Source organism: Apostichopus japonicus, chromosome 6, assembly GCF_037975245.1.
Source record: "Apostichopus japonicus isolate 1M-3 chromosome 6, ASM3797524v1, whole genome shotgun sequence".
NCBI classification, from domain to species: Eukaryota; Metazoa; Echinodermata; class Holothuroidea; order Aspidochirotida; family Stichopodidae; genus Apostichopus; species Apostichopus japonicus.
In genome coordinates this window covers 17,760,250-17,882,145 of record NC_092566.1, presented here as the reverse complement: position 1 = coordinate 17,882,145, position 121,896 = coordinate 17,760,250, and the positions used below count along the sequence as shown (strand labels likewise).

General features: G+C 38.1%; 1 protein-coding gene across 2 annotated transcripts; it reads right to left on the bottom strand.

Annotated features, from left to right (window-relative positions):
* Nucleotides 1–371: 371 nt before the first annotated feature.
* LOC139969181 (uncharacterized) lies at nt 372–114,742 on the bottom strand. 2 transcript variants are annotated; one of them, XM_071974031.1, is made up of 65 exons: nt 114,565–114,741; nt 106,451–106,522; nt 106,082–106,192; nt 105,270–105,524; nt 103,958–104,077; nt 103,452–103,709; nt 96,849–96,950; nt 95,657–95,911; nt 94,343–94,450; nt 90,467–90,703; nt 87,342–87,455; nt 86,122–86,400; nt 81,218–81,322; nt 80,756–81,022; nt 77,481–77,597; nt 76,113–76,379; nt 73,738–73,848; nt 72,090–72,359; nt 71,403–71,513; nt 68,779–69,051; nt 67,686–67,793; nt 65,883–66,143; nt 63,927–64,034; nt 62,916–63,167; nt 61,217–61,324; nt 60,017–60,274; nt 57,931–58,038; nt 56,123–56,353; nt 55,074–55,181; nt 53,477–53,728; nt 52,920–53,030; nt 52,407–52,658; nt 47,800–47,907; nt 46,426–46,671; nt 44,036–44,143; nt 42,767–43,015; nt 41,927–42,031; nt 41,259–41,504; nt 38,637–38,744; nt 36,850–37,095; nt 34,216–34,323; nt 32,948–33,196; nt 32,107–32,211; nt 31,437–31,682; nt 27,841–27,948; nt 26,052–26,297; nt 23,369–23,476; nt 22,106–22,351; nt 21,281–21,385; nt 20,598–20,843; nt 18,068–18,175; nt 17,029–17,280; nt 15,507–15,644; nt 13,870–14,031; nt 12,130–12,255; nt 11,319–11,438; nt 8,192–8,329; nt 7,833–7,964; nt 6,739–6,894; nt 5,738–5,868; nt 5,079–5,337; nt 3,816–3,903; nt 2,835–2,890; nt 2,217–2,563; nt 372–1,473 (listed from the first exon to the last, which is right to left on the bottom strand). In XM_071974031.1, exons 2-65 carry the CDS (start codon nt 106,512–106,514, stop codon nt 1,375–1,377), a joined length of 11,076 nt encoding a protein of 3,691 aa, XP_071830132.1. In that variant the 5' UTR covers nt 106,515–106,522; nt 114,565–114,741; the 3' UTR covers nt 372–1,374. The 2 variants fall into 2 exon arrangements, with proteins under 2 accessions (XP_071830132.1, XP_071830133.1); XM_071974032.1 differs by lacking the exons at nt 22,106–22,351; nt 23,369–23,476; nt 26,052–26,297; ... (1 more) ...; nt 31,437–31,682; nt 32,107–32,211 and having other exon boundaries at nt 114,565–114,742.
* Between the last annotated feature and the right edge of the window lie 7,154 nt (nt 114,743–121,896).

Sequence of the window (121,896 nt, the reverse complement as noted above, 5' to 3'; positions counted from 1 at the left end):
GCAATTTCATTGCATTAAAGAATGAACCATATGTACTGTTCTACGGAGCCATTTTGTTTCTTTCATGTCCTATGAATATTCATTGCACTATACTCTATGAATGTCATTCATATGCTAAATTGATCTCTCTAATGGCACTATACGTCTGGTTACATCTCTATGTTCCGACGTCTCTATATTCCGACAATGTTTTTTCCCCAACATTTTTTCGAACCCAATTTTTTTGGACCACAATTTTTTTGGGACCAAAAAATTGAGTACCCCCCAAAAAATTGGTCCGAAAAAATGTGGGGTCTAAAAAAATTAGGTCCCCCCCAAAAATTGGGTCCGAAAAAATGGGGGGCCAAAAAATTTGAGTCCCCCAAAAAATTGGGTCCGAAAAAATTTGAGTCCCAAAAAAAAATTGGGGTCACAAAACTAGTTTTCTTGGTACAAAGAAATTTTTAGATAAAAAAAAAGTGCTCCGAATTTATTCTTTTTGTCGAAACATAGAGACGTTGGAACTAGAGACGTCAGAACATAGGGATGTCACCATACGTCTTTACAATGCAAATTGATCTCTTTAATGGCACTGTACTTCTTTACAATGCAATCCCATATCATACTGATTATAGACAGTATCAGACTGTATCATCAATCAATAACAAATATATTAAGTTGGTTCAGTCAGTCATCAATGACTTTTTTACCACTCTCCAATACCATTGAGAATAAGTACGACATACCATTTAGAGTTAATTACTGGTTCATCTTTTACGTCACCAAGGTTGTTCAAACTGCTTTTTATTACACACTTCTATAGATCCTGGTGTTGCCATCAAAGCTAACTTTAGTGTCATCCTCTCAAATAAAAATGACTTGGCAGATTTTTGGAGACAGGTCCAAAATTTCAGGTCGGTTATTAAACTAGTGTATTTTCCACAGGCTTTAAAACTCCCAGACTATCCAATCGATCCTATGAGCTAGAATAGCGTTTAAGTGTCTTCAAATACAATTATTGTACGGTTTACCTACACCAACCTTTACTTCAAAGTATTAGAAAGGATAAAACCTGGCAGATTTTGGAAGAAATTCACTAACATGTATTCCAATGCAAAGGAAATGACATAAGCATACAAATAGACACTTAAAAACTAACTTGAAGTGTAACCACTGTGTTCAGATAAACGCATTCCATTTGTCATTCACATATATAAATGCATTTAATAACCTTCAGCCAACTTTATATAGAACTAAAAAAAACAGAGTGGCTTTGCCTGGCAGATTTTGGAAGAGAATAGTCGTCGTAGAGAAGATATCGTTAGACGTCCTTCTCTACTACGACTGAAAAAATTGGGAGCTTTTCACGTACATTACAGTTACATGTTATCCAGTTTACACGTTAACTGAGCCATCAGCTGCGTAGGGCAGTGTAAATTCTGGAGATGTAGTACTGCTTCCGTCGTCATCAGAATCGGAGGTCGAGTGGCTTGCCTGTCAGAAGAAGAAAAAGAGACGACCAAAGCCTATCAATGTTTGGTAGTGGTTTGTAAGGGTACGTTTCCTATACAGAGCGCAATCATTGTGATGGCCGAATCGAAGAATAAGAGGGATACGTTCCGTTCCCGTTTTTCAAATTTCGGGCGATCTGAGCAGCCATGATGATTGCGTTGATGGGTAACACTGGTTGCAGGATCTCGTTAATTTCATTCCAAAGGCTTCCTCCTCCTCTTATTGTAGGGACCCACATTGACAGGGTTACTTGATTGAAGCCACATTAGTGGTGATCAGTATTAATACGAAGGATCTGTACATGTAATAGCATGTAGGTGTAAAGGGCAGAGATGCCCCTCCTTTCAATGTAAGGAGGGGATGGGGGGGTTGGAGGTGTCTGGTGCATGTTTTCTGCTCCTCCTCTAGGGATTTACTCTACCAAGTAATAACTGGATCAAGTTTTAGTATGTAACAAGTAGTCAAAGTGTTGGGAATGTAATGAAATTGTCAAACATTTGGTGCAAAATGGTTGAAAACTCTTGGATACTTCAAGGAAAGGTTAAACAAAAATTTGAAGTGAAATAGTCACATTTCAGATAAAGACAAATTGAAACTTCTTGAGTCCATTGGGGGAAGTTAACAAAGTATCCACAAGCTCAATTGCTTCTGCGCCAAAAAATTCGAACCAAACCCTTGCCCCAATACCTTCCTATGCCATGTTAAGAAAGGTAGATGATAATTACATTTGATCGAGGGCTCCCCATCTTCACGAAAGACGTCTCTAATCTCCTCATTCTTAAGTCGTCATAGTCATCGTCATCGTTCGTATGAGAGCCGGGCTTTAGGTGCCTGGTAGCGAGTGGATTGCGAATGACCGAAGGATCACGGATGCCTAACGGTCTTGCCGTTAGCCGCAGAGGAACTTCGGTAAAGGCAGATTGTTTTCGACCGGCGTCTTTGTTTGGCGTTCTCAACAGTAGGCAGCAGAGACCAATCATAACCAATGCGAAAATGAAGGCACCTATCGTCACACCGATGAGCAGTCCTATACTCGATGGAGCGGTCGTTTCTTCCGGCGGCCTGGAATCGACTAGACAATAACCAAAACAAGGATAAATTAAAAGGAAGCTGTCTCGACATAATTACCAAGCTTATCCAATGCTGGGAAGTAAGGATTTCTTTAGTATGAGTTCTTGGTTTACCTCAGTGAAATGATTTCATTTTCCTTTATTTAATTCATAATCATAAAATCTTGATATATCAGACGCTTTGTGTGATCTCTTTTTTATTTTGTGATCTGCAATTCAGAAGGTCAAAGTGTTTAACTATGATAAAATGACAAAGTGAATTATCGGTAGTACCTTCATTTTGCGTGATCTCATTTTGGCAGACCTCTCCTTCAAATCCATCTGGACAACTGTCGAGTATGAAAATAATAAGTGCCATATATTATTGCTGATTGTATAAACGACAGCATAAAAAGTTGGTGGAAAATGAACAACGGTGGTAGATATTTTGCTTTTCGGTGATCACCTTTCATAGAGTGTTTACATTGAAACAATTGAAAATAAACAAACTCCACTGAATAACTATGGAAACCAAACAAATTAATCTAAACAAATACATTTTTCAAAAAATGAGAAATATTCTTTTCTCGTGGGGCTCCCGTCAAAGTAACCAAACAGTACTTGTGTCTTACAAGTTTTATTTCGAAGTGATTTGTCATTAACAAGACATAAAGCTCTGGATCGGAGTAACACGGGGCATTATTCACATGTGAAAGGTCAAAGGTGAAAGCTGTATTCATCCAGTTGCTCATCCCACTTCTTCAACGGCCTGACCAAAGTTAACGACATGTTAGCAAAAACGTTTACAGGGGTTTTCAGTAATTAGGATATAAGTTTCATTAATACATTTTCCAATCCTACAGAGTCTACCTGCACAGGCATTAAGTCTTTTAATCAGAAGTGTACATTATATGTCCACGTTTCCTGGTCTTACGTACACGTTCTGAATCATGTAGGCAAAATAAAAGGATTCATACATTCTGTACTGTGTAATGACATACTATGTGGCAAATGAATCATGTGAAATTGAGGTAAAAGTCCTGAATCAACGTGGCATCTGGATAATAGGGATGAGCCTGGGGTAAAAAAAAAATCACGGAACGTACTTTGCAAAAATTGCGGTAAAGGCGCCAGTTTTGCGTATGCGACAGTGTGTTAGGATAACAGTTTTTGTCCCCGAGGTAGAAAAGAAATCACGGATATTCCGCGAATAGCTCATGCCAGTGTAAAGGATATGGGTTGGATGCAGAAGTCAATTTTAATCCCAAAGTTTACCTGCAAGCTGTTCGGTAGACATTCTCATCAAACAGACAAGTGCCTCCATTCTGACACAGAGACCTGGAACAGCCAATGTCTTCTAAAGCTGTTGCAAAAGAATCGAAAAATGATAGAAATTTTAGGGGGGCCATAGAGAGAAAGTTTCAATTCCTTTATTACTTTTAATATAATAATATAGCATTAGCTGTCAGAAGGTTTTAAACCCAATAAATTAGACTTGGATTCTCTAAGCCCCAGATCCGTCTGTGCAAAGGGTAAATTTCCGACTGACGGTAACAGTTTTCATTTATACTGACGTATTTCATTTTTTTTCTTCCATCATTCGATTTATAAAGAAATACATTGGCTTTTGTAGACAAAGTGTGGGCGATACATTTATGTACTGTTAACAGAATGACAACAGCACACAGGGTTATCAGCTAAGAGTATATACAGTGACTTTCTCCAAGGGTGTAGCCAGGGGGGGAAATGAAAGAGACAAGAGAAAGAGTAAAAACAGAGGAAAAGAGAGGGAGAAAGAGAGACAGAGAAAAAGGGGGACCATTAGCGGGGAGAGTTTGGAGAATAACATAGAGTGATCTCACAAAAAGTTCAGAAATGTGGAAAATTGCAATATCTCATTCCCATTTATGACTAAGAAATAGATTTCATATAGGCATAGCGGTATATTTCAGCCTTTTGTAACCCAAGCTTTTGAAAAGCTAACTATGTCGGCAGCCTATACATTGATTCACTGTGTCGAAATGGAATGCAAAGTACCAAAATTGTATGCTACGTATAGAGGGAATAAAACCGAACGGAAACATTTATGGCCTCTCTGCAGTGGGTTTACCTGGTAAATTCTCTAACTTTGACCAGTTATGTTACAGAAAAAGTGGGCAACCTTGCTGTAGGCTGTAAAATTCAAACTGGTATCACACCATGATATTGCTTGTTTTGTATTACTGGCTATACTGCCACAGTGCCAAGGATTTGACTAGGCCACCCAAGAATTAGCTTATATTTTGAGTGAGTTTCTACCCAACAAATGAATATTAGGTTAAAGATGTGCAGAAAGATCCGCTTCCTGTATAGTCATGGTTTATTTGGTTTTAATTCCATCAATGCAACTTACACTTTTCTAGCGCCATACTTTCATTGTATTAAATTTGTACTTTTCATTCGACTGCCAAGTATTGCTACGAAGGTATATATATATATATATATATATATATACTCTCCGTGACAGCAAATCGGTGACCATTAAAAATGTAGGGTTACCTTGTACGTCCATTGAGGTTGTCTGTACTGTAATAGAATCTCTGTTTGATTTCTCCCAGATGTATACTCCTTCACCTTCAAAGTTTGCATCTTGAAGTAGGCTCTCCTTGATCTTGTCAGCAGTGGCGGCTTCTCTGTTCGACGTTGGTACGACTGTCAACTCTAGAGCAACGTACATTCCAGTCGCGTCTTCAGCGAAGCCTAATCCCCGACAAGATGTCTGATTGACATCCGGTGAGGATAAGACTGATTCGTGGAACTGGAAGAGCAAATAAAGGTGGGGACCCACTCCATGAATAAACAAAACAAGGTGGTTTTTTAAAGTAAATTTGACAAAGAACAAAAGTCGCACGGGTTTATTTAACTATAACAATACTACAAATTTTACAGTTTACATTTTTATAATAATAAATCAAATTTTTCAATGGCAAAGAAACCCCAAAACATTGTAACAGGCAAAAAATAAATTTTGAAAGGGACAAAAAGCACCACTATTAGTCCTGGGTCTTATTTCTACATATTCCACTTTTGATTGAAAGATGGCATAATCAAGCCAACATTTTGCCTAAAATTTCCAAATTATTAACCAAATGAATGGCAGTGTAACTTTTCTGAGCCAACGAATTCCTTGCAAATGGAAAAAAGGGTGGTATCCTTACAAAGCTGCAGAGGAATTCTGAGAACTGTTGAAACCTTTGGCTGTCTGTGTCTGTGAGCTCTTCAGACCATAAGTTGAGGGCCCTCTCATTATTGACCTCTGTGATGACCATTCCAAGTCGCAATTGAATCTCTGCGGCAAAAGATTAGAGAGATAATCGACATATACTTTATCATCTGATTGCATATTCATCTTTCTTATGCTCAATGCATAATCTCTTCTTCGTCAATGGTTGGGCTTTAAGTAAGTAGAGGTTTTCAAACGTAGGTATACTATGTTTTAAAGTCATACTTTTTGGCTATTTTATTTCGATTCTACCAAACTGAGAAAAAAACTACTATTTATGAAAGTACAACTCACACGAAGGACTAGAAGGTTTAAAAGCAACTTTGTGTTTCAATTTCCGGTCTTAAACTTTTGACTTCGCTGGATGATAGCATAAAAAATAGCAAGACATAACGTTTATTCAAAAAAGGGTATAAATGCAAAAATTATTGTCAACCTATGTTTTACCCAAATTAAAGTAACTACTTTGTGACTGATTGTCTCAATTTGTGTTAGTATGTATATATTTGTTTATTTTTTGTGTTTTTTGTTGTGTTTCAACAAATATTTCCAGTTCATGTTCTGTCAAATTATTATTTCTGGGGAAAACGATTCGATAAGTATCATACTTCAATTTTCTCCATCTCCGCGAGAGAATTTGATAAGTATAACTACAAAAATTAGTTCACTCGACTCATTGTTTACTTTCATATGTATATATATGATATTGAGTATTTATGCTGGAAATTGTCAATTTCACTATTTCAGTTACGAATAGGACAATTAATGACCGACCACTATGTATATGTCCTGAAATCGTCATTCAGTAATTGCTCTCAAATTAACACTGTGTATAAAATATGATTTACTCTATAGTGGCAACATTTCATTGTAGGGATCACTCTCTCTTGGGAAACATTCAAATGATGCTATGATGGTTGTGTTTTCTAACATTACCTTTCATACATATCCCCGTCACGATTTCCCTGTAGCCTTCAGTGCACTCACAGACGTAGAACCGGTTTGGATCGTCCACCGATGGTATTTGGTCGACGCAATGCGAATTTTCGACAGATCTGCAAACGTCCGGTACGTCCAAGCATTCGTCCCTGTCTATTACACAATTGCAAAATATAGAACACATGAAACGGCTAATTTGCACAAGTTTAGATTTATGAGTGACTCCAATTGTATGATTAAAATCTCAAAAGTAAAAAAAAAAAACAATCAATATTTATAAAAATATGGTGGAAAAAAGTACCTCAATAGCAATTGACAAAAATTCCAATTTGAATTCTTTAATTGACAAATTTATTGGCAAAAGACAGATCTTATGAAGAACTAGATTCTTCAAAATACAGCAGTAGGAGGAGGTTGAAGATTGATTTATTATACTGTTGACTAATTCAAGAGACACGTCCTATCGTAGTTAAAATCTCAACGTGTGTTTGCCAAATGTTAATCTTTCCAGCTTATTGCCCTAAAAGCTCAATGAAAATGACACCGTTCTATGCAATTTTCATACTAATAATCATTATTTTTATGGAGTTATTTTTCGTTAAACATTTTGAGCTGAATCAAAATTCGCCAGATTTTTTAACCAGTCTGTAGATTCTACAAACTTCACTCAAAATTTGGAAGCCCCACCCAACAGATCATACGCCAATCAAATCTTTCTGTTTTGTTAACGACCGTTAGACATAGGACTTACGGGTGGACGATACAAACATATATAGGTTATATTTTGTGTAATGAACATGGTGATATGGGCGATCGCAATGATTTTACGGTAAATCGTTCGCGCCATAAGGGCAACAGATCATAATTTCTTTCTTTCGATTGCAACAGTTTTCTCCATTAAACCCCACTTGGCCAGGGTGCATTAAGAATAAGAACAATGAATCTGCTGCGGAAGTTTGTTTCCAGAATTTATCAGCAAACACGTATTGAGACTTTAAAGCAATTTAGTCAGGGTAACCTCTGACTAACTGTTCACCCCAAAAGCAATGTATCATTTCAATAGATCGATTGAGAACAAAGTTGAGACTTACTCTCGCACTGCGACGATGGACTCAACCGATCGTATCCCGGAGAACATCCGCAGAAGTTTTCACGTAACTCGTTGACATAGCAAAATTCTTCAGGGAATTGACAAGTTTCCTTGAAATCAGGTTCACACTCCTCTTTAACAGACAGAAAACAAAAAAAAAGACAGAAGTTTTAAATCAAAGTACACACACCGTAAAAGTTTTTATGAGTGGAAACGACGATGAATTTAAAGGTGAAAACAATAAAAGGGGAGCTGATTAATTTCAGCATGCCTAATTCAGTTCCCTCAAGGTTACGAGTACACAAGTCACCATGTCTTAAATGCAACGATAAAATTAAGGGAAGGAGAATCTCGACTCACCGAGAAGTGAGCATGCCCCACTAGGATTTCTGACGAATCCATCAACACACGCACAGACAAAGTGACCGATCGTATTCTTACACAAAGTGTTGGTGAATAAATGGCAGTCATCTACACCAGTACTGCATTCATCAATGTCTGATTAAATGGAGGGAAAAAAGAAACGAAAAAAAACAAAGATAATTATGTTCTTTAAGAGGACTTTATATGAGTATTTTTGAATGATCGTATATGAGTTTTTTTAAGTTCTGTGTCTTTTACATAGCAGCTGTGCCTTGATGTCCATCATAAGGGAAGCCTCGCAAATCTAACCGCCGGTTCCGGGCCGGCGGAAATCTCGCACCCCTTGCTCATTATGCATGTGCATATTGGTCCCATGGTTGAATGCACACACGCTGGTTGCCAGCCGGAGTAATGAGCACAGCGTCCTGACAACACAAGGCTGGTTATTCTTCACAAACAATGAGCAAACTTGGCCAAGTGACCGGATTAACTTTTGCGGTTTTGACAGTCAATAGAGCGGTAGTTTATGTTGCAAAGTGACTTATACACTAAAATCCGCCACTACCAAATGTCCGAGATTCAGTACTTTATATAATTCTTGCAAATCTTCCACGTTATCAAACCTCACAAATAAAATTTCTTGGGTCTCCTATGAACAATTGTGAAACTCCGCTACTCGAAAGTTCGATAAAAGCAGCCTTTACCTGGGCCTATACATTATGAGCCTTGTTCAACGAGTGGTACGTAACTATGAATTAAAAACTGAATCAGCCATTGCATTAAATATATGCCCCCCCCCCCCCAAGAACTTCAGAAAACCCATATTGACAAACCAGAATTTAAATAAAACAATAGTTAAGCTATGCCACATATGTATGTTAAAGAGAGAACATCGACCGTAATGTTGATCTCTGAAGCTAACTGGCTTGATTTTCCCATTGACTTAGTGTGTTAGGCTGCCATGTGGTTAGAGATATAAGTTACTATTCGGTGAAAATTTTACTATACGTACATCAGTTTACAATTGCAGTGTTTACCCCTACTTAAAATATCATCGTAGGCATACTGTACATGGGCTGCGAATTTTCCCAGGTACCTGCACCTGTTTGTTAACATTTTTGGCACGTTTCCAAAAAACTTTTCATGGAGTAAACTATTTTGGCTCCACTCTAGAATTAATTAGGTAAGTCAGTAAAGGATCGGTAAAGTTATGCGAAATATTATCTTATCTTAAGTATATATCCCTGTAACATTAAGGTAAGTAAAACACACCTCAAGACAACCGACACCTCCGCATGAACAAAACATTCTATTCCCCATGATACACGAGTCTATACCAAACAGACATAGCACGATATCAAGGCCCCAATAGCTACAGTATGGCTATCTTTATGAAAGTAATCCTTTCAATCCCATGTTTTAGGCCACTTGGCATGATTAACTGAATGCTAAATATTGTTTCCATGTCCTTGTAGAAAACGTCAACTTCGCAAAATACAATTAGTTGTGTTTTTGTTGTTACGTGAGATCCGTAACCGGCGAAGTGGTTAGGCTATTTACTATACACTTAACTATGGTAGGATATTAATTTTTCCTTTTTTTGTGGTGGAAATTCTAGAAAATACTTTCTTTTCCCCCCGCCAGATGTGGTCGTATGGTTTATTCATAAATGGGTGTACTAGAGCTTTGCCTACATGACATTAGTTGCATTTAGCACGATATGCCAGTTTCGCGTGAATTTTTCGAAAGTATTTTGCTAATTTGAAAGGTGTACCAACTTACTGTTCGTACACAATTGCTAATTTCTCTACTGATTTTCAGAGTAGTAAAGGACGTTTTTTTTTACGAAGTTCAAAAGTCAGTAAATGAAGTTGATAAAGTTTATTTCTTTCAACTTTCTTAACCATGGAATGCTAGAATAACATTTACACTTAAAACGGAGAAAGGATAATCGCATTTTTTCCACATTTATTTCAAATTTCTTTCACAAGAAATTATCGTCATTTGTTCAATCCTCATGTCTACGATCTAGCTGGCTAAAAAAAAAGTACAGCTTCGCTGGAGTGCGAAAAATGCCCTACAGTCATCCGATTTTTTTTTCACCTAGCTAGGTAGTTTAGGTCCTGTTCTATACAACTTAGTAGGATTATTCTAAAGTCATCCCGTATGTTAGGCTCTGGTTCACGCTTATGTGCACGTGTACAAGAAGTGAGATTGTGATTTCAGTTTTTTAGATTTTTAAATCTTAAAAATTCAGGAAACTTAATGTCCTTGCAAAAAGGCAACGAAACTTTTTGTTCCTACTTGGCCGACTGGGAAAATAAGAAAGATAGCAATTTAGATTCCTGCAGTGTAAATTCACATTTCCTTACTTATTTTTCACAGAAGTTTTGCTTCTGCAGTAGGATAAAATACGGCGTATAAACATACTATCTTTTTGAAACGTTTGAATACCTTGAGACTTAGCTATGATGTTTTGTTCAACTCACTATTGTGTTCAAATCGGCTTAGTAAAAACTTGACCGCGGCTGTGAATGTAACTGTATAGCATGGAGGGTGGTTTGGAGAGAGTGTGCACTCAAGTGTGACTCATTATCTGCTTGTGGCTGTGCTCATTATAGCCGCGGAAAAATCCACCGGCCCGGACATGGCGGTTAGATTTGCGAGGCTTCCCTAAGCTTAGGTATACTAGTTTCATTGTATACTAGTGTGACTACGTATGCTACAATATTCATGCACAGTTTGATATAAATCACGATTCGTATACAGCAGAGTAATGCATGTTTCATAATATACAAAAAATTGGAAAACCATTTTCAATTTCTCTCTCACTAAGTTCACCAGTGCTCAACCAGGAAATATTCTTCAACTAAAATATGTGAATAGATATTAAAAATAAGAGAGAATGCATGGCCTATTCCATAAATGTATATAAAGTATAGGTTCACTTAAAAGGGTTACATATAAACATCCTGCGACAACCATTCATTATATAAAACCTAAAAGTAATGATGCAATGATTTAATTTTCTTCAAATGTTTTGATACACTCAAATTGCTTCTGCAATGAGGTTCTCCCTGGTCATTGTTAACATAATCTCCTCTTTAAATCTTGTCCGACCTACCAACGCAGATGTCATCTGCTGTCGTTAGGAAGCCATCTTGACAGACACAGCTAAACCCTCCGTCGAGATTCACGCAATCTTGGTAATCCAGACATGGAGATACCAGGCATTCATCGTTGTCTGAAAGAGAAAAGACCACGCAAAGAGACGGTTGGGGTTATTTGTCTCGTAATATCACTATATCTCCTATATGTGAGGAGTGTTATGGAGTGTTAGCTCAGTAGTTAACACCGGTGCCTTCCAATCATAAGGTCCCCAGTTGGAGTTACTCGCAGATTAATGTATGTCTTCCAGTTACAGAGTTGTTGACAATTCATAATCATGGACTTTAAATATGTATCTAAGAGACTGACTTCCGTCAGCTTGCAGCTTTGATAACCCAATGATAATAATCAACAATAATAATAATAATCAACAGTTATTTTTACGACGCTTAAGCGACCACAAATGTGGGAGAAACGTACACGTCGAGTGGCATCCAATTCAAAATTTTAACTCAAATTTGGAATCTTTTCAATTTAGAAAGTCATTTCAGATGGGAAAACCGTAGATTGCTCTTGGATGAAAAACCCACCTTACTATGACCCGGCCGGGAATCAAACCCCGAACCTCCCGATTGCCAAGCCTCATTGCTTACAATGCCCACCGCCTTTATCCACTCGGCCACAGCAGCGATTACGAAGAAAAAAACATGATTATAAAGAAAAAAAACCATGATGCTAGGAGTCTCGAAAAACTTAACAAAAGTTAACGCAGGATATATGATCATCAAATGGTGTATGTAGAGCTATCGTACTGAACAATGGCTTACCTTCACAGTCTCCACTGACGCTCCTCTCGTAACCCTCGTTGCACTCGCAGAAGTAGCTTCCGTCTGTGTTAATGCACATTTCATACACGCCACCACTGCAAGGTGACAGCGCACATTCGTTTTGATCTGAATGAATGAATGAACGAATGAATGAATGAATGAATAAAATATAGAAAGGAATTATAGCAGCTGTGAGCAAAGCTGACTAACATATGGCCGAGAGAAACCCTACACGTAGGATGTCTGGTTCCTTGCCAGCTAGCAAGTAAACCATGAAATCTCCCACTCAGCTTAATGCCCACAAATAGTCGAGACCTGATATTTTTTTTATTATTTTTTTTATTTATTTATTTATATATTTTTATATATCTATATATATATATATATATATATATATATATATATATATTTTTGTCTCATTCCTTGCCAGCTCACAAGCAAACCACTCAGCTTAACGCCTCACAAATAGTCGAGACCTGATGTTCCCTACCATCACGTAACCATCATATCATTACTATCAGACTTTGATACTGTTCAAGAGTATCACTATCCTTCTCTGCTTCTTACTAGACTGACAAAACTATTGTCTCTCGGTTTCAGTAATGAAGCCCATAACTCGGAGGTTAAAATGGTTTACTTTTGACCTGCGGTGATATCTAGCGGCTCCGTCCTCCTCTGTGTACATCAATGTTTTTTTTATTTATTTTTTTTATTTTTTTATTTATTTTATTTATTTATTTATTACTTTTTTTATTTATGTTTTATTTTCATTTATTTTTTATTTTTCAAATATATATATATATATATATATATATATATATATATATTTATATATATATAATTCTTTGTACATTAATGTTAACATTGTAGACCTACAAAGCTTTAAAGAATGACTTTAGACAGAATGTTAGTCTGGGATATATGTCATACTCCAAGTATAGAGAGATACTAGAGAACTGACAATCTTTCTACAGCTCATAATTCTCGCTCCTAAGATACTGTATGTTCACCTTTAAAATAATTATGCTAAATGACTGGCATGGTACTCTAAGGCTAAATTCATGATGAAGTTAGGTCCTCCATGCAGAACATAATGCTAATGCATAATTATATATATTCTATTATCTCAACCGAAACACGCTCTCTTAAGCCGCATATAACAACCAGCAGAGCACCCCGTGCATGACATTCAATACCATTTGTCCTTGGTAAACTTGTAATGTCCTTTGAGGGCGATGCAATTCACAGAATTGTGTTGCATCAAAGGTTCTGACCTAATCGTCTACATAGTCTAAAACAGAGACACCTTCATAGAATATCAACTCAGCTGTTTACAGACTCATTTCTCAGAGATTGAAAGTGTTTATATCGAAATAACAACATCCTGGACTGACAGCAGCTGTTTTCCACCATCAGTCAAACCTCAAAGCCTTTCTTTAACAAGTGAAAATCTTTTGGCATTTCACCAGCCCATCTATCAACATAAAAAAGACAACTGACGAAAATGTCTTTTCAAGCAGAGAGAGTGACTACAATCAACATCGACAGTATGCAGCGTGCTGACAGTATAACAGTGAAACTCTCAATCCGATCTATGAAACTACGTACCCAGTAACTTGAGAGGTGTCTATCAATACTGTGGAGCGTGATGGAGAGAGAGAACGACCCTCGTGAAACGCAATGGGACGCCTACTAGCAACAGCACATATTGCCCTTGAAAAATATAATTTGATGTCTAACCTTGACAGACTTCGGCATTGACAAGTTCATATCCTTCAGTACAGTTGCACGTGGCTATACCCTCTACTGCCATGCACTCCATATGCTGGCCCAGACATTCCAGTTGGCAGGGTTGTGGTTCGAAGGGTAGGTTCCTATCCTGCTGCTCTTGTGTATGGTAATCTATACGGAAAATCCGAAAAAAAGCTTGCAGTGGCTCATTCAATAAATACACACATCTGGTCGATGCCCACATAGCACGACAAGTTAACATTGGTTTGAAACGCCTGGAAGGATGTGTTTGAAACATTTTGCTGGGACGGACTGGTACGTACGGACGTTGTTTACACGAAGCATGGAATCGTGGTTAAGTTTGTATTTGATCAATATAAACTTGATCAAATTTACAAAAACTGCCTGAGATATCTCAAGCAACTCTAATATCACAAAGAAAGTAGCATGGAGTACTAATTATCGATATGATGATAAATAATCTTTACTAATAGTATCCCCGGACAAAATATAGAATTGCGTACCATGAATTGCCCTCCCAGCCCTAGTCTGTGATAGACTGAACCATACAATGGTTTGTGCTTTGTAATCAAAAATCACAAGTATGCCTCCCAAATAAGATATAAATTCATATCATGGTCACACCCAGAAATGCCTCCCAAATAGGCTAGAAATTCAAATAATGGTCACACTCAAGACTCAGACGTCTTCAAGACATTTTACGGCACTCTTCCAAGCAAATTTTCCTCCTTGAAGAAAGTGAAATATCATTGTTTAATTTAACTCATTTCACTGTATTGTATTGCCAAAAATTTTGACAGTCGGCCAGAATCCTTCCAAAAGAGCTATTGAAAACTTCAGATTTTTTTTTTCTGGTCTCCATATTAGAGGAGAAAGAAAATGCCTTGGTGAGAAAAAGCTACATAAATTTAAAAAAAAAGTCTCAAGGGAATAGTTTGAAGCTTGTTGAAGTTGGGGTATGAGATGACCATTATTTGAACTATTCTAGCATATTTGTGGCCAATACTGATGACCCTTTTATGATGAACCTTTAAAAATGCCAAATGAGGTATCATCAAACTAAAATATTTCACAAACCTCTTCAATGACATGGTACATAGTTTAACATAATTCAGGGATGTGCCCACGTTGGGCGGCCCCGCCCAGCACTAAAAATTACCGCCCAGCACTGTCTTAAAAATAGTGAATCCCGCCCAACATCTAAAAACCTGACATTCCTAACAATATATTCAACATAAATTGGGCTTAGCCTATGCCAAATCATACAGACTAATAATGCATCAGTAACGCATGCGAGAAACATTACTTACGGCTCTCAATCGGTCCCTTGTAAAATCTCTTAGAAACAAACTAATAACTTTTACCAGGTACGTAACATATTTGACTAAAATGTATGTGCTTAAAAAGCTACACAAGTGCCAGCATTTGGCATCTGAGCACCCTCAAAAATTGATTCTCAAAGGGGAGGGGCACCCCCCTAGACCTCTCCCCCAGGATGGCGATCAGTTTACCTGGCACTCAGGAAATCCTGGGCACATCCCTGATAATTTTACTGATATCACATAAATTGATCATCCGTGGAAGTTTGCTAGGCTAGGCTAGGAAGTTTGCTAGGCTAGGCTTACCAGCGGGTGTGGTTTGATCGGTAGTCTGGTCAGTGGTAGGCTGTTCTGAGTTCGTCGTTTGCTCTGTCGTAGCCTGTGTGGTTTCTTCTGATGGTGCAGTGGATCCCATGGTTGTCAGAGGGCTTTGGGTTGTTGCCACTGTAGTACGGGATATTAAGACAAAACAGCTTATTTTACATACACGGTTTCAAATTTTCAAGATTATTTCTTCCTTCCTGTTTCCATGGTTTTTTTTAGGTTTTTTTTTACTCCCAATTTTCATGTCTTTTTTTTTTTTAAAGAAAGTGCATTCTTCACCTCTTTAATAATCCATTTGACAGAATCTGTGTCCAAGCGACACCAATAAAAGTGCGTTGTGATCGGTTCACTTAAAATGTCACTGAAAATGTATGTTCAAATTTGTGCGTCTTTCCCGAACAGCGATTACATGGGCCTGTATCAACTGTTAGCTTGGCAAAGACTGCATTCCTGTGTATTTTCTGATTTGAGTGCAGTTAAAGTTTTTGTGCCTACATCCTTTTTGAGATATTCCCCTTCAAACTTAGTACACAAGATCTGTTTGTTTACGATAACCCTAACTCAAACAACCGATCGAATACTAATAGTATCACAGGAAATGATTCACGGGTGTGATTAAGTCGATGGGCAATTTTGAGTGCAGTTCAAGCTTTTAAGCCTTCTTCCTTTTTTCGAGATATTCGCCTTCAAACTAAGTATGTAAGACCTGTTCGCTAACGATAACCCCGGTGGACTCGACCGACCTGTCGGTCACGTACTGATATCATTGTCTATATCATTTTATACAACACCTTATTATATTCCGGCCATTCGATTGGTCAATTGCTCGTCGATTGCATGCAAAATCCGCTCTATTCCACCCGATGAAATAGAACCATGGGTTATACTTTTTTGATAGCACTTTTTTCAATGGTAAGAGAGCAGAGAACCTGTCTGTTCAAAAAAATCTGTTGCATGAGTGCATTTTACATCCAATTATATCCAAATTTGAATGTGTTGTATAAAACAAATAATGAATGGTTTCCATTCGTGCAATCGTGCAAATATTTCATTCTTTGAAAGATCTAATTTGTTCCACTCAACTTGGCTGCGCCTCGTTGAATGGAACATTCCATATTTCAACTCATGAAATATTTGCACTATTGCACTCATAACCATTCATTATTTGTATACTATCGGTTGCTTTCTATTCTCTACTGGTATAGAAGTTAATAGGAACCCTTCACTGGTACGTTTATGTAGGCCGGTGTTCGTAGTTACTATACAAAACGTTTCATAGTCGGCACAGGGCCGTTCCATGGAATACACTCGCACATCTATCATAAAACCTCTGAGAGTTCAAAAGCAAAACAATATTGACAATCTTAGAGGCAATACCTCTGAAAGAAAACCCATCTTTCTTTAAACAATCACTGTCAAATTTTGTATTCATGACTATGTTTAAGATAATGATGGAAAAAAAAAGAAAAAAAAAAAAGAAGAAAAAAAATATGTGCAGCCTTACCATCATTATCCTTTATTGTCAACGTGAATGTAACGGGTGGCAGCAAACTAAAAACCCCCATTCTTGGAAAACGTTCTGGCTCAAAAGTACTGCCAAACATCACATAAAATTCTTCGTCTTCTTCTTGCTCGTTATCGTCGACGATCTCGATCAATGTCGTGAATTCCAAAGTCTGGACTGGTATCTCGATACGTGGACTGGGAACCACATAATCAGAAGTTGATTCCGCATCTAACTCAAAACCTTGAATTCCTAAAAACATTAAAAAAAATTTAAAAAAAAACATACTTATGAGAATGGAAAACATTATAAGAATATGATATTAAGGAAAAGATTGCTTTGATAGTAGAGAGATCATTAATGATTTCAAGCGAAGGTAAACCAGTGGTGGGACACCAGAGCAGTTTGTCAGCAATAAAACTGTTTTCAATTAGTATGGTGTGGTTCTGCCCGTATTTTACTTGTTGATTTTCTTTAAGGGGGGGGGGATATAAATGCTTCATATTATATTTCCTTAAACCCGGTTCATAATCACCCTCTTCCAAACTCTGAAATGCTGCAAATTTACCATGGAGCGAATTCTCATATATTTGGGTTTGTGCCAAGAACCGGAAAAATTGCAATAATAATCGTACAGTTTTCAACTTATAAAGTACTTTTATTTTTGTTCTCGCATAACTAACATTTATTCCTAAAAGATGTTGAGACTGCACTAATTATTAAAGAGCATTTCTATGAAGTGCATCCCATAGCTCATAACAATTTAATACGTTCAGTAACCTACGCAGCCTACTCAAATTACAACATAAACTAGAACAGTGAAGCCACTCCTGTCAAATGAACAAGGCATGCAGAGAATTTGACAAGGAAAAACTACATCTGTGTGATCATGAGAACCTAAAGTTTCTAGTAAACAACATATAATGAGAAGACCAACGTTGCGTTCTGCCAATAAGCCGTAAGCGAAAGAATAAGTCAGGCTTGTATAGTACGTGACAGATAGTTCATTTAAATTCTAAATTACGCATAAAGTATTTACCTATCTCGAAACCGGCTACGTCAGTGGCCTTTGAGCATGCGATGCTAATGGTAAAGAAGCCATCTTCTTCAAACAGACATTGTGATACTGGAGTAAATGAGCAATCGGCTGTGTAAGAGAGATTCATCAGATTGAAAAAAGGTCAATCAAATGTCCATAAGCTGACTTCGAGGGAAAAGTAAGACCGTCACAGAGACATGTTATAAAGGTTGTAAGTAGATAACGACGGTGATTGGGGCAAACAGGGACAATTGGCGAGCGGGCAAACTACGCAAACCAGATCGATTTGGGAACTCAGGGATGTAAGTGCAGCCCCCAAAAAAATACGGAAAACTATTCGGAGACCCCGGGTGAATGCCGTCCTAACACATCCTACTCCTACTCCTCTGACTACTAACACACTATCGTTATGTTAGGCTAGCTCAAAAGTATTAGCGCTAATACATCCTACTCCGAGTTCGGACTACTTACACACTATCGTTATGTTAGGCTAGCTCAAAGTTACGAATACGTCGCAGCGAACTCCGAAATAAAAAACAGTCTCACATTCGAATGCGATCATGAATATCAACTATCATATGCCTATCCCATAGATTTCCGCCGCTCACAAATATCACAAGCTTTAATTCCGAAACTTCTGTCGAGCACCAGCAGTTAAGAAGATGTGAATTAGGCAAGGTTTTTCAACGACACAAATGAGCTATGGCGATTTGAAGTTCGCACGTACGCAATGATGTTCACATGGCACAATGTTGTACATTGCAATGTGATGTGTAACAGGAAATGGTATTTTGGTTGATCGATGAGTGAAAATTGAAGTTAGCTTGCTGCAACGGGCCAGGCATTTTTGCCGCGTTGTGTCTTTGATATTCGTACAATTTTGTGGAAACTTGAATGGAATTTTAAGAAAACCGGATTTCCGTAAAAATACGGAAGACTTACATCCCTGGGAACTAAAGTATAGTCCCTTGGATGTTCCAGCTGTTCGACGTTACTTAATTTGACTGTCGGAATTATACTTCGGCTATATCACATGGCGGACCCTTCTTCAGACTGGATCTCTCTCATTGATTATCATACCTGCTGTACAAAACTCAGACCTGACATAATCAAGCCCAGAATTTTCTATATTCTATCATTTTTAAGTTTGGCAATTCCATAATTATATCACCTGCATGATTTAAGCTTAACTTCTAATCATTAATTATTCTTTCATGGTTCCCTGTATTCTTGGCTAGTGTGCCTGCTTAGTACTGAAGCAGAGTACCGTAGACAAGATAAATTGCCAAAAATTTGTTACACTGAGTATATTGTTTGCAGCTTTCGCCACTAGCTGTTACATTCCGGTTAATGTAGAATATGATGAAAGAAGTACAATGGACATTTATGCCTTAATGAACAGTAGTTTATTCTTTCTCTTGCTTGTCACTACCCCCGTAGCACTCTGCCTAATCCACTCCTGTTGTTGCATGCGTAACAACGTACGACATAACGACAGCGTGTATATGCTTGTACAGTAACATCACTACAGCCAACACTCCTGTTGTTGCATGCATAACAGCGTATGACATAACGACAGTGTATATATGCTTGTACAGTAACATCAATACAGCCAACACTCCTGTTGTTGCATGTGTAACAACGTAGGACATAACGACAGTGTATATATGCTTGTACAGTAACATCAATACAGCCAACACTCCTGTTGTTGCATGCGTAACAACGTACGACATAACGACAGTGTGTATATGCTTGTACAGTAACATCAATACAGCCAACACTCCTGTTGTTGCATGTGTAACAACGTAGGACATAACGACAGTGTGTATATGCTTGTACAGTAACATCACTACAGCCAACACTCCTGTTGTTGCATGCGTAACAACGTACGACATAACGACAGTGTATATATGCTTGTACAGTAACATCACTACAGCCAACACTCCTGTTGTTGCATGCGTAACAACGTACGACATAACGACAGTGTATATATGCTTGTACAGTAACATCACTACAGCCAACACTCCTGTTGTTGCATGTGTAACAACGTACGACATAACGACAGTGTGTATATGCTTGTACAGTAACATCACTACAGCCAACACTCCTGTCGTTGCATGTGTAACAACGTAGGACATAACGACAGTGTGTATATGCTTGTACAGTAACATCACTACAGCCAACACTCCTGTTGTTGCATGCGTAACAACGTACGACATAACGACAGTGTATATATGCTTGTACAGTAACATCACTACAGCCACCACCGGTGAGCACTACGAAACAAAACAGACTGCACATGTCCAAGTAAAGCAGAGAGTTACCATGGCGATTGGTGGTAATTTTTTTCCAACAGTTGCTTTCTTTACAGTACAAACCAGCATTTTGTTTCATCGTATTGAACTTTTGCCCCATGTTTTCTCATTGTGTGTGGAATATTTTATATAGGAATTGGACAAGAATTGTAAAAACTATCATTACACAATTTAAAAAAACAAAAATCTTCCAACTGTAAGTAACTAATACATACCGGAATCATCATCATCGATTTGGCATTGTGCTGAGCCTGTCGCTTCAAATGCAGTTGTAGCTGAAAATCCTGGTTCAAAGCTAAAGTCACAAATCTCAACATCGAAAGTTTCATCATCTTCGATAATGCAATCATCAACTATCTCCAGCTCGACGGAGAAAGTGGTAGTTCCCGTTGGGAACGGGAACGGATCAGTACTAACGTAATCAACTCCATCCTCGGCTGTACCATCAGTGAAACAGAGATCTGTAAATAAGAGTGTTTTATTTTTATTTGCTGTGCGAGGGGTCATAAAATTATCTGTTTAGTTTTTGGAGGATGGGCATATTAGAATATGCATCAACGTCTTAAATACACAACGACTGTCTTGAGAGCTCAAATTTTCTCCGATTAATTAAACCTCAGCAACAATCTCAAAGAAATAAGGAAGGTCCCTACTTGCCAGACATAAAATTGAGAAAGTTTCCCAACAGATATAACCACCATTGCATGGAAACATGTAAGCCCCAGAGCAGTTTTGTATGGTATATTAGGGAATGATTGTAATATTCCACAACACATATAGCATTGTGTGGTTCCTTTTCCGATATTATTTCGTCATCGTGGTATAATTGTGTTTGGTGTTTAACTCACTAGTTATCCCGTTGATATCATGAGTGGACTAGAGAAAATTGTATACTTACTGAGGGAGACACCCTCATCATCTACTTGGTTATCGCATACAATCGTTACTGTACCGGATTGACTCTCATCGACATCATGCAATGCTGGATCTAAAGAACAAGTTGCTACACAAAAGAAAAGAAAAAAAAACAACCAGAAGTATCATCTATTGTTGGCCAAGGAAATACTTTTCACACTTTTATGTTGCACTCTCAGTTTGGGAGGACTTAAATCCATTTTCCTTAGAACATTCTACAATTCAGTGTAACTAGAAAAGGGTATTGGTAATAAGCTATTCCACTGCATGGACCCCCCCCCCATGACCCCATAGAAATAGTACACAATGCTTTTCTAAACATCATTATGAAAAAGAGGTGGAATAACGTTGTTTATGTAAAGCTGTTGTGACTTTGGTAGGTCTTAGAAAGCGGGGGAATAAATATTAGAGACTCTTGAATTTCTTAGGAAGAAGTATTTCCTATACTACGGATCCCATAACCTCACTGAATGACCAGGCACTGGTTGCCTTACTCAGTCCATATAAACTATTGGGGGGTTGCAATGGGTGGTTGGGGGGGGGAGGGTTTCATTCAGTTTTTTTGTTACTGATTTATATTAAAGACAGGGATAAGCCTGGGGTAAAAAAAAATCACGGAATTTTGCAACAATTGTGGATTAGGCTCCAGTTTGCGTATGCTACAGTGTGTTAGGATAATAGTTTTTGTCCCCGAGGAAAAAAAGAATTCGCGGAAAAAGCTCATGCCTGTAAAGAGAAGTGCAGAGCTGCTCTTTCAGGATACCATAATAATGTATCCATCAAGAAAGTGTCGTGCATTTTGACTTACTCGTATCGTCGTCCTTGATTGTAACTATTTGTGTGCCCACGAACTGGACTGCGGTATTGTCAAATCCTTCTGGAAAATTAACCATACTGACACCGACTGTGAAAGACTGGTGATTCTCCACGTTGCTGTCGTCAACTATACCTACTTCGAAGGATAGATCGTTGGTGTTGATATCAAAGCTGAAAGTGCCGTCGTTTGTCGTGTAATCACTCGTTTCCACGGCGGTGCCATCTGACAGGGCCACATCTGAAACAAAATGGAAATATTCATAGTTATTTTGGGTTTTTTTTTTTCTAAATTATTTTACGAAAATATATATGACCACAATAAACATGTAGATGAATGCCGTTCAAAAAGAAAGTTTGCAGCAAACGGCGTCACTTCATGTTAGCTAATTATTTTTGTTTTTTCCTTTTTTTGGCATGTTTTTTCGTATTCTAGCTAATAACTTTAACGCATGATCAAACTCTAACAATTTTTAATGTACCAAAAATTTCAACTTTCAAAACGAAATAATAATCTTGGTATGTACAGTATACTTACAACAAACAGAATGTTAACTGATTTTATTATCTACGGTACCGAGTTCAAAAATCTGTCTTTCTTACCCACAACAATCATCCTATAAGCTATAGAGTCCTAGAGATCTTTTTTCTTTTCTTTTTTGAGAAACAAAGTTTTTGAGCAAATTTCAACATTTCCAATTTTTTTTCATTTCATTATTGGTGTGCATTTTTTGAACTGAAATTTCACCAGTCTAATAGAGTAATGAACTGCACTGCATAGGGTAGTCCATATGCAATGATAAACTACACCAAAATTTGAATCTAATACAAAAAATATGAAAAAAAGCAGCTTTTTAGATTCAGGTGAATTGTACTAGTATTCACTTCATAAACTCAAATTTGAGATAAATGTTGTATTATTGGGAATAAAACATAAGGGCAAAGAAATTTAAAATTAAAAAAAAAAAACAGGTCCTTCTTATTAACTATCGGGCATTCTAGTACAAACAGGGGGACGTTACGAGTTCCTCGACAGAGAAGAGATATTTTAAACTACTCTGTTATTTATAAACACATTGTTAAAGCATGCCGACGTTCGACCATGCCCAGAATATATTTCAGGTCCTCCACTGTCCTATGGTAATAGTGAAGTGCATTAAAGCCTTAAAATTTTAATACTCTCTTATGACAACAGTCAGAATAATATTCTTATGTTTCTACGATTTAGTACATTGAGAAAGAAAACGAATCAACCGACCAAATGTTATTCCGGGGCAGTCAACTTGCAGATCACAGGTAACCGAAGCGATGAAGGGTGAGGTGCCTTCGGTCACACAGTCTTCCGTTGGGTCGAACCGACAGGTCGCTTTAAAGGGAATCAGATCGAACAGAACGATTGCAGTCAAATATTGCAAAACCTTTAACGCAGAATTCAAAGTTAATCGATATATATGGTGCGAAGAGAAAAATATTCAAAATGACTTCCAACCCACACTGACCTGTATGATGACATTTCTCAGAACAGAATGAATCAATTTTTAACGTAGAGAAAAGGAATCTAAGAAAGGTCTTTTTTTGTCTGTCACAGTAAAAGGAAAACAAATCATAGACGATGAGTAGACTGTTTTATTTTTTAAAACAGCTCACAAATTTATGACGCTGTGGTCGATATACTCCCAGCAACTGCAACCTGTCGATTTCTTGAAGAGAATGAAGATCATATTTACAAAATGCTGATAATATTGAACCCAAAGTTCCAAACGTTACCAATTCGAATGTCAACAAGTGATGATAATATCCACTGGTCCCTGCCAACTCCCCCACCCCAGTCACCCGCCCCCCAGTTTATATCATCGATAATTAATGAACCAGTCCACATTACCCCATGGGTTTTACACATTGTGTATGGCCTCTTGCACAAATATTATTTTTATATATTTTTTGGGAAAGGGGTGTGAGGGGAAGGAGGATGGCAATCAAAACATACATTAGAATCTGTATGAATGCGAAGTTACAGCTCTTTTCGTAGTTACTTTGGTATTAACACCTGCCCGAGAAATCGGATTATTATAGTTTTCAAATTTTGCACAGCACCTTTGTAGGCTATGCTCCCTGCATAAATTGCATCCTTATGAATTTTGTATAGTAGCAATTATAAGTCCTTCAAACTAATTCACTGCAATCATAAAGTATGTGTAGGTATTTCAAAATTATTATGACTAGAAACATAGTTATGGTAGGACACCTTCACAAGAACATTCTCATTGATATTGATTTTGCAACAAAAAATTAAGATATGAAGGTGACACAGTAGGAATAAACAGGTCACCAACTTTTCTTGCTGCAACTTTCTGTACTTGTTTATTTAAATCTTTTCATCATTCCGATGATTTCGGACGTACGTTTAATCCATTCTCTCCTTCTGTCCTATTTAAAGCAGTGATGAGTCTTAGAAAATATTGAAGCTTTGAAATCCTGTAGACAAACTCATTAGACATATCTGGTAACTCCTAGTTATCTGATTAGTTAAATCCTCCCTCGATAACAAACTTGCTATTCCTAGTTATCTGATTAGTTAAACCCTCCCTCGGTAACAAATTTGCTACTCCTAGTTATCTGATCAGTTAAACTCTCCCTCGGTAACAAATTTGCTACTCCTAGTTATCTGATTAGTTAAATCCTCCCTCGATAACAAATTTGCTATTCCTAGTTATCTGATTAGTTAAACCCTCCCTCGGTAACAAATTTGCTACTCCTAGTTATCTGATCAGTTAAACCCTCCCTCGGTAACAAATTTGCTACTCCTAGTTATCTGATTAGTTAAATCCTTCCTCTGTAACAAATTTGCTTCTCCAAGTTATCTGATAAGTTGAATCGTCCCTCGGTAACAAATGTGCTACTCCTAGTTATCTGATAAATTAAACCCGCCCTCGGTAACAAATTTGCAGCTCCTAGTTATCTTATTAGTTAAATCCTCCTTCGGTAACAAATGTGCTACTCCTAGTTATCTGATTATTTAAATCCTCCCTCCATAACAAATGTGCTATTCCTAGTTATTTGATGAGTTAAATCCTCCCTTGGTAATAAATTTGCTATTCCTAGTTATCTGATTAGTTAAATCCTCCCTCGGTAACAAATGTGCTACTCCTAGTTATCTGATTATTTAAATCCTCCCTCCATAACAAATGTGCTATTCCTAGTTATTTGATCAGTTAAATCCTCCCTTGGTAATAAATTTGCTATTCCTAGTTATCTGATTAGTTAAATCCTCCCTCGGTAACAAATGTGCTACTCCTAGTTATCTGATTATTTAAATCCTCCCTCCATAACAAATGTGCTACTCCTAGTTATCTGATTAGTTAAACCCTCCCTCGGTAACAAATGTGCTACTCCTAGTTATCTGATTAGTTAAACCCTCCCTCGGTAACAAATTTGCTATTCCTAGTTATCTGATAAGTTAAACCCTCCCTCGGTAACAAATTTGTTACATCTAGTTATCTGATCAGTTAAACCCTCCCTCGGTAACAAATTTGCTACATCTAGTTATCTGATCAGTTAAACCCTCCCTCGGTAACAAATTTGCTACTCCTAGTTATCTGATTAGTTAAACCCTCCCTCGGTAACAAATGTGCTACTCCTAGTTATCTGATTAGTTAAACCCTCCCTCGGTAACAAATGTGCTACTCCTAGTTATCTGATTAGTTAAACCCTCCCTCGGTAACAAATGTGCTACTCTTAGTTATCTGTTTAGTTAAACCCTCCCTCGGTAACAAATTTGCTACTCCTAGTTATCTGATTAGTTAAACCCTCCCTCGTTAACAAATTTGCTACTCCTAGTTATCTGATTAGTTAAACCCTCCCTCGGTAACAAATGTGCTACTCCTAGTTATCTGATTAGTTAAACCCTCCCTCGGTAACAAATTTTCTAAGACAAAAAGTACCTGTGTCGTCATCTAGAATCGTCACCACTTGCGAACCCGTAAAGGATATACAGTTCTGGTCCACACCCTCAGGAATGATGACATTCGAGAGGCTTATCGTAAAGGAATGATCTTTCTCTACAATTGTATCAGGTACGATGCTAATGGAGAATGACAGTGACGTGGTTGCAGTCGGGAAACCAATCATAGTCACAATCGAGTTGAAATCCTCCGGTTGTGTGGCGGTTCCATCCGTGTAGTCAAACTCTGCAGAGGTGGAAATTCCAAATTGTTTGTATAATCGGTGCCTGTAGCTGAAAGACCTGTCATTACTGTAACGCAGTGTCGGAGTGTCCATACAGTCAGAGGGGGCAGATGCCCCCCCCCCCCTGACGGACTCAAATGGACTGCTGGCACCCTTTTCAGCTTTTTACCACTTTTTACTTATTCGCGATTATTGACTTCTGTATTGCGCTCTCAAGTATACCTATTGACATTTGTCACATTTTATTGGTGTTATTTTCTGACAAAATGGTGATGTCACCTATTTATTCTTTTTTTATCTGCAAATTAGCAAGGCCCAGAAAGGGTCATTTCCGGCAATCTAGGAATTTCTTTACTCAAAAAATTTCTCCACGCTCAGCGCCAACCTGTGGTGGCGCTCCGCTTAGATAGTGTCGAAAGCGCCCCTACAGACCATTCTCCCCCCCCCCGGACCAATACCCCTAGCTCCGCCACTGCTGTAACGAGTAACGTCTTTGGCCAGTCGAGTGCAATGATAATTATTTTATGACTTATTAAATTACTTTGTGTTATTTGCATAGACTGCAACCGCCGCATATGGGGCTTGAAGGATGAACTGCCCATTCACTGTACGTCTTCCCGTCCATAAACCTTGAAAAAGGTTAAAGGAAAACATACTTTTGTTGAATAAATAAACATTATTTTAATAAACTAGGACTGTCACTGCCATACTCTTCCTTGGTGTTGGTGTCGGTGGGGTCTGTTGGTTGGGGGAGGGGCAAAATAATTTAAAGACAAATTTGTTCATCCCTGTCAGGCAATTCCCATGGAAAGCCCGTTTCTTGTAGCACAACCTTCCTACATTGAGAACCACAGTGACCTATCTTACCGTTTCCAACTTTTGAGAAATTTATTTATACCCTTAAGCAGCTTCAGTAGAGCTCCTTAGACACAACAAAATTCTCAGCATTGGGAAAACGTAAGATTGTAATGGCCTCAAATATTAAACACTTTTTTAATGCATTACAAACTGACCGAGGACAAAACGGTCTTCAATGTCATCAACGGGGGAGGGGGAGGGGGGGTGGTGTTTGTTGTTTGGTTGAGGGAGTTACAATTTAATAAACGATGGATTAACATGAACATGGAATAACATTTAGGAGGCCTAGTTGTGGCAGTAATGAGCCAACATCATTTTCAATTGAGCCTTAAAGGAGCCTTCCACAGATTTATTATATTTTACTTAAAGTTCAATATCTTGTTACCCAGAATAGCTATAGAAACATAACCCAGCACTCAATTTTTCTTTGTTCTTGGACTGACTGCAATTTGACGCAACAAATTCTACCTTACCTAGGTCAACCTTTGAAGGAAATATTAACTTTAATGCATTTTGGGAAGTTTTCTCCCTTATTTGATCTTGAAACTTGACCCTCATTACACCATATTCAGATTTTTTAATTTTTTTTTTACTTCTTATGCATTTGAGAAGGTCAGGTGAAGGATTGAAGGGGCACGGTGGATTGCTGGGGGGGGGGGTTAGTAATTTTTATTTCCTATTCCTTACCAAAGCTGACACCATCCTTTGCGTGAACCCCGTTACACTCCACTTCGACGGAAAGAAATCCATCAAATTCATCCACGGTGACTTCAGAGGTAGCAAATGAACATGTAACTATCAACAGAAATAACAAAACAATTCTAAGAAGCTGATAAAATCAAAGATATTACTTAAAAAAAAAAAATTGAAATGAATTATGTCACACGGAATATGAACAGAGTCTTTCCTTACGACATTACACCGCAGGAAATTTTCAGTACGTCCAACGCGGTCCAGAACGGAATCACCTTTAACTGTTTCACATTCGACCAGCGATGCCTTCCTCTTTCAAAGTCAATTGAATTTATAGTTAATGCTTCATCTGTTAGTTCACAAAGATTTCGTTTGGTTCGGACTCGTGGATGTTTCTCCCAAAATCTAAAACTTTAATCTCACCATTAATTGGGCTCTGTGTGTATATAGTGTAGACTCAGCCAGCATCTGAACACCTACTCCAACACCTACTCCAACAACTATTCCAACACCTACTCCAAAACCTACTCCAACACCTACTCCAACACCTACTCCAACACCTATTCCAACACCTACTCCAACACCCAATCCAACACCTACTCCAACAGCTACTCCAACAACTATTCCAACACCTACTCCAACACCTACTCCAACACCTACTCCAACACTGAGTCAGGCTTCTGACCGAGTCAGAAACGACCGGATATACCAACCCCACCCCTCACCCCCCATATCTATGATCACCACTTCACTGCAGCATCGTTTCTAAACTTAAAGCAACATTATTCTGACATAATCAAGCCCAGAATTTTCTAAATTCTATATTTTTAAGTTTGGCAACTCCATAATTATCACCTGCATGATTTGAGCTTAAAGCAGCATTTTGCGTTTGGTCGCCGTTTTCTACTTTTTTGACATGTCCATCGAGTTTTTTACATATATCAATCACAAAACAGCAAACTAAGATATTAGCCAAGTTTTTCCCTGCCAACAACGTTAATTGGTGAGTAATTAAGGATATTTGCAGATAATGAGAAGAGTGTCCACGACAAATTCCATAGTTAAAATTAATCGCATACAGTTCCCCAAACCCACTAGTTTGAATTCATCCAATCAGAGATGCAGGTTTAGTTATGAGCCGTTGATTAAAATAGATTCAAGACTTTGCGTTGGTACAACCAGGGAGATATATGGAACTCCCTGGTACAACTGCCATATAGACTGTACACAAATCAAGCATGGTGTTGTATTACGTATTGGTCAATGACGTTCGTAGTGTTTAAATATTCATATTATGGGCGAGGTTTATGGGTTCTAACGGAAAAAACGGTGGAGTCAGTGAGGTTGAGAAAATCAAAGAAAAGGATGCAAAATGCTGCTTTAACTTCTAATCATTAATTATTCTTTCATGGTTCCCTGTATTCTTGGCTAGTGTGCCTGCTTAGTACTAAAGCAGAGTACCGTAGACAAGATAAATGGCCAAAAATTTGTTACACTGAGTATATCATTTGCAGCTTTCGCCACTAGCTGTTACATTCGGTTAATGTAGAATATGATGAAAGAAGTACAATGGACATTTATGTAGTTTATTCTTTCTCTTGCTTGTGACTACCCCGGTAGCACTCTGCTTAATCCACTCCTGTTGTTGCATGTGTAACAACGTAGGACATAACGACAGTGTCTATATGCTTGTACAGTAACATCACTACAGCCAACACTCCTGTCGTTGCATGCGTAACAACGTATGACATAACGAGAGTGTGTATATGCTTGTACAATAACATCACTACAGCCAACACTCCTGTTGTTGCATGCGTAACAACGTACGACATAACGAGAGTGTGTATATGCTTGTACAGTAACATCACTACAGCCAACACTCCTGTCGTTGCATGCGTAACAACGTATGACATAACGAGAGTGTGTATATGCTTGTACAGTAACATCACTACAGCCAACACTCCTGTCGTTGCATGCGTAACAACGTACGACATAACGAGAGTGTGTATATGCTTGTACAGTAACATCACTACAGCCAACACTCCTGCCGTTGCATGCGTAACAACGTATGACATAACGAGAGTGTGTATATGCTTGTACAGTAACATCACTACAGCCAACACTCCTGTTGTTGCATGCGTAACAACGTACGACATAACGAGAGTGTGTATATGCTTGTACAGTAACATCACTACAGCCAACACTCCTGTCGTTGCATGCGTAACAACGTATGACATAACGAGAGTGTGTATATGCTTGTACAGTAACATCACTACAGCCAACACTCCTGTCGTTGCATGCGTAACAACGTATGACATAACGAGAGTGTGTATATGCTTGTACAGTAACATCACTACAGCCAACACTCCTGTTGTTGCATGCGTAACAACGTACGACATAACGACAGTGTCTATATGCTTGTACAGTAACATCACTACAGCCAACACTCCTGTCGTTGCATGCGTAACAACGTACGACATAACGACAGTGTGTATATGCTTGTACAGTAACATCACTACAGCCAACACTCCTGTCGTTGCATGCGTAACAACGTACGACATAACGACAGTGTCTATATGCTTGTACAGTAACATCACTACAGCCAACACTCCTGTCGTTGCATGCGTAACAACGTATGACATAACGAGAGTGTGTATATGCTTGTACAGTAACATCACTACAGCCAACACTCCTGTCGTTGCATGCGTAACAACGTACGTCATAACGACAGTGTATATATGCTTGTACAGTAACATCACTACAGCCAACACTCCTGTCGTTGCATGCGTAACAACGTACGACATAACGACAGTGTGTATATGCTTGTACAGTAACATCACTACAGCCAACACTCCTGTTGTTGCATGCGTAACAACGTACGACATAACGACAGCGTATATGCTTGTACAGTAACATCACTACAGCCAACACTCCTGTTGTTGCATGCGTAACAACGTACGACATAACGACAGTGTGTATATGCTTGTACAGTAACATCACTACAGCCAACACTCCTGTTGTTGCATGCGTAACAACGTACGACATAACGACAGCGTATATGCTTGTACAGTAATATCACTACAGCCAACACTCCTGTTGTTGCATGCGTAACAACGTACGACATAACGACAGCGTGTATATGCTTGTACAGTAACATCACTACAGCCAACACTCCTGTTGTTGCATGCGTAACAACGTACGACATAACGACAGTGTATATATGCTTGTACAGTAACATCACTACAGCCAACACTCCTGTTGTTGCATGTGTAACAACATACGATATAATGACAGTGTATATATGCTTGTACAGTAACATCACTACAGCCACCACCGGTGAGCACTACGAAACAAAACAGACTGCACATGTCCAAGTAAAGCAGAGAGTTACCATGGCGATTGGTGTTTGTTTCCAACAGTTGCTTTCTTTACAGTACAAACCAGCATTTTGTTTCATCGTATTGAACTTTTGCCTAATGTTTTCTCATTGTGTGTGGAATATTTTATATAGGAATTGGACAAGAATTGTAAAAACTATAGTTACACAATTTAAAAAAACAAAAAACTTCCAAACTGTAACTAATACATACCGGAATCATCATCAATGATTCGGCATTGTGCTGAGCCTGTCGCTTCAAATGCAGTTGTAGCTGAAAATCCTGGTTCAAAGCTAAAGTCACAAATCTCAACATCGAAAGTTTCAACATCTTCGGTAATGTCATCATCAACTATCTCCAGCTCGACGGAGAAAGTGGTAGTTCCCGTTGGGAACGGGAACGGATCAGTACTAACGTAATCAACTCCATCCTCGGCTGTACCATCAGTGAAACAGAGATCTGTAAATAAGAGTGTTTTATTTTTATTTGCTGTGCGAGGGGTCATAAAATTATCTGTTTAGTTTTTGGAGGATGGCATTTTAGAAAACGCATTAACATCTTAAATACACGACTGTCTTGAGAGCTCAAATTTTCTCTGATTAATTAACCTCAGCAACAATCTCGAAGAAGGAAGGTCCCTATTTGCCAGACATAAAATTGAGAAAGTTTCCCAACAGATATAACCACCGTTGGAAACATGTAAGCCCCAGAGCAGTTTTGTACGGTATATTAGGGAATGATTGTAATATTGCACAACACTTATTGCATTGAGTGGTTCCTTTTCCGATATAATTTCCTCATCGTGGTATAATTGTGTTTGGTGTTTAACTCACTAGTTATCCCGTTGATATCATGAGTGGACTAGAGAAAATTGTATACTTACTGAGGGAGACACCCTCATCATCTACTTGGTTATCGCATACAATCGTTACTGTACCCGATTGACTCTCATCGACATCATGCAATGCTGGATCTAAAGAACAAGTTGCTACACAAAGAAAAGAAAAAAAACAACCAGAAGTATCATCTATTGTTGGCCAAGGAAATACTATGTTACACTTTTATGTTGCACTCTCAGTTTGGGAGGACTTAAATCCATTTTCCTTAAGACATTCTACAATTCAGTGTAACTAGGAAAGGGTATTGGTAATAAGCTATTCCGCTGCATGGACCCACCCCCCCCCATGACCCCATAGAAATAGAACACAATGCTTTTCTAAACCTCATTATGAAAAAGAGGTGGAATAACGTTGTTTATGTAAAGCTGTTGTGACTTTGGTAGGTCTTAGAAAGCGGGGGAATAAATATTAGAGACTCTTGAATTTCTTAGGAAGAAGTATTTCCTATACTACGGATCCCATAACCTCACTGAATGACCAGGCACTGGTTGCCTTACTCAGTCCATATAAACTATTGGGGGGTTGCAATGGGTGGTTGGGGGGGGTTTCATTCAGTTTTTTTGTTACTGATTTATATTAAAGACAGGGATAAGCCTGGGGTAAAAAAAAATCACAGAATTTTGCAAAAATTGCGGTATAGGCTCCAGTTTGTGTATGCTACAGTGTGTTAGGATAATAGTTTTTGTCCCCGAGGTAAAAAAGAATTTACAGATGTTCCGCGAATTCGCGGAAAAAGCTCATGCCTGTAAAGAGAAGTGCAGAGCTGCTCTCTCAGGATACCATAATAATGTATCCATCAAGAAAGTGTCGTGCATTTTGACTTACTTGTATCGTCGTCCTTGATGGTAACTATTTGTGTGCCCACGAACTGAACGGCTGCGGTATCGTCAAATCCATCTGGAAAATTAACCATACTGACACCGACGGTGAAAGACTGGTGATTCTCCACGTTGCTGTCGTCAGCTATACCTACTTCGAAGGATAGATCGTTGGTATTGATATCAAAGCTGAAAGTGCCGTCGTTTGTCGTGTAATCACTCGTTTCCACGGCGGTGCCATCCGACAGGTCCACATCTGAAACAAAATGAAAATGTTTATAGTTATTTAGGTTTTTTTTTTTTTTACATTATTTTACTAAAATATATATGACCACAATAAACATGTAGATGAATGCCGTTCAAAAAGAAAGTTCGCAGCAAACGGCGTAATTTCATGTTAGCTAATTATTTTTGTTTTTCCTTTTTTGGCATGTTTTTTCGTATTCTAGCTAATAATATTAACGCATGATCAAACTCTAACAATTTTTAATGTACCAAAAATTTCAACTTTCAAAACGAAATAATAATCTTGGTATGTACAGTATACTTACAACAAACAGAATGTTAACTGATTTTATTATCTACGGTACCGAGTTCAAAAATCTGTCTTTCTTACCCACAACAATCATCCTATAAGCTATAGAGTCCTAGAGATCTTTTTTCTTTTCTTTTTTGAGAAACAAACAAAGTTTTTGAGCAAATTTCAACATTTCCAATTTTTTTTCATTTCATTATTGGTGTGCATTTTTTGAACTGAAATTTCACCAGTCTAATAGAGTAATGAACTGCACTGCATAGGGTAGTCCATATGCAATGATAAACTACACCAAAATTTAAATCTAATACAAAAAATATGAAAAAAAGCAGCTTTTTAGATTCAGGTGAATTGTACTAGTATTCACTTCATAAACTCAAATTTGAGATAAATGTTGTATTATTGGGAATAAAACATAAGGGCAAAGAAATTTAAAATTAAAAAAAAAAAACAGGTCCTTCTTATTAACTATCGGGCATTCTAGTACAAACAGGGGGACGTTACGAGTTCCTCGACAGAGAAGAGATATTTTAAACTACTCTGTTATTTATAAACACATTGTTAAAGCATGCCGACGTTCGACCATGCCCAGAATATATTTCAGGTCCTCCACTGTCCTATGGTAATAGTGAAGTGCATTAAAGCCTTAAAATTTTAATACTCTCTTATGACAACAGTCAGAATAATATTCTTATGTTTCTACGATTTAGTACATTGAGAAAGAAAACGAATCAACCGACCAAATGTTATTCCGGGGCAGTCAACTTGCAGATCACAGGTAACCGAAGCGATGAAGGGTGAGGTGCCTTCGGTCACACAGTCTTCCGTTGGGTCGAACCGACAGGTCGCTTTAAAGGGAATCAGATCGAACAGAACGATTGCAGTCAAATATTGCAAAACCTTTAACGCAGAATTCAAAGTTAATCGATATATATGGTGCGAAGAGAAAAATATTCAAAATGACTTCCAACCCACACTGACCTGTATGATGACATTTCTCAGAACAGAATGAATCAATTTTTAACGTAGAGAAAAGGAATCTAAGAAAGGTCTTTTTTTGTCTGTCACAGTAAAAGGAAAACAAATCATAGACGATGAGTAGACTGTTTTATTTTTTAAAACAGCTCACAAATTTATGACGCTGTGGTCGATATACTCCCAGCAACTGCAACCTGTCGATTTCTTGAAGAGAATGAAGATCATATTTACAAAATGCTGATAATATTGAACCCAAAGTTCCAAACGTTACCAATTCGAATGTCAACAAGTGATGATAATATCCACTGGTCCCTGCCAACTCCCCCACCCCAGTCACCCGCCCCCCAGTTTATATCATCGATAATTAATGAACCAGTCCACATTACCCCATGGGTTTTACACATTGTGTATGGCCTCTTGCACAAATATTATTTTTATATATTTTTTGGGAAAGGGGTGTGAGGGGAAGGAGGATGGCAATCAAAACATACATTAGAATCTGTATGAATGCGAAGTTACAGCTCTTTTCGTAGTTACTTTGGTATTAACACCTGCCCGAGAAATCGGATTATTATAGTTTTCAAATTTTGCACAGCACCTTTGTAGGCTATGCTCCCTGCATAAATTGCATCCTTATGAATTTTGTATAGTAGCAATTATAAGTCCTTCAAACTAATTCACTGCAATCATAAAGTATGTGTAGGTATTTCAAAATTATTATGACTAGAAACATAGTTATGGTAGGACACCTTCACAAGAACATTCTCATTGATATTGATTTTGCAACAAAAAATTAAGATATGAAGGTGACACAGTAGGAATAAACAGGTCACCAACTTTTCTTGCTGCAACTTTCTGTACTTGTTTATTTAAATCTTTTCATCATTCCGATGATTTCGGACGTACGTTTAATCCATTCTCTCCTTCTGTCCTATTTAAAGCAGTGATGAGTCTTAGAAAATATTGAAGCTTTGAAATCCTGTAGACAAACTCATTAGACATATCTGGTAACTCCTAGTTATCTGATTAGTTAAACCCTCCCTCGGTAACAAATTTGCTACTCCTAGTTATCTGATCAGTTAAACTCTCCCTCGGTAACAAATTTGCTACTCCTAGTTATCTGATTAGTTAAATCCTCCCTCGATAACAAATTTGCTATTCCTAGTTATCTGATTAGTTAAACCCTCCCTCGGTAACAAATTTGCTACTCCTAGTTATCTGATCAGTTAAACCCTCCCTCGGTAACAAATTTGCTACTCCTAGTTATCTGATTAGTTAAATCCTTCCTCGGTAACAAATTTGCTTCTCCAAGTTATCTGATAAGTTGAATCGTCCCTCGGTAACAAATTTGCTACTCCTAGTTATCTGATAAATTAAACCCGCCCTCGGTAACAAATTTGCAGCTCCTAGTTATCTTATTAGTTAAATCCTCCTTCGGTAACAAATGTGCTACTCCTAGTTATCTGATTATTTAAATCCTTCCTCCATAACAAATGTGCTATTCCTAGTTATTTGATGAGTTAAATCCTCCCTTGGTAATAAATTTGCTATTCCTAGTTATCTGATTAGTTAAATCCTCCCTCGGTAACAAATGTGCTACTCCTAGTTATCTGATTATTTAAATCCTCCCTCCATAACAAATGTGCTATTCCTAGTTATTTGATCAGTTAAATCCTCCCTTGGTAATAAATTTGCTATTCCTAGTTATCTGATTAGTTAAATCCTCCCTCGGTAACAAATGTGCTACTCCTAGTTATCTGATTATTTAAATCCTCCCTCCATAACAAATGTGCTACTCCTAGTTATCTGATTAGTTAAACCCTCCCTCGGTAACAAATGTGCTACTCCTAGTTATCTGATTAGTTAAACCCTCCCTCGGTAACAAATGTGCTATTCCTAGTTATCTGATAAGTTAAACCCTCCCTCGGTAACAAATTTGTTACATCTAGTTATCTGATCAGTTAAACCCTCCCTCGGTAACAAATTTGCTACATCTAGTTATCTGATCAGTTAAACCCTCCCTCGGTAACAAATTTGCTACTCCTAGTTATCTGATTAGTTAAACCCTCCCTCGGTAACAAATGTGCTACTCCTAGTTATCTGATTAGTTAAACCCTCCCTCGGTAACAAATGTGCTACTCCTAGTTATCTGATTAGTTAAACCCTCCCTCGGTAACAAATGTGCTACTCTTAGTTATCTGTTTAGTTAAACCCTCCCTCGGTAACAAATTTGCTACTCCTAGTTATCTGATTAGTTAAACCCTCCCTCGTTAACAAATTTGCTACTCCTAGTTATCTGATTAGTTAAACCCTCCCTCGGTAACAAATGTGCTACTCCTAGTTATCTGATTAGTTAAACCCTCCCTCGGTAACAAATTTTCTAAGACAAAAAGTACCTGTGTCGTCATCTAGAATCGTCACCACTTGCGAACCCGTAAAGGATATACAGTTCTGGTCCACACCCTCAGGAATGATGACATTCGAGAGGCTTATCGTAAAGGAATGATCTTTCTCTACAATTGTATCAGGTACGATGCTAATGGAGAATGACAGTGACGTGGTTGCAGTCGGGAAACCAATCATAGTCACAATCGAGTTGAAATCCTCCGGTTGTGTGGCGGTTCCATCCGTGTAGTCAAACTCTGCAGAGGTGGAAATTCCAAATTGTTTGTATAATCGGTGCCTGTAGCTGAAAGACCTGTCATTACTGTAACGCAGTGTCGGAGTGTCCATACAGTCAGAGGGGGCAGATGCCCCCCCCCCCCTGACGGACTCAAATGGACTGCTGGCACCCTTTTCAGCTTTTTACCACTTTTTACTTATTCGCGATTATTGACTTCTTTATTGCGCTCTCAAGTATACCTATTGACATTTGTCACATTTTATTGGTGTTATTTTCTGACAAAATGGTGATGTCACCTATTTATTCTTTTTTTATCTGCAAATTAGCAAGGCCCAGAAAGGGTCATTTCCGGCAATCTAGGAATTTCTTTACTCAAAAAATTTCTCCACGCTCAGCGCCAACCTGTGGTGGCGCTCCGCTTAGATAGTGTCGAAAGCGCCCCTACAGACCATTCTCCCCCCCCCCCGGACCAATACCCCTAGCTCCGCCACTGCTGTAACGAGTAACGTCTTTGGCCAGTCGAGTGCAATGATAATTATTTTATGACTTATTAAATTACTTTGTGTTATTTGCATAGACTGCAACCGCCGCATATGGGGCTTGAAGGATGAACTGCCCATTCACTGTACGTCTTCCCGTCCATAAACCTTGAAAAAGGTTAAAGGAAAACATACTTTTGTTGAATAAATAAACATTATTTTAATAAACTAGGACTGTCACTGCCATACTCTTCCTTGGTGTTGGTGTCGGTGGGGTCTGTTGGTTGGGGGAGGGGCAAAATAATTTAAAGACAAATTTGTTCATCCCTGTCAGGCAATTCCCATGGAAAGCCCGTTTCTTGTAGCACAACCTTCCTACATTGAGAACCACAGTGACCTATCTTACCGTTTCCAACTTTTGAGAAATTTATACCCTTTAGCAGCTTGAGTAGAGCTCCTTAGACACAACAAAATTCTCAGCATTGGGAAAACGTAAGATTGTAATGGCCTCAAATATTAAACACTTTTTTAATGCATTACAAACTGACCGAGGACAAAACGGTCTTCAATGTCATCAACGGGGAGGGGGGAGGGGGGGTGGTGTTTGTTGTTTGGTTGAGGGAGTTACAATTTAATAAACGATGGATTAACATGAACATGGAATAACATTTAGGAGGCCTAGTTGTGGCAGTAATGAGCCAACATCATTTTCAATTGAGCCTTAAAGGAGCCTTCCACAGATTTATTATATTTTAATTAAAAGTTCAATATCTTGTTACCCAGAATAGCTATAGAAACATAACCCAGCACTCAATTTTTCTTTGTTCTTGGACTGACTGCAATTTGACGCAACAAATTCTACCTTACCTAGGTCAACCTTTGAAGGAAATATTAACTTTAATGCATTTTGGGAAGTTTTCTCCCTTATTTGATCTTGAAACTTGACCCTCATTACACCATATTCAGATTTTTTAATTTTTTTTTTACTTCTTATGCATTTGAGAAGGTCAGGTGAAGGATTGAAGGGGCACGGTGGATTGCTGGGGGGGGGGGTTAGTAATTTTTATTTCCTATTCCTTACCAAAGCTGACACCATCCTTTGCGTGAACCCCGTTACACTCCACTTCGACGGAAAGAAATCCATCAAATTCATCCACGGTGACTTCAGAGGTAGCAAATGAACATGTAACTATCAACAGAAATAACAAAACAATTCTAAGAAGCTGATAAAATCAAAGATATTACTTAAAAAAAAAAAATTGAAATGAATTATGTCACACGGAATATGAACAGAGTCTTTCCTTACGACATTACACCGCAGGAAATTTTCAGTACGTCCAACGCGGTCCAGAACGGAATCACCTTTAACTGTTTCACATTCGACCAGCGATGCCTTCCTCTTTCAAAGTCAATTGAATTTATAGTTAATGCTTCATCTGTTGGTTCACAAAGATTTCGTTTGGTTCGGACTCGTGGATGTTTCTCCCAAAATCTAAAACTTTAATCTCACCATTAATTGGGCTCTGTGTGTATATAGTGTAGACTCAGCCAGCATCTGAACACCTACTCCAACACCTACTCCAACACCTACTCCAACAACTATTCCAACACCTACTCCAAAACCTACTCCAACACCTACTCCAACACCTATTCCAACACCTACTCCAACACCCAATCCAACACCTACTCCAACAGCTACTCCAACAACTATTCCAACACCTACTCCAACACCTACTCCAACACCTACTCCAACACTGAGTCAGGCTTCTGACCGAGTCAGAAACGACCGGATATACCAACCCCACCCCCCACCCCCCATATCTATGATCACCACTTCACTGCAGCATCGTTTCTAAACTTAAAGCAACATTATTCTGACATAATCAAGCCCAGAATTTTCTAAATTCTATATTTTTAAGTTTGGCAACTCCATAATTATCACCTGCATGATTTGAGCTTAAAGCAGCATTTTGCGTTTGGTCGCCGTTTTCTACTTTTTTGACATGTCCATCGAGTTTTTTACATATATCAATCACAAAACAGCAAACTAAGATATTAGCCAAGTTTTTCCCTGCCAACAACGTTAATTGGTGAGTAATTAAGGATATTTGCAGATAATGAGAAGAGTGTCCACGACAAATTCCATAGTTAAAATTAATCGCATACAGTTCCCCAAACCCACTAGTTTGAATTCATCCAATCAGAGATGCAGGTTTAGTTATGAGCCGTTGATTAAAATAGATTCAAGACTTTGCGTTGGTACAACCAGGGAGATGTATGGAACTCCCTGGTACAACTGCCATATAGACTGTACACAAATCAAGCATGGTGTTGTATTACGTATTGGTCAATGACGTTCGTAGTGTTTAAATATTCATATTATGGGCGAGGTTTATGGGTTCTAACGGAAAAAACGGTGGAGTCAGTGAGGTTGAGAAAATCAAAGAAAAGGATGCAAAATGCTGCTTTAACTTCTAATCATTAATTATTCTTTCATGGTTCCCTGTATTCTTGGCTAGTGTGCCTGCTTAGTACTAAAGCAGAGTACCGTAGACAAGATAAATGGCCAAAAATTTGTTACACTGAGTATATCATTTGCAGCTTTCGCCACTAGCTGTTACATTCGGTTAATGTAGAATATGATGAAAGAAGTACAATGGACATTTATGTAGTTTATTCTTTCTCTTGCTTGTGACTACCCCGGTAGCACTCTGCTTAATCCACTCCTGTTGTTGCATGTGTAACAACGTAGGACATAACGACAGTGTCTATATGCTTGTACAGTAACATCACTACAGCCAACACTCCTGTCGTTGCATGCGTAACAACGTATGACATAACGAGAGTGTGTATATGCTTGTACAGTAACATCACTACAGCCAACACTCCTGTTGTTGCATGCGTAACAACGTACGACATAACGACAGCGTATATGCTTGTACAGTAACATCACTACAGCCAACACTCCTGTTGTTGCATGCGTAACAACGTACGACATAACGACAGTGTGTATATGCTTGTACAGTAACATCACTACAGCCAACACTCCTGTTGTTGCATGCGTAACAACGTACGACATAACGACAGCGTATATGCTTGTACAGTAATATCACTACAGCCAACACTCCTGTTGTTGCATGCGTAACAACGTACGACATAACGACAGCGTATATGCTTGTACAGTAACATCACTACAGCCAACACTCCTGTTGTTGCATGCGTAACAACGTACGACATAACGACAGCGTGTATATGCTTGTACAGTAACATCACTACAGCCAACACTCCTGTTGTTGCATGCGTAACAACGTACGACATAACGACAGTGTATATATGCTTGTACAGTAACATCACTACAGCCAACACTCCTGTTGTTGCATGTGTAACAACATACGATATAATGACAGTGTATATATGCTTGTACAGTAACATCACTACAGCCACCACCGGTGAGCACTACGAAACAAAACAGACTGCACATGTCCAAGTAAAGCAGAGAGTTACCATGGCGATTGGTGTTTGTTTCCAACAGTTGCTTTCTTTACAGTACAAACCAGCATTTTGTTTCATCGTATTGAACTTTTGCCTAATGTTTTCTCATTGTGTGTGGAATATTTTATATAGGAATTGGACAAGAATTGTAAAAACTATAGTTACACAATTTAAAAAAACAAAAAACTTCCAAACTGTAACTAATACATACCGGAATCATCATCAATGATTCGGCATTGTGCTGAGCCTGTCGCTTCAAATGCAGTTGTAGCTGAAAATCCTGGTTCAAAGCTAAAGTCACAAATCTCAACATCGAAAGTTTCAACATCTTCGGTAATGTCATCATCAACTATCTCCAGCTCGACGGAGAAAGTGGTAGTTCCCGTTGGGAACGGGAACGGATCAGTACTAACGTAATCAACTCCATCCTCGGCTGTACCATCAGTGAAACAGAGATCTGTAAATAAGAGTGTTTTATTTTTATTTGCTGTGCGAGGGGTCATAAAATTATCTGTTTAGTTTTTGGAGGATGGCATTTTAGAAAACGCATTAACATCTTAAATACACGACTGTCTTGAGAGCTCAAATTTTCTCTGATTAATTAACCTCAGCAACAATCTCGAAGAAGGAAGGTCCCTATTTGCCAGACATAAAATTGAGAGTTTCCCAACAGATATAACCACCGTTGGAAACATGTAAGCCCCAGAGCAGTTTTGTACGGTATATTAGGGAATGATTGTAATATTGCACAACACTTATTGCATTGAGTGGTTCCTTTTCCGATATAATTTCCTCATCGTGGTATAATTGTGTTTGGTGTTTAACTCACTAGTTATCCCGTTGATATCATGAGTGGACTAGAGAAAATTGTATACTTACTGAGGGAGACACCCTCATCATCTACTTGGTTATCGCATACAATCGTTACTGTACCCGATTGACTCTCATCGACATCATGCAATGCTGGATCTAAAGAACAAGTTGCTACACAAAGAAAAGAAAAAAAACAACCAGAAGTATCATCTATTGTTGGCCAAGGAAATACTTTTCACACTTTTATGTTGCACTCTCAGTTTGGGAGGACTTAAATCCATTTTCCTTAAGACATTCTACAATTCAGTGTAACTAGGAAAGGGTATTGGTAATAAGCTATTCCGCTGCATGGACCCACCCCCCCCATGACCCCATAGAAATAGAACACAATGCTTTTCTAAACCTCATTATGAAAAAGAGGTGGAATAACGTTGTTTATGTAAAGCTGTTGTGACTTTGGTAGGTCTTAGAAAGCGGGGGAATAAATATTAGAGACTCTTGAATTTCTTAGGAAGAAGTATTTCCTATACTACGGATCCCATAACCTCACTGAATGACCAGGCACTGGTTGCCTTACTCAGTCCATATAAACTATTGGGGGGTTGCAATGGGTGGTTGGGGGGGGGTTTCATTCAGTTTTTTTGTTACTGATTTATATTAAAGACAGGGATAAGCCTGGGGTAAAAAAAAATCACAGAATTTTGCAAAAATTGCGGTATAGGCTCCAGTTTGTGTATGCTACAGTGTGTTAGGATAATAGTTTTTGTCCCCGAGGTAAAAAAGAATTTACAGATGTTCCGCGAATTCGCGGAAAAAGCTCATGCCTGTAAAGAGAAGTGCAGAGCTGCTCTCTCAGGATACCATAATAATGTATCCATCAAGAAAGTGTCGTGCATTTTGACTTACTTGTATCGTCGTCCTTGATGGTAACTATTTGTGTGCCCACGAACTGAACGGCTGCGGTATCGTCAAATCCATCTGGAAAATTAACCATACTGACACCGACGGTGAAAGACTGGTGATTCTCCACGTTGCTGTCGTCAGCTATACCTACTTCGAAGGATAGATCGTTGGTATTGATATCAAAGCTGAAAGTGCCGTCGTTTGTCGTGTAATCACTCGTTTCCACGGCGGTGCCATCCGACAGGTCCACATCTGAAACAAAATGAAAATGTTTATAGTTATTTAGGTTTTTTTTTTTTTTACATTATTTTACTAAAATATATATGACCACAATAAACATGTAGATGAATGCCGTTCAAAAAGAAAGTTCGCAGCAAACGGCGTAATTTCATGTTAGCTAATTATTTTTGTTTTTCCTTTTTTGGCATGTTTTTTCGTATTCTAGCTAATAATATTAACGCATGATCAAACTCTAACAATTTTTAATGTACCAAAAATTTCAACTTTCAAAACGAAATAATAATCTTGGTATGTACAGTATACTTACAACAAACAGAATGTTAACTGATTTTATTATCTACGGTACCGAGTTCAAAAATCTGTCTTTCTTACCCACAACAATCATCCTATAAGCTATAGAGTCCTAGAGATCTTTTTTCTTTTCTTTTTTGAGAAACAAACAAAGTTTTTGAGCAAATTTCAACATTTCCAATTTTTTTTCATTTCATTATTGGTGTGCATTTTTTGAACTGAAATTTCACCAGTCTAATAGAGTAATGAACTGCACTGCATAGGGTAGTCCATATGCAATGATAAACTACACCAAAATTTAAATCTAATACAAAAAATATGAAAAAAAGCAGCTTTTTAGATTCAGGTGAATTGTACTAGTATTCACTTCATAAACTCAAATTTGAGATAAATGTTGTATTATTGGGAATAAAACATAAGGGCAAAGAAATTTAAAATTAAAAAAAAAAAACAATGTCCTTCTTATTAACTATCGGGCATTCTAGTACAAACAGGGGGACGTTACGAGTTCCTCGACAGAGAAGAGATATTTTAAACTACTCTGTTATTTATAAACACATTGTTAAAGCATGCCGACGTTCGACCATGCCCAGAATATATTTCAGGTCCCCCACTGTCCTATGGTAATAGTGAAGTGCATTAAAGCCTTAAAATTTTAATACTCTCCTATGACAACAGTCAGAATAATATTCTTATGTTTCTACGATTTAGTACATTGAGAAAGGAAACGAATCAACCGACCAAATGTTATTCCGGGGCAGTCAACTTGCAGATCACAGGTAACCGAAGCGATGAAGGGTGAGGTGCCTTCGGTCACACAGTCTTCCGTTGGGTCGAACCGGCAGGTCGCTTTAAAGGGAATCAGATCGAACAGAACGATTGCAGTCAAATATTGCAAAACCTTTAACGCAGAATTCAAAGTTAATCGATATATATGGTGCGAAGAGAAAAATATTCAAAATGACTTCCAACCCACATTGACCTGTATGATGACATTTCTCAGAACAGAATGAATCAATTTTTAACGTAGAGAAAAGGAATCTAAGAAAGGTTTTTTTTTGTCTGTCACAGTAAAAGGAAAACAAATCATAGACGATGAGTAGACTGTTTTATTTTTAAAACAGCTCACAAATTTATGACGCTGTGGTCGATATACTCCCAGCAACTGCAACCTGTCGATTTCTTGAAGAGAATGAAGATCATATTTACAAAATGCTGATAATATTGAACCCAAAGTTCCAAACGTTACCAATTTGAATGTCAACGAGTGATGATAATATCCACTGGTCCCTGCCAACTCCCCCACCCCAGTCACCCGCCCCCCCAGTTTATATCATCGATAATTAATGAACCAGTCCACATTACCCCATGGGTTTTACACATTGTGTATGGCCTCTTGCACAAATATTATTTTTATATATTTTTTGGGAAAGGGGTGTGAGGGGAAGGAGGATGGCAATCAAAACATACATTAGAATCTGTATGAATGCGAAGTTAGAGCTCTTTTCGTAGTTACTTTGGTATTAACACCTGCCCGAGAAATCGGATTATTATAGTTTTCAAATTTTGCACAGCACCTTTGTAGGCTATGCTCCCTGCATAAATTGCATCCTTATGAATTTTGTATAGTAGCAATTATAAGTCCTTCAAACTAATTCACTGCAATCATAAAGTATGTGTAGGTATTTCAAAATTATTATGACTAGAAACATAGTTATGGTAGGACACCTTCACAAGAACATTCTCATTGATATTGATTTTGCAACAAAAAACTTAAGATATGAAGGTGACGCAGTAGGAATAAACAGGTCACCAACTTTTCTTGCTGCAACTTTCTGTACTTGTTTATTTAAATCTTTTCATCATTCCGATGATTTCGGACGTACGTTTAATCCATTCTCTCCTTCTGTCCTATTTAAAGCAGTGATGAGTCTTAGAAAATATTGAAGCTTTGAAATCCTGTAGACAAACTCATTAGACACAGCTGGTAACTCCTAGTTATCTGATTAGTTAAATCCTCCCTCGATAACAAATTTGCTATTCCTAGTTATCTGATTAGTTAAACCCTCCCTCGGTAACAAATTTGCTACTCCTAGTTATCTGACTAGTTAAATCCTTCCTCGGTAACAAATTTGCAGCTCCTAGTTATCTTATTAGTTAAATCCTCCTTCGGTAACAAATGTGCTACTCCTAGTTATCTGATTATTTAAATCCTCCCTCCATAACAAATGTGCTATTCCTAGTTATTTGATGAGTCAAATCCTCCCTTGGTAATAAATTTGCTATTCCTAGTTATCTGATTAGTTAAATCCTCCCTCGGTAACAAATGTGCTACTCCTAGTTATCTGATTATTTAAATCCTCCCTCCATAACAAATGTGCTACTCCTAGTTATCTGATTAGTTAAACCCTCCCTCGGTAACAAATGTGCTACTCCTAGTTATCTGATTAGTTAAACCCTCCCTCGGTAACAAATTTGCTACTCCTAGTTACCTGATCAGTTAAATCCACCCTCGGTAACAAATTTGCTACTCCTAGTTATCTGATTAGTTAAACCCTCCCTCGGTAACAAATTTGCTACTCCTAGTTATCTGATCAGTTAAACCCTCCCCCGGTAACAAATTTGCTACTCCTAGTTATCTGATGAGTTAAATCCTCCCTCGGTATCAAATGTGCTACTCCTAGTTATCTGATCAGTTAAACCCTCCCTCGGTAACAAATTTGCTACTCCTAGTTATCTGATCAGTTAAACCCTCCCTCGGTAACAAATTTGCTACTCCTAGTTATCTGATCAGTTAAATCCTCCCTCGGTAACAAATTTGCTACTCCTAGTTATCTGATTAGTTAAACCCTCCCTCGATAACAAATTTGCTACTCCTAGTTATCTGATCAGTTAAACCCTCCCTCGGTAACAAATTTGCTACTCCTAGTTATCTGATCAGTTAAACCCTTCCTCGGTAACAAATGTGCTACTCCTAGTTATCTGATTAATTAAACCCTCCCTCGGTAACAAATGTGCTACTCCTAGTTATCTGATTAGTTAAACCCTCCCTCGGTAACAAATGTGCTACTCCTAGTTATCTGATTAGTTAAACCCTCCCTCGGTAACAAATTTGCTAAGACAAAAATTACCTGTGTCGTCATCTAGAATCGTCACCACTTGCGAACCCATAAAGGATATACAGTTCTCGTCCACACCCTCAGGAAGGATGACATTCGAGAGGCTTATCGTAAAGGAATGATCTTTCTCAACAATTTCATCAGGTACGATGCTAATGGAGAATGACAGTGAGGTGGTTGAGGACGGGAAACCAATCGTAGTCACGATCGAGTCGAAATCCTCCGGTTGTGTGGCGGTTCCCTCCGTGTAGTCAAACTCTGCAGAGGTGGAAATTCCAAATTGTTTGTATAATCGGTGTCGGTAGCTGAACTACCTGACATTACTGTAACCAGTGACGTCTTTCGCCAGCCGAGTGCAATGATAATTATTTTATGATTTATTAAATTACTTTGTGTTATTTGCATAGACTGCAACCGCCGCATATGGGGCTTGAAGGATGAACTGCCCATTCACTGTACGTCTTCCCGTCCATAAACCTTGAAAAAGGTTAAAGGAAAACATACTTTTGTTGAATAAATTACCATTATTTTAATAAACTAGGACTGTCACTGTCACACTCTTCCTTGGTGTTGGTGTCGGTGGGGTCTGTTGGTTGGGGGAGGGGCAAAATAATTTACAGACAAATTTGTTCATCCCTGTCAGGCAATTCCCATGGAAGGCCCGTTTCTTGTAGCACAACCTTCCTACATTGAGAACCACAGTGACCTATCTTACTGTTTCCAACTTTTGAGAACTTTATAACCTTTAGCAGCTTCAGTAGAGCTCCTTAGACACAACAAAATTCTCAGCATTGGGAAAACGTAAGACTGTAATGGCCTCAAATATTAAACACTTTTTTAATGCATTACAAACTGACCGAGGACAAAACGGTCTTCAATGTCATCAACGGGGAGGGGGGAGGGGGGGTGGTGTTTGTTGTTTGGTTGAGGGAGTTACAATTTAATAAACGATGGATTAACATGAACATGGAATAACATTTAGGAGGCCTAGTTGTGGCAGTAATGAGCCAACATCATTTTCAATTGAGCCTTAAAGGAGCCTTCCACAGATTTATTATATTTTACTTAAAGTTCAATATCTTGTTACCCAGAATAGCTATAGAAACATAACCCAGCACTCAATTTTTCTTTGTTCTTGGACTGACTGCAATTTGACACAACAAATTCTACCTTACCTAGGTCAACCTTTGAAGGAAATATTAACTTTAATGCATTTTGGGAAGTTTTCTCCCTTATTTAAACTTAAAACTAAACCCTCATTACACCATATTAAGATTTTTTTAATTATTTTTTTTACTTCTTATGCATTTGAGAAAGTCAGGTGAAGGATTGAAGGGGCACAGGGGATTGCGGGGGGGTTAGTAATTTTTATTTCCTATTCCTTACCAAAGCTGACACCATCCTTTGCGTGAACCCCGTTACACTCCACTTCGACGGAAAGAAATCCATCAAATTCATCCACGGTGACTTCAGAGGTAGCAAATGAACATGTAACTATCAACAGAAATAACAAAACAATTCTAAGAAGCTGATAAAATCAAAAGATATTACTTAAAAAAAAAAACTGAAATGAATTATGTCACACGGAATATGAACAGAGTCTTTCCTTACGACATTACACCGCAGGAAATTTTCAGTACGTCCAACGTGGTCCAGAACGGAATCACCTTTAACTGTTTCACATTCGACCAGCGATGCCTTCCTCTTTCAAAGTCAATTGAATTTATAGTTAAAGCTTCATCTGTTAGTTCACAAAGATTTCGTTTGGTTCGGACTCGTGGATGTTTCTCCCAAAATCTAAAACTTTAATCTCACCATTAATTGGTCTCTGTGTGTATATAGTGTAGACTCAGCCAGCATCTGAACACCTACTCCAACACCTACTCCAACACCTACTCCAACACCTACTCCAACAACTACTCCAACACCTACTCCAACACCTACTCCAACACCTACTCCAACAACTATTCCAAAACCTACTCCAACACCTACAGTACCGCCCACATTAAATCGGCCGTGGCATCGTGTATCGTGACAAAATATGAGGAGACTCGAGGAGTCTATCGTGATATCGTTTCCATTACGCCTATAGCAAGTACCTAACGTGATATCGTGCGTCGCATCGTGGTCGTAATATCGTGATAGTGTGTGCATCATTTCACTGGCACTGTATACTATCGTAATGTTATCGTTATAGCGTGAATCACGTTGCAGAACAATCGATCGTTTCATCGTGATTTGAAAGAATTGGGGTAGGCTTCTTCCGGCAGTAGATGAAATCATCAATTCAACGCAATGTGCAATAGATTTATTGCAAATTGTGATCAAAAAGTTCGGTGTGTCACCAAAATTAAGTGTCAATCGACATACAAGTTTCATAATCGCAAAACTAGTACGATAGGCCTAATGAACACACTGTAGGCCTACTCATCCAAACTCCTCCATACAAACCCCTTCTTTAAAAAAAAATAGCGGTCGCAAAATATTTTCAGTTCGAACAAAACATTCGTTCTGAACTTCTTGTATGCAAGAATATCAGCCTAGGCTTTAATTGTACTAGCAAATCGTCCCAAATGTTACGATAGGGTTAATATGCATTGTAACGCTGAATATAGGCCTACAGTAGCTTTTTCACCGTCCGAGATGCATAGGGTGGCATACTTTAGTATGTTTGAACATTGTTTTCACGATCGAATTTTGCAATTTTGAATGATGCAAATTTTTCGAGAAAATTGTTTGCTTGAAGAATGTTTTTCCGCACCATATGATATGCTCAAATAAGCAGTTTCTTTTGCATAGCATCAGTAATCGATATGATCCTGATGGCAACCCGTATTGACGCGCACATTAAAAATTATACAAAATTGGTCATAACTTCTGTTAGAAGCTTTTTTTTATTTAAATGTCATAAAGTCATTTAATTGCTTTTGGCCGGACAGTTTTGTATGGTAGCAACCTTACTTTCTGAAAATACTAGACGGTCAAGTTGATCACGAACCTCGTAGAATTTTCAAACCAGTCCAGACATGTTTGGTTTCACCAAATCCTTCATACCATGCAACAAAAGTATATTTTTTGAATATTTATGTGGTAATACTTGAATTTTTCATTTCGTTCAAACATGTGTTTAAGCATCATGTAACGTAGTTAAATACACATTCGCCCAAAATGCAATGATTAGGGGTAGTCCCAGTATATTTTATGGGTCCCGGCGTGTCTACGTTCCGACAATTGTTTTTGACTCTGAAGTTCTTTTGACCAATATTTTTGACCAATATGTTTTCGGAGTTCGGACCAATTTTTTTTAAGACCCATAATTTTTTGGACCAAAATATTTTGATGACACAAATTGTTTTTACTCTAAAATTTTTTATGACCAATTTTTTTTTGGACAAGCACTATTTAGGTCATAAAAAACTTTTATTTTTTGTTTCGTAAATAAAAATTGGCGCGTCCGAAAAAAATTAGTCCCCCCAAACAAATCAGGTCAGAAAAATTGTGGGTCCAAAAAGTTGATTCCACAAAAAAAAATTGGGTCCAAATAAAATTGAGTCCCCCCCCCAAAAAAAATAGGCCGGAAAAAATTTGGGTCCAAAAAGAATGAGTCCCCCCAAAAAAATCGGGTCCAAAAAAATTGAGTCCCCCCCTTAATAAATAGTAAGTGAGACAAAATTTGGGTCTAACAAAATTGATTCCACAAAGAAAATTTGGGTCCAAAAAAATTGCGTCCCCCCCAAAAAAAAATAACTTAAGCCAGACAAAATTTGGGTAAAAAAAAATGAGTCCCCAAATAAAATTGGGTCCGAAAAAATTGAATCCCCCAAAAAATTAGTCAGACAGAATTTGGGTCTAACAAAAAAATTGGGTTCAAAAAATTGTCGGAACTTAAAGAGACGTCGGAACATAGAGACGTCGGAACATAGGGTATGTCACCCTTCTTAATACATTGAGAAATTACTAGTCAAAAATATTTTGTGAAGCAAAACCGTACGATATATTTCACAAATATTGATGCTTAGATAAGTGCTTCCTCACAATCAACGAGCCGCCCCGAAATTCACTCGGCTTACGTAAAACTTCTATATATATATAACACGTGGAAAAACACAAGTTTTTACACACATAATTCCCACTGACATTGTTTACGGAACATAAGTAGGTCAACGACATTCGAACTTGGCAACTTGCCCAAGTTCATTGCACCGTGGGAACGACACAACAAATTGTACATGATTGTACATTTTCCCGCCATCTGGACGCCCGAGTGTAACTTTTGATGTAATATGCAAATTATTAATGGTACTGTGTGGTTAAAACTTAACCTATTGTGACACATACAAATTTTGGGAAGTTGTTGTAGATGTTACTTTTGTATCAAATGTAAAGTACTGTATGGTACTATAATTAATAAAAGACGCTTTTCCTCAGGTGGTAGGGAAAAGGGGTATTTCGGTGAACTCGATCTCCTTGTATAGTATTTGGATACTTAAAATGACCATGTACTATACATGCAGTTTCAATTCTATTTAGTAAGCTGTTCTTCGCATTTTTATCCTTTGTGGATCTTTATTGGAATAAATACGAAATGTATTTTTTGACGCCAGTATTTAAAGGTAAGCATTTTTGAAATTGTTGACTGAGCTTCAAAATCCATTTTCTAAAAAGTCGGTTTTAATGAAGGTTTTATCAAATATAGCTAGGGTAGGAAAATATTAATTAACCACATTAAAGAAAGTTTTTCTATTATCCAAATAAAATACATGTTTCTCGTACTGAGATCTGAAAAAAAAAACAGGCTGACGTTTTTCTTCTTTTCATGCGCTAATACTAGTTTGGAATATGTGGCAACCTTAACAAAATAATTTTTAAGGTTAGTTAGATTTCTTGAATCCGAATAGAGACTCGGTAATCAGGAAAACCAACAAACCAACAATAAATTATATAAAAACTTAACACAAGAAAGGCTTAGTAGTACTTTATTATTCTTCAAAATGTTGCCAACTATTCAAAGTAACGTGGAACATAAAATCTACAACTAACACTACTAGTAACAGAAAAGTCGCTATCCGTACGTAACGTTACTGTTGTTAAATAAAAAGTTAAACGTGTAAAGTTGTGAACTGACATCAAAAAGTTTTCAAGGCGGAACTCCTGTAAAGATCGATTTTCGCACAGTTGAGTAGGAACTTCATGATACACGATATTACGACATAACGAAATATCGTGAATAATAAAAACCCAAAGCCCAAACGAAGTTACGAATTGTGATGCGCTCAGCTTGAAATCACGATCTCACGATATAACGTGTTAGCGTGAATGTAGCAGTCATGTTTGCTATCGTGAAGGCTTGGTATCACGATATAGCGTGTGATCGTGGTATATTGTTATATCGTGGTAGCGTGTACAAAAAATTTACAGTAGTCAGGTTTCACGATAGAAAACGATAGAAAAAGATAAGGGCATCACGATACACGATGCCACGGCCGATTTAATGTGAACGGTACTGTACTCCAACACCTACTCCAACACCTACTCCAACAACTACTCCAACACTGAGTCAGGCTTCTGACCGAGTCAGAAACGACCGGATATACCAACCCCCCCCACCCCCCAAATCTATCATCACCACTTCACTGCAGCATCGTTTCTAAACTTAAAGCAACATTATTCTGGTTCAAACCAGTCAGTCTGCTTAAGAAAGAGTTAGAAGGTCTACAGTCTTGTACCGACCAATCGGAGGCCTTTTCGCATAATCTTACACAACTAGTGGTGCAGGTATTAAACTTGTGGCATATCACACATCTCGTGTGCTGCAGCAAACAGGTTACAGCTGTGCACCACATCTACGCATCATCCATGGCTGCAACGCAACCGTCCGACCAGGACGGGAACCTGCCATGCTTTTACATCGCAAAACTCCATTTTGCCTCGAGCGTTTCAACTCTGACCTCCGTTGGCCCAAAGCTGCAACTTAATACAGATCAAATAATTACCGGAATCGTCATTTTTGATGGTGACAGTCGTTGTCTGGTGGCCTAGCTCTACCGCATCCAACCGGGTAAATCCAGCGGTGTCTGCGACACTCACTAACAAGATCTCAAAGCTTTCCGATGACTCAATTTCTGAATCGTCTACAATTGAAACTTGAAATTCTGTGGTCGTTGATCCCACAAGTAAATTGACTTGTTGCGGAGCATCGATATAATCACCTGGATTGAAGGCATCTGCATCCCTGTAAACGAGATCTGAAAAAAAAGATAAAAAAAGCAAGTTAAAAGCCAATCAATTATCTTCTTGATGCAAGCCAGCCTCCAAATTGTGCCTTCAACCTTGTGTGCTTCTCTCCCCACCCCACACCCCCAACCATTCCCTCCCCACCTCTCCCACCTCAACTTCATTCTATACACAGAACAACCCCGCTGCGTCGAATATTTCGGTAAATACATTTCCAAGTCTGAGAGTAATTCATTGAAAGGCAATTAGTTTGAATTTTCTTATTCTTTTACCGACATCCACTCCGCCGTCTTGAATTACTTTGTCACACGACACTGTTATCGTTGCATGGTCATTCACTCCTTCCTCAACGCAGACTGGTGTTTGATCTAGACTACAGATCGCTGGGAAGATTTAAATGAAGAAAAAGAAAATAATTTGCATTTCTTTTTTTTTCAAATAATTATTGTTAAGTTATTTATTTCTGTAATTCATATTTATGCAATATTTTTAGACTGTAATATTTTTAAGCTTTAATTTTTTTTTTTTTTCCAAGTTGTATTATTTTATGCGTTTCTGTGAAGCTGCTTTGAGATCATTCTTTTGATGTAAAGCGCTATATAACAATAAATTTTTATTATTATTATTATTTACTAAATTTTATGACATTCTTACGAAATGAATGGATACAGACTAATCAGGAAGTGCAAGAATGTTTAAAACATGTCTTAACGACCAATTACGATCGATCGACGTTTCAAAAAGCCAACATGATATGAATATCCATATTAAACGTCGAAATAGCATCGACGGGGAAAGTAAAGGCAACGTTAGGCGCCTGTCAATTTACCTGTGTCGTCATCACTGATGGTGACTGTCGCTGTAGATGGGGTAATTTCCGCCCCGACGGTCCTTGTAAATCCTCCGGGTAGATCGATACCATCTAATGTGACGCAAAAGCTCTCGATATCCTCCACGATTTCGTCGTTGACAATACCCACATTGAATGCGACGGTGGTGGTAGCCGTCGGGACAGGTACCGTAATGACGGTGGTGCCAAAATCGGATGGTGTCCCCGCCGATTTCGGGCTGTAACCGATATCTGTATGAGAGGAGGATATTTAACATTCCTCAGACGGACGTCCGTTCTTTATAAATGTGACGGAGATCGCACGGTACCATTGATCGTTCGGGATCTTTCCTAAACACATGCATCCCTCCATCGATGCGCAACGGAAAGTCTAACCGACAGTGAAACCCATGACAAACTGAATGAAGCATCTTACATGAAACACAGAACCAAAACTAAATTCTCTCCTTCCCCAATTTCCAAAACATACCTTTCTTTTCCCCCTCTTAAAAATTTATTTCATGAAAAATGCTGATTCTGTTAGGGTTACAGTTAGGGGGGCTCTAGATTAGGTTAAAATGAGGTGTACACGCAAGATTGTGCTAATAGCTAATTCTACTTTTTTGTCGGCTTCAACCCGGGCAGGTGGGGGGGGGGTGATGTGTTTGTATGTCCCCACACCCCCAAACCCCAGGATCTGTGATTGTCTGCATTACTTAAATGAATCTTAAGTTAACCTTCATCAGGTTCCGGGAGATGACCACAATATGCACAAATGGAGCAATATATGCCAAATCTGACTAAGGGTTTGAAATTCAATAACGGATTTCTTACAGTGAAAATAAAAAGTGTGAATATAAATTTGATCCAGCTCAGGGATATTAATCCAGCAACACAAGGCTATTAATGCTGAGTGAATCTATCCACGAAACTCCGAGTAGTGAAGCAATGAATTGCTAGTCTGAATATACGCTATCTGTAATGTTCAGCAAAATGGGTAGAGCAATCTGGTTGAGGTACCTGACGGCTATATTACCCAGTGTATAAATATATATATATATATATATATATATATATGTATATATATATATATATATATATATACATATATATATATATATACAGTATGTATGTATGTATATATATATATATATATATATATATATATATATGTATATATATATATATACAGTATGTATGTATATATATATATATATATATTACTGTATAACAGATATATAGTATAATAGAACCATTTGCTTTGATTTAGATCAGGAACAAATCTAATATTAAACAGCAGCATTTTGAACTTAAGGAATGTGGAACTAATGTGATGTGATCATATTTTCAATTCATATCAATTACACACAAACATGAATATAGTCATAATAATAAAAAGTATTAGTTTTTATAAAGCGTAGAACCCAACAAAAGTCGCTCAATGCCCTTCACAGGTGATGACAAAGTCCAGAGACCTAATATCTACTGAAAGTGAGTTCTCCCCCCACCCCCACCCAACCCCCCACCCCAATATGACTGAGCAGTATGCAAAACTGTCATTGATGATGAAATTGTTTTGGGGTATCTGATGGCTTACCGAGAGAGAAGCCTTCCTCCTCTACCTGCAGGTCACAGAGTACTTCTATAGGCACAGGACCAGTGTTCTCATCCGAACTTTCGTCTGTAGTTAACAGAGAACATGTCACTGGGAAGAAAAAACGGCACATACATCGGTAAAGTTAGCGGCGATAGCGAAAAACGGTGCAACTGAATGGTCCACTCCTGAATACTACCCGGGCCAATTGCAAACTAAAATAGTTTTGTGACTTGGATTGTTTTTGCACCGTCGAGATGACCGATTCAGATTGGCCAAAGGCCGTGAGTCAATGGTGGATGATGAAAGGGTAAGTGTACAAGGACGAGGTACAAGCTACAACCAAATTCCACCCGGCCGTTGATTGACAGCTCGTATTGTTCACTTTCTCCCAAAGAAGAAAAAGGTAACACCAGAAAGACACAAACGTTTACATACGGACTTTGAGAGTATACTATCAGAAGGGGACATCGTTGACAAATATCTTACTTACAATCCACCCCACTTTTTCTGAATGTGGAAGACTGTGAAGGTTTGGTAAACCTGCGTGCGGTCTGACACTGTACCTAAAACTAGGAGTGCTTGCTGCTGTGTTCTACTTTATGTATAAATGAAATTTTCAACTCTTAAGAAAGCCAATACATGCCTATCAATTGTTACGAAGTATTCCGTTGTTGTTTATGTGGTACTTCTAACTCCACCTTGTTTAACCAATCGGCATTATCTGCATATGTAACATTAGTTTTACCATTCTAATTTTCATCGCCCATATACGCCTATAACGCAGATTGTTGTGCTTCCGTAATACCTGATTCTACTGATAAAAGACTTTAAAACGTTCCTGCATGCATAGGCAAACTAAAGATATGCTAGAATGGTCACTCAAACATTTAAGCTTCCAAAATGCATAACCTCTGTGCATCCTCAAAGCCTTTCATTTTATCCTCCCCAGAAGGTTGCCTCCTCGGTACATTTGAGAGCAATGTAGCTCATTTTACGTTCGAAAAGCGATTATACGGGGGGGGGGGGGGGGTCCAGCACCATAGACACACCTGTATCATCGTCCTTAATCGTGACGGTCAGTGTAGAGGTCAGAACTAACAACCTTTCATTGTCAGCAGAGGGGGTCCGTACTATAAAACTCTGCGTGTCTTCAACAATTTCATCGTCCACCAACTCCACACTGAAAGAAAATGTCGTCTCTGCGGTTGGGAATGGGACAGTGTCTAGCGTGCCCGTATAATCGTTGACATCCAAGGCAGAGTCCTCCTCGTACAGAATGCCTATCAAAATAAATAACAGGGGGAAAAAAAAGGAGTTGAATTTGGGAACAGATAAACATAAGTTGAGGCACATCAATGGAGTACAGGATGTTGGTTTGAAAAGTGGCCTCATTTTTAAAAGACCATCGACTTCTCTCGATTGCAAAGAAGGGACTCAATCAATGTAGATAAATGTAGATGTAAATAAATAGATACATGATATAAATCAAAAATAAAACTAAATAAGAAAGGAAATCAATCAATTCAAAAAAAAATTCAAAAGGAAAACTAGAGCACCAATGGTGCAGAGCTCATACCTTTTCGAGCTCAAAAATGTAGGGCCCACAAAACTTTATGGCCCACCAAATTTCAGGCCATTTTTCAGATTCCACCAATTTTGGGCCCAAGAGGCCAAACATTTTAGGTTCAAAGACAATTTTATACCCCTAGCTCAAAACGGCGATAACCCCCCCACCCCCCCCCCCTCCGTTAACAGAATCCTGGCCACACCACTGGCTATAATTCCTATTTTCCCCCTTCAAATCCTATTTTACCCACTCTCTCAAACAATACCACTGACCTACCCTATTAAACTTTCTCCCCTCTACCTGAGCGGACATATCTTTACAAGCATGCCTTCCCAAAATTTTGGCTGTCTGCCTAAATACCTCAGGCTCAAAGACTTCTAAGAATCGGCAAGTGCTGCTGATTGGCTATAGGGCTCTCATGCTTACAGTTCAACAGGTAATAACAACTCCCAATCCTGCTTTAATTCCACTAACAGCCTCTGCAGAGCTTAACCACAAATGTAAACAAACACTGCAGAGACTGGGAGACAAATTAAAGGGGCTTTGGCAAAAAGGTGAAGGCTCAGATTATTTTAAACAATGGGGATTAATTGTAATTAATTAACTTTTGACCAAAAATTATTAGGCATCACCTTGTTCGTACACAATCCAACAATCATCAGTTCAACTTTGAATGTGATCCATCAAAATCTTGAGGAGATTGAGATATTTGAAAATATTACAAAGAATGACCCTGATGACCCCCTAAATGACATTTGACCTCAATTTCCGAACACCCCTCATAACCCTCATCCCGAGGAACGTTGTGACCAAGTTTCATTATAACTGGCCATACACTGTTTGAACGGAAGCAATTTGAAAATATAGGGCCGCGGCCCGAGCCACAAAAGACCCCTAGGTTGATCTTTGATCTCAAATTCATGAACACCGTGAAGGTAAAACTTCCATAGTATCGTGACAAACCCTCAACATTGTACCATGGTATCTGTAGGAGAAAAAGCATTTTGCCCATTTCCACAAAATGGCCCATTACGGCCCACAGGTGACCTTTGACCCAAAATTTCGGACCATCTCTGATGGCCCTATACCCAACGGTCCTTGTGTCCAAGTTTCATGGAATTCCATTAAACACTGTGCGAGTGTGCAAGCGGTTTTACCAATTGTTGACGGATAGAGTGATAGACGCTGCACTGTAACAATAGCTCACACCAGCATGCTGGTATGAGCTAAAAAGGGTGGAAAAAATGCACAATAAATTAAATTAATGACGAAATAAATAAATGTATGTACCTATAGTGAAACCTTCATCTTGCACTGGGTTTGAACACACTATGTCAATGTCAATCGTGCCATCACCTTCAGTCACACACACAGAAGTAGATGACAGGGTACACGTAGCTGTAAATGATGAGAGAAGAAGAGAGAGTAAAGAAAATAGAATAAGCCACACGGTTCATCATGTTTATAATGTCTGTCTTATATCATGTTTTACTATTACTGCTGTTGTTATTACTTTTAGGTTTTCTTAAGTTTGGTAATTTTATATTCCAGGTTTTGGTTCTTTTGTACAGTGCTCTTGAGCATGTTTTATTTCATGATAACAGCACTTTAATATATGGTATTTATATTTATATTTATATAATATTCACACATCAAACGAAAATGAGAAAGAAACATATTCCGGTCGCATGTGACATGTTTACCGGTACAAAGAGAGGATGAGTAGTCCTCGCCGTCATCTGGAAGACCTTATGAACTCCTTAATCCCATTTAATGTCGATTCAATGTAACCTACATTTTCACTGGCTAGAGAGTTTTTTTTTACTTTTTCCAAATAGTCAGTTTATAGTCAGTAATGGTCTGCGATGTTATCGTGACAAAAGTTTAACATTTCACTTATCACCTTCCTCTTTATCCATCCTCGAAATGTGACACATATTGGAATGTCTGCTCTGGATGTCAACGTCCCTCTGTAGTTTAGTATATCACTTCAAAATTGCAAATTAAGCTTTACTAGACTATACAATTTTTCCCTCTGCCGATCAAGATCGAGGGGTCTGAGTCTGACATTGTTGTGCAGAGGATTTGAAAGGTGAGGTGAGGGAGTAGGGAGGGGGGTGGGGGTGGATTCTATATACCACAGACTGATTTAGGTAGGGGCATGCACTGTAGTGGAAGGGACGGTGGGGAATCTAGAAATTTATAAAAAAAAAAGGCAATACAAGAACGTCTGGCTGTTGAGCGTAACTGCAACTTCATTCATATAAATATTCATGCTCATAAATACTCTCGAATATTTGTGTGAGGTTGAAGGAGAGAGGTTGACGACTGCCCGATGCAAACACAAACGTTTCAATCTTCTAACCCTGGAAGAGTATCGGCTTTAAAGAAGAAGTATCACGTCCTATTCACCACCCTAATGGCCTTCAAGTGAATTTTAATTTTGATCAATTTTGACATTTTGTAGACAATAAATACAGAAACATTCATGGCAACCATTTCCCCCTTTCTCCCCCCCCCACCCCATTTCCCCCTCTGACTATGTATATAACAAGACTAATCAAAAAGCAATTCTGTAAATCAGTCTTCAATTCTCTCAGAACACCTTTTGTGAGTGTACACATCTTTTAAGATAGCTTTCAAGCTGAAATTTATAGATACTCTTTCTTAACTTACAAATCTGGGCCATTCGTCTTCTGCCTCCTAATTTTTACTTAGGACTTATATGGAAGAGTAGATGGGTAACAAAATGGTCACAGCAATTGGAAATTACATTGAAAGAAACGGAATTGAAAATCCTTCAATTTGTGAAGGAAACTGCTACGATAGATTTTGTCATTACCTGCTGATCAAATCCATCGTGGTGGAGTGATCGCAGTTATGAGGGTATCCGTTGGAAACATTGTACCATTCAGTACATTATCCTGTAGATAAACGTAGCCATATCTCAATACCAAGTATTTGCCAGTCAGCTACTTTCTAGAAAACCAACCTCCTTTTCAGGTAAATTTCTAAGAGCTACCGGCAAATTCTAAACCCTAACTGTCACCGCCCGTGTTTGAGACTCACTGATTTCATCTGTTAACTACCATGTCGGCTGACATTGGAACATTCGGGTACCATTAAACATCCTAAAAATGTCACCATTGCACCTTGCTTTAATGAAGGAAACACCCCCACAGAAACAACGTAGCCCTGAGGAAAGCTTGCCTGGAGAGAGATAGGGTTGATGTAGTAGTAGTAGAGTATTTGTGAGGAGGTGGACAACCGGATGGGTTTATACTTACCTTGCTCTACCCTCTCCTTCCCCCAAAATCCAACCCATAAACCTAGTTTTAGTCAGTTAGTATTAAAGCAAAAACTACTTTGGGATCACCTGTGTCGTCATTCACGATCGTCACCGTTTGAGTAGCACTGCTGGGTATGGGAAATACAACCACTGCCCCGGATGTACGACTTGTAAAGGGATGCTGTATATTGAACAATTCTAAGATGGCTTTTTCGTCGCTTTCCACAACATCGTCTTCGACAATCACCAGGTCAAATTCCGATGAAGCAGAATTGGGTGGGATGACATGTTCTGTTACTTGGTTGTAGTCACTACCAGCCTCAGCATCACCAGTGTAACTAATCTCTAGAAACACAAAAAAAACACAAAAGGGGCAAAAATATGTAAAATAAGTTTTTAAACCCTGCCAATAAAAACAATGCTGTCGTCGGGTGTGACCCATTTCTTTATCTGGCTTAGCTCTCTGCTGAAACAAAAACTGGATACACAAACCAGCCGTTTTCGCCTACTGTACCCATAATGCCGTAGGACAAATGGATCTTAGCTTGATTTGGCAAGCATTCAGTGTCATTACCTGCTCAGCCAATGACTGCATTCAGCCCAGTTTGGCAATTAGTGTGCCGTGGCATGAAGGGACCGAGCCCGGTTTGCAAGATGTAAAGTTGTAAAGATGTAAAGTGTGGGACACACAAAAAAAAGGGTCCAATAGTATATGGCCTTCCGGCTATCTCCTATAATACCATGAAAACTCTCAGCAACTATTCAAATTTTAATATGTTACATGAGGAATGAGCTGCTACCACCTTATGTACAGAACAATGTGCTGCTATTCTGCTAATCTTTCTCTAAGGCAGACCACTATGTGCCCGCCACTACATGCCAGTTCTGCCCTCTCTCCCACAGAACAGTGACCGGGAGACTGACCAGGCCAAGTTTCGGTTTGTGCTAATGTAGTTTGTGGTCTTATTCCATCCTAATTTTTTGGGGAAATCTGCGGTAAATTATCAAAGCGGAGATTAAATCCACACGATTCAGCTGTACTGTACGTGTTAGAAAAGTTAGAACATCCGACGCATACGGTGAGAATTGAAGATTTGGGAAGGAGCATTTCGATTTGACAAAACACTTCCCCTGGGAGGCAGACAAAAGTTTCCACAACCTACTCCATCTTGTCTCCTTACTCCCACTATTAAAACTGTAGCCTGGCTGGGAGAGGTACTTAGGGATGGATAATATCTTGCAGGGGGGGGGGGGGGGAGAAGCGCATCAGCATGACAAATAACTTACCAGCAGTAAACCCTGAATCAGCAATGACACCTCCACTGTAAGCTAAAGTCACTGTAAGGGTAGTGTCGTCCTCGACCACCGAACTTGTAACACTAATACCAACAGTGGCTAGAAATCAAAAGGGTCAGAGTGATAGCAGTTATTGTTAGGCATATACTATATGATTTTGACTAACTCTCACATTACAAATTGTAGATGGCGACAAACATTTTGCGATGTTTATTTTCGATGTAAGTCATCTGGGATCGTCGTGCCGTGAATGTGTCGACAGAAGTCTGGCAATTCAGTGCACCGCCCTCTGTCCGATAATGACCTTTGCCAAGACGAATGTAGGTTGCAAGTTATAGCTCTCGCTTTTCCACAGGGTCTCATATATTACAGTATTTTGAGTTTCAATTTTTTTATCATGTTCATTGGTTAAGCGTTTTATAACATCCCTTTTTTTTTTTGTCTTTTTTTAGTCTTCTTTTTTCCCCCCATCTCTTTTATTGACTCATTTGACATTTATTCAAATAAACATGATAATTTTGTGAGTTCTCTAATATTACAATACAACTCAATCATTGCCTAACAATTTAATAGTTTCTTAACTTTAATAGTACATAACAATCATAACAATAGTTTTATAACATCCTGCATTATATACTCTGTCAAGTTTTTGACACAAGCTTTGAAATTGTTTGTCCGTGACCTGCAGTATGCCCACATCATCTCGTAGTCATCGTCTGAATCGTGGATGCACGTGTCCCCTGGACAACACTGGAGTGTCCCCTGGTCAACACTGGAGTGTCCCCTGGTCAACACTAGAGTGTCCCCTGGTCAACACTGGAGTGTCCCCTGGTCAACACTGGAGTGTCCCCTGGTCAACACTGGAGTGTCCCCTGGTCAACACTGGAGTGTCCCCTGGTCAACACTGGAGTGTCCCCTGGTCAACACTGGGAGTGTCCCCTGGTCAACACTGGAATGTCCCCTGGTCAACACTGGAGTGTCCCCTGGTCAACACTGGAGTGTTGATGCCCGCCATTCATGTCAGCGAAATGAATACTCTACCTGGATCTGACTGTTTCCGTTCTTAAAGCAGCATTTTTGCGTTTGGTCGCCGCTTTCTACTTTTTTGACATGTCCATCAAGTTTTTTGCATGTAACAATCACAAAACAGCAAGCTAAGATATATAGCCAAGTTTTTTCCCTGCCAACAACGTTAATTGGTGAGTAATTAAGGATATTTGCAGATCATCAGAAAAGTGTGTCCAATTCCACGTTTAAAATTAATCGCACGCAGTTCCCCCAAACCCACTAGTTTGAATTCAACCAATCAGAGATGCAAGTTAAGTTATGAGCCGTTGCTAAAAATAGATTCAAGACTTTGTGTTGGTACAACCAGGGAGTTGTTATGGAACTCCCTGGTACAACTGCCATATAGACTGTACACAAATCAAGCATGGTGTTGTATTACGTATTGGTCAATGACGTTCGTAGTGTTTAAATATTCATATTATGGGCGAGGTTTATTGGGATCCCAACGGAAAATATATTGGAGAAAAACAAAGTTGAAAGTTGCAAATTTTTCGACTTTTATGCCACCATTTGAAGTAAGATTTATATAGATAGGCTAGTTATGTATGTGGTTATGGCATGGTGGAGTCAGTGAGGTTGAGAAAAATCATAGAAAAGGACGCAAAATGCTGCTTTAACCTACCTGTATCGTCGTCGGTTATGCAGACGGTGGTAGATTCTTCGCCTGAGGCGATCAGTAAGCTGTTCGAGGTGAGCGGGTCAGAGACACCGGTCAGCAGGACACAGAACGATTCAAGATCCTCCACTATGTTGTCGTTGATGAGAGGAACTGTTATGGTCAGCTCGGTTGCGGGATCACTTGGGAACACTGCGCTAGAAGGACCTGGCGTATAATCACTGGCGTCCGCCGCAGTTTTATCCGAGTATGCGAATGCTAGTGAGAAGGGTGGGGGGGGGGGAAAACCAGGCAGTTGTTTAAGGCCATCTGTACTGACTCCAAATCTGCTAGACATACTGTTCTTACTGTCTGCTTGGTCAGCACCATGGTCACCATCGACATAAAGCATTTTATACATTATATTACATATATATTTATCTTGTTTAAGGTTACCAAACTGAATCTTCAATGGGTGCATCAAGGAAAGCATGTGTGATCAATTCTAGCCAACATCTATGCCCCCTATAGGAGTTTGTGCGTAAAAATATTACTACTCCGGGCCCCACAATGTTGGTGCAACCGATTCAGAGTTCCTGGCTCAGGTGCTGCAGCATAGTGGGGAGATGGGAGGAGAACTATCACCTTTTGCCCCCACCCATCTTATGCCCCACCCCCACCTCCCCTCACTTTCTTAAACAACACACATATGATACACCAATTTGTTTTTATCGGGCGGGTTTTGGGTTTGATTCTGTACGAAGAAGATCCTGCTAGGATCGAAACGTCAGGCCAACTTACTTTTACACATTCACTTACACAGGCTCTCTAGTGGATATAAGCAGTTTGCTATCAGTTTTACTTTATTTTTATTTTGTAGGAGTAATATAGCCGGTCACTTGGTTAAAGTGCATGAACTACATGTTGTAAGGTTGATGAACCAAAGGGTAACTTTATTGGAGATGAAATGACAAAAGCAATATACATTTTAAAGGTAAAAAAAAATAAATAAATAAAAAAAAATTCAATAAAGCTTACTGGCAGAAAACGAAGTTGGATCTTCAATAGGATTGGAGAAAAGTACAACAACCTCGGCTAAACCTGAAGACTCAACTGCAGTTACCTTGCTGGAAAGTGACACAGTAGCTGGTAGGAAGGAGCGTAAAAAGAAAAAGTAAAAATCTTCATAATTAATAACATATTTGTATATTATGAGCAACTACTATTGTATATCGTGAGTTATAGGTCTCCATTAAGTAAAGACGAAAAAAAGAACAAAAACAACAATAACAGAAAATAAAGAGATATTAGAATCATAATATTTCATTGCATGCCATGATCAACCAATCATATAGATTGTGATAAATAGATGAATAGATCATTTGCCATCAAGTTATAACCTCACATAGGGGCTCATAGATAATCTTTCAACATCCAAGTTGCAAACTCAGGGAGGAAGGGGAAAGGTGGAGGGGGGGAGGGGAGGGGGCATGCAACCAGTACCAATCAATATGTTGCACACAGAACCACAGTTAAAATGAAAAATGTGATGGGTTCACTCTCGATATAGATGAAGTTTGTACTAAATACCATTTCACTTATTAATTAATTTCATGGCGAACACGTACCTCTCGGATCACAAACATGACGAGGATAACCAGCTTTTGGTGGACTCATCATATCTACATAATTCTGAGGCTATAGTCTTAACACCATCCTTGTTTATAACAACCACACCCTATATTCTATTTATTATCATTTAGTATTGGGTGTTTTATATTACTATCTGTTTTAGGCTTTTACAATAATTGTCTTTATACTGTACTATAGAGTTTCTCATACTTATTTATATTTAAACATTGACTACAATTTAATCTATTTTACTATTTACTTACTTCTGAATTTGTTTTGGACTATTGCGTTTTGGATTTCTTTTATTTTTATTTCTATTTGCATTTTTTAATTTTTTTTTAATTTTATTTATTTTTCTATTATTTTTTAGTATCTTTTAGTATGGGTGTTTTTTTAAAATGTTGCTTTTACATTTTTTGCCCTATTGGTTCTATATATTTAATATTTTGTGTTTTGTTACTATTTGTTGTAGGTTTTACATTTGTAAAGCGCTTTGAGCAGCTTTGCTGATTATGCGCTATATAAATATTACTTATTATTATATATACATCTTAACAGTTAATACCTCTTTAATAGCCTGAGTGGACTGATAAGATTAGCTAAGCTTAGATTAGATTAGCTTGGGCTGTTACAAACCTATGTCGTTGATCTTAGCTCGTTGTACTAAACTCATTGACAATATATTTAATCGTTAGGTTTCTGATATTTGATTATTTTCACTTATCTACTTAAACTTCTTTCCTCTCTGAACTTGTCGCATCCTCCTTGCCCAACTGTACATTATTTCCCCCCCTTCCCCTCTTTTTGGCATTCTTATGTACTTATACTTTTATCGCGAGTACAATAAAGTTAAATTTTCTTAAGTTATCGTTAAGGGCTTCCCCTGCTTGTACTTAATTACGATCTAGGAAGTGTCTTCCAGTTCACTACTGTACGTAAAGACCATGTTTCATACTGTATAGGCCTTTCACATGCTATAGCATTGGAGTGGTTCTGACTGGTTGGACTTTTTGTGTCAGGCCTATCCATCTGGTGGGAGTGCGGGTAAAACTGGCCTTGCCTCCCATTGTTTATTTTAATTTCATATCATTTTTGGGTCCTCTTTGAGCAAGGAGGAAGGATAGAGAGGGGAAGAAGATGAGCTTATCCATCTTGTGGGAGTGCGGGTAAAACTGGCCTTGCCTCCCATTGTTTATTTTAATTTCATATCATGTTTGGTTCCCTCTCTCTGAGCAAGGAGGTAGGATAGAGAAGGGAAAGAAGCAGAGGTTGTTGCGGCAACTCGTTCACCACATTGTCACGTGACAAACAGACTCTTGGTCTCGAAACGATAAAAGACAAAAACCCAAAACGTCTGCGTACCTGTGTCGTCGTCCTTGATAGTCACAGTGGCCGTTCTGGACGTTGCGTGGAGGTAAACGAATGGTTCAGAACGGATGAAACTGGTCGGTATTGATACCGGCGCCAGAGACAAGGAGAAGCTTTGTTCGAATTCAACCACCTCGTCATCAACCAACGACACCGTGAATGAAAACAAGTTTGTTAGCGTGGCAAAGTCGCCCAAGGTCACCGTTCCAATGAAGTCTGTGCTTACGCTAGCATCGATGTCTGAATATGTCACACCTATCCAGGAAGGAAAAGAAATAAGAAAAATCCAATTAACAGCATATTTATGGAAATCATATTTACCACAGGCCGGTGGTTCTTCACCCGTGGTGAAACGATGAGCCTGGGGGACCCCCGACTCCTGGCCCAAAGGGGGCCCCCTATCAGGAGGTCCGAGCAAGGGCGTCCGCAGAAACGTTCACAAGGGCGGGGGGGGGGGGGAATCAGTGGGTCATATATGTGTAACAACAAACTGCTTGATACTATCTAAGCAGAGCGCCAACATCGGTTGACGCGGAGCCAAAAAGTACTCCTAGATCGTCGGAAAAGACACTTCCCGGGCCTTTCAAGTTGCATTTAACACATCGGTTATTTTGAGATCTCATGTCTTAGGATTTTGACTTTCAATAATTTCAGTACTGCATTATGGTTCCGTATGCAATGAACATAACTAGGGAACTGTTGGTTGGGTGAAATCATTGAAATGTCAATGTTTAACTTTTTTTTCAATTTTTGATTTTCCAGGGGGGGATCCCCCCACCCTTGCCCCTCCCTGCAGACACTCATGGGTCCAAGGTCCAAGGATTTATGCAGGATCAATGCAGGGGGTCTTGGTGTAGAACATATGAATGGCCATTTAGCATTTACACATTGTTTCCAGCTGACAAATATGTTTTAATGCTAAAATGCATCAAGAGAAATGACAGAACAATACTATCAACATAGCTATGAAAATTCTTTGTAACTATATACCATGGAATGAGGATTAAGGAATTTGGCTTCTGGATACATCTTACAAGTTGTATGAGTGAGAAACAACCTACGGTACTGACACAACTGATTACTCATTTGAAATGATTAGAATTTTTCAAAAATCATATGTTCCCAATGTTGTACTCAGTACAACGTTGGCTGGAATTGGGTTTAAATTACAAATAATGATAATAATTATATTATAATAATAAATACCACAACTAGCTCGATACATACATTAATACCCAATGCGCACATGATCACGATATCTGTATTACGTATCATGTGAAAATATGTATATTGTCTTGTTCAGTCTTGCATAAGATTTTCTTTCCCAGTAAAAACGAGCCCTACCTATCCAAAGAGATACCCTTTTTCTGTGCATCAGTAATAGCAGGGGTCCCCTTTTGGTCGGGCCCCCGGCACGGTCCGGACCCATAGGAGTTACGCTACTGTTCTTCACCCTAGGAGTAGTTAGATTACTCCAGTGGGGCAAAGACCCAATTTCGGGGGATTTTTTTGTGGTAAGCTCATAATCTCTTTATGAGAACATAAACCTGATAAAATAGATGCTCAATTGGTTGTGAAATATGTACTAGCTTTGTATCAACAAACGTTAGCTCTTCGATCATGCAGGGTAAAGATGGCCAGAGGTTACTTGTAAGCTGCAATTAGAGTTAATTACCTGTTCTGCAGCTAATGAAAGCCAACTTACGTAATTAGCCTTCTTCTTGATTATACTTACTGACATTAAAAAAACAGTACATTTGTAAACTTATGTAAATGGTTGTAAATTTAGAAACCTACCAAACTTGAATCCCTCATCCTCTACTTGGTTGTCCAAAGTCAATGTCACGGTGGCAAAACCATCATCTTCTGCATGGCAAGCTGTATCAGATACCACAGTTAGAGTAGCTGTAAAGGGGGAACATAAGTGAGAACTTAAATTATTTCATTAAATCAGCCACATAGATGTTCATTCATCAAACTAGTTTTTAAAAAAATTCTTTGATGGTTATATGTCTGAACTCTTGAGGTATTCAAAAGTTTTGCAACGAAATGAAAGTGGCATTCTTGCAGGGTCAGAAATTGCATTTATTGGAGTACGGGATAGACTACAGTGGCTGAGATTGATAGCTTGACAACGACCGCTAGATATCATCTCCTGCAATTTTCAGGTGAGGGTGCGAGTCCTCATCATTGTTTGTACGGCATAGTTTTCCTTCTTCTAAAACTTGATGAACATTTCGTAAAGGCACCTGGCAACAGTCGGATGAATGAAATATCACGTCTCACAATTTTTGTCTGTATTATCCACTATTTTAATTTCTGTTTGAATTATCCTCTATTATCACCCATTTACAATGTATCATCATCCATGATATTTACATGAATCATGAATTATTCATCACTGCTATTTGAATTATCCTCTATTATCACCCATTTACAATGTTTCATCATCCATGATATTTACATGTATCATGCATTTTTTCATCACTGGTATTTGAATTATCATCTATTATCACCCATTACAATGTATCATCATCCATGATATTTACATGAATCATGAATTATTCATCACTGCTATTTGAATTATCATCTATTATCACCCATTTACCTGTATCATCATCCGCGATATTTACATGTATCATGCATTATTCATCACTACTATTTGAATTATCATCTATTATCACCCGTTTACCTGTATCATCAACCACAATATTTACATGTATCATGCACGTTTTCATCACTGCTGTTTGAATTATCCTCTATTATCACCCATTTACAATGTATCATCATCCATGATATTTACATGTATCATGCATTTATTCATCACTGCTGTCTTAATTATCATCCATTTATTACTATTATTTATTATCCTCTATTATCATCCATTTACCTGAATCATCATCGATGATTGTGACGCTAGTACTCTGATCAATAGCTACATCAGTGACTACAATAAAGTCGGTCCTACTAAGCGCAGGTAGAGCGCCGACCTCCGTCAAGATAACGTTGAAGCGTTCGTGGTCTTCAACAATTTGATCGCCAGTAAAAGTTAGCAGGAAATGGAATTGATCTGAGGTACCGGTATAGGTTGGTATAGGAATGTGAACATTAGTGTTGGCATAATCCGAACCACCAGTAGCCGTGATGTCATCATATGACAACGCTAGGAAACAAAATGTGGAACAAAGTAAGTTGATGTATGAAGAGTAGAACACTGCAACAAATTCAGACATCAATTTGAAATACATTAGGCTGATTCATTCTATTCCTAAGATGTTATATCTAGGGAATGCCTGGCTGTGCCCTACATTAATGTTACACTACATATCAAAATGATGTGTGTTCGTACTTTATATGTGGAAAATGGGTTGGGGGAGGGGGGGGGGGTGGAGGTAGAATGTGGCTTGCCACCTTGGGTTGAGAAAAAGAAAGATCCTGAAAATGTTTACTGATCCCCAGACCAAGCTCTTACATGACAATAATTGATTAATTGCTTCTTTTTTTGTTGTTGTCAACCCAGTCTTTCTTTGACAATCATCTTGTGTGACCACTGGGATCACTGGGAGCCATGGAAATGGGGGATGGGGCATGGGGGGGCAGGGGGTATGGAAACTTATGCAGGCATTGACACTGCAGCTTCAAGACTATCCTCAACTGCAAAACAAATTAAAGGTCAAGTCTTATTACCAAGTAAGGTAAATAACTTGGCTTATAAAGAGTCCATTAAAACTCTTTGTATATATTATTAGTGTGCATGAATGGATGGATAGAAGGGGGAAACCACTCCAATAGTACCTGCATCTCCCCCTCCCCTTCCGGCCTAAGTGGCAACTCAGTCTGAACTGTTTACAAACTTTGCTTTGGTTCATATTAAGACTAAGAATATTAAGACTGCAGGTCCATTTATGCATGATTAAGCTCAAGACTTTACTTTTGCAGAAAACACATTAAACCTAGGCATACAACTAGTCAGCCTATAGATGGAAAATCAATAAAGACACAAAATTAGTAACCCAAAGTAAATAAACAGGGTTTATGGCACAACGTGTAGTGTATGGTTCAACCATTAAAATGGTACAACCATTAAACGGTAAGTGTATGGTTCAACCATTAAACGGTACAACCATTAAATGGTACAACGTGTATGGTTCAACCATTAAACGGTACAACCATTAAATGGTACAACGTGTATGGTTCAACCATTAAACGGTACAACCATTAAATGGTACAACGTGTATGGTTCAACCATTAAACGGTACAACGTGAATGGTTCAACCATTAAACGGTACAACCATTAAACGGTACGTGTATGGTTCAACCATTAAACGGTACAACCATTAAATGGTACAACGTGTATGGTTCAACCATTAAACGGTACAACCATTAAATGGTACAACGTGTATGGTTCAACCATTAAACGGTACAACCATTAAACGGTACAACGTGAATGGTTCAAACATTAAACGGTACAACCATTAAACGGTACAACGTGAATGATTCAACCATTAAACGGTACAACCATTAAACGGTACAACGTGCATGGTTCAACCATTAAACGGTACAACCATTAAACGGTAGAACGTGTATGGTTCAACTATAAACGGTACAACCATTAAACGGTACAACATGTATGGTTCAACCATTAAATGGTACAATTGGCGAGTGAATCTGGATATTTTCTTTCTACTGATGATTTCAGTGTTTACAATTTTACAAACGTACTTGCTATCATGCTGTACCTACCACCCTACAGGACAAAGACCTGCACTTTTCAGTCTAAAATAAGCATGATTTAATAATTAATACGGACAAGGTAAAAAAAAACGTGCCCACAAAATTGATCGTTTGCGAGTATCGTTTCTGTGAATATCACACAGGTAATACATTCCTTAATTATTCGGATGTGGACAGATGATCATGTGAATCTTACAACCATCGCACATGTGGCATGAGCGTTGTGATAAGTGAAATGCAGTAAGTACGTGCACCCCCGGCTACATGGTTTGACCCAAGAACTATGAGCTCAACAGACTATAACACATCAATATGCTGAACTTAAAGTTTCAACTACAAGGCTAGACAGATATATACACTGTATCCCAGAATGTGAAGTAGCTCAAGTTGGCATTCCCATTGCTGAATAACTGGCTAACGATTCAATCGCTCGCTTTTATTGTGATGACAGAACGCAGATCTGACCTAACATGTGCGTAACGTAGTACATTACTTACCTGTGTCAAAAGCATGGCAAGTAGTACAAATTAAATAGTTGACATAGTATTCAATGCATTAATTTGTGCATTTAATTGGGTGATATATAGCTCACAATTGAATTTAAAAGGTACTGCAGAAAGAAAAAAAAAGTTTGCAAAATCAAACCAAACACATACTTATACATTTTAAATTTTTTAAATTTTTAAAATTTTATAATTTTTTTTAAATTTTTTTAATTTTTTAAATTTTTATTTTAACTTTTTAAATGAAATATATATCAGTACCATTTCTAATACTTACTAGCTGAAAAGCCCTCGGTGCACAGGATGCCACCTGATATGTCCACATTGATAATCACATTGCCATCCTCTTCACCCCCCTCGATGTCCCGGAGGTCCATCTCAATCGTTGCTAGGGTAACAAACAGTAACAAACAAATGGAAGATTTTGAGCAACAGTGTTGGCTCATAGTTCAGTATGTGATGGATGAGTAACTGTTTTATATATTGCATAGGATCATATTAAACTCTCATGAGTAACTGTTATATATTGCATAGGATCATATTAAACTGTGCGTTTGGGTCACAGAACCTAGTCTCCTAGTGGATCACACTCGCTATAGACAATCGAATCTTGAGAAAATAATGATCGCAAAACGGTATCAATTATCTATCACGATATAGGTTTAACTGGCAACATACATATATATATATATATATATATATATAGATAGATATATATATATATAGATAGATATATATATATATATATATATATATACACACACACACACATATCACAATTCTGATATCAAGTTGTCGAAGACAAGGGTATTCGTCTTTACTTTGTATTGCTGAAAGTGTCATTAAAATCGTTAATCATGTCAGCAACATTGTGGACAGACTCTGGGTGTGCATCACGTACAAGAAGTTCAAAGTCATCATAAACTGGATCCTGGCTTTCCCCCCCAATGGCTGCTACACTTACCTGTGTCGTCGTCAAGTATCGTTACAGCGAGTGAGCTACATGTAGCCTCAAAAACAACGGCATCATCTGGGTCACGGTTATAATCCGTGTCCGCATTAGTTCGAGCACCTAAAATGGCTGTAAACGTCTGATGATCTTCAATTTTCATATCGGACAGTACCGATATTGGGTGGGATGTTCCAGCTGGTCCGTCTGTCGGTATGTCGACAGTCTCACCGGTCTCAGCATTTGTAAATTGACCAGCAGCCGTTCCAGTATTAAATGTCAGCGCTGAAGGAAGACCAATATGACCACCATTAATAGGTGCCACGTTCAACGAGGGAAATGGGTGAAGTTGTGACATAAACATGAAGAAAGAATCTGACAGTCCTTGAGAGGAATTTTACAAGATCCTAGCTGTGCTTAAACGTTGCCATGGCTAGGGTTGCCAGGGCAAGGCTGGACATGCTCTGCAATGGTTTGGGAAAAGTTGATGTTAACTTCATAGTTACAAAACAGACCGCTCACCAGTTGTCAGGGTGCATAGCAACATGTTCAATGCATACAGAGTTTATACAACGATTACTTTGGCGTATGGATGTCCAAAAAATCGCATCACCATATGGAAGTTAATAGAACGAGGCGATATTTTACTGTGACATTGGACCAGTTGGTAATATGCTGGTCTGGAATGTGGTCCTAGGTCACAATCCCAAGTTTTTACGGAATAGTTTGAAAAGAAACATTTTGCTACACCGCGCAGCAATCCAGTCAACGTTAAATTCTTAATTACCAGACATCTGGCATTGTCATGCAAATCTGCCATATAACTAACTATATCATGACTTGGCAGTCAAACAAGTCATGAGCAGTTTGGATGTTAATTCGTAAAATGGCAATGCCGATTCGACTGGGGACTGTACATTAGACACAGCATCATTCCTAGTGATGGGCAAGTATCAGGCACGAATATTCTTTGACACAGCTTAATACTGCCTTGTACGAGAACAGTGGGTGGATGGGTGGACATGTAAGTGGGTGGACAGGTGGGTATGCAAGTGGGTGGGTATGTAAGTGGGTGGGTGGACGGGTGGGTATGTGAGTGGGAGGTTGGGAGTATCCAAGGCAATGGGATGTGTGACTTTCATATTTCAGGGGAAATCGCCAAACTTACCTCAAATCGTCCCATGAAAATGAACACTCGAGGGCATTTCTTTACCACAAGTTAGGAATACAAGAGTGCATGGGAGAGGGGTACAATTCAAAGCAAGGGACCTTGAAGGACGAGACCATTGGTTGCGCAATGTTAGTTTCTTTCCTCCTCAAGGAGGGGATTTGTTATTTTTATTTAGCAAAGCTGTGTATTTTCACAAACAGCCCCCCCTCCCCTTCCCCCACAAGGTTAATCATTTGACACAAATAATGAGAGAAGTTTGGAACTAATTTGCTAATCAATCTGAAATTAATTCATTCTTGTAAATTGAAATATCTTTACTTTGGGGGACCAAACTGAATGAAATGGGGGGGGGGAGGGGGGGAAAAGTGGTGGAAAGTTGAGTTTCTTAAGGAACAATTTTTTCCACACTATTCACACAAGGGCTGGTTGATGGGTTACAAAAATGACTATGGGCAAAAAAAGAACGAAAGAAGGGGGGACATGAGTACCCACCGACAGTAATAGAATCTTCAATTTCCGAGTCGACGGTGAGTGACAACGTGTTCGTAACAGAAGATACCCCTTCAGTTACAGTATTCACGCTCGTGTCAAAGCAAAGGGTAGCTGTATTTTAAAGAGGAAAACAGCAGTAAAGAGTTAAAGAAAGAAGACAAATTATTCTGGGTTTTTTTTGTTGGGGGGGGGGCCGGTCTACTTCCCCCGTTAGTGCTTTCCTTCGTTTGTGTTATTGGTATAGTCCCCGTTTCCGAAACAAGGTCTTTACAGCTCCCGGACGCAGCTGTTGGCCTAATGAGATATGAACGTAAGTGATCATTTCACTAGCATTGTATCATCCCACTTTCATCATCCCCTTAAATTTATCGGCCGAGTATGTAGTCTATCTTACCTGTATACCACCTCTTCGCGAAAGTTTATTATCTTTCTCTTCCCCTCGGCTGTTGGATTTATCTCGAAATCCATGTTCTGTGTTGCAACTTTACTACCCTGACGTTTATATTTTGTTCCCTATGTGTCAGACAGGGTTCTCTCCCCAATGTGTGATTTGGATGTCAAGGAAGGTCTCTCGAGACGGGTTCTGGTTGGTTTAACGTGGGTGGTGGTTATCCAATTAAAAGTTTAAATTGAGACGTAACGCTTATTAGATTGTTGTATTGACAGAGTGGATTTGAGATGACCAATGCCCTTCAAGCTACCTGTATTGTCACTGACATAGATATCATATTGTAACACTGCTTGAGACGGGTTCTGGTTGGTTTAATGTGGGTGGTGGTTATCCATTTAAATTGAGACGTAACGCTAATTAGATTGTTGTATTGACAGAGTGGATTTGAGATGGCCAATGCCCTTCAAGCTACCTGTATTGTCACTGACATAGATATCATATTGTAATACTGCTTGAGACAGGTTCTGGTTGGTTTAATGTGGGTGGTGGTTATCCATTTAAATTGAGACGTAACGCTAATTAGATTGTTGTATTGACAGAGTGGATTTGAGATGACCAATGCCCTTCAAGCTACCTGTATTGTCACTGACATAGATATCATATTGTAACACTGCTTGAGACGGGTTCTGGTTGGTTTAATGTGGGTGGTGGTTATCCATTTAAATTGAGACGTAACGCTAATTAGATTGTTGTATTGACAGAGTGGATTTGAGATGACCAATGCCCTTCAAGCTACCTGTATTGTCACTGACATAGATATCATATTGTAATACTGCTTGAGACGGGTTCTGGTTGGTTTAATGTGGGTGGTGGTTATCCATTTAAATTGAGACGTAACGCTAATTAGATTGTTGTATTGACAGAGTGGATTTGAGACGGCCAATGCCCTTCAAGCTACCTGTATTGTCACTGACATAGATATCATATTGTAACACTGCTTGAGACAGGTTCTGGTTGGTTTAACGTGGGTGGTGGTTATCCAATTAAAATTTTAAATTGAGACGTAACGCTTATTAGATGGTTGTATTGACAGAGTGGATTTGAGATGGCCAATGCCCTTCAAGCTACCTGTATTGTCACTGACATAGATATCATATTGTAATACTGCTTGAGACAGGTTCTGGTTGGTTTAACGTGGGTGGTGGTTATCCAATTAAAATTTTAAATTGAGACGTAACGCTTATTAGATGGTTGTATTGACAGAGTGGATTTGAGATGGCCAATGCCCTTCAAGCTACCTGTATTGTCACTGACATAGATATCATATTGTAACACTGCTTGAGACAGGTTCTGGTTGGTTTAACGTGGGTGGTGGTTATCCAATTAAAAGTTTAAATTGAGACGTAACGCTTATTAGATTGTTGTATTGACAGAGTGGATTTGAGATGACCAATGCCCTTCAAGCTACCTGTATTGTCACTGACATAGATATCATATTGTAATACTGCTTGAGACGGGTTCTGGTTGGTTTAATGTGGGTGGTGGTTATCCATTTAAATTGAGACGTAACGCTAATTAGATTGTTGTATTGACAGAGTGGATTTGAGATGACCAATGCCCTTCAAGCTACCTGTATTGTCACTGACATAGATATCATATTGTAACACTGCTTGAGACGGGTTCTGGTTGGTTTAATGTGGGTGGTGGTTATCCATTTAAATTGAGACGTAACGCTAATTAGATTGTTGTATTGACAGAGTGGATTTGAGATGGCCAATGCCCTTCAAGCTACCTGTATTGTCACTGACATAGATATCATATTGTAACACTGCTGTTGTAAATGGTTTTTCCCTTTCTTGGGTAAAGCCTATGTGCCAATCTATCTATGTATGTCATTTTATGGGCTTTTGGTGGGGAGGATGCTCCTGCTCCTTCCCCCTTCCCCCAGTAATTTTTTGAAACCACAAAGACACAACCTCCTTACCAGTGTCGTCGTCTTCAATCACTACCGTTGCGGATGACGAGGATCCCACAGTAACCGGATCATCAACTCTAGTAAGAGTCGGATTTGTAATCCCCGTCAGAGAAATGCTAAAGCTCTCGTGATCTTCCACAATTTCATTAGAGGGAACCTCAAAGAGAAATGTGCCAACAAGTGTCCCAGTTGGGATCTCAACGGTAGAAGGACCAGAGTTGTAATCATCATAGGCATCACTTCCGTCAATGGCTGTTAAATCGTCCCAAGATAAATCTTGAACAGAAATTTGATTAGAAATTTGATTAGGAGTAGAACCAATTCCAATGACCGTATCCCCAAGATTTCAGAGGGGCATTTTTTTGTTTAAGAACCTGAAACCATGTGATGCCATTATTCGGTCATGTTTTAAGATCTTCAATATTTAAGATTTAGCATTTAATTGTAAAGTCATTCTCCCATACTTAAAAAAAATCATAAACATAAATTTAAAAAAAAAAAAAATTGAAATAAAGAAAAACTGAAAAACTGCAGCACATGGGGCTGATTGATGTCTCTGAATATTGAGTTGGTCATGACAGTTATCTCTATCACATAGACCAATAATGAGTTGTGGGTTTGTGTCTCCTTGGCTGTGGAGGTGAAGAGGGAGGGTGGGGTTGTGGGAAAGGGGAGGGGTGGGGAGTTGTTCATGACAGTTATCTCTATCACATAGACCAATAATGAGTTGTGGGTTTGTGTCTCCTTGGCTGTGGAGGTGGAATGGGAGGGTGGTGTTGGGGGAGGGGGAGTGGGGGGTGAGGAGTTGTTCATGAGTCATATCTATCACATAGACCAATAATGAGTTGTGGGTTTGTGTCTCCTTGGCTGTGGAGGTGAAGAGGGAGGGTGGGGTTGTGGGAAAGGGGAGGGGTGGGGAGTTGTTCATGAAAGTTATCTCTATCACATAGACCAATAATGAGTTGTGGGTTTGTGTCTCCTTTATAATTCAATGAAACGTAACATAGGGATGGACATACTTTGTGCTTTGGAAAATAATCATGATCATAACCAAATAAGCACATATAAAATCTCTAGTCAACCCCTCCCCGCCCCCCCTTCCCCCATGCCCTTCAAAATAATATTTGCAACTTTAAAAAAGGCAAGGTTGGTCGATTGGTCGGTCAGTCCGTTGGTAGATAGCTAGATATTTTACTTTCAGGGTAGGGGGGAGGGGTTGTGATCGCTGTAACAATTACCAATACTTGAAAGGAATTGGGACTAAATTTTACGTAACTTCGAAGATATTCATTAATATGTTTATATCAATATATGAACGCCTATGTATTTATACATATGTAATGGACACTTTTTTTTAAATATCCTTGACTAACTCACCAATGACGAATCCACTGACCAGTACCGTATTGTCCAGGGAAAAGGTGACTGTTGAAGTGACATCCGCGCCGTCTCCTTCAGTTACTGGCAATGACGCTGTGGTCAGTCCGACCACAGCTGTGGAAAAATGAATTCAATACGTTGCCTGATAACTGCACTTTGTCTAGGAATACAGTTAAACACATCTGTGTCCTTGGGTCTTAAAGACCACAAGAGTCTTAAAGACCAGTACATTGAAATGAAATTGAGACAATAGTCCCTGGAAGATTTGTTACTGTATATAGGCCTTTATACCTTGTTAAATAATAATAATAATAATAATGATAATAATAATGGACATTTATAATGCGCCGGTATCCGCCAATAAAGTCACTCATGGCGCAAATACGACTGACGCAAGACATTTTGAAATCCACAATTTATCGCCTGTCACTATATAGTGGTTATAATACCAAACATACCCCTTAAAAGTCATTATTAATGATGAAAATTATGACTCAGAGGCATGCATATATTCCCATGGGAGCATGTTCAATTTGAAGCTGATAATAGAGTTTCCAAGTAGCTGCTATATCTTTTGGTACACAAGAATGGCATTCCCAGTTTGCCTGGGTTATTTAACATACACAGAGATGCCAACCTTTTGACACAAAAAATCAGACTGAATATCCTAAAAAAAAATCAGATTTTTGAGAGAAAAATCAGATTTTCACAAAAACTCAACACTACCACTGGCCCGTTGGCCCCGGGGCCAGTAAAATGTCAGAAAAATGTTTTACTGGTAAGAACGGGCAAGTAAAATGCTTGCTTTTTTCAATAAAATCTAATGAGAAAATTGTAAAGCATCTGTAACAATTGTTATGATGCATAAAGGGTGTTTAAATGCCTAATGAGAATAATGATACAGCTTAATTGCTTGCATATTTTGGGCCAATGAGAATTTGGTTCAAGCCAGAAGTAGAAGTGAGAAAAAAAATTACTGTATAGACTTGCATTATACTCATGGAAATATGAGCCATTCCTGTTAACTGACATTATAAACCAATTAAAAAAGAAAGGTTCAGATATTTCAAATAATCAAATATGAATTGCAGCATGTAGCAAGATTATTGATCAACTATTAAAAAAATAATAATAAAAGAAAAATGATAAAAAAAAACTTTTTTTTGTGTTTTTTTGTGGAAAGATGAAAAGTCGTATTTTCAAGAGGCGAATCGTATTTATCGTACTAAATACGATAAAATCGTACTGGTTGGCATCTCTGCATACAGCACTCCACCTATTACAGTGCCAAGCATCATGTAGATGGAGTCCCTATACTCATGCTGGTGTCATTCTAACATAGTCATAACAAAGTCTTCAATTTCACCTGAATGGCATTTGGTGGTTTAGGCAATGTAGAAAATTATATACTACTACCGCGCTAACAGTACAGGTACTCTTATACCATATCGGGTTAACTTAGAGCTATGCATTCATATTATTAAACGGTGAATTAATGGAAGGCAGGGGTGACAACGAGCTTCAATTATAAGAAGTACTCTGCGTTTTCGCCTTCATGCATGGTGCTGCTATTGCACTTGCATGACTCACACGTATATCTGTCCCAATTGATCACTCAATATTAGTAACTGTTTACACGCGCAAAATTATGCAAATCTTCCTGAACGGTGCTGCTCGATTGGCTATCGGCCACGGTTACTACGTCGGTCGACATCTTCGAAATGACCATCTCGAGTGTTTTGCACTACTGAGGTCACATGAAATGGTTAACCCGCTTTCACATTGCTCACACCATTAACCGCCCTCGAAGCTAATATATAAAAACGCGACCCGAAATGATGGATTTTCCAATGTGTTTGCCTGTGGGTGTGACTTAAAAGAGTTATTTGGCAGCTAGTAGTATGGTCATGTAAACTTTGACTCCCTCTTATACTGCACCGAGGCGTAAAAACTTTACAAGGGTTATCTGGATGTCTTGTTATAGCGAGAAGCTGTGTTCCAACTCACAGTGAGAATATGGAATATATTCAAGTTTGAAGCTCAATTTTGAAGCCCACTACTATATATCGATACCCTGGAGATACATTCCCTACATTGTAATGCAACTGTGGGAGGTGTTTATACTCTCCACTCTTTCACAATCCACCTTAAAGAAATTGTTTTGAATCTGATCTACATTTAACATTAGGGAACAATGAAGGTTCAGATGCCTCTCCTTCCCTCCCCCACCCCCCCAATGCAGTCCCCACCCCCTGAGCATCCCTCATGTGTACAATACTTCACAAAGCAACATGACCCCACTCTGTGCCCCTTAAATTGTGCATCTCCAAACTCTGGATTATTGGCTACCGACTCCCATCTCGTAAAATGCAGTGGCGGAGCATCAATACAGTCAGAGGGGGCGGATGTCCCCCCCCCCCCGACGGACTCAAATGGACCACTGGCGCCCCTTTCAGCTTTATACCACTTTTTACTTAAATTCACGATTATTGACTTTTTTCATTGCGCTCACAAATACCTATTGACATTTGTCACATTTTGTTGGTGTAATTTTCTGACAAAATGGCGATGACACCTATTTATTCTTCATTTATCTGCAAATTAGCAAGGCCCGGAAAGGGTCATTTCCGGCGATCTAAGGAGTATCTTTACTCTGTTCGCTCCGAGCCAACCTGTGGTGGCACTCCGCTTAGATAGTGTCGAAAGCGCCCCTACAGACCATTCTCGCCCCCCCTGACCAATACCCCTAGCTCCGCAACTGGTAAAATGGCAGTTATCATTTGGGGATAGGGGGGGTATAGGGGGGAAGAACTTTCACTGCTTAACAGTACAACACAAACTTAATTCTATCAAATCTAGAGTCACCGTATACCGAGAAGGCTTCAAGGACGTTACTTGTAGAGCAAATGCAGTGTTTCTGGTTCTAATTCTTGTAATTTGATGTAACCCTGCCATTCATCTCCCATGAAGAAGGGTTTTATTTTTGTTTAACTAGAATATAAACTACTTGCAAATGCAACACCCTTCAAGACTTTTGGAGAGAAAGTACTGTGGTAACATACTAACTGGAAACAAATTTGATATTAAGCAAATGCGCGCCATGGTAATATATTGATAAGGAAATAAATCATTTTTTTAGAATCAAACTGGTGATCTTATAAGGAACTGAATAGGGTTCAATACAGCAACCTTGTTTGATCATCCTATGAGAAATTGAATGAGGTTAAAATAAAGCAGCCATTGTCCAAACAAACAAAACAGGTAACATTTACCGGAATCATCATCCGCAATTCGAACTTCGGATGTGGAACTAGGGGTACTGAAAGAGGCTCCTGTTCCTCTAGAGTATGTCCCAGGATAGGTTAGAGAGTTAAAGCTTAGTGTTACCGATTCCGTGTCCTCCACCCACGAATCACCAGAGACCGATAAGAGAAATGAAAAAGTAGTGGTCGCAGTTGGTATGGTCGAAGTAAGTACTGGTGCATAATCGGTAAACATTCCTGCAGAATCAAAGTCGCCAGCATCATTGTAGTCAATTGCTGAAGAGGAAAGAGAAGAATCGATCAAAATGATCAAAAATAAAATTGCAAAAAGGAAAGCTACGTTTTTAATAGTGGATGAACTTTTTTGGGGAAACTGCCGCATGACATGCATATCAAAAGCTAAACAAATGAATTATGAAATGAATTACATTGAAACATTTATCACCTCCGTAATCTCTCTCAAAAACTTACTTATGCTGAATCCAGCGTCCTCGAATGCTGTGTCGCTGACCATTGTGACGATTACGTTGGAGTTCTCACTCCCAGACAAGGTTGCTGATAGGAAGGAGATTACAGCTAAAGGAGAAAAAAAAACTAAAATGAGAGAATAGAAACGACAGTTATGAAATGATTCCCGAAAGTGAAGAACTTAGCATGCATAGACTCCAAATGTGTGACCTGATTAGTTCACTTTGGCTTCGGCTTTGAGTACAAGTTTCTATATGCTGCCGGGTTGGATGAACCTAACCGTAATAGTAGCTACCGACTTTGTGATCCACGGTCCCCTTCACAACTTTGGGAGGTCTGTAAGAGTGGCTCCATACACAGTTTTCCCTTTTGGGAAACCAAAAAGGCACCATAAAATAGATGTTGTATATCAACCAGGCCAACTCAGTACTGAAGTACGGCGGCCTATTCTAACGTCCAGAAAAACAAACTTTGTGGGAGGCTAATGACCTTGCTTTAGGTAGGTCTAGAACATAAATGTTCCGGGCAGAGTGTGTCACAACATAGTACCATAATCTTCCGAAAATGCCATCGATAATTTGATATGGGATCATAAATCCAAAGCATTGGCGATTTGGTTGTTTTTTTTTGTGACCAATGTTAACTGTTTTAGCGGCTTGAAGACTATGGAACAATTCTTTCAAATTTTTTCTCCCCCCGAAACTACTGTTCTGAATTTGAATTTGATAAACTCATGTGATGTAGACAGAATGACTTGTTAAAAGTGCAGTTTGTGACTTTGTTATCTGCATTATGCTTACACTGATAATTTTTATGTATATTATATTTATATTATATTTTATATTTAAAAATTTTTTTTTTCATATTTTACATATATATTAAATTTATAGTTCTATATATATTATATTTATATTATATTTTATATATATATCTATATATTTTTTTTTTTAATATTTTATATTTGTATTATATTTATAGGTCTATATAAATATTCATTAATAGGTCACTCCTAGAATATAATTTCTCATGGGAGTACATTCTCTATATAAAGCAGTATTTTTTATTTTATTTTTTATATATGGACCTCACGGGGTCACATACCAGATTGTATAACGTTTAAATTATATGCACTGCAGTGTGAGAAAAACGCGAACAAGTATAAAACGTGCATGTTTTGTTTAGATGCAAAGTCTAAAACAATAACATCCCATCGCAAAGAGATATGATGGAGTTTAAATACTGCCATTACAGCCACCTCATCATCACACCCAATATACTATTTATGATTTTTTATGATTATTTATGATTATTTTATGATTATTTATGACTAATACTATTTATGATGAAAAACATAATTTTTCATTATTTTAAGCTTGATCTGGGTGCTATCTTCTTTCTAACTATAAATACATGACCAAATCAACTTTCACAAAATTTAAACTGGCCTGTAAAGAACACTTTACATCGGTCTTTAAGCAAAGATTGGGTACTACACTGTAATATATATCTATGTGTCCGAAAAATGTTTGTGATTTCAGAACTGACAAAGAAGAAAACTGGGAGACCATGAAAGCGCTCACAAGCTTTTCGCACACGTTTGGTGATTATAAGTCGGCTGTCAGCATTGCATAATATCTTCTTCCCATTGCAAAATTGATGCTAAATCAACATGCCACCATCCATTTGCAGGGCCACAACAAACGAGTACATGTCTCGGACTCTATCAAATGGGGCGATTCACAAATTATTAGTAGAGAGAGAGAGAGAGACACATATAGATATTTGAGTTTCACTCGTGAAAGACATTATGAATTCTTCAGCTGATCGAGGCAACTGTATCCACCTTACCCTTGAGTTACCATGTTGATTATAGTGTGGATATAGGCCGGTACAGTGTAGCAGACAGCAGCTGTAATGAAGTCTGTAAATTGAGTCTATGCAGCTGCCACACAAGTTAGTGTTTCTTGTTATTTACCAAGTGCAGTTGTTATTTCCTCAATCTGATGTTTCGACGAAATTCCTTCACTTTCCGCTATTCCTGTTATATATATATATATATATATATATATATAGTAACTGATCTTTCGTGAAGTAATGTAATTCATAAGTCCTCCTTCCCCCCCCCCACTCTCCCCCCCATCCAAAGTATATGTAAATGGGCTTTCAATGGTATTGATAAGAACAGGGGCGTAGCTAGTAGTTTTGGCGCCCATGTGCAAGAGTATAAAATTGTGCCCCTCCCCCAATTATAATTATAATATTGTGAAATAGATCGATGTTGGCGCCCTTCAAGAACTATGTTGCACATAGTCAAAAACTTTAAACAAAACCCATAGGCTTCTGAATGAATTTTACATTTTGACCCCTTGTGACCCCAAATGATCTTTGACATGTAAATAAAGTACAACTTTTATGACCTGTCATATACTGAGCACTATGGATGACTTTCATGAAAATCCAACATTTACACTAGGAGGAGTAAGCTTTTTTTGCGGTTTCACTGTTTGACCTCTCTTGACCTCAAATGACCTTTGAACTACAACCTGTCTCCATTTTTCTCAAGATCTTGATATCTGCTACAAACTGACAAAGTTTGATGAGGATTTATCAAAGAACCTGCAAACAGCAGGCCTTTGAGTAATTGTTGACAGACAGACGGCCAGACACATTGCTATGACAATAGCTCAACTAGTTGAGCTAATAAACTGTCTAAATAATATTATTTAAACCCAAATAATTATTATTATTATTCTCTCATAGATAGTAGGTTCTTTCTTACTATTGAAACTGCATTACGATGTTCGCAACTTTGTATACAACTTTACCAATATCCTAAGTTGTAAGGCTGTTGTATTTATTGCATACAGCTTAGTATATTCTTATTCTCTAAATTGATCTTATAGGACTGTCTTGTAAGTTGCTGAATTTGCAACATTGTTTAAACTCGCAACTGCATTTTGCATGCTTTTGCACCAGCTAATAAGTTAATAACACATAAATTTGGGGGCAAATATACCTCCCAGATCGCCGGAAATAACACTTCCCAGACCCAATGATGCTCCCAAACCTCCTTAAATATTATATCTCATGGCTTAAAAATTTAGTTTGGGGAAATACATTGGCGTCTGCAGAATAAACAAGAGCATCAATGACACAGTATCTCAATAATGGAAGTTCTTATTTCGATTCCTAGTTTCATATCTTTGCTCTGTCTCTACAATTATCAATATATATATATATTATTTTCAATGACAACAGTCAAATAAGAAAAAATCATGGGAAAAATAATCCAAGTGGAATTTTGTATATGATGGGTCTGGGGTCCTTTCCCAGAAAACAAATATAGACTCCCGCAAATGCGATTTCCGTCCACTATTTAACAACTGTGGTTAAATATAATAAAATGAGAATTGCTGCATGTCATTTGCACAATGCTTGATCAAACTGCACCAAAGTTCAATAGAGGGGAATTTCAAAAGCAGCGTTTGGTCAAGACAAATTGGTGGGGACACTGTATATCATGTCCCCACCACTGAGAAAGTTGGTGAGGACGTGTCCCACTGTGCCCATGATCAAAGTTAATGTTGTCTGCTTCATCGCGCTCAATACTAAGGAGTGCCAAAGCAGATAGTCTCGCTCGACGTAGTGGTATATATTTCCACCTGGGAACTGTATAACTGAAATACCCGAAATTTCCGTTTCATGTAGTCATTACAGAACAGGATAAAAAAATAGAGAAAACGGTCGAAATGGACTGAAAAGAAATCACAATCTATACATTGGCTAATAAAAACAACTACATTCAGATTCTTATTAGTAACTGCAAAATATTCATGCCTAAAGACATACATCAATTGCGTCATGTTTTCTAAAAAGTTCTTATTTTTTTTTAACTCTAATTCTCCCAAACCCGGCACCCGGGGCAGGTGTCCCCCCTTGACCCCCCATAGCTACGCCACTGGATAAGAATATGTAGCATTTTGAAAACACTAATATGGTTCCAAAAGAATTCTTCCGTGGATTTGGACAGGCTAAAGCTTATTTCCATACACTGAGTATACTATGATATGTGGGCACAGGATTTTTCAAAGGTGGGGTGAGGGGTCAAACTCTACTAAATCCCCACCCTCTCACAGATTTAGTTAGAAATGTTGATGGAAGAACCCAGAGGCAAATCAAGAATTTGATAAAGGAGGGGTGTGCATGGTCCTGAGGTGATGGAGCTAACTCACATGAAGGGGGTCTGCAGGGGGTCCTCCCAGCCCAACTCATGTACCATTGTTACAGAACATAATGTAAGTACACTTAAAGGCACGGTTCTAGTCATTTGTTATAGTCCATGAAGAAAATGGAACAGAACCATTGAGTGCAATTAAGTAGAGTTTCTACAACTACTCGGTTTTTTAAAAATATTTTTACAATATGCTCTCACTGGAATGCTCATTTAATGTTAAATTGGTTCAAGGTCAGCTTCACAGTGTAAACAGTATATTGAATGTTTTTGCTAATAACTCAAACCAACAGATTCATTTTCTTTTCAATCCATATTGACGATGTCAGAGCATCGTTGGGGGGGGCATTCAACACCATTCGGGGGGGGGGGGGCATTCAACACCATTCGTCCTTGACAGACAACTTTGTAATGCAATGTCAACTGTGTAATTTGTGGCAACATTCATGTTGTCTGTTGTGTTTCTAGAGAGTTTTGTGATGCATCTGAGGAACTGGCCTAGTGGTCTGTGCTCTATACTAAAGTAGTCTAGCCACTAACTGATAGCTAAAAGCCTCATGTGTTTAGAGGGTCATTTTCAGAATTGCAACCTGGACTGATAGCATGGTTTGTAATGGTGGTCTAATAAGAATCTTGATTTATTGCTGCGGCTTCAATCATACTTATAACGACTTACCGCTGTCATCATCTTCAATTACTCCAGAAATATCGTTTTGCGCTGTGTTGATTATGACAGCCTCACCATCTCCACCTCTTTTGTACCCAGAGGGTGATGTCACAGTAATAATGGACGCAGTAAACGACTCGTAATCCTCAAATAGGGCATTGTCGGCTAAAACAACAGCTACTTCAGCCGTGGCTGCGCTTTGTGGGAGCTCAAATTCGAAGTAGCTAGTGGGTATGTCTGCCGTTCCATCGGTGTCACCGGGCGGGTCGCCGTCCGTGATTGTTACGGCTACAAAGTATGATAAGAGAAAGAATATCAATTTTATGTCTCGGACCCAGCTAGCTTATTGTCATCAAAATTGATCAAAATATTTTTGCTCTGATTCCTCTTTTTCCACTTTAATAAATATAAGTGAAGATTCAAAATGCCACTATATATATTTATATATATATATATATATATATATATATATATATATAGATATACAGAACGTTGCAAGATTATTCCATAAATGTAATTTTTCCGCAAATGCTTAAATATATATAAACTTCATGGAACGGATTAATTTTCACAGCAAACATCGGCTTTATGCTAGATCTATCACATTTTTTATAGCAGATAAACCGCATCCCCTAGCCTACTATATGCATATTTATACATCCTGATGCGACACTGTTTAATTACAGTTTTCAGGATAATCAGCTATACATATATTACTTAAGCATAGAATTAACTAATGGGGGGGGGTGGGACAATTTAGTTGAAGCTATTGGTATATATGTGGCTGTTAAAACTGATCAGCACCAAATGGTTACTGTAGCAAACAGTCAAAGGTGAGGGCGTTGTGGTCAAGTTGTTAAGGCAGTGGACTTCGAGCCCTGGCCAGATCATTGCGTTGTGTCCTTGGGCAAGGCGCTTTATCTCCACTGCCTCTCTTCACCCAGGTGTATAAATGGGGACTTGGGAGGTAACTTGTAAATATAGTTGTTTGCAGCGGTTTGTGGCTGCACCCTATGGGAAGTCCCCCAGGGGACACATGGTTGTGGTGCACGGTGGTGCCCCAGGACAGATTGATTGAATTGTGCACACTTTGGTGTGTAGGTATGACAAGTTACTAATGACCAGGGTTAAGTCGTAAAATCGTGTGAGAGGGCCTTGGCCCTGAACAAGACTGTAAACCTAAAATTTTTATTATAATTATTATTATATAAAGGTAAAGAAGTTATTACTTGCACTATAGCCGGAATCAGCAAACCCGCCGCCAGGTACTGTGAGTGACAATGTTATGGTTCCCAATCCATTACTTTCTGTGAAGGTGCCAATGGACTGTATCCCTATGGTAGCTGCAGACAATGGTAGAAAATAAGAATTGTTGTCTTCGGCAAAAATGCTGCATATATATATAGAGAACGTCTAACACAAAAGTATGAACTTGTACATATAAGTTACGTTTCAATGATGCACCAGAACACAAACGATAAACTTTAGCTGGTACCATATGTCCCGGGCAACCAGCCGGTGCTGCCAGCAGGCAGTAGGTCAATGCTAGTACAAGGCAGTCCCACAAGACCACGCTCTGAGCAAATTGACATTCCCATGACCAGTATATATCATATTCAATGACATATCAACAAATCAACAATAGGATTAAGAAAGGAATGAATCAATTTCAAATAACCTATATCACATAAATAAATCTATATATTAGGCCTGAGTCGGGTAGCAAAAAATCGGAACCCGAGTAACCGTTATCACTACCCGGTCGGGTAACAGGTTCCCGCTATCACTACCCAGATTATAAATCTGTCAACAAAAAAAAAACATTTCTTTAGCCCCTGTTTCGATGTTGATTAATAGCCAGTGGTCAATAGGACGATCAGCTGGTCAAGAAACAAGACGCAAGTTTGGAAAGATATTTACCGATAACGATCTGACCAGTCAGGCCACTTGACATAATGTACATAGCAGTGGTTGTCACACGTTAAGTTAAATTTCACCAGTCTGGCCGCTGTATTATACAAGTGAACATAACAATGAAAACTGCACAAATTTGTGGCTCCATTTGAAGAAAATTTGTATAAGACTTGCAGCCTAAGTAATGGATGTAGTTGGTCAAACAGAGTAACTAATCATACAACAGAAGTAACAGGAGGGATAAAGCTTGTGTTTTGCCAAAAACAAACGCTAGCACACAGTTTCGTGGATATGGACTTGGTGTGAAATATGATTGTTCATTTCGAAAGAGGTTAGGACTATTACGTTAGTGTTATAGAATACGCACATGTTGATTTGTTTTCACTAATTCAGTAACGGGATTCAGCAACTGAGAGTTATACAAGTGGTCACTGTTTGTGAGTTGTGCAAAAGGAGAGTAACTTACGATGGCTGACTAAAATATATTTACTAACTTATGCATCAATGCATGACTTGAGGTGTGATTTGACCTTAGTCACTGTGGTTGTTTAAAAGTATCATATCAGTATTGGAATATCGAATATCGGCCAAACCGATATTGGTGATATCGGCACAACACTACATACCATATATATATATATATATATATTAATGCAACTTATCTTGACCAACAATAATCTGGTATTTGGCAACAAACACTACCTCCAAATTCATGGCACCGCAATGGGTACCAAAATGGCACCGTCTTTTGCCAACATCTTTATGGGAAACCTTGAGAAAGAATTTTTATCTTGACAAAACTTGAAACCACACACGTGGTTACGTTACATTGACGATATCTTTATGATATGGACCCATGGTGAGGCAAATCTAAAACTCTTCATTGATGACATAAACTCATTTCATCACACTATCAAATTCACTGCTGATTTTTCTGGACATGGCGTTCACTTTCTGGACACCACCGTGACCCTACAAAATGGTTCACTCAAAACAGACTTGTTCAATAAACCCACGAACAAGCACAACTACCTCTTACCAAGCAGTTGCCATCCACGTCACTGTACCAGAAATATTCCGTACAGTCAAGCGTTGCGCATTCGACGCATTTGCTCCTCTGAAGTCGATTTTGATTCACGCACTAAAGAACTGTCACAACACCTCCTAAACAGACAGTATTTTCGGGGTACTATTGAAAATGCCATCAAAAAGGCTAAAAGCAAACCCCGTACCGAAACATTGACGTACAAAACTCGTCAAACCAGTTCCAAAAGGGTACCATTGGTTACTGAATTCCACCCTGGTCTCCCACCACTGGCTAATATCATTCAGAAGAATTTTCACCTACTTCAAGGCACCGAACGCCTGAAATCAGTATTCCCAGAATTACCTGTCATTGCTTTTAAAAGACCCAGCAACCTACGGGAAATCTTAGTTCGGGCATCCCTTCGGGATGACACCCCATTAGGGGAAAGCAAAACAGAAACTACAGGATCATCGCCCTGTACACAAAATTGCAAAACGTGCTTACTTGTCGATTCGACCGGGGCCTTTCAGAGCAACCAAACCAAACGCACGTTCCAAATTCGGCACAAAATTAACTGCCTATCCAAAAATGTCATTTACCTCATCTACTGCAATATTTGTAACTTACAATACATTGGAGAGTCAAAAAACACTCTTAGAATGAGAATGACACAACATAGATCGGCGATCAAAACAAAAAAGATCTACCAACCTGTTGCAAATCACTTCAATCTCCAAAATCATTCAATTGAGAATTTGCGTGTTATTGCCATTGACCAGAACGATTCTTGGACAGATAAATCTAGGAAAGCGAAAGAAAATTTCTGGGAACTAAACCTAAAGACCACGGCACCATTCGGTTTAAACATCAGAAACGATTTGCCGTCCCAGATAAACCAAAACAATTCCTTTACAATTACGACGGAATCGGATTAAAATAATCCGACGCGGACTAAAATAATCCGAATTTCTAAAACTTCTGCTCAATTCAGCAGAAATCAGTAAGTCGCTTTGCCTTTACAACCATGCCGACATCTTCTCTATAAAACAGTTTCAATTCCTGCTACTCCTTGTCACTTTCGGTGATCATGCACTGAAGAAGAGCTAGTTTTGCTCGAAAACTCTGCAAAAACCAAACATTGGCTGTTTTACTTCCAATCACTTACCTAATTCAATTATTGTATCTCACTCAAGATCCAACCTTTCTCTAAATGCAGCATAGTTGTTTAACAGTTTTTCCATTATTCCTATATATATATATATATATATATATATATATATATATATATATATATATATATATATATATATATATACACACACACATATATATCAATTTATATACACATATATTCAAGTCAGGTATGCTTGGCATTTCAGTTTATTCCAGCTGGGAGTATCCTTGCATACTTGCCTGTGTCCTGGTCCTCTATGGTAACGGTAGCAGTTCTATCAGAGAGACTTATTACGTCTGATCTAAATCCCGAGGGTACACTAACCGCTGACAATGAAACGCTAAATGTCTCGCAGTCTTCGACCACATCGTCATCCAAAATGTTCACCGCGACTTCGAAAGATGCGACACAGGCTGGTATAGCATGTATCTGCGTAGCTAAGTTGTGGTCAGCTGCATTGTCAATGGTGGTTAAGGCTGTGTGAAAACAGTCAGGAAAACAATATTAGTGTTAGCAAAAATCAACATAAACTGACTTACAATATTCAAACACTACATTATTAACAGTTATTCATCTTTACAGATTATTACTTGTCTGTTTCCTGAGCCTGTGGCCATGCACTGATCAAGATCAAAAAAAAAAATCCTTATCAAAACACGGAATTACTTTTCGTTTGGTACGACAGGTTGCTGAAGATATGATCGGAACGTGATACAGCAGTGTAAAGGTTTATGGCAGAAGAGAAAAAGCCGTTGCGACGGCACACCATCAAACTGTACTGATCTCAGGGCTATGTCATTTATATAATCCTAGATTGGTTTTGGGTTGTCACGACTTGTGACTAGGGTGTTTAGTAATTATAATCTCACATTATATAAACATGTATAAGGCAATGCAAAACAAATACAACACATATTTAGAATCCAGCTCCTCCTGACTTAAAACTGAATAGAAATATTTAAATATTTAAACAACCTGTTAGCTAATTATACTGTACCTTCAAGAGCATTTCATTTGCAACAGAAGTTAAAAGCTCTTTGTTCTCTTATCGACATATGATATCAGAGGCGACGATAAATGTACTTTCGGAATTATTACAAACTATTAGCAAGGAATCCAGAGACCAGCAGTTACTCTAGCTCTTACCGAAAACATTAAGACCTAGCTCATTACCAAACAGTCTAATCCATTGTGATTGACCAAAGTTATCTAGACTATAAGTGCTTAAACTTGATCCACATAATTAGTCAAACACAGCAATGCATGTTTAATGTTATATTCATGAATCTGATATATTTTTTTCAATACTTGGATGGACGGATGGATGGACAGACAGACAGATGGAATAAGGTATTTGTATAGCCCGCATATCCATGCCCAGATTACACAGACATGCTCAGGTGGGCTGTTGAGAAACAAGCAATTATACGAAGAATGACAGATACTTACATATTAACCTTATTTTCAAAAAATTCAACCGTATAAGAAATAAGCATGTGCTTTTGATGATCTTCGAACCTATCAATGCGATCACACGCATATAGGGAAAGGAAAAGAGTTCCAAATCTTCTTCCCGCAATAGGCAAAGGCTCTAGTCCTAAATTTGTGGCGTACTGTACCCGTGGTAAGAGAAATTAACAGCTAGGGTAGCCGAGTGGGAAACATAATAAGGTTCTCAAGGTAATCAGGACCAGCGATATTGTGAACACATTGATGGACAAACAGGAGGGTCCTTGCCATATTTAGGTCTGTTCTTTGTCTTTCTAGAGTGCTGATGGACCATGTACCTCTTTGTAATCAGGAGCAACGATATTGTAAACACATTGATGGACAAACAAGAGGGTCCTTGCCATATTTAGGTCTGTTCTTTGTCTTTCTAGAGTGCTGATGGACCATGTACCTCTTTGTAATCAGGAGCAACGATATTGTAAACACATTGATGGACAAACAAGAGGGTCCTTGCCATATTTAGGTCTGATCTTTCTCTTTCTAGAGTGCTGATGGACCATGTACCTCTTTGTAATCAGGAGCAACGATATTGTAAACACATTGATGGACAAACAAGAGGGTCCTTGCCATATTTAGGTCTGTTCTTTGTCTTTCTAGAGTGCTGATGGACCATGTACCTCTTTGTAATCAGGAGCAACGATATTGTAAACACATTGATGGACAAACAAGAGGGTCCTTGCCATATTTAGGTCTGTTCTTTGTCTTTCTAGAGTGCTGATGGACCATGTACCTCTTTGTAATCAGGAGCAACGATATTGTAAACACATTGATGGACAAACAAGAGGGTCCTTGCCATATTTAGGTCTGTTCTTTGTCTTTCTAGAGTGCTGATGGACCATGTACCTCTTTGTAATCAGGAGCAACGATATTGTAAACACATTGATGGACAAACAAGAGGGTCCTTGCCATATTTAGGTCTGTTCTTTGTCTTTCTAGAGTGCTGATGGACCATGTACCTCTTTGTAATCAGGAGCAACGATATTGTAAACACATTGATGGACAAACAAGAGGGTCCTTGCCATATTTAGGTCTGTTCTTTGTCTTTCTAGAGTGCTGATGGACCATGTACCTCTTTGTAATCAGGAGCAACGATATTGTAAACACATTGATGGACAAAACAAGAGGGTCCTTGCCATATTTAGGTCTGTTCTTTGTCTTTCTAGAGTGCTGATGGACCATGTACCTCTTTGTAATCAGGAGCAACGATATTGTAAACACATTGATGGACAAACAAGAGGGTCCTTGCCATATTTAGGTCTGTTCTTTGTCTTTCTAGAGTGCTGATGGACCATGTACCTCTTTGTAATCAGGAGCAACGATATTGTAAACACATTGATGGACAAACAAGAGGGTCCTTGCCATATTTAGGTCTGTTCTTTGTCTTTCTAGAGTGCTGATGGACCATGTACCTCTTTGTAATCAGGAGCAACGATATTGTAAACACATTGATGGACAAACAAGAGGGTCCTTGCCATATTTAGGTCTGATCTTTGTCTTTCTAGAGTGCTGATGGACCATGTACCTCTTTGTAATCAGGAGCAACGATATTGTAAACACATTGATGGACAAACAAGAGGGTCCTTGCCATATTTAGGTCTGTTCTTTGTCTTTCTAGAGTGCTGATGGACCATGTACCTCTTTGTAATCAGGAGCAACGATATTGTAAACACATTGATGGACAAACAAGAGGGTCCTTGCCATATTTAGGTCTGTTCTTTGTCTTTCTAGAGTGCTGATGGACCATGTACCTCTTTTGTTTCTTTCCTTCTTGTTTGTATTCAGTTGGTTTTGCTTAAATTGCTGATAAATGCACTGTTCAAAAACAAAATCCCCAAAACAAGCTTGGCTATAGGTAAGTTTCGTTTCAATTAATCCCCAGTCCAAATTGTCAAATCTTTGAATTGTCTTTTTGTGTGTGATGGTATGAGTGTGTTGAGCTGATTTTAAATCCCATGACAATGTAGTTCCTAACGGTAAGTGGGTTGCAAATGGGTTTCCACGGTCGACTGGGGGAGGGAGGGGCTATTTTAACCCAACCCCCCCCAACTTATTTAGAGCAGGGGCCTTTAAGGAGGGCCAGAGGCAGAAAGAAGGATTTTAAAAAAAGGAGTGGCTATGACTATGATATATGAACTGACTCTCATATAGAGAGTCTTCCAATATTGTAGCCTGAGGCATATATGGACTTCCAATTAGGTCTAGAATTAGGTTTTAACCAAAAGTTATGTCAATATATCCTCTTGAAGTTTTGTGTGTGGTTAACAAGGTGACGTACACACCCACAATTCCTTGATATGCTAGTGAGGGTGTCCCGGAGGATATCCCTAATTCTCCCCAAAATTTATGTCAATAAATCCTCTAGAAGTTTTGTGTGTGGTTAACAAGGTGATGTACACACCCACAATTCCTTGATATGCTAGTGAGGGTGTCCCAGAGGATACCCCTAATTCTTCCCCAACTGAATCTAACAAGAAACGCCTTCTGATAATGTAGGTGTGGGGGGAGGGGGGGTATTGGGGGAGAGAGGGAGGTCAGGCGGCAGGGTCTTTGCCAAATATCACTGGTTCCTTAACTTGACTAATCAAGGTGAGGACAATTGTACTTACTAACTGAATAACCCTCATCTTCTAATTGTGGATCTATAAGTATCGTCTGTGTGTAAGACCCGACAGACTCCAGCAAAGTCATTGACGTTGGTGACAACCTGAGAATTGCTGAAACAAGAACGAAAAAGGAGAGCTAAGTTGGTATTTGTTCCCAGCCAATACATACCTGCATGGGGCTTACAAAACAGTTGCCTGCATGGGTGATAGTGGATCAGTGCTCTGAAATGGCTATTTGGGTGGCGGGGTGGGGGGGGGGGGGTTGAAAGAAGGTGCTTCCTATGACCTACATGGAAGTCAATTCTTCCCCCCCCCCTCCCCCTGTCCAGGCTTGAAAACAGATGACCTGTGTCATTCAGACCCAGCCATATATACAATGGTCACAAAAATAAGTGGATATAAGTGGATATATCCTTCACTCTAAGTAACAAAGTGTGGAATATTCAATTCAATTGGAATATAGGGTGAGATGCAGCTTAGGTAGAGGTGACTATGTAGATGGGAGACAGACAGGTAGGTGACACCAGGGGCGGCGATTTGTTTCAAATATTGAGGGGGGACATGTCCCCCTCGTCCCCCCCCCCCCCCATGATCTGTAGAAGTGAAGTAAACATAGCTCTATTTAGCTCATTACATTTAACCAGCAGCTATTAACTGTTTATTCCTTTCCAGAAAAGAAAGGGGCAGGGGAAGCCTCACACAAGTTTATCAATGTAGCCTAATTTGAAAACCTTTTTTTTTGTCTAATCGAGCAATTAGGTCCAGAAGAATAATACAAGGGCCCAGGTGGATATCGGGTAAGTCCCAGTTAGCGACCTCCAATATTACGCTTGACTCATTCGGGCCGATCATTGGCATCCGTTGTCTATGCATTTTAATCAAGGAGAACCGTATCTGAGGGATGTCTTTGTCAAACGTAACTTTGGAATATAATCATAATAATAATTGATATTTATATAGCGCTTTACACCAGTGATAGGTCTCAAAGCACTTTACAGACGTTATATTACCCCTGGTCAATGACAATCCCTCCAGTCTGCAGCAGTTATATACTGTGCCCAATAACAAGCTACCTCACAGGTACCCATTTAACCCCTGGGTGGAGAGAGGCAATTGAGATAAAGCATCTTGCCCAAGGACACCACGCAATGAACTAGGCATGAATCGAACCAGCAATCCTTGGATCGAGAGTCCGACGCCTTAGTCAATTGGCCACCACCCTCTCATATGTTACAACTGAAAACATAGACAATGATTTAATGCCTTAACCGATCACATGACTACATTTTTCCAGTCTCGTGAAAAGAAAATACATACCATCATCATCATCCTCGATAGTGCCTTCAAAAGTAGATTTGCTCCCAATTTCTGCTGCATCATTTCTGGTGGTAAGTGGGCTGAATACTTGATTTATTGAAAAAGACACAGTTTCGTCGTCTTCGGCCTTGGCATCATCCGTATACAGCACGGTGTAGGTCAAATCTGGGGTTAAGGTCGGAATATCTACCGTTTGTAGAGAGGGAATGAAGTTGTAGTCGATCGCCTCAACATTGGTATCCGGGATAGAAAAAGCTGCAGAGAATGAAATAACAATAGTTTAAATCAATGAAACACCTAAAATTCACCCAAGCTAGTGTTTGCTCGCCATCCACTTATCTGTTGCCTGGTCGCTACTCTGGAAATCTGGTGTCGCTGCTCGATGCTGAATTTGTCAACCTGGTTGATATTCCAGTTGATTTCTACATTCATAGCATTTGTTGGTTAATTCTACTTTTCCACTGATGGTTTACTTGTTATTCAAATTTTTCTTCTCCTTTTTTTTTGGCGGGGGGTAGGGGAGGGCTGGGCGGGTGGCGATTTTAATTTGGTTTCGGTGTATGTTTTGTTCATGCCACGAAAGTGTCCATTAGCTATAGGTTGCATTAAAAAACCTGCCGTTTGTACTGAACGGCAGGTTTTTTTCCAGTTGGTTAGGTGAGTGATCAGTGACCAGTCCCATCTTGTCACACCTTAGTTGAACTGCATATTCGTCTATCATGCAACTCATCACACAGCTAGTAGCCAAATCACTATCAGATCAAGGCAGACATGGCAAGGTGTGAACAAATCAACTCTCCCAAACTAACCAGTCTGTTTGCAGAAGAGATAAAGTTTCGGTAAGTTGAGGTCAAGAGAGCTGAAAAATGCAACCTATGGTTAATGGACTAATTCTCATCATGTTAAGTTAATTAGCCCTTTGACAGTTTCGATGGAAGGCGTAACAGCGGAAAAAAGCAATTTTTATATATGCTTATATTATGCTTTATACATTTAATAAAATGCTTTCTATCGTTAAAGACACAGTGGTATACTCACAGTACAAATAATCTCAGTCGATGCCTGTGAGCCCTCAGTACTACTGTACTCTGCAGTCCAAAGATGCAAATTATGCTCACTGAGTTAATCAACGTACCTATCTATGATAGTTAAAATGAAGCATGATTGAGAACTGATACTGAAGTATACTCACAAAAGGAGAAACCAGCATCTTCAACTTGGTTACTGAAAAGAAACAAAACTAGAACGGAACTGCCTTCATCAGCACTTTGATCGGCACTGAATTCAACGGAAACTGCAAAAAGCAAAGAGAGAAAATGAGTCACAGCGTAGTGCGTGCACATCTATAGAGAGAGAGGGGAGGGGGGGGTGGAAATAAAAGAACCCTCCTCCTCATCAGTAAGGAGGAAAACCATTACTCTGGGGATTTCTTGCATCAAATCCAGTGCAGGAGGTGGGGAGGGGGGGTGGGTAGAATCCCTCCCAAAATCCCTTTACTACTGTACAACTCCCTCACTGATATCCTGTGCACGTCCCTATAGAAATCGTACCAAATTAGGAAGAAAGATGCTTCATTTTTAACATGAATACGTAATAAGTATCACATTACACTACTATGACTATTATGTAACTTTTAGAGCAACGTTGGTCACCATATTATGAAAACTCTGAACGGTATTAAAGAATGACCAAAAATTTGGGTTTTACAGCCGGTTAACTTGTTGAGCAAAGCTTCTGCTTCTGTTAGATACTCGTTAGAAACCCCTCTAGGACATCACAACGAGGATGTCGGTGCGCAGCAGTGCTAATAATAATAATAATGCGTGGGCAATCTTGTCTTAAACTTCTCAAGACAAGGGCTCTTTTTAACGGCCAAGCATTGTGTATTCCAGTCTTTTATAGTCCTGGGATAGAAACTATACTGCTTGACCTAAATAATTGGGAATATATTGTAAACAGACAGTTCAGGAATATTAGCCCAATGAGTTAGTTTGAAGATAGCATCTGTGGTTCCTGTCTGTGACCTTTCCCTACTGTACAGTAGGTCAATTGGTAACAATTCACTGTAATGTTATACCACTGCACAATATTTCCAGTATTAGAGGCTAAGTCAAGAAGGGTACAGTATATATGTCTTTTAAGTCATCTAGTTATATATTTGGACACAAAATCATCTCTATGTAGTCTTCGGAAAAGAAAGCATGTTTTAAATATGATCCGATCTGCCCAGAGTATAACCTGTTCACTACTAATATTCTAACAACTGTGTGTATCAAATAGTTACTGCTATTGAGTGCTTATGGTATGTACTATGTGTGTACAAATACTGTTGTGTCTTAGAACCTGTGCTTTAGCCTAGTCTGTCAATAGACTGTGACAGTTTGAGACTGATTTTAGTGAGTATATACTGTGACTAACCAGTCTTTCACAGTCTAGTGTTATCCACGTACTGAAAGTTCTTCCTTCAAAACTTTCCAATTCTGAGTGATTCAAGTGTTAGTATATGAAGTATCCTGCTGCAGACACGTAGCAAGGAATTTGCCAAGGGAGGGGGAAGCCTAAAGGCAAACTATCTAAGCATAGCGCCACCATGGTTGGCGCGATGCGTACAAGAAAATGTTGGCCTAATATGCCTCCCAGATTGCTGGAAATGGAACTTCCCAGGCCTTGTAAGTTGCATTTAACCTTTTTTGTACTTTGAAATTACTAGTGATATAAAAAAATAAAAATATGCTCAAGGGGGGGTGGTCGCCCCCTTTACCCCCTCCCCCCCCCCCCTGGGCTACACGACTGCCCTGCTGATACTTACTCTCAATGTACAGTGTCAGGCCGCGATAGATTAGCAGGTCTTATGTGTTCCCTCACAGTAACACACCAGTGTACATACTGTACATCACTGTATCACTATCAGAGTGTAGGATCATGTGAATGGCTATCTGACCGAAAGTAAATTTGTACTGTAACCGATTGACAATATTGCACAATACTCCTCCATGGTGTAACACCTAACTTTAGCTTATTTTTGTTAAGATATATGATGGTTGCATTATTGTTTTAGTACTTACATTGCCTTATTATTTCCTTATCCTAATTTGTTGTATCTGGTACAGTGGTAGTGGTACAGTGGTATTTAGTAATGCCTGGTATTTGGTAACAGTATAAAGTATAACTGAAGTACAGTATTAGTTATTCATTGTACAGTTGTATCGGGTCAATCGTGTCTTAATTTAGTGAATACACTAGGCTATCACTCCTCCATTATACTAGTAAAACCTTCACGACAGTATGAACCAACAAAAGTTTGTTCTCAATCACGGCAGTACAGTTATGTACAGTCCAGTAATGCATTTTGCATAGTGTTAGGCAATAGGTGTCCTTAAGCCTAGCCTATCATTATCAGTATCAACAACGTTTGACTGTAACTTAGTACTGAATTGTAATTGTCTTACACCTATTTTCGAAGCAAAACGGTACACATTGCACAAATATCCACAAATCAATTCTTGTAAAAGCTTCACATGTCGTTGAATTTATTAAATCAGGTGAAATAAAATTCCGAAAGAAAAGCAGTTTCTCCACAATCCTAAAAATTATGTTCTCTTCGAAAATCCTACGTGTGTCGCTCTCTGTGTCAAGAGTTTATTGGGGACAACCGGTTCTCACGTGGTAAGGAATATACAAAAGGAGATCAGCAATATATCAATGACGAATATGTATGTATGTATGTATTTTAGATCCTCCTGCAAGCAGGAACTCGCGAAGAAGCCACCATTGGCTTATCAAAGCCGCAAACTGACCGAAGTCAGTCTCTTAGATTCATATTGAACGTCCATGATTATGAATTGTCAACAACTATGTAACTGGACGACATACATTAATGTTGGAGTGACTCCAACTGGGGATCTTATGATTGAAAGGCACCGGGGTTAACCACTGAGCTAACACTCCTATATATGAGGCAAATTATCAATTTCTTCATATTTTGCATATTTATTGATCAACGATTGCCCAAGTATATAAATCCATGAACATTGTCCAACGGATATATTGTTCAACGTTTAAACAGTGCACTATTAAAAATGGAGAAACCAATTCAAATTAATCATGGTTAGCACTAAGGATCTTTATAGTATGGCTAATAAAGCATGAGTACAGATCAAACTGTTCGTTATTCATATACATAATAGGCTAGTAATTGTTATTCATTTATCGCTCTTGCATTCCATATAGCCTACGCTCCACTTCCTTCAACTGACATGAAAGTTTTTATTCTGTTTTAAGTTATACCGACTTCCATGCCCCACCCACCCCTGCCGATCCTCAGCGACCAGTGGTGTAACCTGCGGAGGGCAGGGGTGAGTCCCCAGTCAAGTATTTAAAAAAAAAAAAAAAATGAAAGGACGAAACACTGAACCCAGCATTTTTTATTGATCAGTTTATCCAAATTCTCAATTTGATTTGGCAAATGACTAATTTTACTGAAAATATGAATCATCCAATTGTAAAGAAATTCATAGGCTTTTGTAGATAAAGTGTGAATGATACATTTATGTACATGTAAACACTGGCGGATCCAGGGCCTTTGTTTGGGAGGGGCCAAAGTGGCATTAGAGTGATATGGGGGAGGGGTCTAAAGGGAGGGGGTGCCCCCTCCCCTTTGGAAAATTTTCTATTGCTGAATGCCCTCAGGTGCAATTTGGTGCGACAAAAGTGTACAATGGTGATGTAAATTTACTTCTAAAAAAATGTTTCGGGGGAATTTTCTAAAATATTTATAAAACAAAGTTGGGATCATCTTTCTCAAGAAATTTTATTTCTCATAGGTTATAAATTTCTTACAACCAGCCTGTAACTGCAAAATGGTGTTAAACTGTAATTCCTCATGCTCATACATTTACATAGTTCCCAACTCTTGAGAAGGCAAATGCTTGTCCATGCCACGAATCGCCGTCCTGGGGGAGGGGTATAAGGGGAGGGGGTGTCCCCCTCCCCTTTTGGATTTTTTTTGGAATCCTGGTGATGCCTACATGTAAAATGGTGGCACTTAGAAAGGCTTTTGTCACCCAAAATTTTCTGAGAAATATGCATTTTTTTGTGTGTTACATCAATAAATTGAATAGTAGGTGATAATTCATTCTTTCCCGTGGCATGAAAATGTTCGCTGCTCGCCCAATGAAAAGAAATATAGGCTAATTTGAGGTTCAAATGATGCGGTAAAGGAGGTTTTATACTCTATTATGCTAAATGCTAAAGAAATGATGGTTGCTAAGTCAAAATTTGATGCAATTTTTTATGTATACTTGACAATTACAATGCGGTTTTTCGGACGCTTGTGCGGGTCAGCGGGTTTGGGTGTTAGAATGCGGGTCTAATTCCCGCGAATTGCGGGTCAGTTGGGAGCTCTGCATTTAATTTTAAACCAGAAAACGAAAAGGTTTAGACTAGTCTACCACTGCTATTCCTCTCGATTTTTTTAATTTCCAATCATATGATTTAGCGGATGTTCGGAAACACTTTTTGGCTCACCTTTGGGGGGGCCATGGCCCCCCTTGGCCCCCCCCCCTTGGATCCGCCAGTGCATGTAAACAGTACGAGAACAGAGCAAACATGGTTATCAGCTAAGAATCTAGTGACTGTGACGATATGGAAGTTTGTTTACTTGTATGACACCACTCTGTGGTTGTCAAGCGAAGCATGATAACGTCATTAAAATTTGTTAACTTTATCAAGCGTGTTTTTGCCTTGATTGTGTCACGTTGAGCATAGAATGTGAAGATCACAAAAGTGGCTTTTTCCAAGCGCGTTCCCCTCTCCCCTTAAATATGAGAGAAAAAAAGGAGATAGAAAAAAGGGTGGGAAAAAAAAGAGAGATAGAAAGAGGAAAAGTTGGACCATGAACGGGGACAAAAACAGAGAGATGTCACACGTTTCAGTGTGGGAATTGCATTTAGGACTAAAAATAAGAATTCATAGACATAGTGGTTGGCCTATATTTAAGCCATCCCCTCCCCACACTTTTGTAAAGCTATATCTACGCTAGATTCCCCCTTATCGAAAAGGAAAAAAGTTTGTTAGCTACGTATACAGGGGCACAAATAGAAGACCGATTTTTGTTTTTGACTTTTTTTTCACGCGACCCGGAAGGTAATATGTCGTCGACAACGATATTATACTGAAATAGCAGTGCATAAGATAACACTAACAAAAAAGATTAAGGAATGTCGGGAAGGGAATCGTGATCAACTTTTATTGTGTTTTCGGGAACAATATTATAATACGCTTTCAGCTAACGTCATTGCCCAAGAGACTTCAAAACAGGGAGCTTGGCTTCGCCCACTCCCCCCCCCCCTTCCCGCCCTCTTGGTTCACCCCATGATTATTTTTTCCGAGCCCCCCTGGAAACTGATGACAAGATTGAATGAGGAATCAACTCAGATTAATACTTCAACATTTTGATATGATATGATCAAGACGTAACGGTAGGAAGGTTTTCATGAAGCGTTTTGCTGGATGAAACCCATCAAGAAGAATTAGAAATATCACCGGGAGAACAATCTGTTGTAAATTAATCTGAGTTGATGTTTTATATTTCAGAGATGGCAACAATCCAGTTTGTTTCTAAAGAGGTGGGATTCCCAGTGAGTCGTCTGTTTTATAGGCCTACTAAAGCTGTTAAGTCAGAGCAGTGGTATGGTACTCCTTGTTAAGGAAGAGAAAGGAGAAGAATGCGGAGAAATGGGTTTTGAAAACCGCATATCCTCATAGCCTTTTCGTATCGTGGAAAGAAAAAAAAATCAAATTTGTTGAAACTTTACGAATGCATCTGGCAACTGAATAGAATATGTACTGTCGTCATGGCAATAAGGCTGAATGCTCTTTGGTTTTTCTATATATATATATATATATATATATATATATATATATATATATATATATATATATATATATATATATATATATATATATATATATATATATATATATATATATATATATATATATATATATATATATATATATATATATATATATATATATATATATATATATATATATGGAATTAGTCATGTAAAGAACGCCAACTTGATAACTAAATCATATCATCAGTCGATGACATTTCAAGGACCTATAAACAACAATAATATTATAAGTTAGTAAAGCTTTTGAAAACACCTGTAATTAAAGCATGACATGCGACCACACTTTGTGTCCCACCTTTTGGAGTAGCCTATATTGAAAGATAAAGGCCTATTTATTAATTGATCTGTTGACATGTTCTATTCACAACACTATATATATATATGTGCATCGAGATATGAACATTACAGGTAGTATATATTAATTGTGATCGGTTTTCAACTATACTACTTTAATTAAGAATACCTTCGTTTCCCCTGCCATACTATAGGCTATAATTCCAGGCGCGTAGCCAAGGGGGGGGCAAGGGGGAGCCGCCACCCCCCCCCCCCTCCCTTGAGCATATTTTTTATTTTGTTTTAATGTTTTTAAAATATCGCTAGTATATATTTTCAAAAGAGAAAATGCTAAAAGCCTAAGATGCAACTAACAAGGCCTGGGAAGTGCCATTTCCAGCGATCTGGGAGGCATTTTCAGCCAAAATTTTCTTGTACGCTTCGCGCCAATCATAGTGGCGATACGCCTAGATAGTTTGCAATGCCGAATTTACAGTTTCACGCCCTCCCTTGGCAAATTCCTAGCTACGCACCTGTATAAGTCTTGCTTTATCTGCCACTTGCTTTAACAATTGAGCGATAAATGGGATAGTACTACTCACTTGTGTCATCGTCCAAAATTTCAACGACGCTCGTGACGGATTCTGAATGGAGGAAAATACCGTCAGTTCTGCCAAAATCGTTCGGATAACCGACGTCTGTTAGAGAGACCGTCAGCGATTCGTGTTCTTCTACTATATCATCGGATGAAATCACGATTGGGATGGTTATGGAATTGGTTGTTCCAAGGCTCAGTTCGTAACTAGTCGCACCAGTGGTTAGGTCGCTATCTTCAGTAGTATCTGCATTGTAGGCAACACCTAAGAAAAAAAATATATATATATATATATATATATATATATATATATATCTTGTATCGCCTATGTAAGTTTGTATTAAAACAAAGACACTATGAAAACACACACACATACACCACACACACATATATTTTTTATTTTTATCCAATTCATTCTCACACTTATCAAATATCAAATAAGAATCAATGGCTATATGTGGACACTCCTATGATTATTATCACGGGGCAAAAGACCAACATTTCGCTTCTTACCAACGGTAAAGCTTGGGAGGTCAACAAGACCAAACCACTCAAGGGTCAAAGTCGCTGTAGGATCCGTTGATCCATCCATTTCCTGCAGTTGTATCAAGGACGGCGCTATGCTGACAGTCACTGTAATATCAGAAAACGTATATAAAAATGAATTATTTCAGAATAAATTTGTCACCGACCTTTAATTTGCGTCAAGACACGAACCGACGTACACAAATTCAACCATTTATATCACAGAACAGGTAAAATGAATGTAACAAGTGTAAATAGAAAGATGAGTGCATTGCGTAATAATTTCATTTAATATACATGGATAGCATAAGCGTTATTGCGCAACTAACTCGTTGAAACTGCTATGGAATAAATTGTAAAATGTTGTATATATATATATCTCAATAACAGAGAAGCTATTAAGCTGTGATGCTTTTGGATCAATTTCACAAGCTCTGTGATATATTTTGCAATTCTCAGCCTTCATTCTCTCTTGAAAGATCGATTTTGGTTTCTTATTTTCACTGCAAACCGTCGGAGATGACGCACTATACGCACAAAAGACATAACATTATATCCTGTGAGTGGAAAGAGTCTGTCACAGGTAACATCATCTATTATAGAACAACAATAATCACAAAATTAAAAACAAAATTAAAATTGCCAACAAATAAAGAAGAAGAAAAATGACAGTAGAGCGGATGTATACATTTCCAACCACATTCTGTTTGCTTCTCTCTTGCGAAAACAGCCTATTACACATCAGAGGCTCAACTGTCAGATTGGCTGGACGACAAAGTCTAGCATGCAAACCATAATGAAACAACACGAATGGATAACAGAAGTGTATTATTAGTTAGTAGGGTTCACAAATATAAATAAATAAATATATATATATATATATATATATATATATATATATATATATATGTATATAGGCTATATATATATATATATATATATATATATATATGTATATATCTATATATGTATATATATATATATATATAAATATATATATATATGTGTGTGTGTGTGTTCACTCACGTGTTGTGTTGTATAGCATGTTGGTCGAAATATCGAAACAGTTTGTATGATCGAATAGCGAGCATGAATATCTGACCGCTTGAGATGGTAAAAGGTTTGTCGAAGTATCGTCACGTTAACTTATCGAGTGTAAAGGTTTTGTCTTTATGAATGTCTGTGGGGGGGTTGTGGATTTGCTTACTTCGGAAACTCCTTTCCAAACACGAGAGACTACCAAAACTTTAAAAAAAAAATACGAAAGGAAATTCTAAACGATGTAAGCTTAAATATTTACCTGTATCATCGTCTTCGATGGTAACAGTGGTAGTGAGCTGTGTGGTGCCCAAGATGATCGAAACGGTTCCTGTAGGAGATGCTGTACTTCCAATGCTTTCCACTTCAACCAAGAATGTTTCGTCAATTTCTACAATGTCATCATCCACAAGGGTAAGCATGGTCGAGAAGAAGAGCACACCAGTAGGGATATCGACTGTGGTGGGACCTGAGAAGTCCGTGGTAGCACTCGCCTCAACATCAGTATAGGTCAAATCTAGGATAGTGTTTAAAAAAGGGAAATAATTTAATGATTAGTGTTGACTATTGTACTGCAGGTTTCGCCTTTAATAAATTTTCATTATCGTTGTGGAAATTAGGCTTGCTGCAGTTCATATAATTATAAATGCAGATTCCGTTACCGATGTGTTCATTAGCATAACTTCGATTTGAGGTACAAGCCACTTTAGGTTATTTCGTAGTTTTTTGCAGGTTCATGAGTAAACATACATTGGTCCACGTGTATGTGTATGCGTGTATGCAAATGGGTGCGTTCGTGTGAATGCCATTGAAACCAACAAGAAAAGAGATACGACACACAGTGTTATCATCTGTATATGAAGGCTATGTTACAAATTGTATTGGCAGCACACATAAGCCTATGTGACATGAACTATTTTCAACCTTCTCTGTTTTCTGAAGTAGTTAAGAGAACAAACAAATATGATAATATAAATATATATAATACAAACATATGTGTATATGTGTGTACGGGTGTGTGTATGTGTGTATATATATAACCAAAAAATCGTAAAAGTTTTGAAGTCAACGTACCAATCGAGTAAATCGCTTCTTCAAGTTCACATCCCAGGTTAAAGTTCAATGTTATGGGATCACCTTCGTCACCACTCTGTTCCAATCGGTGCATTTCAACTGTCGCCGTGGCTAAATAATAAGTTAAACATAGTTTCTTTTATGAATGTGCATACATATATATATATATATATATATATATATATTTATATGTATATGTATATTTAATATACAGGTTTATATGCAGGCTAAGCCTAGATAATAACTGACGAGGAATTTATTCGTTACTACACAAGAAGCTAGGTTGTTTGTATTTTTAAAACACAAACCACCCTTATTCCTTTTGTTTTCTTTTCAAACAAACTAATCAACAGAATGTAAAGAACTTACGGCAAGCCGACTGGGTTAACCTTATCGCTGCACATAGCAGCAACAGGTAAAGTAAGGTCTTCATGTTACTCTCTGAAAATGAAATAAATGACCAAAAAAAAAGTAATCAACAAATGTTCAAAACAATGGGGTCATTCCTGGCGTTGTTGGTTCACTTGTAACAAAGCAAACTTTAATGAAAGACTATAGTTCTAATGGGGGGGGGGGTGGGGCTTGGCAGTGGTGCTCCCTCACAAATATGCACACAAAAAAAACTTCTATGTGATTTTCATAAGATTTAAACGACCATATGTGCGGAAGGAGCACTTGGGAGAAAGGGGGAGAGAGGGGGTAATAACATGATAGCACCCCACTCATAATTCCGCTTTAAAGTGTGTAAACAGAGTACGGTATTGCATAAAGAACACTTTAACGATACAATGTTGTTACGTTGTTCAAATATACGGTAATCAACTAGTCATTGTTCTCTTATTTAACGTGACGCCCACTCCCCCCCCCCCCCAGGCTCCCTTCCCCCTAAGTATTTTAGCTGGAGCAGTTCTCAACAAGCGCAATTTCTGCACAGGGAGAGTGTGTAGTTTACGTTCCCTCATGCCCCGTCTCATTCGTTGTAGCGAATTAAAGTTATGCAATAACTGAGAGTTTAGTTAACTACTTTCTATTTACTTCCAATCAGTGCCAGAATAAGTACAATGTGCTTAAAAAAAAATGTGTATGTACATATATTGATCCTGCAACTGCCAGTCGTTTTTATAATTGTGCCTTGTCACGTATCATATATTTATGATTTATGTTGGCTTAGTCCTTCACTAGTATAAAATACTCTTCGGGGGTTTTTACTCGAGTTTATTGCTATACGTCGGGCTTTGTCTGACACAAACAAACTTGGTTAATTTGTGTAAGAGAATGCTAGAACGTTCTTGTTAAATCTATATCCATGTATACATATATATATATATATATATATATATATATATATATATATATATATATATATATATGTATATATATATATATATATATATATATATATATATATATATATATATATATATATATAGGAGGAATAGTTCATTGGTAGAACACCAGCGCTGTCACCTTCGGAGCCTTTTTTTTATCCGTTTGAAGATAAGCACTCCTGGTACATCACTCTGTGAAGGTGACTTAGTAGGGAAAAATTCACCTTATGCAGAATATCTCTGTCTAGATTAGTTTGCTCTGAGGTCTCTGGTCTTGGGACCAGACTTTGGTGGGTTAAACCTGGTTTTATGAGCGCTCAAACCATCCCACTTCCCTCAGAGCAAATTGCTGGTGTTGTTTGTATAGCTCCATCTGTCTGAATGCCTTTGAGTTTCTGCATAGCCAGATGATGTAGCTCGCTCTGAGTGTGATATTGGCTGCTGTATCGGTTATAGCCTTCTTCTTTCCTTTAGGGATGCCCAAGGATGCAAGACATTTGTTGACTGATGTGTTGCAAAAGCCTCTGCTTCCTACTTCTATCGGAAAGTAGTATGTAGACCATCCTCTGCTCTCGCAGTCAGCCACTAGGTCTTGGTATATATATATATATATATATATATATATATATATATATATATATATATATATATATATAAATAATGTACACTCGTACAAAGTTTGCGCTATTACTCGAGTTTCATGCTTCTTCGCAATCGTCAGATAGCTAATGATCAGCTGTTGTGTGATTTGATGATTGATTTTATGTTCTTGGTGCAGCTGTAGCTTATCTTAAGCGTATTTCTATTGAAGATTTTCCGGAGTTTGTGTGTGGGGGGAAAGTGCTTCTGTATAAGTCTTAGAAAAGTTGCTCCTATGTTTATCAGCAACGAAAAACCAGACGCAAGTGAAAGAAAATGCAACTGCAGGGACAAGCAGGCCTGCCCCCTCGGAGGTAAATGTCTGACCGAGGCAGTAATATACAGAGCGGACGTAACATCGGGGGGCGAACAAAAGACATACGTTGGATTATCAGGGGGGCCGTACAAAAAATCACTCAACCACGAAAGACACGCGAAGGAAACAGAACTATCAAAATACGTTTGGGAGCTCAAAAAGCAAAGAAAAGATTTTAGCATCGCGTGGAAAATAATCCGAGAATCTAATACACAAATGCGTACATCGGATCAATGTAATCTCTGCATTGAGGAGAAGGTGGAAATACTTCGGCTGAGAAACCAAAATCTGCTGAACAAAAGAACTGAGCTTTTGTCAAAGTGTCGACACAGAAAAAAGCGGAAAACATGACAGCACCACGCTACAGCCAGACAACCTGATCATTAGCTATCTGACGATTGCGAAGAAGCATGAAACTCGAGTAATAGCGCAAACTTTGTACGAGTGTACATTATTTATATCTATCCAGCTCTATACCCAGGTATATTGAGCACTCTTCACCTGGAATTAATGCCATATATATATATATATATATATATATATATAGGCCCGTGGTTCGAATCCCGGTGGAGGCTGAAAGTTTTTTCACTGTTCTTGATTTTCCAACTCATTACGATTTTCATTTATATATATATATATATATATATATATATATATATATATATATATATATATATATATATATATATATATATATATGTATATATATATATATGTATATATATATATATATATATATATATATATATATATATATATACTTATATATATATATATATATATATATATATATATATATATATATATATATATTTTCTAAAACTTACTCCTTATGTGTCAATTATGAGTCATATCTTATTTCTCTGGTTTTCTCTAATAATATATAAATATAAGTATAGATCGGGTAACGAATAGGAACAGTAGTCCATGGTGCGGAACGGTATTGTTTGAAAACATCTCTGGCAGCCAGCCATAACCTGATTTTCGTCGAGCCCCATGCCTTTAGGCTATAGGCCACGTGTTATACATATGACGGTTGTCCCGTTTAGTCAGCAGTTTGATTCATTTTGGAACAATAGCTATTGTGCGTTTTCATCTGGAATTCAGTGTTTGGTTGTTTTTCCCAAGTTGTACTTTTATTTTACGTCTCCCAATACGGAAGCTTAAAAGTGCCATATCATAAGAAAATTTTGCCCCAATAAGTCAATATTTTTCAGTAAAATGTTTAAATAACAAGATAATATGTTATCAAAAATCAGAAAAATGCTGGAGGGTTAGTTGCATTAACAGAGCATTTGACAATTTTTCTGCAAAATGTTTAATTTTTCACTTCATTCAAATTGTCTGAGTAAATTGCACCATGTTATGCAAAATGTTTAATTGACAACATATCGTATCGCGTCAATTCCACATTTGTCTGCAAAGTGTTCAATTGTTCACTTCATTCCATCTGAGTTTTTATTAACAGTAACTTTAAAGGAAATTTTCCAGGGCCCTGACAAAGGGATTTACAGGTTACTGTGCAATTTTGGTAATGTAAAACGAACGGAGTGGACGTGTAAATTCGTTTAAAGGCTCCCTTCAAAACAAAAATTTACAGCTTGAAATTTGGAAACCAGTTTACATGTTATTTTTTTTCTAAATGTATAATGGTTGCGATTCGTGAAAATGAAATGATTTGTTTTTAATAGTTTAATTGTAGCTACAGCAGTGGTTAGGTTAATTAAATGATCATCGTCAAGAGTTAGCTAAATGCTGTATGAACAGCTTCCCAGTCCCGTTTTGGGAATACCAGACAAATCAAGATGGAGCTCTGATGATTCGTGTCCGAATCGAGACCGAGATCGGCATAATGAGAGTCTTATCGCATAGTCCAGAAAACACAACAGGCACTGCATGCAAACTGCGATGCTGTGGTACTTTTAAAGTAATAGGAACTCAAGTGCAGTTAGATACCCAAGCGTTAATGCATTTAACGTATACTCGATTTTATCTTTCCGTACCAGAAGCCGGGTGCTACAATACTATATACGCAAAGACTTTACTTGGTACTCACTCGATGCAACGGTACTTCGTTATACAAAAATATAGAAGAAAAACAAACAGAAAAGCAAAATTTTATTAAGGGGTTAGGTTGATGATATGAAAAGTAAAATTAATATAAATATAATATAAATAACATAAAATAAATTAATAAGAAAAATAGAAATAAATAAATAAAATGATCATACTTAACATAAAAAGGAAATCATTATAAATGACATAATAAGTAATGTGATATAGCTAAAAATTTCCTTCTTGAGATGCCCTGTTTTAGTGGATGATCAATCTTGTTTGATTTCGTTTGACCTATAATGGCCTCCCTTCACTATACTCGTAAAAAAGCATTACCACCCCCCCCCCCCACCCTTGAGGCATTCTCATACTAAAAAACGACAACCATCCAAATTTCCCCTTCTTGTGACATTCTAGTAGACACTAGTACTCGAACTGTGGTACTTGGAGGCAATCAGTACTCGGATTAAAGTACGCGAGTACAACACTGGTGAATTGTAGTCAGTATGAAAGCATATTTGTATGATAGGCAACATTAAAAAACACAGAAGTAGCCTATACACAGAAGATATATAGAACTAAATTTAATGTCACTCGTACAACCGTTTCCAGTGCAAAGTAGGTGTAACCGAATGATACGCTAGAGTGCACTGGGTGGCTGGCATGAAAGACTCTGCATTTAACCAGGGCCAGACTAGCTTGCTTCATGACACGTCAGACTCCATGATCAGCAAATTGCAAGTGGACTTGTCAATAGCCATGGGTCCAGATTACGGCGCAATATAGGCAATAAAGCTAGGCCCATATATAACAAAGATTCAATTGGTCAGTTCCTGCTCCAAGAGTGCGCAATACATAAGAGTAGAGCAAATAATATATAGTATGTCATGTTGTCTGATGATCGCCGTTCAGGCGTGAAACTCGAGTAACATCATACTGTCAGTTACCGTAAAGGTATATTATATATATATATATATATATATATATATATATATATATATATATATATATATAGCCAAAAAGCTCGTGGAATCCTCCCAAGGCCCATTGTGCGCCTCTTGAATCATTTATTTCGGCTATTGAAGAGGATGTTAAAACACAGACCTCTGCCCCAGACTTCCGCGACAATCTCAACAAAACTGAGAGACAGGCCATCCATGAACTCCGGAAACGCGATGACAATGTCATCATGACATTGTCATCAAGCCAGCCGACAAGGGTTCTGCAATTGTCGCTATGGGCAAACAATTCTACAGAGAGGAAGCCAACAGACTACTCGGCAACCCTCAACACTACAAACTCCTGGATTCTGATCCTACTCAAGAAATCACACAAAACGTGAAAAGAGTCATCCAAAAGATAGTCTCTAACGGTTCCATTGACCGCAAGTTAGGCCAAAACCTCCTTGAAAACGACCCAAAACCTGGTCGCTTTTATTTTCTGCCTAAAATTCACAAAGAAGGCAATCCCGGGAGGCCCATAATATCGGGTAATGGTACAGCGACTGAAAAAAATTTCCAAATTCGTGGGTCTTCTCATCCAACCTCTTGTTTCGGCCCTACCGTCCTATGTGCAGGACACTACGGATTTCATCCGGAAAATTGGGGAAATAAAAAATCTTCCCCTATCCACTCTGTTAGTTACCTTGGATGTGTCTTCGTTATACACAAATATCCCTAACGAAGAGGGCATTTCGGCCTGCACAAAAGCATTCAAACAAAAACGCGGCAAAACCCCCACGAAGAAAGAATTGGCCGAACTAATGCAACTTATCTTGACCAACAATAATCTGGTATTTGGCAACAAATACTACCTCCAAATTCATGGCACCGCAATGGGTACCAAAATGGCACCGTCTTTTGCCAACATCTTTATGGGAAACCTCGAGAAAGAATTTCTATCTCGACAAAACTTGAAACCACACACGTGGTTACGTTTCATTGACGATATCTTCATGATATGGACCCATGGCGAGCCAAATCTAAAACTCTTAATTGATGACATAAACTCGTTTCATCACACTATCAAATTTACTGCTGATTTTTTTGGACATGGCGTTCACTTCCTGGACACCACTGTGACCCTACAAAATGGTTCACTCAAAACAGATTTGTTCAATAAACCCACGAACAAGCACAACTACCTCTTACCAAGCAGTTGCCATCCAAGTCACTGTACCAGAAATATTCCGTACAGTCAAGCGTTGCGCATTCGACGCATTTGCTCCTCTGAAGTCGATTTTGATTCACGCACTAAAGAACTGTCACAACACCTCCTAAACAGACAGTATTTTCGGGGTACTATTGAAAATGCCATCAAAAAGGCTAAAAGCAAACCCCGTACAGAAACATTGACGTACAAAACTCGTCAAACCAGTTCCAAAAGGGTACCATTGGTTACTGAATTCCACCCTGGTCTCCCACCACTGGCTAATATCATTCAGAAGGAATTTTCACCTACTTCAAGGCACCGAACGCCTGAAATCAGTTTTCTCAGAACTATACCTGTCATCGCATTTAAAAGACCCAGCAACCTACGGGATATTTTAGTTCGGGCATCCTTTCGGGATGACACCCCATTAGGGGAAAGCAAAACAGAAACTACAGGATCATCGCCCTGTACACAAAATTGCAAAACGTGCTCACTTGTCGATTCGACTGGTGCCTTTCAGAGCAACCAAACCAAACGCACGTTCCAAATTCGGCACAAAATTAACTGCCTATCCAAAAATGTCATTTACCTCATCTACTGCAATATTTGTAACTTACAATACGTTGGAGAGTCAAAAAACACTCTTAGAATGAGACTGACACAACATAGATCGGCGATCAAAACAAAAAAGATCAACCAACCTGTTGCAAATCACTTCAATCTCCAAAATCATTCAATTCAGAATTTGCGTGTTATTGCCATTGACCAAAACGATTCTTGGACAGATAAATCTAGGAAAGGTAAAGAAAATTTCTGGGAACTAAACCTAAAGACCACGGCACCATTCGGTTTAAACATCAGAAACGATTTGCCGTCCCAGATAAACCAAAACAACTCCTTTGCAATTACGACGGAATCGGATTAAAATAATCCGACGCGGATTAAAATAATCCAAATTTCTAAAACTTCTGCTCAATTCAGCAGAAACCAGTAATCCTAGCAGGATCTTCTTCAGAGGCTTTTTTCTTTTTTTTTTAGCCTCTGAAGAAGATCCTAGGATCGAAACGTCAGGCCAACTAACTTTTACACATAATAAAAGAAACTTGAAGGAAGTCGAATTGATCCTTAAAGTACGTTCACACTGTCATGGTCTCAATAGGGATATGGCTTTTCTTTCCGGGTTCAAGCACTTTGAGCAGTCTGGGGCTTACGGTAGACTAACGTGATTTCAATCACTCTTTTTACACCTGACGAAGGACCAGAGTGTCCGAAAATTTGTGTAGCGTGTAGTTATATCTATTCTATTCTAAATATTATGTTGGATTTAAAGGCATTACATGTTGTCCTTATCTTTTCTATATATATATATATATATATATATATATATATATATATATATATATATATATATATATATATATATATATATATATATATATTGAGTTGGTTAGTTTGACCTCTAGAGTAAGGCAAATATGTCACCAAAACAGAACTAGTATTGTTCGATACAGGTTTTTGCGTATGATTCGGGTAATAAATTACACCGGGTAGTATCCCGTCGGGTCGGGCGACTGAGGTTGCATGATCCATGGCCCACAGTCCTGAGATGAAACAGGGGTATACAATATATGATTAACCTTTCAAAAAAACTTTCCATTTTACACTTTGATCTTAAGCGTATAGTCTATAGCACGGTGGGCCCCCTCTATCCTGTACCCTGGTTCTCCAACTTTGTTGAATATTTCTGTCGCAATTTTTTTCAGTCGTACAGTCATCATTTTCGGTTGTTTTAAGGCCCGACACAGTCCGCACATTACTACGACGGGAATGTCGTTCCTGCTTTTTCAATTGATTTGCTTGCTCTTATTGAGTGAGGTCGGCTTCTAGGGAGTCACATCTTTCCTTCAACGAGGCATCTTCTTGTTGCAGTTATTTTTATTTATGTTTTCCATGTAAATAAATAGATACAAAAAAAGAAGAATAAAGTTTATTACCTGGTTTTCGTTAATTCCAGTTCTACTCCATTGTGAACCTTCCACGGGGCTACTGTAGGCATTGAACGTCTCCACTAATGATTAAACTTTCCGATATCAGAAATACAAATCAGTGATCGGCTGAATCAGTTGCTCAGTCAAAGGAATCGTTGGAACAAATGTGAAAATGAAATAGGTGGTATTCCATCGGCAAGCACAATAACTGTATTACCTCTGTCAGTGTGCAATCTACCATGTCAGAGATTCCATTCCATTCCGTGTCAGTTATTAAAGCGGCATATATATATACTCCAACATGAACAATACCAAAAGGTTGGCCAAACCAAATAATAAGAATTAGAATAAGAATAATAAGAATAGAATAAAAATAAAGGTGATTGTTTTCACTGCTATAGTCACGACTAGTTTAGTCGAGTAGGATTATTATTATTATCGATTACTCAACGCAAATAGCTCCTTTTGTGGCTTAACGGGATTGGTACGGCACTATAGGAGATACGCGTTACACCCTCCAATATAACGGTGTGATATAGACAGTGTACAATATATCTACATATTCGTTCATTTATATTATGAATAATGCACTGTAATAAAGTATAAAAAAAAGTTGTGCGAATATTTGATCCATCAATGGTTACTTAATTAATATGTATCCAACCTAATTTGGGTAAAGTTTTGCCCACAAAGAAGCAAAATGCAGACAATATTTGACCAATGTATCACTTTTTTTGGCGGTTAAATTGGTTAAAACAGTCGTAGAAGATTACTTGTTTTTGAAGGCAAGCATTACCCTAATTTGGTTGGATACATAAATGTTATGTGACTCTATATAATTTTCTCGATCTATTTGATCGGTCAGCAAGGCTACCAAATTTTACCGCGGATATATCAACGAACCTAAAGTAGATACCACGAATGTCAAATCTATATTAAGTCAAATTAATGTGAATATTTAAATAAATTCGGGCAAAATAAAACGCTGAAATAGACTGATCTTTTTTCTTCCAGGTCGTAAAGAGTACAACTGTATATCGACACATGGCATGAAAATTCTTTCATACTCCGTTACGGACAATTTAATTTAAACCCACGCAGTTAATTACCTGTTTCTGCTTCTTTTTTTTGTACTTCTTTATTTGGAGGACCAGATGTGAGGAGATAAAAAAATTGTAGATGAATGGTCGAAATCACCCAATTGGTATTTCGTAAACCGCGTTCAATAAAATCGGAGCAAACTTAGCATCAATTGCAGAATATAGTTTTATTATTGTTGTTATATTTGTATTTTTGTTTTAAATAATTCTTTTGTCATGGTAATTTAATTTCTCGTAGCCTTTATTTATAACTTATCACGCCACATAGTCTTCCTACTAACAGGAGCATTTTCAGAACAGATATAGTAGTGTTTTGCAGAGTTTATAGGGGTTTCACCTGTCACGATTGGAGTATCATTTTCAGTGTGCCCTGGCACTCTATTTCTGAGACGAGACTCTCCTACTTTCAATTCCGTTTCTTACATAGAATTCTTCCAACCAACAGATTCCTTAAACTCATAGGTATCTCTGACAACACGTTATGTTCATTCTGTAAAATTGAAATTGAAACCATTCATCACCTTTTCTGGGAGTGTCACAGCACTTCTTCTTTTACAGGGGAAGTAGTCAGTAAGGTTATTGGTATAAATATTCACTTCACAAAAGAGGATTTTTTCTTTGGGTTTTATTAAAGAAACGTCACGGTTATAATTTTCTCATTCTCATTCTTCATCTTAAGTTCAATATTTTCAGTACCAAGCGTCAAAACAAGACCTTAAGTTTTAATGAATTTATTTCATAAGTTCACGTTTGCATTAAAGGTGGAGAACTATATATTTAGACATAACAAAAAGAATAATAAGAATAAAATTAATTTCGAGGAACGCAAGGATGCTTTCTCCTCATTAATAAATATCTCAAATATTTAATATTTCGCAATTTCCGCATCCTCAAATCTTATATTTTGCTGCTATTCGTTGTAATATTTTTGTAAGTAAGTCTGGGATTCTTGTAGTGTTTCTATCAATTGTAGTACTTCTCCTAATTGTTCTTATTATATTTATTTGTTTTCTATCCGCCACGTTGGTCGTTATTATACTGCATGGTAATTCTCAACTTCATTTTTATTTAATTTTTGCTATTTTTGAATGGATATGTTATTTGTATATTAATGTATAGTTGAAATAAACGGAGGGCAAAAAAAGTGTTTTTTTTAAATGATATTCGCGCTAGAAAAATTGAAACACTTATTGAAGCGATATAAATGACTTCTACTATACACTGCATCCAGTCTACTAAGTTAACATATTTTTTTTATAGCTAGTTAACATAGCAAGTACATAGCAAGTGTCTATTTTATAATTTTAATTTAATTATCATTCTTAATACAATATTTAATAAATTTTAATAATTTTTTAATATATAACTATAATAATAAAAACTATGTATACATATACTATATACTAGATATACTGTAGCAAGTTTGTAGCAAGTATTTTGTAGCAAGTACATAGCAAGTGTTTTCTTAAAATGATATTCGCGCTATAAAAATTGAAAACATTTTGGAAGCGATATAAATTACTTATACTATATACTGATTCAGTCTACTAAGTTAACAAAAAAATTATAACAAGTTTACATAGCAAGTGTTTATTATATAATTATAATTTAATTATGATGTTTAATATAATTTTTAATAAATAATTATAATAGTATATACTATACATATATACTTGATACTTGATACACTATAGCAAGTTTATAGCAAGTTTTTTATAGCAAGTACATAGCAAGTGTTTTTTTTTTAATGATATTCGCGCTAGAAAAATTGAAACTATTATTGAAGCGATATAAATGACTTATACTAAACACTGCATTCAGACAAAGTTAACATATTTTTTTAAATTTATTTATTGTACTTTCCCACGTTTATCATATGAGAGCATAAATTTAGTCGTGTGGTCGTTTTCTTGTTTGCAATTTATGAAGTCAAAGGTAAGAGGTCAGAGTAAACGAGATATTACAGTGCAGGGATGTGCCCACGCTGGGCGGCACTGGACGGCCCCGCCCAGCACTAAAAACTACCGCCCATGCAGCACTGTCTTAAAAATCGTAATCCCGCCCAGCACTAAAATCTAAAATCCCGACATTCCCTACAATGTACCGTATTCAACATAAATTGGGCCTAGTCTATGCCAAAATCATACAGACTAATAATGCATCAGTTACGCATGCAAGAAACATTACTTACGGCTCTCAATCGGTCCCTTGTAAAATCTCTTTGAAACAAACTAATATCTTTTACCAGTTGCGTAACATATCTCACTAATTAAAATTTTAAAATGTAAACTGATAGCAAAACTAGTAATTGTGTATTTGCTTAAAAAGCTACACAAGTGCCAGCATTTGGCATTTGAGAACCTTCAAATATCGAAAAATTTCTCAAAGGGGAGGGGAAACTCCCTTCCCCTTAGACCCCTCCCCCAGGACGGCAATCAGTATACCGGGCACTCAGGAAATCCTGAGCACATCCCTGCAGTAGCACATGTATTGTAACGACTGTTTTGAATAGAAAGAAAACTCAAGTAATATGTTAAATTGAATAAAAGGCCAAACCTTCGAACCTGCCAGGGAGCGGTTTATAATATAAGCTTTACATTCCTTTTATAATCTTCGTGTTGATTTATCCTTAACATTTGATCTTTTTGGTATAAGTTTGCCTACAGCTGTCAGTTGCTCCATTTTCATGCAAATGCAACCTATTTTTTTTTTTTTTTTTTTTGTAGAAGTATTATTTTCCTTTGGTAATTAAATGAGTTAAATATTTTACAGAAAAAAATAATTCAATAATAATTCAACTGATTTGCCGTGATGACATCATTCATTCTGTTGTTGCCAGATGCAATTTACAAACTATCACAAGAACGAGAATCAAGTAATGCTAATATGGAAATAATAAACATAATAAACACTAATTGTTTTAAAACGCCTGCTTAGAATATCACTGTTTAAGTGTACAAGTTCGTAAACCAACAAAGTGAAACAACAGCATTTACGTTTATATATATATATATATATATATATATATATATATATATATATATATATATATATATATATATATATATATATATATATATATATATATATATATACGCATGATGAAATGTTCCTCGTGTTGGATAGAAATAATAGTAGAAAAGAAAAGGACAACATGTAATGCCTTTAAATCCAACATAATATTTAGAATAGAATATATATAACTACACGCTACACAAATTTTCGGACACCCTGGTCCTTCGTCAGGTGTAAAAAGAGTGATTGAAATCACGAGGCCCGGGTTCGAATCCCAGTGGAGGCTGGAAGTTGTTTCACTGTTCTCGATTTTCCAACTCATTACGAATTCAATTATAGATATGTTCATTTGCGTTTGTCGTTTACCTCCGTTTCATTAACAAAAGTCTGCTCAAAGTATCTCTTTCGAGATCCGGCCTTAGGAAATGGAATCACAAATGATTTCGAGTTGGTTAGCATCCTGATTGATCTCTAGAGTAAGGCAAATATGTCACCAAAACAGAACTAGCATTGTTCGGTACAGGTGACAAACACCTACATGGGAAAAACTGGATCTTTCCTCGATACTATACATGGCCCTGACAATCATCGAGTTATAGTATACCATACAACCTGAACAGTAAACTGAAGCTCAAAAAACTGTACGTGACCTTTAGATCATACAAAACAGTGACACGGGGAAAATAACACACAATACCACACGCGCTTATATGATACAATGTCTATTTTTTCACAAACAAAAAAGGTTCAAAATATCAGATACAATATCACAGTTATGGAATGTCAAAATTTTGAAATGAAAAGTCAACATAACAAGATGCAAAGTCGAAATTTTTCTGATGTACTGCCATCCCCTTAAATAATGATAACAATGTTCAACCAAAATAGCGCTTTATACCAGCGCCGTTGCAAAGCGCTTAACAGACGTCATATTACCCCTGGTCAATGATAACCTGTCCCAAAGACAATCCCTCGAATCGGTTGCAGTTATATACTGCCCCAATGACAAGTTACCTCATAGGTAACCGCCATTTAACCCCTGGGTGGAGAGAGGCAATTGAGATCAAGCATCTTGCAAAAGGACACAACGTAATGAACTAGGCAGGAATCGAACCAGCCATCCTTCGATCACAAGTCCGTCGCCTTAGCCCAATCCTCGTCTACCCCCCCCCCCCCCTCCAACTGCACACCCCTATCCAAGCTCACCGCATTCCAACCCAAACTCTGTTTATACTCCTATCGGTGAGATGAAAAGGTTTAAACCAAATTTCCCACTGTGAAAACGAAAACTACACGAACAACTAACCGGTTATCATTTTGAGTTAAGATGTTGCGTCGGTAGAATCTAGTATAACTCTTTATACCTTTTATAGTATAAACGGTATTCCATTGTTAGTAGTTAAAATTAAATTAAATGGTTAAATTGATTTATTTTTCACTTATCAAGGTCCCTTTTGTGTCCCATTTTCGCTGTTATTGTTTGCTTATCCGTTGCTATGGTAGCACAATCTATGTATTCTTTGTAATAATAACCTAACTGAAAGTTAACTTATACATTTGATTTCAAAATGCAAGTTCTTGTACCTTTTTTAGGTTACCGCTGAAAAACTGCATAGCAGCTCCACCCATCTATATACGTGACTTGTGCTAAAACACTCTAATGCACTATTTGTATTGTGATTTGGAGCGTTTCAGAACAATATAATTTATTATATTTGAACACACTTTACTGAAAATTGGAATTAGTAAAAACACGTTAAACTTTCGACATTTCATTTCAAACCTTCGACTCCTTTGTCCAAAACTGTTGACAATTTAATCTCAAGATATCTTCTTTGTTTGCAAAGTGTTGACCTGTAAAGTTGTTCATCCTTATGGGAAGATCGGTTAGGGTGGGGGTGGTGGGGGGGGGGGGGCTAGCAACCGTATGGAACTTCACACATATATTTAATAATATTATCATGTGGTTGAACTTATGTTTTTTATTACTCTCCTCCTCATCTCTCCCTCCCCCACTTGCGAAGAAGGAAAAAAAAAAAGGTTTTACACTGAGATAAAAAAATCCCTGGTCAATAACATCTACTATAAAAGTTGCCTCGCGAGTTACTGTAAATTCCAACGATGAAAACTGGGATATCCTGGTGATAGTCCAAGTCACACTTCTTGTGATATGCTCGTACTAGTATATATACAATTCGTCACTCACTTTATTGTCAGGTAATTTCGGTAGAATGCATAGATAGAACGTTTGTGTCTTGGTAGACAATTTGTCACACTTTGGTGATATAGTCTAGACGATGTGGCAAATTTTGGTGTACTCTGGTTGTCAATTAACTTGCTCTGTCAAATTTAGATTATCAGCCTCAGACTTTCTGTGAATATAGGAAATCTAAATTCAGATGGTTCAGAAAATAACGACAACAATATTAAATAATAAACAACAACAATATGAACAATGACAACACGAATTAATAGCAGATTAACAGATAATTTGCATAAGTATGTACACAACAATCATTATTAATTACTTTAATCCGATAATTAAAAATCATACCGCTTAAATTGATCATTTTCACCAATATAATAATGTGCGGCATCATATGGGCAATCATCTAGATTATTGTTTATGATGGGATATCACAAACCATGTGTCTCACAAACCATGTGTCTCAGCTGCTGTTGTATACTCTAACACTACAATCCACACACTCGACATTTGTTTGTACTGTACTACCTAGAGAGATCATGCCAGACGGCCAGCCTAATTTTTATTCCTAGGACGGATAAGGGTTTCAGGTTTTTCAGGAATTTACAAATTCGTTTGAAATCAGAGTTAGGGTTTAGAAAGTGGGTTGTTGGGGATCTACATCTTATAATAATGAAGGATTGTCGTTCATAATCTGGGGTCAAAATTAGTAAAAAAAAGATTCAGAACATGGCTTTTGAAAAAGCGTCACATGTTTGGAATCCAGAGATTTGATTGGCCGATGCCCTTATTCGTTCTAGGAAAAAAAAATTACGCAGACGGCCACGTTTCAAAGCGACCATTCCTACTGTCTGCTGTACTGGTAGTACAATATGCCTAGTTACCTTAACATATTTGTTTGTGGTCTGTTTTTATTCTATGAAGTGTCAATTCATTCATCCGTATTCGTAATTTTTAGGTATAACTTTATATTACTGCACCATTTCTTTCTTTGCCTTTTTTTTAATATAGTGACAA

Coding starts and splice junctions, on each gene's coding strand:
- LOC139969181 (XM_071974031.1), bottom strand. CDS start 106,514: ATGAAGACCTTACTTTACCTGTTGCTGCTATGTGCAGCGATAAGGTTA. Junction 90,704..94,342: donor AGATGAGGGTTATTCAGTTA/GTAAGTACAATT, acceptor GTTTTCACACAG/CCTTAACCACCATTGACAAT. Junction 7,965..8,191: donor TGGGGCATGCTCACTTCTCG/GTGAGTCGAGAT, acceptor TGTCTGTTAAAG/AGGAGTGTGAACCTGATTTC.